The 144179-nt window shown below is 42.3% G+C and overlaps 1 protein-coding gene and 1 non-coding gene across 2 annotated transcripts; one reads left to right on the forward strand and one right to left on the reverse strand.

The window, feature by feature from the left end:
• The first annotated feature begins 911 nt into the window (after positions 1 to 911).
• On the forward strand, positions 912 to 98392 carry LOC124545629 (protein lin-28 homolog). Its single transcript, XM_047124575.1, has 5 exons — positions 912 to 1050; positions 20508 to 20647; positions 31567 to 31739; positions 32389 to 32391; positions 98125 to 98392. Exons 1-5 carry the CDS (start codon positions 912 to 914, stop codon positions 98390 to 98392), a joined length of 723 nt encoding a protein of 240 aa, XP_046980531.1.
• On the reverse strand, positions 50974 to 51047 carry Trnai-uau. Its single transcript has one exon. It is a non-coding gene; the product is annotated as a tRNA-Ile (tRNA).
• Positions 98393 to 144179: the final 45787 nt, after the last annotated feature.

The raw sequence follows: 144179 nt of genomic DNA on the forward strand, positions 1-144179 counted from the left end.
TGGGACTGAAAGAGCTCAGGCGAAACATCCCGGATAACTGCGACAGGCCTGCTGCTGTTTCATGGTAGCGTCGTAATGCAGAAGTTACACCAACTCAAGGGACACTCGAATACCCCCTCTGAAGTCCTGATCTCTCCCCGTGCGATTATGCGGCTATCGGTAGCTTAAAAAAAAGCGCCTGATTTGTGGACGATTCCTGTCGGGCTAGTTACGGCAGGCAGGCAGTTACAGAGTTCATCATGTAGCAAGACGCGGTGTGTTCTACCAAACGGGTGTCTTCAATTTTTGTGTAGGTGGAATGATTCCTTCAATGGTCAGGGCCTGACTGGGATAACGTTTCTGGACTGTACGGCCTTCGAATGGAGATAAAACCTTCTTCGCTAAACATATGCGGCGAAACATTAACACAAACAATGTCCGCCACCATGTCAAATTTTCCGTCAGTTAAAAATTTCTTTCCGGCGTCAGACACGGTCTGTTTGACAAACGCGTCAATCAGCGACCACTAACCGTCAAATGTTTGACAAACCTAGTAAAGATTGGCATCTTGTTTGATCGGGTGTGCGGGGACTTTTGCAAGTAAATTTTAGTAGCCATGGCAAGACTTCAGGCTCACCCCGTACAGACAAAGTGTACACCTACATAAAGAGGAAAGTAGCTAACGGAGGTGAGGGAGCAAGCAAGGAAGAAGAGGAGGTGAAGAGGCGGGTGTAGCAGCGGCACGAGGGGGAGGCAAGAACAATCCGGCAGCTGGCGCGGCGCGTGCGTGGCACCTGGCCCGCAGCGGCCGGCCGTAATGAGGCCGTCACGCGAGCCCCTCCCACTGATCCGTGGCGCGTGGCGGAGAGTGGGCGGCGCGCCGGAGGGGCGCCTGCCGGGCCGGCCAGCGCGGGGAGGAAGCGGCCGCCGCCATGGCAGGCCGGGGAGGCGGCGGCGCCTCGCGGGCGGGCAACCCGCCGCGCAAACTCAGAGCTACCGCGCCGGGACTACCGCGTCTACGATATCTGGCCAAGTGCACCCCTATGTACATGGGTGTCCCCAGGGGAGGGGGTGAGGGGGGAGAGGGTCAAGAGCGCTTACCCCCTCCTGCGTAAGGAACGATTTGAAGTGGAATGATCAGATAAAATTAATTGTTGGTAAGGCGGGTGACAGGTTGAGATTCATTGGGAGAGGCCTTAGAAAATGTAGTCCATCGCCAAAGGAGGTGGTTTACAAAACACTAGTTCGACCTATACTTGAGTATTGCTCATCAGTGTGGGATCCGTACCAGATCGGGTTGACAGAGGAGATACATACAATCCAAAGAGCGGCGCGTTTCGTCACAGGGTTATTGGTAAGCGTGATAGCGTTACGGAGATGTTTAGCAAACTCAAGTGGCAGACTCTGCAAGAGAGGCGCTCTGCATCGCGGTGAAGCTTGCTGTCCAGGTTTCGAGAGGGTGCGTTTCTGGATGAGGTATCGAATATATTGCTTCCCCCTACTTATACCTCCCGAGGAGATCACGAATGAAAAATCAGAGAGATTGGAGTCTTTCCGGCAGTCGTTCTTCCCGCGAACCATACGCGACTGGAACTGGAAAAGGAGGTAATGGAGTGGCAAGTAAAGTGCCCTCCGCCACACACCGTTGGGTGGCTTGCGGAGTACACATGTAGATGTAGATGTAGAAATCCGGATAAAAGCTTCTTATTGATTACAGAATTTCTAGCAATGATTGCATGCGGATCAACGAAACTATCGAGCGCATCGGGAGACACTGTATCTACGTCGGTACTACATATGTTGTTTGTTTATAGTGTAAAATCCATTGCAACCATATTCCATCAAAGCTTCTTTTCATACATCATTTTAATTTATGGCTATCGGCTTCAAGCGGTACCTAAATGTGATCAGGCTATTATCAGAAAATACACTGGTTATGTCTTCCAAGAGTCGTCAGCGCATTTTCTGTCCATTTTGGGCATCCATTTTCGCATTTTGTCGCTGAAGTCAGCCCAAACAATTACTGTTTGTCACATCTTTCATACGACGCCTATTGTCAACAGAAAGCGTTAATTTCTTTCCTGTTACGAACAAAATTATTTTTAAATTGGAATTTTATGTTCCTATTGATATAGAGGTCCCAGATTAGTCTAGTACGATGTTTGTTTGATCGATATATATTAATAGGGACACTAAGACATGAAGAATAAACAGCAACCCATCAGCGACTCAGTAGCGCTGCATGCTTGGCGGTAGCAATAGCGCAGGCGGGGGAGAATCCTGTCGCTGCTGCAGTATTGGTTATTCTTAGAGTTTTGCTGTCGCTGTTAATAAACATCGATAAAATAAATATCGCGCACTTGAGTAATGTGGCAGCACCTAAGCGAACAGGCCCGTAATATTCCTTCTCAAAAGAATATTGTTTCTGATGGGAAACAAACCGACGCTTTCGACAACATTGGGTGTCGCATGAGAAACGTGACTAACACTGTATGTTTCGGCTGACCCCAGCTACACAATACAGAAACTAAATTTTAAATACCTGCTGAAACACCAGAGAAAATGCGTCTGACAACTCGTTTGTATATAATATTTAGTTGGAACATAATTTTTACAGGGTGTTTCAAAAATGACCGGTATATTTGAAACGGCAATAAAATCTAAACGAGCAACGATAGAAATACGCCGTTTGTTGCAATATGCTTCGGACAACAGTACATTTTCAGGCGGACAAACTTTCGAAATTACAGTTGTTACAATTTTCAACAACAGATGGCGCTGCAAGTGATGTGAAAGATATAGAAGACAACGCAGTCTGTGGGTGCGCCATTCTGTACGTCGTCTTTCTGCTGTAAGCGTGTGCTGTTCACAACGTGCAAGTGTGCTGTAGACAACATGGTTTATTCCTTAGAACAGAGGATTTTTCTGGTGTTGGAATTCCACCACCTAGAACACAGTGTTGTTGCAACAAGACGAAGTTTTCAACGGAGGTTTAATGTAACCAAAGGACCGAAAAGCGATACAATAAAGGATCTGTTTGAAAAATTTCAACGGACTGGGAACGTGACGGATGAACGTGCTGGAAAGGTACGGCGACCGCATACGGCAACCACAGAGGGCAACGCGCAGCTAGTGCAGCAGGTGATCCAACAGCGGCCTCGGGTTTCCGTTCGCCGTGTTGCAGCTGCGGTCCAACTGACGCCAACGTCCACGTATCGTCTCATGCGCCAGAGTTTACACCTCTATCCATACAAAATTCAAACGCGGCATCCCTCAGCGCCGCTACCATTGCTGCACGAGAGACATTCGCTAACGATATAGTGCACAGGATTGATGACGGCGATATGCATGTGGGCAGCATTTGGTTTACTGACGAAGCTTATTTTTACCTGGACGGCTTCGTCAATAAACAGAACTGGCGCATATGGCGAAGCGAAAAGCCCCATGTTGCAGTCCCATCGTCCCTGCATCTTCAAAAAGTACTGATCTGGGCCGCCATTTCTTCCAAAGGAATCATTGGCCCATTTTTCAGATCCGAAACGATTACTGCATCACGCTATCTGGACATTCTTCGTGAATTTGTGGCGGTACAAACTGCCTTAGACGACACTGCGAACACCTCGTGGTTTATGCAAGATGGTGCCCGGCCACATCGCACGGCCGACGTCTTTAATTTCCTGAATGAATATTTCGATGATCGTGTGATTGCTTTGGGCTATCCGAAACATACAGGAGGCGGCGTGGATTGGCCTCCCTATTCGCCAGACATGAACCCCTGTGACTTCTTTCTGTGGGGACACTTGAAAGACCAGGTGTACCGCCAGAATCCAGAATCAATTGAACAGCTGAAGCAGTACATCTCATCTGCATGTGAAGCCATTCCGCCAGAAACATTGTCAAAGGTTTCGGGTAATTTCATTCAGAGACTACGCCATATTATTGCTACGCATGGTGGATATGTGGAAAATATCGTACTATAGAGTTTCCCAGACCGCAGCGCCATCTGTTGTTGAAAATTGTAACTACTGTATTTTCGAAAGTTTGTCTGCCTGAAAATGTGCTGTTGTCCCAAGCATATTGCAACAAACGGTGTATTTCTATCGCTGCTCGTTTAGTTTTTATTGCCGTTTCAAATATACCGGTCATTTTTGAAACACCCTGTACTTACGCAGAAAGATCGTAAACGCTATTATTCAAATAGGATATACTTTTATTTTGTTAAATTTGTGCATGGTCGTCATGTTATGGAATTGTGTCAGAGACATAGCTTGTTTTTTAAATTTTTATATTTGATGAAAATTTGACTTAATTTCCGTGTGAATAATTCTGAGGCTGTGTGAGTGACATCCAAAAGCCACTAACAAATTAAAGGCTGGAACATAGGCTATCGTTGTCTCTTAGCGTGGACTGCAGGTATTATAGATATGGCTGCTGTTTGATATGCCTCAGCCTGTAGAAGTGGCTACTCGTGAAATGTGCATAGAAAAAAACTTGTAACGAGTAAAGTAATCTCAGTAACTAGTACACTGAATATCAAAATACATGTCATGCAGCCGTTGCAGACTTTTGGAGAGAATCTTAAGAGTAACGTCATAACATTAACAAAAAGCCATAACTATCAACTGCACATAAGCCATAACAACGTTGCTTGATCCTAGATTCAAGAATATTAACATGTTGGAATGCAATCAAAATTATCAAAGATTTGTTTTCATCTGTTACAATGATTGTTGGTCAGAATGGATAACATCCAGGTTGCGTTGCAGGAAAACAAAAAGGGAATCTGATTTGTGGAGTGAACACTTTAAAGTAACATAAAAAAGTATTATTTTCAAATTGGAATAGAAACGGAGCTACAATGACAGCTCGGTTGTTATGTGAAAGATGGCCTTCTTGATCTTAAACAAGATCCCGTTTGAAGTACAGTACTATGTCAGCGCTACTACCTATCCAAAACTACAAAAAATTGCATTTAATTATTTTAGCTGTATAGCTACGGCATCAGGTATTGAAAGACTGTTCTGAAAAGCAGGATATGCTGTCCATCAACAACGCAGTAGACTGTGGGGCAAATTTCTGTCGAAAATATTATTTTTACCGTCTATACACAAATAGTAATGGGACGTCTGATATTAATTATTATTGTATTTAGCGATTAATAAATATGGTATTATATGTATCCGTATGCTGATACACTGATTTTTGGGATCGATTAACGTCTACTATCGATGTTTAGAGATCGATAATGAAATCTGAATTAGTCAGTGACATGCCCACGTCATACATTCATATACGGTAATTGGTATCGATACGGTATCTAAAATACAATCGACGTTTCGATAGCACTGACACAACAAAGTATCGATACCGTTAGCAACGTAACGTTTTGATTTGTTTGTTGAACACAAAAGTTCGTACTTGGAATCCTAACCGACATAACCGACATACGTAAACTGCGCTATGTTTTCGTGATGCTTCTTCAGTATAAAAACGGTGTATCACTATAAGCTCATCTTAAGACAGTAGCACTCATTTACAATATTTTTTTTATTGATAATAGCAGTAAATTTGAGTACAATGAAGAAAAAGCAAATTATGAAACGACACACTTCTCCGATTGGTGAATTTATTTATTTACGATCGCGATTACGGATATCGTTGCGTTCTCGAGTAACAGCTTAACACCTAGAGCCCTTAGAGAACGGGAACGCACTTTCGAATTTATGTAATTTTTTCTTTGGACAGATAACTTCGATGACAACTATTTTAGAAATGTTAAAAAATATAATATTCGCAGATAATCTCTCACATCTCGCAAGAACATGTGAAAACAATCTCATATTTCAGAACTGTCTTCTGGTGGCGATGAAAAAAGCTTTAATTAACTAGCAGGTGTCATAAAATTATTTTACATCAGCCTTGTGGCAACGTTCTTACTGCAGCATTTATATAGTAGTGCATCACCAAAGCTGCCGTCAGTAGCAGATTGCAATAATATAGTCAACAATAAAACACGCGAACTTCATTAAACAATATTAAAAATTAACGTGTCAAATGGCAGATATTCTTTCAACCAAATTTTTCAGTAATTTGTTAATTATAAAACTCCATAACATCCGTAATTGCATTAATTTCCCATAAATGTTTTTCCTTTTCAATAAATAAAGAAATAAATTAATATTATTTCTTCATACGCTGAGATATGGTTACAATTATGTAAACATCATTCATAATAATCTGTGCGAGTTCTCTCTGGAGTCGCAAAGAGAGTAATGACAACACTTTCATGTGAAATGCCATAGGTTAAAACACGTCCCCGTAGAAATTTCATTTGTTTCTATTGAATCACGGCGGTTTTTGTACGCACGTTTCATAGGTGTCTTAGTAATTCGCATTTGATATCTAGAATGGATTTGGCTTACAGCTTCGTAGAGAGAAATGCAAAGTTGTTCCGCATATTTATCAATGCGCAGAGGAAACCGGGAGATAGCCAGTGCAATTTTTTTAGCGCTTTATCGTATTGCCTAGTATCTGTTTTAATAAATCGTGATTCGGCAGCGTTGCGAAATGACTTCCTTCTACGCTAAAGTGGAACTGTAGCCAGAATCATCGAATTCGGAACAGTGATGTGCAGCAAATCAGCGATTTATCGCACTTTAAATTATTTCTGATGAGGAAATTTTGAGGTTTCTACTTTCAAGTGTCATGTATGTAAGTAATATTCGTCCTTAGTGAAGCTAAAATATTAATTTCACGTACGCTGTCTCCATGCCGTAAGTACAGGTTCTTATTGTGACTACTTTAAAATGAACGTAGTGGTTTAGAGGTGTGTATAATCTGAAGGTGCCAGCCGTGGTGGTCGAGCGGTTCTAGGCGCTACAGTCTGGAACCGCGCGACCGCTACGGTCGCAGGTTCGAATCCTGGCTCGGACATGGATGTGTGTGATGTCCTTAGGTTAGTTAGGTTCAAGTATTTCTAAGTTCTAGGGCCCTGATGCCCTCAGAAGTTAAGTCCCATAGTGCTCAGAGCCATTTGAACCATTTTTGAATCTGAAGGTAATGAGGCATCCAGATGGGAAGAAGGAAACGAAATGAAACTTCATGGCTTGAGGGAATACGTGATGTTATTTCGGTGGTTACAATATCTAGTCAAATTTACAAGAACTCGCAAGTATGAGACCACTTACCAAAATAACGCTGCAACCCCCATCCCCCTCCTCCACCCCTCCTGGCCTTGATCAATGCACTGCTTCGGTTGGGAAGTGTGGCAAAGCCGTTATATCCTCTCCAAGCCGGTCCATAACTGTTGCAGCTGGTCGTTGATATCCTGAACACCGAAACTGGGTGGGAGTTCATATCCGAGATGGTTGCACACATTGGGCAGATGTGGGACCTTGCTGAACACATGACTACCTCAACATCACGGAGGCAGTTCATAAAAACACGCGACGTTTGTGGACGAGCGTTGTCCTGTTGAAAACTAGTACCAAGACACTGTCGCAACGGAGGAAACAGAAGAATACGCAGGATGATTGTGAATACCGTTGTGCTGTCAGCGTTCCCTCCGTCACTACTAGCCCTAACACGAAGTCATACCCGATGGATCATCCCACCATGCAAGAACTAACACGGCCGTGCCTTCGCAGTGCATTGGGGAAAGGAACTCCCTCCAGGTCGCCGCCATAGCCCGCAGACGATTATCAGCCGAGGTACTACAGAACCGCGATTCATCGCTGAACACAATTCATCTACATCTACATTTATACTCCGCAAGCCACCCAACTGTGTGTGGCGGAGAGCACTTTACGTGCCACTGTCATTACCTCCCTTTCCTGTTCCAGTCGCGTATGGTTCGCGGGAAGAACGACTGTCTGAAAACCTCCGTGCGCGCTCTAATCTCTCTAATTTTACATTCGTGATCTCCTCGGGAGGTATAAGTAGGGGGAAGCAATATATTCGATACCTCATCCAGAAACGCACCCTCTCGAAACCTGGCGAGCAAGCTACACCGCGATGCAGAGCGCCTCTCTTGCAGAGTCTGCCACTTGAGTTTGTTAAACATCTCCGTAACGCTATCACGGTTACCAAATAACCCTGTGACGAAACGCGCCGCTCTTCTTTGGATCTTGTCTATCTCCTCTGTCAACCCGATCTGGTACGGATCCCACACTGATGAGCAATACTCAAGTATAGGTCGACATTCATTAGCAGTCCGTGGCACCCAGCCACGCCACTACTCCAAACGCAGCCGTTTGAGTTATGGTGTCGACGACAGCCTACGTCTTCTTCTTTTGCTTGCTCCTGTATTTCGCAGTTTTCGCAGGGTTGGCACGGTTACAATCGGATTTGGCGTGGTTAATTTGAAGGGGTGACCGGATGTCCTTCCTGCCACCATCCCATACCCTCCATCCCCCTCCCCCCTCTCCCTCCTTTCCGTCCTCCCCCTCCCCTTCCCCGTCTTCACTCCCCCTCCCAACTGCAATGATCACTGTGTCCGCATGGCTCTGTGATCAGAGCATCTGCCTAGTAAGCAAGAGACCTGGCTTCGAATCCTGGTTTGACACAAACTTTCAGCCTTACTTATTGTTACTTATTGATTTCAATTAATAGCCGCTCGCAGCCAGTGTAGTTCCTAATTGATAATGGCTCGCCGCGCTGTTTGAGGCGCCATTTCACGGATTGCGCGGCCCCTCCCGCCGGAGGTTCGGGCCTCTCTAGTGTGTGTGTGTGTGTGTGTGTGTGTGTGTGTGTGTGTGTGTGTGTGTGTGTCGTTCTTAGCATAAGTTAGTTTAAGTAGTTTGTAAGTCTGGGGACTGATGACCTCAGCAGTTTGCTCCCTTAGGAATTCACATACATTTGAACATTTTTTTCATAATGGTTCCTGGATCAAAATGGTGTCTGTCCTTGCAGATAGGTCCGAAAGAATACACACTAATTATGTATACAGGATGATATTTTCCGCCGCGTAAAAACGCTAGGAATTGATCGACGAGAGAATACGGAATAAAAGGTCTAATGATCTTAGGTCCGGAAATGCATGGTTTCCATGCTAGAGACGATCTCTTGTTACAGAGACTGCGGTCTAATACGCGCTGTACCATGCAGCCACAGTTACTGTATGCATGGTTTCCTCCTAGATGGTGGTACTGTTCTTCATACGTCATGCCCTAGCGCCCTCTCCTGCTATAGTAAATGGTAATGTTGCGTCCGATTCACTTCTCTTGCTGACTCACCTTGTAGTGGAAGTGATAGTGTTTTACACTATGGTTCCGTATTCGAATAGAGCGCTCCCCGACATGGCGTTTACTTACGGAAAGGCAAACGGCGACGGACGGCGGGCAGCAAGGTTGTATCAGGACACTTGTCCCCGTCTACAACAACCACAGCATTCAGTATACATATATAGTGTCTGTTCTTTCGGACATGCCCGAAAGAAAAGACACCATTGATGACCTGCAGCCGTTTAGAATTATATTAATACCGTCGGCTGCTCACGGGCGTTGATATATGTCAACGGGGACAGGTGAATATATGTGCCCCGACCGGGATTCGAACCCGGGGTCTCCTGCTTACATGGCAGACGCTCTATCCATCTGAGGCACAGAGGATAGTGTGACTGCAGGGGCTATCTCTCGCACGCTTCCCGCGAGACTCACATTCTCACCTTGTATGTCCACACAGTACATCCGTAGTGTCCCAACACACTCATTATCGTGGAAGACATTCTTACCAAGTCCCGTAAGAGTTCGGCGACTATATGTGCATCCGCACAGGAGGAGGAGGTCATGGCAGGTATTGCCAGAACTATATACTTATATGGATACGGTGTCTGTTCTTTCGCACTATCCTCCGTGTCCTCGGTGGCTCAGATCGATAGAGCGTCTGCCATGTAAGCAGGAGATCCCAGGTTCGAGTCCCGGTCGGGGCACATATTTTCACCTGTCCCCGTTGATATGTGTTAACGCCCGTGAGCAGCTGACGGTATTAATATAATTCTCATTTCGTTCTAACAGCATTCGGTGTTTGCGTCAGTGTTTCGCCGTTTGTCTGGGACAGGGTCGTTTCAGGAAGCAGGAAATGACGAAGGACGTACACCAGACTGAGAGGAAGGCGACCGCCATGTCAGTATCAGGCAGTTGGCCCGCCAGTACAACCTGCTACGGTCGCAGGTTCGAATCTGCCTCGTGCATGAATGTGTGTGATGTCCTTAGGTTAGATAGGTTTAAGTAGTTCTAAGTTTAGGGGACGGATGACGTCAGATGTCAAGACCCATAGTGCTTAGAGCCATTTGAACCATTTTTTTTGTTCCCTTACATCAAACAAAATCTGCATGGGCAATGGTTTTCATCCTCTCAAAAAGCTGTTTCGTCCTTCTAAAACCGTGCTTCTGAGGCACCAACACGAGGGAGAAAAGAGTGTTTCCAGGTTTGGCTCGAACGGATGCAAAAGTGTGTAAGGCGATTGTTGTGTACCATAGCTTTCCATTTTTTTTTTTTTTTTTTTTTGTAAAAACATAAAATACAGTCCCCGTAATTGCTCAATATTCTGAGCTAAAAACTATTGTTTCTTACGTTTGGCAATGAAACATGTTAAGTCGTTAACGAGTTCTCTTTGATATGTAGAAGAGATTTAAAAGAAGAGCAGATATTCTGATATTGCTAATCGTTACTTACGGGGAAAGAAAAGGGAAGAACTCGACGGCGAAACCAGTTTCATTTTTTGTTAGGAAACGAACATTTTTACTGCCTCGCTTCCTACAAGCTTAACGACTGGTGCCTGACACGAGGTTGTGCCTGGACATAAAGGCGATAAAGCAGAGAGGTAAATTTTGAGAACCAGCTCGGAACATGAGAGATAACATGAACATAGAAAACGCTTTCTTGTTGGGAGATGCCACTGCAACACGAATGTATCGCTTACTTTTATTGAAGTTCTCTTTTCTGTATCTATTAAGATCGTCTTTACAGAAGTAATCCATAAGGCTAAACTTCCAGTTACTGCCTTAATAATAGCTCATTCCAAATTTGTTGAAACTCCCATATCAATGTCTTGTAGAGGGGCACCTTTTTAGATACAATTTTGAACCCAAATCTTGTGCTGCACCAATAAGTTTCTGTACGTTGTTTCCTCTCCCGCGTCTATAGGGTGGCTGTGCGATATTAACTCAGTGCTTCTGGTAATTTTAAATTGAAATACCGTTTTGATCTGACGAACCGCATAATTCGTCCTCCATCCCCTTCGTCGTGTAATAGACCTTCGTAAGCGTTGGCGCTACTATGACTCTAACAGCGAGCAGGAGCTGTCGTTTACTATTTATATGTGCGAGTTTAAAACGTTTAAAAAATCAAGAATCCTGTCATGTGGGAAGTTGGTAGGGCAAAATCGTTTCTGAATGGATAATGTCGGCCCTATCGAAATTTACAGACGGATGACCGAAGCTACAGGAAATGCAGTGGAATAAACTTCATTCGATAATGATGCGCCATGTTTAATGACGGATGAACGAATATTTTCACAATCAGTTCTTTATCAAATGATAGTGGCGATTTTGGCTACAGAAAAGTGAGTGCCTGGTGAGCTTCTCAACTCTCGACAGGCAAACACAAAAAAAAACATCGAATAGGAGCTGCATAACCTTTCTCACTGTGTGTAAGGTCCGCCCCCGGTAGCTGAATGGTCAGCGTGACGGATTGTCAGTCCTCTGGGCCGGGGTTCGATTCCCGGTTGGGTCGTGGAATTTTCTCCGCCCAGGGACTGGGTGTTGTGTTGTCCTCATCACCATCCTATCATCCTCATTGACTGCAGGCCGCCGAAGTGGCGTCAAATTGAAAGACCAGCACCCGGCGAACTGCCTGCCCGGCGGGGGCCCTAGCCATGCGATTAAATAAATAAATACTGGGTGTAAGGATGGAGAGAAGTTTTTGCAACTGGAGGGTATAACACACTGATTATAGGACACTCGAATCCCACTCCGGAGGACGACGGTTCAAACCCACGTCCATCCATTCGGATTTAGGTTTTCCGTGATTATCCCAAAATCGCCTAACGCAAATTCCAAGATGGTTCCCTCGCAAGGACACATTCGCTTTCCTTCTCCATACTTCCCCAATCCGAGCTTGTGCTCCGTTTCTAATGACCCCGCTATCGATGGGACGTTAAATTCTAATCTCCTGCTCCTCCTCAAATTTTGCACGACATTGTTACTAAAGTGCGTGTCATTTATGTTGGCGGCCGAGTTTAGGTTCGTTCTGCGCATCTGACGTCACAAAACACAGTCAGCCAATGAACAGAGAACGACGTTGCCACATCTCGACTGCAGTGCAGAGCATGGACGAGTGTCTTCAGTTTTAGAAACGTTCAGTCATAAATAAAGTAATAGAACAAAGGCAATGTCTTGATAGCAGACATTCTTTTATAGAAAGTTTGGAAAAACCATTCTTTATACCAATTGCTTCATATTCTATTAATTAATTAAACCAAACAAGCAATAAGACTCCTAATTCAGGCGATAGCAAGGAAAGGTGTTTTTATCACTCTCACGAACTGCTTTTTCGCAATAATGAACAGCGGTAATTGTTTATTTCCTAATGTACTTCGACGAAGCGTGAGTAATTCATAGTCATACCAACAGTGTTTGTCAGTATTTTGCGTGACGTTTTATACTCCTCATGGCCTTATGTAGTGAGACGAGGTGCGTTAGCGTAACGGTAAAGGTGTTGGGTTGCTGCGCGAAAGGTTATGAGTTCAAACCTTGTGCGGTGGTTAATATTTTCGTTATTTAAAAACAATATCGAAGTGCCTTACTTCTCGAGTTATATTCGTTTGAATGCAATTTTTTGAAATTTCTAGTGCTTTGTCCCTTCTTTAACCCTTTCGCTGCTGCAGACACGTGCTCGCCGCATTCCGCGCTGTGCGCGATTTTGTCATCACTGCACTGCTCGCCTGTGCAGACACATGGTGTTCCCACTGCTTTGACACACTTATCATTCGATTTCACAAAAACTATTTGGCCCAAAAATTTGATTTTCACACGTCTTCTTGACTGATACCTTCCCCCCATAAATGACTTAATTTTGTTTCGATGTTCAACGCAGTTATTATGCAGCATTAAATGTAGTAAACCATTGCACGAAATTTTGATTAGTTTGCAGGTAGAAATCCATAGCGTATACTTTCCGTATGGTCGATTTTAGTTGCCACAATGTTGAGAATGAAATGTGGACAAGATACCAAAATTTCATATAAAATTTACTGTATAACAATATCTCACTTAATTTAAGACGACGTAGGTATCGTATGTAATATTGAGAAATATTCCGTCTTACGCGACTGTAATGAAAGTATTATTTACACCGGACGCGTTTGGCTTTATTTTAAAGCACTTCAATCAAGGAAAGGTATGGCACATACACAACGGTACTCATGTTTCTTTTCTTGTTTTTGTTCGACAGTCGCAGTTTTACCAATGGTACTGAAATATATTCCTCTTCTGCAACTGTAATAAGGGGCTCATTTAGACCAGACGCGTTTCTCTCTTTTGAAGCATCTTCAGTGGACAGTATTTTGTCTCCTTCATTGCCAAGCCACCTTTCGTAGTTTTGTGCTGCGGTAACACAATATTCAACGTTTGTGTTGGCAGATCAGTGTTTTAGCAAATAAATGATGATTGTGTGTGCCACACACAAAAATTATATTTGACATAGCTCAGAGCACTTCACTGATAGACGGTATATTCAAGTCCTAATGTTTTTGTAAGTCCACAGTTTTGTTTAATGCATTTTGTCTACATTCTTTTGATTGATTGAAGTGCTTTAAAATAAAGCCAAACGTGCTCAGTGTAAATAAAACTTTTGTTACAGTCGCGAAAGACGGAATATTTCTCAATATTACATATGACACCTATGTCGTACTTCAATTAAATGAGCTATTGTTATACAGTAAATTTTATATGAAATTTGGGTATCTTGTCGACATTTCATTCTCAACATCGTGGCAACTAAAATCGACCACACGGATAGTATACACTCTGGACTTTTACCTCTGCAAACTCTTCAAAATTTCGCGCAATGGTTTACTATATTTAATGCTGCATAATAACTGCGTTGAACATCGAAACAAAATTAAGTAATTTATGGGGGGAAGGTATCAGTTAAGAAGATGTGTAAAAATCTAATTTTTGGGCCAAATAGTTTTTGTGGAATCGATTGATAAGAGTGTCAAAGCAGTCGGAACACGAGGTGTCTGCACAGGCGAGCAGTGCAGTGACAAAATCGCGCACAGCGCGGAATGCAGGGAGCACGTTTTTGTAGCAGCGAAAGGGTTAATGCGGCCGTGGTGGCTTTACTTCATGAAATGCGCGCTTCCCCCTAAACGTAAGCTTGCGAACTATGCTATACTATGGTGCTGCTTCTATTGGCGCGTGCGTCGTGTGCAACTGGCAACGCAGCAATCTCCCGCGTCTGGGCGGGCATGCGCGAGCCGCCAAGATAAAAGAATTGAACTCTAGTGACAATACTTTGGTTTGCCTAAAAGTCCAGATTGCAAAGCGCCAGTCTATGCAGTGTCATCATTCACAATCCGCAAGAGAACTGGCGTGCTGTCAGAATCTACACTGCCTACGCCACGCCGTTCGGAACAATCTACGTGGACATTTATTGTTGTGCCGGACGAAAATACACTCGTCAGTGCAACGGAGGGTTCTTTGGTTTGCTCCGGACGGAGATAGGCTGCAACTATAACGCATAAAATATCAGTTCATTTTATTTCAGTATAGGTATGAAGATTTACCTAAGACAACCCATTTCCACAGGAATGTTCTGAGTATTTACTACTGTCTATGAATATTAAGTATCGCTTTATACGAAGTTACAGGACTCTTCACGTGAATTATAACTGACATAATGTTCACGGTAATGTCGTGCGTAAGACATTAAATACACTGGTGTTCTGTCTGAGACGATGCTGTCGTCTTGATCGGTGACTGCGAACTCGACCAAGCGTTCCGCTGCTCAGCCATAAGTGGACCATGGATTGCGGTGGCGTAGCGAAGCTTCATAAAGCGTGGCTACTCCGGCGTTTCTCGTTCGTCGGTGCAGCGACTGTTCTCTTCTGTGGTTTCGTTGCGAGGAGCCAACCTTGGTTTGGCACCTCGTTCTTAGGACGACAACACAGTTATCAAGCGACATTATGCTCCTTCACAATAACACTCACCAGAATCCTGGGGCATTTAGTAAACCACTGAGTAGTTTGAGATGAAAAGGTTGGCACAGGAGAGGAGTTCGCGGAGGGTCGCATGAGACCAGTCACAAACCTGACGATCCAAGACAATCCTGCCAGAACAAACTTCTGTACGAGGAGCGGTCAATCAGTAACAAAACACAAATTTTTTTCTGTCTGCAAGTTGGTTAAAAAAAATGGCTCAAATGGCTCTAAGCACTACGGAACTTAACATCCGAGATCATCAGTCCCCTAGACTTAGAACTACGTAAACCTAACTAAGGATATCACACTTATCCATGCCCGAGGTAGGATTCGAACCTGCGACCTTAGCTGCAGCGCGGTTCCTGACTGAAGCGCCTAGAACCGCTCTGCCACAGCGGCCGGAAGGTTGGTTTTACTCAGGGTTCTAATCCACCATACTATTCCCCACTCTTTTGGCTACAAATACTGTTTTTCGACATAATTTCCATTCATTGCAATGGCATTATGGCACCTTTCTGGGAGGGCTTATATACGACCGTATAGTACCACTCTAATGTTCGACGTCGGAGCCGACGTCTTGCTGTATCAGCAACCTCCTCGTCATCCACGCACGTCTTCCCGCAGAGTGCGTCCTTCATTGAGCCAAGGAGATGGAAATCGGAAGGTGCGGGATCCGTGGATGAGGAAGAACGGTCCAATACAAAACTTCCTGGCATATTATAACTGTGTGCCGGACCGAGAGTCGAACTCGGGATGTTTGCCTTTCGCGGGCAAGGCAAGGCAAAGGTTCCGAGTTCGAGTCTCGTTCCGGCACACAGTTTCAATATGCCAGGAAGTTTCATATCAGCGCACACTCCGCTGCAGAGTGAATTCTCATTACGGTCCAATATAGTTTTGTGAGCTGCTCCTCGGGTTCACAGACTTTGGTCACACTGTCACGGGGAAGGAGAAATTTATTTCCAGTTTTGTTACGACGAACACGCTGAAGTAGTTTCTTAAATTTTCTGAGAGTAGCACAGTACACTTCAGAGTTAATCGTTGCCCAAAAAGGGAGGACATCAAACAGAACAACCCTCCCGAGTCCCAGAGGACCGTCGCTATGGCTTTTGGTTAGTGGTGAGGCTTTGCCCTTTTTCTTCGGAGGAGAGGTGGTATGCTGCCGCTGCCGTTTTGTTTCCTGCTTCAAGTGGTAACCCGTGTTCCTGCGTCTGCGACAATATTCAACGAAAGACTGCTACTATCAGCCTCGTAGCGCCCAAGCAGTTCTTCTTGCTCTTCATGGTTTTCTGTTTGGTGGTGAGAAACCCAGCGGACACACCCTTGAGCGCTGCAATTGGCAGACAAGTGTGTCAACACTACCAACAGAGACGTCCAGTTGAGCAGCGAGATGTTTGATCGTTCCGCCTGTCGTCTGGAATGCGTGTGTCGACTCGTTCCGACATTGAAGGAATCACAGCTGTGTGTAACTGGCCGGTACGCGCGAGGACGGACAGGTTCGCCAGACATTGTTGCGATGATGGCAGACGCCTCGCTCAGCGACTCACCGTGCTTTTGTTCGCTGCCAGATTTCCATAGATATTCTACAAGCGTCTCTGAATATTTGCGATGCTCTGGTTTTCCAGTAAAAGGCTCTCAATGGTAGCTCTCTGCTTAGAACGCACCTCCGTTACAAAAACACCATTTTGAAGGCTGGGTATAGCATGGCGACCCATTGAAACTTTTTGAAACTATGGATTCTAATGCGGGAATATCCCTCGATGTCCCAAACAAATTCCACATTTTTTCAACCGAAATGGCGTGAAAAAATGTGTTGCAGTAAGTACTGAACACCATGTCACGGACTGCGCGGCCCTTCCTGCTGGAGGTTCGAGTCCTCCCTCGGGCATGAGTGTGTGACTGTGTTGTTCTTAGCATAAGTTAGTTTAAATAGTGTGTAAGTCTAGGGACCGATGACCTAAGCAGTTTGGTCCCTTAGGAAATCACACACACACTTGAACCTATAGAACACCCACTGTAGGAAACTATTTGCCACAAGCGTTGTCCAGTGCACAGCCTCTTGCTTCACGTTCTTTTCTTGTGTTCCTTCGGAAGTCAGTCAGTCAGTCTTCAATTCTTGTAGACCGACTTCTACATCTACATACATACTCCGCAATCCACCATACGGTACGTGGCGGAGGGAACCTCGTACCACAACTAGCATCTTCTCTCCCTGTTCCACTCCCAAACAGAACGAGGGAAAAATGACTGCCCATATGCCTCTGTACGAGCCCTAATCTCTCTTTTCTTTGTGGTCGTTCCGCGAAATATAAGTTGACGGCAGTAAAATTGTACTGCAGTCAGCCTCAAATGCTGGTTCTCTAAATTTCCTCAGTAGCGATTCACGAAAAGAACTCCTTCTTTTCTCTAGAGACTCCCACCCGAGTTCCTGAAGCATTTCCGTAACACTCGCATGATGATCAAACCTACCAGTAACAAATCTAGCAGCCCGCCTCTGAATTGCTTCTATGTCCTCCCTCAATTCGGCCTGATAGGGATCCCAAACGCTCGAGCAGTACTCAAGAATAGGTCGTATTAGTGTTTTATAAGCGTTCTCCTTTACAGACGAACCACATCTTCCCAAAATTCTACCAATGAACCGAGGAAGACTATCCGCCTTCCCCACAACTGCCATTACGTGCTTGTCCCACTTCATATCGCTCTGAAATGTTACGCCCAAATATTTAATCGACGTGACTGTGTCAAGCGCTACGCTGCTAATTCAAACATTACAGGATTCTTTTTCCTATTCATCTGCATTAATTTACATTTATCTATACTTAGAGTTAGCTTCCTACCTCTCCCAAAGTGGGCCGGCCGCGGTGGTCTAGCGGTTCTAGGCGCTCAGTCCGGAACCGCGCGACTGCTACGGTCGCAGGTTCGAATCCTGCCTCGGGCATGGATGTGTGTGATGTCCTTAGGTTAGTTCTAAGTTTTGGGGGACTGATGACCACAGATGTTAAGTCCCATAGTGCTCAGAGCCATTTGAACCATTTTTTTCTCCCAAAGTGGTGTTCCGTCACCCACCAAACATCCACAACATCCTACTCCACCCTCACGTGATTCCTAAGCCCAACAGGATCATATCCCTGTGGAAGACTCAGGTGCAAGACTTACTCAATCCACCTACATAGCACTTCCTATGCCAGTACTGTCACAGGCTTATCCTACCTCGTCATCTTGTATCCTACAGTCACTCATCGATGACACCTTCCCGTACACCACAGCATCATCAGCAAACAGCCGCACATTGCTATCCACCCTATCCAAAAGATCATTTATGTAGATAGAAAACAACAGCGGACCTACCACACTTCCGCGGGGCACTCCGGATGATAGCCTCATCTCCGATGAGCACTCACCATCGAGTACAACGTACTGGGGGTCTCCACTGCTTCGTTTCTTTCTGATTTACAACAGTATTCTAAGATCTAACAAATTGTCAAGTTGTTAGCAGCAATTCTTCTTTCCCGTATAGTGTTGTAGAACAGAATTGATGTTACGAAATCAAGCACAGCAGCTGACTGTATAGTCTGTCGGTAAACTGAAGAGCGAGCTAGCGAGTCCCCACTCTGCCTACCCTGCTACGTCACAGAGCGCTTCTACAGGCTGTTTCACAACGCAGTACCGGGCCTGCCGCGGCGCGCGCTTTAAACCTGTGGCGACGCCGTGTACGGATAGATAACATCTCGGCTGCGTTTATTTTTATACAAATACATTAAGACGATAAGAAATACAAAAAAAGATAGCTTCTGCCGAAACACAACATTATAGAATAAATAATATTAACATAAGAATGGAAGTCAGGGCTCTACTACAAATATAGAACAAAATGCCTGTTCATGTGAATGTATGTTCCTCAATTGCTATTGGTAAAACGAACCCCATATAATGTAATCGGTCTGTAGAATTTAAGGCTTGTTCTTACTTTGTGTTCCTACTAAAATGTAGTAGTTTTCTTTGAAGGACTGCTTTGAAACTTAACAATTCTTCCAACACGAAGAGTGTTTAAAAAGTAAGCAGAAATTTATAATTTTGTGTGTTGTATTAGTCCCATTTGCACTACTTCTTTGTCACTGTCTTCGTAAACATGCCTCAAAAGTATGTGTACAATGTTGTGCATGTTGGGTATTTACTCTGTTGTCCGCTGTCAGAAAGGTTACATGTGATTTGGTAGCATACAAATAAATTAGAGAATCTGTATTAAATTTTGTTATAAGAGTGGAATAAAGTGTATGAAATTTTTAGAAATGGCAAATATTGCTTTTAGTAAGCCTGTTATGAGTGAACCAAGGGCAGACAAGTGGTATAAGCATTTCAAAGCAGGCCTTAAAAGACAGCAGTTTTACAAGCATGGATGAAATTAAAAGTGCACAGTTAAGAGACCTATAAACTATCCTGAAGAAACAGTTCCTAGAGTGTTCCGAAAATTGGAAAAAGCACTGGCATAATTGTATATTATGTAATGGGGAATATTTTGAAGAGGATAACATTGCTGTAGGTTAACAAATAAACTTCTTACCAAAAAATAAAAATTAATATGTGAATGCAACTCGTATGTCAAGCTTTTTGCTTAGAAGTCCAGAATCTGTGTACATGTTTCGAAGAAAATTTTAGCAGTGTTTAGAATAGCTATTGCGCACATGTTTTAAGCAATATGTCTTCGAATCAGGTAAATAGTGACCGAGATAGAGATTTAGTGTTCCATAAGCGTCCAATGTTTTACGGGATTTTGAAACTGTCTATGACGATGGGTTTCCTCCCAAGATTATTAGTATTCCTTCGTGGCAATTCCACTAAACCATGCGGCTTATTTTCGCGTTCCTTCCTTATGCGTCCTATTGGACGCGGTTGACGTTTGCATAAATTGCAGCTCTTTGACTGGGACTGGTAATATTAGCCAACAGTTCTTTTTGGGTCGCCTCTTTAATACACGCTGCAATAACATTAGAGACGGTCGAACGCTCGTTACTCCGCAAACACCTCCCCTCTTCGTATTCTGAACATTTTCTTGCAATGCTAGACGATTATTCACCACTTCCGGATATCGAAGTATATCGGTAAGTATACAAAGTTAACTCACCGACACTGGCAACTAAGATCCCACGAACAGAAACGACGTATATGACTGCACGCCGATCTACACAGCTAGACAGATAACGGGCAACAGATTTTGGGTGCCCCTGTAGGCCGGTGGCAGCCTTCTTCCGGGAAAGGCCCCTTCCCCCACCAAAAGCGCTGCTCGCTCTTGAGTTCACAGACAGACTATATCTGCTTGTGTTGTGTTGCAGGTTCGGTGGGCGGCGGCACGTCACCAGGCGGTGATGAGACGCGCGGCCGGCGGCGGGGCCGCTGCAAGTGGTTCAACGTCGCCAAGGGCTGGGGCTTCATCACGCCTGACGACGGCGGACAGGACGTCTTCGTGCACCAGGTACGGTCGCCGCTCTCCCAGCCGTAGGTGGATTTATAACGAACACTGACCAGTCCAAATCTTGTGACCACTGTGCACCGCCGGGGTGAATGCCGCCAGGTGGCGTGGCGGACACTTGAAGAGGCATGGGAAGTAAGCTCACCTCACACACACACACACACACACACACACACACATACATACATACATACACAGAGAGAGAGAGAGAGAGAGAGAGAGACAGACAGACAGACAGACAGAGAGAGAGAGAGAGAGAGAGAGAGAGAGAGAGAGACATGAATCTATCGATTTTATGTAATTACGTTTTCCTAGAGACGTATTGAGTCTCAGCTTCATGTCCGATATGGATGACAGCTGAAGTAATGAACGAAAATCTGTGCCAAATCCAGAACTTGAACCCTAGTCTCCTGCTTATTAGGCAGATGTTCTGATATAACAAAATAAAACTGATGTTGTTATTCAATGGGAAGGTTGGAAATTTGAGATTTCTCTTACTGTTTTATCAATCACAATTGGCGTAAGAATCATGGATTGACCATTGTCAATAAATATTGCATTATGAAATGTGAATAGTCTTTACTTGCAGTTGTGCGTGGCTTGAAGCAGTCACAGCTAGTGCGCTATTGATTAAGAAATTGCATTGTCGTCTTTCTGATTACTTCATGATCGTAGATACGATCATACCCGGTCGTGAAGTTATTGTTATGACAAAATAATTTCCTAAGGGACCTGAAAGTTCTCAAGGGCGCAAAAACAACTGTAACATCACACAAAAGGGAAATTCAATATTAAAGCTGATGAAACTTCCTGGCAGATTTAAACTGTGTGCCGGACCGAGACTCGAACTCGGGACCTTTGCGTTTCGCGGGCAAGTGCTCTAGGTTAAAGCAGATGCAAGAAGACGATAAAACAGTTTCCTATTTGTCAATGCAACACACTCATTGGACTGCTGATCTTCGTGTCTGTAATCTTAGCAAAATGCATAATTAAAATGAAAATAATACTGAGGTGATGATAGGAATGAGCACTGCTAAATGATTCAATATTTCCAGAACAAATATTTATTATAACTAAAACATATAACGTAGCTTATGCTTAGTACTACAATGACGGTAGATTTTTATGTCCGTTTTATGTCCATTGAGCGCTCTTTTATATAGCCATTGTCCTTTTGAGTCATCTGTGCGTGGTCACGATAAGTTATAACAGTTCTTCTTTTTACAAATCACTCAAACTTAGACGGAACACGTTTTCATACATTTAGTAAAAAGTAACATCGGACCGCCACAAATCTGCGTCCGTTTTACTTAAGGAAAACAGTTCAAGTCTTTAGCGCTCAAGGCTTCATTTGTTTTTCAGCGAACAAAATAGTGAAGGATCGCATATCTATCCGTATTTTTCTGTTTATATTGCCGCCCAAAGACGACGAATTACATCATTTACGAAATTCCACCATCGCTATGCGACGCCTTATTATACATTAATCATTCTTTGCCTTCTGGCTGAAAGTATTAACTGTTTGCTGTTTTAATGAAGTCAAAAATAGCGAATATCACAATGTGTTACCCATTAACTCAGTTGCACATACTATCATAATCCAGTGCCCTCTCCAACACAAGATGGGCCCAGGTGTGTACTGAGGTTTGCGTTAGGGACAGAATTAAATGAGGGTAGTATGGTAGCTTCAGTGCCAGGCTGGTGTAGTGGATAACGCATCTGCCTAGTAACTAGGAGACCCAGGTGCAAGTCCAAGCCTTGGCACAAATTTTTATTCCTTATCATTGATGAATAGTTAAATGTTTAAGCCGACCTGTCACGGAATGTGAAAACGGCCGCGGGCGAGGAGTTCGTGATGTTACACCGCGGAATTCCACGTTCACAGCACTGTGGAGCGTGAAACGAGGAATCTGGCAAGTTAGATTTTTGCCTCGTGGAGAGGAACGTGGCCAATTAGATGCAACATCGTTTTAAGTCACAAGCAGAACGTACGAACTGCTATACCGTATGGCGTTAAACATCGTGTTTGGTGGGTTTTCTTTCTCATAGGGTACGCGGAGCTTATATAAGCCGTTTACAAGCATCAGCAAATTGAGGATCTCTCGAAAAAGCGTCGTTTTAGCAGCGATTTGTTCTAATAAAAGGACTGGAAACTACATATATGTAGATAACAGCTTCCTATAGCTGATCTTTTTAGTGTTATAACTCGTGTGCTACGAAAGTATACCGTTTCAGTGCTACGGCACAGTGATGATCTATCAAAAGCGCGACGTTTTGGTACAGTTAGCACATCAAGTATAACATAATAACATCTGGAGATAATGTGCAGACATTGTAGCTCACTTGATAGCGTCGTGACGTGGGAGCTGTAAAGATGAAGGTAGCGGATCCGAGTCCACAGCCTTCCAATTTTTTTTTTCATATTTTGTTCCATAAAAGATTCTAGTTCTTTCTTATTCGTGTAATAGAAGTATTATCTCAAAAGTTGATGTTGAGTATTATGAGTACTGTATTCGCTGCAATTGGTTCAAATGGCTCTGAGCACTATGGGACTTAACATCTGAGGTCATCAGTCCCCTAGGACTTAGAACTACTTAAACCTAACTAACCTAAGGACATCACACACATCCATGCCCGAGGCAGGATTCGAACCTGTGACCGCAGCGGTCGCGCGGTTCCAGACTGTAGCGCCTAGAACCGCTCGGCCACTCCGGCCGGCTTCGGTGCAATTTTTGTTGCAATTTCGAACGGCTGCAATGTTTCCCCGGTGGCAAGAAATCTTAACGTGACTGCCCGTCTATTTCTGAAAGTAAACGCAAGTTATACAGATTGGAAGTTTTTGCTATTATGAAACTTTCCGTAAAATATGTACTGATCAGCCAGAACCTTATGACCACTGAACTGCTATCGATATTAAATTCGTCCAGGTAGCAGCGTCATGTGGCGAGGGAAATAACTGCTAGTCGGACACACGTACAGCGCGTGTAGTATCAGTGAGCGTGCTGTTCGTGCGTAGAAAGTGAAGGCTCGAGATCTGTCCGAGTTTGACGGGGGACAGATTGTGATGACTCGGAGACTCGGTGTGAGCATTTCGGCAACTGCAGGACTTGTCCGGTGTTCGAGGAGTTCTGTGGTGAGAGTCTTCAACACGTGGTAATACAATAGTGAAACCACGTCCAGAAATCATGGGGTTGGACAGCCACCACTCTTTACAGTTGTCGGCTGGCAAGACTGAAAAACAGGACAGGCAGCGAACTGTGGCGGAACTAACATCAGACTTTAATGCTGGGTAGAGTAGAAGTATGGGTGAACAGACAGTGCACAGACCACGCCTATCGACCGGCCTGCGCAGCCGACGACTCATGTATTTGTCAATGTTAACACCACCACATCGGCTACTATGACCGAAATGGGCACGTGACCATCGACGCTGGACGTTGGCCCAGTGGCAGAGTGTTGCATGGTCTGATGAACCCCGGTACCTTCTTCATCAAGTCGATGGGAGGACGAGCATCCGTCATCTTCCAGGGGAACAGCTCACCTGTACTGCGGGACGAAGACGAGCTGGCGGCGGCTCCATTATGCTCTGGGGAACATTCAGGTGGGCATCCAAAGCTTCACTGGAGCTCTTGCAAGGCTGCACGATGGCCAAGGGGTATCGTACACTGGTTGCAGAACACGTACACACATGTATCGTACACTGGTTCAAAAATAGCTCTGAGCACTATGAGACTTAACATCTTAGGTCGTCAGTCCCCTAGATTTAGATCTACTTAAACCTAAGGACATCACACACATCCAAGCCCGAGGCAGTATTCAAACCTGTGGCCGTAGCAGTTGCGCGGTTCCGGACTGAAGCGCCTAGAACCGCTAGGCGACATCGGCCGGCTAGTACGCTGGTTGCAGACCACGTACACTACTGTTTCCCGACGACAGTGGGCATTTTTCAAAAAGAGAAGGCCACGAGTGTGATGGAGTGGTTCGAGGAACACAGTGGCGAGTTCCAATCGATGTGCTGGCCGCTCAACTCGCTAGTCCTGAACCCGATTGAACGCATCTAGGATGTGGTTGAACGTGGCGCCAGTTTATTGCCCCCCTCCCTGGAATTTATGAGAATTATCTGCCTTGTATATCTGTAGAAGTGGTGCCAAATCCCTCCAGCGACCTACCGAGACCTCACTGCTTCAAAGCCACGGTGCGTCACCGTGCGAAAGGTGGATACACTGGCTAAGAGGTAGGTGGTCACAATGCCGTAGCTGATCTGGGTTTATTTACTGCCTCATGTTTGTGTCTGGCTGGTAAAATATGTTACAGTGATGGTGAGTCGCTCTGAAAAAAAAAAAAAAAAATCTATTTCCGTTCGAATGAATCTATGGGATGATGTGGGTTATTTCACAGTGTTGATAGTCGATGCAACATTGAGAACATCGATATTATCCATGTGCAGACAGACATTAGACGCTGTACCTTATCTACATTCAATTTAAAACCGGAAGTGGGATGAAAATTAAATAGCGTTAACGAATAACTTCTACTAGTATGTATCTCGGTACATTGTACAGCGTTATACGAGTGTAATGTTCTTATACCAGCAGTTCGCTGTTGAAGCTATCCACGAATCCAGAATTTTCTTCGCGAGTTTCTCCGCTCTTCTTTGACAGTCTCTAGTGGAGTTCAGACAACTGTTTCACCCGCGCCCGTTTTCGTAAAGAAACTGTGTGCTTTGACAGCCGAATAAATCTTAAAACGGCCTCTGGAGAGCGCTGAGAGCGCAAATCACTTAAACCAGCTCGTTTTTTTGCGCCGGTGGCGGCGTCTCTCGTGAGGTCAGATGTCGCGTCCGCGTCCACGTCAGCTTTTACAGATGGAGCAGCGATTAGAGTCACGTGCTCAATCGCGCGCGCACTGCCTGTTATGTGTGATAAGGAAATAGCGATTACTGAGACATTTATACTTCACATTAAATATATTCGGAATTGTTAATATGGTCAACCATCAGATGCAGAATGCAATGACTACAATGAAAATTTGTGCCGTACTGGAACTTGCTGCTTATCATGAGCGGTCACCTTACCGTTAGACAATAATGAACGCACGAGTGCAGGTCGTAGACACAACGTTGACTACACATGGAAGTTTGCGGCTGAGCATGAGTCGTGCTAGGATAGCCCTTACATTGTACGTAAACATTGGTACATGTAAGGACGTGTAAGTGTTTGGCCTGTCCATGGTTCAAGCTGGAGATGTGTCTGTGATATTTCGGAGGGTGTTTTTCTTATCGTGACTTGGGCCCACTCACTTAAGCGATCACTTAAATGAACTAACCCAACGTGCTGAACATTCTGAATAATCATACGTTGCCTTTCAGTCAACATCTGCATGATGTGTACGCTATTGATAGCCCTATTTTTGAAGACAATGACAGCAGAGTTCATTGGGATGGAAAAATACGTGACTCGTTTTCTGAACACTCCGCCATCCTATTGCATCTTGACTGATTTACTAAATCATTTGGCTTGAAATCTATAGAAAATCTGTGGGACATGTTGGAACAGCAGGTGGAACGCCGACATCGGCATCCTCGCAATTTCGTAGAAATGTGCAATCACATCTTCAGTGAGTGGCTTAACTGTTATGCGACGTACCTGCACAACCTTGTGGACTCACTTCCTAAGCGAGCCCAGGGAGCTATCAAGTCCACAGCCGAAATTTCACGGAGTTAAATGATGCTTGTATTTTTTTCTCTATGGAAGATTAGTATTTTGATGAAATTAAGTAGAAAATTTCTGTCAGATGAGCTTATATAAGACGGGAGGAGAGAGAGGCCGCAGACGGGGGAATACACTCACATAAGAGTTTTCACAAAGGGCATATTGTTACGGTCTAGCACTTGGGACCGAGTATCTTGGAAGCGACGAAGTTGGTCGAGTCTTCGTGCGCTGCTGTTGTATCTGTAGTTAATGGCTGAACAATGACACAGTGAATAAGCGACAAAGTGTTGGTCGCCCACGCTTCATCACAAAACGTGGGGGACGGAAGCTTACCATCTCTGTAAAAGCGGAGATCTGTGGCAGGTCTCACGACAGAGATCAGTGCGCAAAAAAAAAAAGAAAAATATATACCAAAAAGGACTTTTCCTGGTAGGATGGAAAGTGGTATGTGTGATGTACCCGTACATGAAAAACACGACCACGCCATAACACGACCGCCTCCGAACTTTACTGTTGGCACTACACACGCTGGCAGATGACGTTCACCGGGTATTCGCCATATCCATACCCTGCTATCGGATTGCCACAATGTGTACCGTGATTCGTTACCCCACACAACGTTTTTCCACTGTTCAGTCTTCCAATGTTCACGCTCATAACACCAAGCGAGACGTCGTTTAGCATTTACTGGCGTGATTGTCTTATGAGCAGCCACAGGAACATGAAATTCAAGTTTTCTCACTTCCCACCTAACTGTCATAGTACCTGCAGTAGATCGTGATGCTGTTTGGAATTCCTGAGTGATGGTCTGGATAGATATCTGCCTGTTACACATTACGACCCTCTTCAACTGTCGACAGCCGGCCGAAGTGGCCGTGCGGTTAAAGGCGCTGCAGTCTGGAACCGCAAGACCGCTACGGTCGCAGCTTCGAATCCTGCCTCGGGCATGGATGTTTGTGATCTCCTTAGGTTAGTTAGGTTTAACTAGTTCTAAGTTCTAGGGGACTAATGACCTCAGCAGTTGAGTCCCATAGTGCTCAGAGCCATTTGAACCATTTGAACTGTCGACAGTTTCTTTCAGTCAACAGACGAGGTTCGCCAGTACGCTTTTGTGCTGTACGTGTCCCTTCACATTTCCACATCACTATCACATCGGAAACAGTGGACCTAGGGATGTTTAGGAGTGTGGAAATCTCGCGTATAGACGTATGATACGAATGACACCCACTCAGCTGACCCAGTTCGAAGTCCGCGAGCTCCGCGTAGCACCCCATTCTGCTCTCTCACGGTGTCTTAATGACTACTGAGGTCCCTGATATGGAGTACGTGGTAGTAGGTGGCAACACAAAGCGGTTAATATGAAAAACGTATGTTTTTGAGGGTATCCGGATACTTTTGATCACATAGTGTAGGTCTTCGCCCTGGTATCTCATAGACTGGAGTACAGTTGTCTTCAGTCGGGAGTTCGGCTTTGAATTGAGCCTCGATGACCAGTGAAGGAGAGGCTACGGCAGGAGGTGACTGCGGCAACCTGAAAGTGCCGGTCGGCCGACTGACAGCAGCTGACCGACTCAAGCTCTGCTTCCGCTTCAATCCACGGTCGACTATTTCCGAACTATTTGTCTGATGTAAGACAGAAACTGGGTGTAGTCACTGTCTTGAGCATCCTCTTTGGCCTCAGCATATGACCGTGACGGGTGGATCGGACTAGCAGTATGACGTACGGCGGAAGCAGAATATGGCTGCTATTAGATGGCCCCCTCTGTGGCGACAATCATGACTGGCCGTGTCCTAAGGCGCTATCTGTGTGTAGAGCTGTGCCCCGTACCTGACGGCGGACACAGTACAACAATTGTCGTATCTTTGTGTCTGTTTCACTTATTGCGTTATGTTTCTTCACGTGGAAAGTCGACTGCTAATCTTTAGACTATTAGGCTGGAATCATCTGAAAGTCTTTCTGCGTTTCTTAATAAGTATCTAACCATAACACCTCCCTATAGGCAACCGCTTTGTCGGCAAACATCATCATAGGCGTTAGCTGGCAGACTATTTCTGTATATAGCGAACGGCAGCGCTCCTAGCGCAGTATCTTGAGGTATGTTGTATGCCACCTTCGTTTTTGAGAATACAAACATGACGCAATGAGTTGTGCTCACAAGGTGATCTTCACTTCAGTCTCATAACTGTTCTGATACGATGAAGTTGCCTTCCGTCCTACATGCAAACATCATACTCAGCAACATAAAATTTTGTATCTGCGCTTCCTGTCGTGGTGGCAGAGGGATGAAATTCTGGTCTCGTATTCGGGTTGACGGTAGTTAAATTCACCGTGAGACCATCCATATGTATGTCCATCTTTTCAGAGATGGTTGCGGGTCTGGGCTGTTCGATGCAGGATATCAAATTAAACAGCTTTCAGCAGTTTAGTTTCCAACTTCTTTTATTGGCTACCAGTTTCGGCGATTTACTATAGCATCCGACCGACGTGGAGGAAGATTCCACCTGGGCAGATGATGGTTGATGGTATCGCTATAGCAAGCAGAAATATACCAATACCAGTATTGCTGGCCCCTGTTTTGATCGGAACCAAGGTGGAATCTTCTTACACGACGGTCAGCGGCAAGGAGATGGCGCAGTAAATCGCCGGAAATGGTAGCCAAATAAAATAAGTTTGGAAACTAGATGGCTGAAAGGTGTTTGACATCCTACATCCATATTTAGGTTTTCCGTGATTTCACAAAATGGCTAAACGGAATTTTTTGCATTTTATTGATGGATCCCACGGAGAATGGTCTCTGGGATGTGGAAAGACAACACATGCATTTAATTCAAGCGTGCTACAGAAAATGTCTGTGAAATGATTGTGCTAATTCTAGTTATAAAATAAACTGAAAAGTAATTTTAATAACGTCTGTCTGGGAAAGTCCGTGGTTGCTGCTACAGTTCGGTGTCCCACCACAATTGATAGCACTGATCAGAAGTCTTCACATTAATCACCTGGAAGCTGTGAAGACAAATTCTTGTATGTCAGATTTCTTAAATGCATCTAAACGTATCAGACAGTGTTATATTGTATCCCCCAAACTGTACAATATCTATGCTGAAGATTTCATTAGGAAATATCTTTGTGGTTGGATTACTGGCATCCCTGTTGGTGGAATAGATATTAAGAACCCCGATTTCCAATGGAAACTGTTTTTAATCAGCAGCGAAAATCGACTTGCTAAGTTGCTGACAAAAAATCGTATGGGTTAGACATCAGTCACAGAACGTCCGAACTAAGGATAATTGATCGAGGAGCGTAGATCCAACTCGTAGGTCGCTTAAAGGAACTTTATTCTTTCACCTAACTTGGGGTAACCATCTGCCACACGGGAAGTTCAGAAGATGTGAGGACGCTGATCACGCCAGGGTGAATGGCTATGAAGAAGCTATACAAGATCTGGCAGGACAGAGCAACGGCGAGTACTACAAAGATCCGGCTTATTGTGTTTTAAGTTTTCTTTTACGGTTTCAAAGCGTGTACCTGCAAGGCCATAGACAATTAGCTCATTCACGCATTTAAGCTTTGATGCTGGCGAAATAGCAAATAAGCTATCAATTTTTAAGCAACTTAAGGGTCTCCAGGCGCCTTCCTCCTCGTGTCAACAACAACAAAAGATATCTATGCATTTCTTTGCCCGCATTGTGAGAAGAAATGGAAAATATGTAGAAAAAAATAATCATGGAAAGAAAGATCGAAGGCACGAGACCGCATGGGAGAGCAGCGAGAACATGGTCAGATCAAACCAAGAAAAAGTTCAGTCTACCTTCTCGGCAGGCGCTAGGAGAAACTGGTAACCGTCCAGGATGGCGACGCCTTGGTAACTGCGGTAACGATTCTCAATGAATACTACTACTGATGATGATGCTGCTGTTGCTGATACTGATAGTGATTACTTAAAAGACACTTCAGACGCTCTTGGAGGATGTTGCATACATGTGTGTTCCTCTGATTCCTTTATGTGCTACCAGTTGTGGCTCAGTCTGCTTAAATAGAAAAGAAATAAAGAGAGGGCATACGTTTCTAGTATGTATGGGTATTGTAAATACGTTCTAATCTCCTTCTATCTCTGTCCATCTCCCGCACCCCTTTCCTTTGTCCATTTCCTCCACCTTCCCCCTGTCCCTATCCATCATTTCCTCCCCCTCTCTCTGTCCGCCACCATCACCACCACCACCTCTCTCCCCCTCTCTGCCCATCTTCTCCTTCCACTCGCTCTGTCAGTTTTCTCTCCCTCCTCCTCCTCGCTCTCGCTATCTGTCTCTGTCTCTCTCTCTCTCTGTCTCTCTCTCTCTCTCTGTCTCTCTCTCTCTCTGTCTCTCTCTCTCTGTCTCCTATCTTTGTCTCCATGTGCAACTTCCCATTTCTTATGTCCATTTCCTCTCACTCCTCTGTCGAACTACTCTTCCCTCCTCTCTCTCACCTTGAGCCTTGTTTATTGTTATCACGAAGTGAGAATCCGTTGTAGTGTTTTAATAATAAACTAGCATGTATGTGTATATATATGTATGTATTTATATAATGTGTGTGAAACTTTAACAAACACGAAAGTTGAAACTACATCTTCTTCGTTTATGATTAAAATACGTACAACAGAATATCACTTTGCGATAACAATAAACAATATCTGAATATATATTAGTATGTATGTGTTGAAAAGTTTATTACAGTAACGTGTAAAAATTCGAAGTAAATCGGAAAGCTACATTTTGAGATTTTTTGTAACAATGTTTTCCCTTTATATATTACGTACATTTGTATATTACATGTATTAAGAATATACGTATATTAAGGAATTGGGCAACTAAAAACACGTCCATATTAGAATTCAACGTTGTTTCAAAATTTTAAAGCATCGGTCAGGAACTTCGAGACATACGATTTTGAACACACTTTTACATTTTTGTATATATACGATTTTGAACACACTTTTATATATATATATATATATATATATATATATATATATATATATATATATATACATTTCGTTAATCCTTTTAAAGTCTTCGTAGAGGATGGATCGATAGGTCAAAAAAAAAAAAAGACAGACAGATCTGATTTCCTTTCTTGTCCTTCCCCAATCCCTGGTGTTATCGGTCACGGACCTTAAAGTCTAATATTTCTCCCGTCCTTCATTTGCAACTGCAGTGTTGTGTCTGTTGCAGAGCGTCATCCAGATGACAGGCTTCCGCAGCCTGGGCGACGACGAGGAGGTGGAGTTCGAGTGCAAAGCGTCGGACAAGGGCCTGGAGGCGACGCTGGTGACCGGGCCGTCGGGCGCCGACTGCTGCGGCAGCCACCGGCGGCCCGTCTCCAAGAAGAGGTTCCGCAAGATCAGGTGAGGCAGCGAGCGCGCGGCTCCTCTGGCTCACACACACACACACACACACACACACACACACACACACACACTTACCGGGTGATCAAAAAGTCAGTATAAATATGAAAACTGAATAAATCACGGAATAATGTAGAAAGAGAGGTACAAATTGATACGCATGCTTGGAATGACACGGGGTTTTATTACAACCAAAAAAATATAAAAGTTAAAAAAAATGTCCGACAGATGGCATTTCATCTGATCAGAATAGCAATAAATAGCATAACAAAGTAAGACAAAGCAAAGATGATGTTCTTTACAGGAAATGCTCAATATGTCCACCACCATTCCTCAACAATAGCTGCAGTCGAGGAATAATGTTGTGAACAGCACTGTAAAGCATGTCCGGAATTATGGTGAGGCATTGGCGTCGGCTGTTGTCTTTCAGCATCCCTAGAGATGCCGGTCGATCACGATACACTTGCGACTTCAGGTAACCCCAAAGCCAATAACACCACGGACTGAGGTCTGGGGACCTGGGAGGCCAAGCATGACGAAAGTGGCGGCTGAGCACACGATCATCACCAAACGACGCACGCAAGAGATCTTTCACGCGTCTAGCAATATGGGATGGAGCGCCATCCTGCATAAACATTGTACGTTCCAGCAGGTGTTTATCAGCCAGGTTGGGGATGACGCGATTCTGTAACATATCGGCGTACCTCTCACGCGTCATGGTAGTAGTTACAAAACCAGAATCACGCATTTCCTCGAAGAAAAAAGGCCCGATAACGGTAGATGTGATAAATCCAACCCATACCGTGACTTTCTCATCGTGCAATGGAGTTTCCACGACAGTTCTAGGATTTTCGGTAGTCCAAATTCAGCAGTTGTGGGCGTTGACAGACCCTCGGAGCGTGAAATGAGCTTCGTCGCTCCACAAGACGTTACTCAACCAATCGTCATCTTCCGCCATCTTTTGAAACGCGCACACCGCAAATGCCCTCCACTTCACTAAATCGCCAGGTAACAGTTCATCATGCCGATGGATTTTGTACGGATAGCATCGGAGGTTACGCCTCAGTGTCAACCAAACAGTAGTGTATGGAATGCCGGTGCGACGCGCGACTGCACGAGCGCTGACTTCCCCATGCATAGACGAACCCGCTACAGTCTCCATTTCTTCCTGAACTGTCACAGCAGCATTACGCCTTGTGCTCGGTCGGCCGCTACGGGGTCTATCGTCTATTACCTGTTTTAATCTCCTTCCTTTGGCGATTGGATCGTAAAGCCTTTGGCACACGGACCGTGCATCCGAGCGGTGAGCGTGCCCAGTTTTTGACGTCATAGCGTGGAATAGCATGTGCGGGAGTCATTCCGAACGTGCAGAGCAATATATGGCATGTCAGAGATTCTGAGCGTTGACCAACGAGATGGCAGAACGCCACCTACGTCACACGCACGCCGTCTCCCTTCAGAGTTGTGAGGCGCCATATTGGCATTCATTTCAAGCCTATATGTATATATGCCGTTTCTGAGCACCAGCAAATTGAGAATCACTCGAAAACCGGTTGTTAACTGTGCGATTCGTTCCAATAAAATAATGAGAAACTTCATATTCGTGGCAAAAGAATTACTGTAACTTGCGTATTATGAGAGTAGGCTATTTAAAGGCAGCGACATACTGAAGATCCACCCAAAACGCATTGTTCTTGCTACAACTTCATATAATTAAATTTCAGTATATCTACGATTAAGGTTTTTAGCAACAGTTAATATACAATAATTGGAGGTTTGTGATACGTTGTTCGTGTAGCGTCATGCGTAGCGTCAGTGTCCTGTGCTGAGGTGATAATTGGGGTGGCGGTTCGCGTCTTGACGCTTCCATATTTTTTTTTCTTAACATTCGCGTTTTTTTGGGTTCTGATACTTTATTATTAGTTTAATATAAGTATATATTATTATATTTGATGTTATGTAAACCAGTTTTTGAGGGGTGACTTCCTTCTATTGGCTTAATCTACAGGGCAGTTTGCGCTACTTGTATAAAGATATTTTGCTTCTTTTTCTTTTACGCTTCGTAATTCACATATTGCAAGGATTGTGCTACTGGGTAGGAACAGTGCTCATGTAAGACTGACCTTGGGGTTTTACTAAACTGTGGGAATGATGAAATAACCAAGAACCAAATTAGTACCGCACTGTTTGTAATGGAACTTTTATAAGCCTGTGTCCTTATTTATTGGACATGGTACTTTCCTTTTCGTGAACGATGCAGGAAATGTGCGTTTTAATAGACCTAACGTGGGAATTTTACGCGCCCGTTAAGTAAACAGTGTGATTTACGAACTGGAAACATCCCACAAGTGCCGCTGGAGTGCGTCGCGATAGCATATACCACGTTGGGGCCCACGTACCGTATGCACAAGTCGCACCGTTCCTGAGCGTTCAGGAGCACGTGGAACTTGGCACGCTCAACGTTAACGTTCGACAGCACGGTCCGTGTGCCGACGGCTTAACGCTGAACTAGCACATGCCCCATTCTGATAATACAGCTTCACTAAAAGCGCCTCTTCAGGTAACGTCAACATGCTGCGACTGCTGGCGCATCTGATTCTCTCTCTCATTACAGCTCCTTTTATACACGAGTGTCATGCTCAGTCACTGACATTTTGCTGTCCAGCTCATCTGTTGGACATCTTGTGAACTTTTTTCTTTTTTGTTCTAATAAAACCCAATGTCATTCCAAGTATGTGTGTTAATTTTTATCCGCCCGGTGTGGCCGTGCGGTTCTAGGCGCTTCAGTCTGGAGCCGCGTGACCGCTACGGTCGCAGGTTCGAATCCTGCCTTGGGCATGGATGTGTTTGATGTCCTTAGGCTAGTTAGGTTCAAGTAGTTCTAAGTTCTAGGGGACTGATGACCACAGATGTTACGTCTCATAGTGCTCAGAGCCACTTGTTAATTTTTACCTCTCTATCTACATTATTCCGTGATTTATTCAGTTTTAAAATTTATACTGACTTTTTGATCACCCGGTATATTACACTCGCTTACGAGCAGTTCAGCACTGTTGCCTGATGAACGAAATACCAGCGTAAGGAGTATCAGACCAACAATGTGAGTGGACTGTCACTGGAGAGAAATTTTCAGGCGTCAAAGTAATTTTCGGTGTACGCCAGACGGGTGTCATTGGCCCATTACTTTTCTCAATATAAGAAAATGACCTAGTGTATAATGTCGGAAGAAGTTACACCGCTAGGAAACTGCAATGAAATGCAGAAAGACCTGCAGAGGATCGACGTGCCGCGGGGATTTGCGGTTCACCTTCATCATAAACAAATGTAAAGTATTGCGCATAAATAGGCAGAACGATACATTATTGTACCAGCGGAAAAATGCTCCACAAAAGAGGCGAATATGCTCCTGACTCTGAAAACTGAGCTACCAGCTGCCTAAATCTGCATTCCTCAGAACCTTCAAAAAACTTTCCGAAAAATTTTAGCGTGTCAACACATTAGCACTCGTTTTCACATACAAGTCACCAATCATACCACAAGTTCCCCTAACTGTAGCTCACTTACATCCGCTAGTCCGTCGTAGGTCCATCGTACTCATCCACTCCCACTTGCCCATTGCCACTCACTCATTCAACCCAACTCATTGTCATCGCCTCTTTCTGTCTCTCTGTCACTGTCTCCTGTCTCACAGCCACAGTCTCCTTCGTTCTGGCCTATTAATACTGTCCCCTGCTATTGTCTCACTATTTCTCTGTCTTACTGCTATTGTCTCTTTCATTTCTTCTCGCTGCTCCTTTCTCTTCTCATTGCCATTGTCTCTCTCTTCCTCTTTGTCATTGTCACAGATTATCACTGGCTCTCACCCACTTCCACTTTCACCTTCTCTTTATTCCTCTCCCACTGGCACTGTCTCCTTCACTCTTTTTCTTACACTACCTGTTCTATCACTGTCAACAGTGTTGCACTGCCAATGTGTTCATCTCTTTCTCTCAGACTGCTATTGTCTCCTTCGCTCTTTCCACAGGGTAGGGCAACTAAAAGTAGCCCGGACATCAGAAGGAAGGAAATACAGTACTACCTGACCATAGCAGATTTTCGAAGTGACCAGCTTTCATCTTTTGACAAGTTGCTGAAGTTGGATCGAAGTTGGACTGTTGGAATCGCATCCGAAATTTCCTCTGAGGTTCTCGAGCACTATGAGGATTGTTGCGACACACCTTAGACTTGAGGGCATCCCACGCAAATCCATCCCACGCAGACGGATCAGGTGTACTGGGTGGCTAGCTAGGGCCGCGACAAGACTGACCTCTGCTAACAACTACGACAGGCGTGAAGACTGTGTAAAATGTTCTCTAATGTGCGGCCTGCTATATGGGCAGTTGCTCCATACTGTTGCAAGTAACATTAGGTCTTTTCTCCTCCGTTAATGCTGCCACAAATTGACGTTCAATAGTACCCACTCGTCCTGGCCACTTTTATTTGCGCCCCCCCCCCCCTCCCCACCACCACCACCCTGTATCACGACGACTGTCTACTGTCTTCCGGTACTTATTAGTCTTCCTTTCTTCCCCATGCCACTGTCTCCTCCCCTCTCAGCAAAAAAGGCAAATACGTTCCCGTTCCAAAATTTTTAAAGGTCCTGAGGAAGACAAAATGAGGCAACTAGTACCCTACTTACAGTCAGTCTTTTCAACAGGAGAATATTCGCCTTTTATGTGCTCCAATAGCAGCAATTTGCTTCCCTTTCTTCCCTGCCACAGCAGAGCATGTCATTCATACGAAAAGATCAGTAAAATTTTGATAGATTACTTACGTGAAAGTTACGCAAAAATGATTTTACACTTCAGATCCAATTTTTATGTGTGAAAAACTTTGCACGTGGTTTAGTACTACAACGTCTGATTCTCAGAATCCTTTTGATTATAACTGAGACTGGGTGTTTGTGTTGTCCTCATTATCATTCAGGAAGTTCCGAGAATGGGAATGGAAAGATTTGGAACTTGTACAGGCGCTGATGAACACGATGTTGAGCGCCCCATAAACCAACAGCATCATCATCATCTTGATGTTGACGGAGCGACGTTACAACAATTTCTCCATGCTAAGTCATTTTAAAATTTACGTTTTCGCCTCACGCTGGATTTTACGTGCGTATTTTACATGTACAGATAGAGTAACTTTGAACTTCGGTATCTCGGAAACGAATAAAGATATCAAGAGAAGTTTGAACGTTGTTAGGGATCGCGATCTTAAGAATATGTCTTAAAAATGTCAGCCGTGTTCTGTACATAGCCGTCTTGGAATAAGCGGGTATGTTTAGGTACGAAAAAATGGTAATAAAATGAAGCGCCGGCCTGGGTGGCCGAGCGGTTCTAGGCGCTACAGTCCGGGCATGGATGTGTGTGATGTCCTAAGGTTAGTTAGGTTTAAGTAGTTCTAAGTTCCAGGGGACTGATGACCTCAGAAGTTAAGTCCCATAGTGCTCAGAGCCATTTTAACCTTTTTTTGAAAATGACGCCTCCATATGTCCCACTATGGACCACATCAAATAAGAAAAGCAGCAAACTACGTGCTCCGCTTGCCTAAACAGAGGGAAGTGTCTATAGGGATACTTTGGGCCTGTAATATAGGATAGTGACAGTAAGACTATCGAGCCTTGTTGGGTACACAAACGTTCCCTAGCCCAAGGCAGTTGACCCTATCTTACTATCACCAATAGAGCACGAGATTTGAGCTCCAGGAAAATTCCGTTTTTATGCGCGGTGTTTTGGAACGTATTATGTAGCGCATACTGTCGCATGCGTACCAATTGCATGATTTTTCACAACTTCAGGGGTTCATTTGGCGAGCGCGAAAGCGCGCGGAGGCGCATGTTGCCAATATTGCTTCGAACACGCCGCGGAGGTTTCGCTGGGAAGCCTTTACACACGCTCCATACAGTCCCAGTCCCTCCTCATGCTATTTTTAAAGTTCAGATGGTAGATATTCGAGGCCGTTGATTTGCTTCGAACGAAGAGGTGCACGCCTGGGTACAATCATGGAGCCGTAGGTAACCGCTAATATATATTTTTTTTTATGAAGATATTTTCCGTCTTGTCTCATAGTGGGATAAATATACCAACCCAGTGGCGCGTAGCGTCCACTATAGTGGACAGCTGTTACTGGTCGCTTCTCTGGTGTTTTCAATTAGTCCTGAAGCAGCAAATGCACACAGTCTACTGAAGTGGCCACTCCCTACTGACGCTATGCCCTCCGTGCATTTGCAGCCTCATGACTGATTGAAACCACCATATGAATGACCATTAAAAACTGTCCACTACTGTGAAAATCATGCACCACAGGGTTAACACGTATGGCGATCACTTTTGAAATAATAGACAGTTTATTTACTTTTTTTCTCATCTGTCTCGTTTTGACTGCCCTTTACACTGTCCTTTACGTGCGACTTCGCCCGCGGACGCGTATGTCACATGTATAGCAGGCATTTCCTCCTCTCCTCTTTTCCTACCATCTGCCCATTAACCTTCTCCATCTTACATCCCTGCCTCTTGCATCTCCCCCCCCCCCCTTCTCTCCCCTCTCCGTTCATCGCCTCCTACACCCTCTTTTTTGTCGACAGCTTGTACGCCCGCATGGTACCACTCCACTAATAGACGTTGGAGCCAACGTCTTGCTCCTTCAATAACCTCCACATCATCCACGTACTGCTTCCCGCGGAGTGCATCCTTCAGTGGGTCAAACAAATGGAAGCTTTCTATGGTCTTGTGTTAGGTGGCGATGAACGCAAAGGGCACACACACCTTTGAGTAGCCCAACTGGTGACCGGGTGCGTCAGCACTACCAACAGAGACGTCCAGTTGTGTAGGGAGGTATTCGACAGCGATTCGTCGATCACCTCGAATCAGCGTCCACGCGCCCCAATATAGCGGGAGTCAGCTATGTGCGGCTGGGCGGCGGGTGGTAGATCGGACAGGTTTTCGCGACCCTGTTGTAATGACGACAGACGCGCCTCGCCCAACGGCTCGTAGTGCTTTTGTTCACTGCAGTGTCTCCGTAGATATTTTGATGCTTTGGTTTCCGCCAAAAGAAACTCAGTGACAGCTCTCTCCTTGGAAAGCGCATCCGTCACAAACGCCATTCTGAATGCTACCTGTAGCTCTGCCACCTATCGGAACTTCATGAAACTATAGCCGGCCGGGGTGGCCGAGCGGTTCTAGGCGCTACAGTCTGGAACCGCGCGATCTCAGATGTTAAGTCCCATAGCGCTCAGAGCCATTTCATGAAACTATACACGCCGAAGTGAGAATATTCCGCGATGTCTCACAACAAATTTCACATTTTTTTTTTTTCAATCAAAAGTGACTGAACTCTCTTCGTATCTTCCTTACGGCGTCTCGTTCCCGTAACGCTAGTAAACGCGGCACTGAATAGCGCAGAGGACAATGGTCGCAATAATTTCACTCATGAGTCTATATATTCGTATTCTTAAGAGGTGGTTTACTATCTTTGGCCCGAAAAACATGTTGTTTGAGAATGTCAAATTTGGTCGAAACGTTTACTGATATTTCCTCTACAAACTGTAATTTTTTCGACCAGAAATGTCGAAGAGCAAAGGCAGAAATGTCGTCGGAACGAAACAAAATTTCGATGTGGACCTCCACGCGCGGTATGCCACAGGTCAGCCGGCTCATCTGAAATCAAAACTAAGTTGACGTTAACGAAGTATATTTAAAATTCCTTAGGAGTTGTACCTCGCTTAAGTTATTTGCACCATGGGAAACAAAAGTCGGCCATTTGAAAAAAATAGGGTTTTTTTTCTTCGACTTCTTTGGCCAAGTAAATATATTTATAGTTGATGGATCGGAATAAAAGTGGTACAACGCCTAGACAATTTAGTTAGCTTCTACGGAAACAAAGAATCGTGTCGATCAGTGTACGTTCAATCTGCTAATCCGGGTCCATAAACTAGTCCTTCCTCTTCCTCTGCTCGATCTGGACCATCCTGCACTGCTCCAGAGTCGCTCGTACGGCCGGTGACAGCGATTTTCGGCCGCTTGAATCCGGTGGTCGTCCGAATGCTCGGCGAACTGCGTCGAATAGAGTTCCAGGGTGACGTCCATCGTTGTCATGGTCTTCACAATTGCTGAATACCCCTCGTTGCAGCTGCTCACTGCCAGGAAAGGCGCAATCTCCACAGTCTTCGCACCAGAATGCAAATGCTTGGGGGCGAACTTCCAAACACACGCGTTTAAACTTTCATTTTAATTTTGTGTGTTTCCTTCCAAGCGCCGGTACAATAACTCGTCCTCCGAAAGAAAAAAAACTGGTACGTGAAAAAGACCGATATCAAGCAGATGCATTTTTTGTTCAACCGCGAACAACAAACATTACCGTTCCGTATTCGGAAAAACCGTTTCAGGGATGGATTCTAAACACTTTTGTGGATCCAAAATTGCACTTAAAAAAATTGTTGTTTTTTTTTTAAGCAAAAGATAGTAAACCTCCCCTCAAAGAAACGTATCGACATTCTCGAGCTACTATTCGCGGTTGGACTAGGAAGACGATGGGGAATTGTTTGGACACACTACGTACCCTCCGCCACACAGCTTACGGTAGTTCGTTGTACAGACGTAGATATAGATGTAATCGCAGTCAGCTATACGTACTGTGGCTTCTGAACGAACAGCGATGGACGCCCAGGTGCTTCGGACCACATAGAGTATGCACTTCACAGGTGTTGTTCGTTCACTGGGCGGACAGGGCAGCTCCAGCGTTCGAATCTGGCGATTGATATTCCGAGCTCGTTGCGTAGGTGTCAGAGACATATTGGCTGTCCCGGCGGAGTGACGAGTGTGGGATGGTATCAGTCGACGCCGACATGTGCTGCTCAGGTTCTACCAGTTGCTTCACCGAGGCGTGACGGACAGACTTGGAAGACAGCTGTGAGTTGCGGTGCCGCGGGTCCTTCTCCTGACAGCCTGTCTTCGCGACCTGTGTAACTTACTCCAGCGCCACTCCTTTCGGTAGCCTTTGTTCCCAGACATGACTTGGCGTAATCCGAATGTCGTGCCATTCAGTCGCTGGTCGGTGCCTTGTGGGCAAAATGTCTCCTACAGTGCTGTACTCCAATAATCCCAACAGCCGTAGACGAATTATCTCGGCAACAAGCCCTAATAAACACAGAGTGGTGTCCCTTGTACATGACAAGAATTAAATAATACAGTAGCGTGAGACAGTATTTTCTGTGACACATCCAAGGCGTATCACTGTGTAAAATAGATTTTGTTCCAAACCTGAGGTTGCATGATATTAATGGCATTGTTAACATGTGTGTTTACGTCGTTCTTAAAAAATAATGCAGGAAGCTGTTCTGGATAACTGATAAACGGTATTGGGAGAAAATAATGGAGTTCGGCGAGGTTCAGTATTGGCTCCTCTGTTTCTAATATGTCAATGACGTGCCATTTAACACATATTAAGTATAATTAAAACTTTTTACAGGTGTGTCAATCTCAGCTGTCATACAACAGAACAAATCGTAAATAATGTGCTAGAAATTTTTTGACAGTTTTTTTTTTGCAAATGGTCTCCCAATTTTACACAGACTCAGTATATTCGCTTCTGCATATCAACGGTACAGCACCAGTGCTACATTTAAAGTATGTGTAGAAAATCGTAAGCAAGCCTCAAACTTCTTGGGTGTAAGTTCAAATGGCTCTGAGCACTATGGGACTTAACATCTGAGGTCATCAGTCCCCTAGACCTTAGAACTACTTAAACCTGCGTAACCTAAAGACATCACACACATCCATGCCCGAGGCAGGATTCGAACTTGAGACAGTATCGGTCGCGCGGTTCCAGACTGAAGCACCTAGAACCGATCGACCACAGTGGCCGACTGTGTGTAAGTATTGATGAGGATTTGAAATGGAGGGAAAATACGTTTTAGTGATGCTAAACAAATCATTTCAACCGATTTTGCAGTTCTATTATTACAAGCCTTGAAGAGAGACAGGTCAGAGAGATAATATACTTCCTTTTTCATTCAGTAATGTCATTTGGAATTGTATACTGAGGTAGCTTATATTTAAGAAAGAAAGATGGCATTTCACACAAGCGTGCCATGAGATATACATGGTGATCAGCCCTTGTCATGTGTGCAAGTGCCTAAGTTGTTAGGAATTATGATTACAGCCTCATAGTACGCAGTTCCTCTCCTGAAATTTATTGTATGTAAACCGCCGGAGTTCACAAGGAATAATTATATCCAAAATAACGGAAAAAATGCTCATTATAATTGACGTTGGACTGTAGTGCTATAGACAACGGCGCTCGGGTTGATGGCGCGTTCCTTGGATTCAAGGAAGATATTTGGCACTATCCAGGACCGCCCTTTAGCGAAAAACAAAAAACGAGCTTGCCAAGTATGCTGTCATAAATACCTTTGATCACTTTATCAAACAATGGAAAATCCAGGATTGAATGTAACAATACCAGAGAAGGAAAGTTGCTACTCACCATATAGCGGAGATGCTGAGTCGCGATCGGCACAACAAAAAGATTCACGCAATTGTAGCTTTCGGCCATAAAGGCCTTTGTCAGCAGTACACACACACACACACACACACACACACACACACACACACACCCACACACACTAACTGAAACCACACTGCCGTGTTTTCAGTTCTCTGGGACTGCAGACGTGTGTGTGTGTGTGTGTGTGTGTGTCAACTGCTGACAAAGGCTTTAATGGCCGAAAGCTATAATTGTGTGAATATTTTTGTTGTGCCTGTCGCTACTCAGCATCTCCGCTATTTGATCACTTTATCAATTACGAAAAATGCCTGACACATACGAAAGCTAAATTTGAAAGTAAACTGAAAGTTTCTTCTGCGGAGCTGCTATTCCATAGACGAACAATTTAAAAACTTGCAACTGATTTAGTGCAAATGTCACGTACTTATTAATGTCGTTTTCTATTGATCATAGAATGAAGGCTTTCACGGCAGGTGTTGTCATCACTTAACACTTCCGGGCTGAGATGCCATGGTCCATACATAATTGCCCTCGGAGGATACCTTCGGCAGTCGAAAGCGAAACGTCAGGGGAGAGTCTTATGTATGGACCACGGCATCTCAGCCCGGAAGTGTTAAGTGATGGTCGTTTTCTATTATCTGAATTCACCTATGAACGGTCAGCACGCAGCCAGAATTAAATACCAAGTAACCTAACAGTCTGTATACTGACTCTTTCCACGTCAATACGTTTTGTCGCACAAAGGGATTTGTGAAACATGTGACTAGATATGTAAGTAGATTGGACACCCTGAGTATATCGTAATAGGTTGTGATATCGATACAGTTTCTGGCTCTTGATAGTATGGAAAAGGGCCTGTAACTTACTGAACTGGTAGCACTTTTATGTAATCTATGGAGATACATTATCTTCATCAGAAGTATTCGGGCACAAAGTGTTGTGAGTGTGGGATTGATGTGAGATGTACCCTTTACCCTGTGGCTCTCGCAAGATGCAATTTACACCTCCATACTACTACAGTAGTCTGACCGACGTTCCTAACGTTCTAAAAAGAAATGCCTGAAAAACTTTCAGCAATAAATATCTTCTGGAGTCGTCCGCTGTAAGGAAATGACACAAAAATTCACAAAATTTCTTACGTAACCAGAGGGATACTTGGGTACTGGAGTAGTTAGTGTAAGGCCGGCCGTTGTGGTCGTGCGGTTCTAGGCGCTTCAGTCTGGAACCGCGTGACCGCTACAGTCGCAGGTTCGAATCCTGCCTCGGGCATGGATGTGTGTGATGTCCTTAGGTTAGTTAGGTTTAAGTAGTTCTAAGTTCTAGGGGACTGATGACCACAGATGTTGACTCCCATAGTGCTCAGAGCCATCTGAATTAGCCAGTTAGTGTAAGAAAAACATGAAACTAACGAAAATTATTATGTATTTTGCTAAAAGTTTCAGAAATCACAACGGCACTTTTAGTTATGAACTTAACATGTTACTGCCTGGTTCTTTTCGGAATGTGAAGTTACCTCTCAAGGATAGGATTCGCTAATGAAACCGAGCGAGGTGGCGCAGTGGTTAGCACACTGGACTCGCATTCGGGAGGACGACGGTTCAATCCCGTCTCCAGCCATCCTGATTTAGGTTTTCCGTGATTTCCCTAAATCGTTTCAGGCAAATGCCGGGATGGTTCCTTTGAAAGGGCATGGCCGATTTCCTGCCCGATCCTTCCCTACCCCGAGCTTGCGCTCCGTCTCTAATGACCTCGTTGTCGACGGGACGTTAAACACTAACCACCACACCGCTAATGAAATTTCTATACAAAGTTTAAGATTGTTATTGACTTGGCAGAATGGCTGAGAGCAGTGCCTACTCAACTTCAATAATTATCCGTTAGAATGTTGCTAGGTACGGTCGAGGCTGTCGCATGTGAAATGCAGTGAAGTGTACTGTTGTGGAGGAAATATGGAGCTCGCAAGAGCTGTAGCGCACAATACCGTAAGCTGCGATGACTGCTGTCCGCGCCGCTCGCTGCTGACAAATAAGACAACTCTCGTTGTATCTGGATTGACCTTCGCCAATCAAACTCTCCCTACGCCTTGATGAAGTCAAGGACTCCTATTCGCCCCTAGTCCAACTCTTGGCGGTCAGATAACCAGTCCACCGCGATGCCACTCAAAAATTCGCTTGCAGGCGTTTAACTATAACTCTGTCCGTTCACACCGCACAATAAGTGTGGTGGCCAACACAGTGAACAACGCTTAATCGCAAGGTCTCAATATAGAGTCGCATTTCGATTCGCTCTAGGCAGAGGTGCTCTCCCAGTGAAGTACTGAGAAGAGACTTGTTCCTCGCTCTTTGAGTACGCGTACGAGCACACACGCTCTCGTTATGTGTTCTCGCTCCAAGAGCGACAACGGAACGGCCCCTCTCCACGCCAGACGTGAAGGGGTATATCTTTCAGCCTCTTCCATTACTCCTTCAGCTCAAGGCATCACAAATATCGTCTGCCAATCAGCATTGCTCTTCTAAAATGGGAGTATGACGTTTCGTTTAAGGCGACCAATCTGGAAATCTGTACTATCGGCGTTTGGCGTTTGCTGTCTCCCTGTGAAAATCTCTGAAGCTGCGTGCTATATTGTAAAGAATGCATAGGCTGGCCGCTCCCACACAATGTAGTGGAATTTGCTTTTAAGCCGAACACGGGGTCGTTCCTCCTTTCCCTTGGGCAAATGCTGTCCACTCCACAGACAGCCGCCGGCCGACGTGGATAGCTTGGGACTGGCCTCCTGACGTGCGGTTGCTCTCCGGAAGTAAAAGCCTCTGCGACGGTCGTGTCTGGAATGTATGTGTGTACACCAGCCTCGGGTATTTCAACCACGGTGCGCACTTGCGATTTATTAGTTATTTGCATATCGTTTACATGAATTCATACAATGTTGACGTTATCTTATCGAGTTTGGGTTCGAATGAAGCATCTTGATGTGCGCAATATGATTGTGAGGGCGTAATATATAAGCAATGAAGGTCAGGAGACCACGACGTCTTACAGTGTCCCTGGGACCACTGTGCGTTCCTGCCTATTGCGATATGAGCTTTGTCGAACGTGTTCGTTTTGGTAAACCAGATGTTACGACGTAGGGATGCACAATGTGGCATGGGCTTACTGGACTTCCAAATCTTTCAACACGGTAAACCGACGTTACTGTAACACTGTACTCCTGTCCCATGTACGTCTTTTTACGGGAGCATTGGGCCCTAACTTAATTTTTTGTGGATCACAGTGCGCGACAGCATATAACAGCGCTGGTGGAGGGCTGTTGGAACAAGATGACGTTCGGCGACTGGACTTACTGGTCCGTTACCCTGATCGGCCACCCCACATGTGTAATGTGTTGGGGAGGCATATGCAGTATCGCGCTAATGAAGGAATGTAATGCCCTACCACAAGAACTCCTTACAAACCTTGCGGCCAGCATGAGAGAAAGTTGCAGAGCATACACTGCCGACCGTAGTGAACCCACACCCGAGAAAGAACATAGTCCCGCCCTTTGTGATGTCCAGAGGACCATCCTGACTGGTGGTGACTTCGGTGTGATTATTGTGTTTGAATAAAGTGTCATTTCTCTTCATCTCATTGTGTATTTCTTTGAGTTACCGTCTCTACATCTACATCATACTCCGAAACCTTCTAACAGTGTGTGGCGGAGAGTACTTCTTGTACCACTAACCGATACCCCCCTTCTGTGTTCCACTCGCGAACTTGGGGGAAGAACGATTGTCGGTAAGCCTCTGTAGCAGCTCTAATTTCTCGTATCTTCTCATCGTGGGCATTCCGCGAGATAGTTGTAGGAGGAAGGTGCTCTCTCTCTCAATTTCAATAGTAAACCGTTCCGTTACGTACAACGCCTCTCTTGTAACGTCTACCACTGGAAATTGTCGAGCGCATCTGTAACGCTCCCGCGCGGACTAAACGGTCCCGGGAGGAAACGAGTCGCTCTTCCTTGTATCTTCCGTCTCTTCTATCAGTCCTGCCTGGTAAGGATCCCAGAAAAATGAACAATACTTGAGAATCAATCGAACAAGTGCCTTTTGTATCGCTTCCTTCGTGGGAGTGTTAATTTCCATAAGATTCTCCCTAAGAATCTCCCTCTGGCATCTGCTTTACATGCTGTTTGCTTTATGTGGTCATTCCACTTGAGGTTGCTATGCATAGTTACTCCTAGATATTTTAAGGTAGGTACTGTTTCTAGCAATTTGTCGTTCCTTATATTTGCACTTACAAATCATAAAACTGATTTTTGTGTAAATTTTGTCTCAGAAAATTGTGAATTTTAACAGCATAAAGGCCGGTCACTGTGGCCGAGCGGTTCTAGGCGCAGGTTCGAATCCTGCCCCGGGCATGGATGTGTGTGCTGTCCTTAGGTTAGTTAGGCTTAAATAGTTCTAAGTCTAGTGGGCTGATGACCTCAGATGTTAAGTCCCATAGTGCTTAGAGCCATTTTGTCATCAGCAGTGCAGTTGTACGTCTTTGTATGTGCAATATATCATATTTAATTACGTCCAGGATCAACTGCCAGAAAATGCACCATTTCTCAGTCCTCCGCAGATAATTCTGCGAATCGATACTGTCTTCTGGCGTTGCCACTTTCTTATAGACAACCACATCATCTGCGAACAGCCTTAAAGTATATTGTAAATAAGTAATGGTCCTACCATACTTCCTAGGTGTTCTCTGGAAATTACGATTGCATCTATCAATTTTGTTCCGTTAAGAGCAAGGTGTTGAGTTTTATCTACAGGGAAGTCTAGAACACAATCGCAAATCTGGTCCGATAGTTGGCAAGCTCGTAATTTTTTTCACTAAACGGCAGTGCTGGATGGTGTCAAATGCCTTCCTCAGGTCATGGAATACGGTATCAACCTGAGCGCCGTTGTCTACGATGCTGTGGATCTCGTGGAGCAACTGAGCGAGCTGAGTTTCACAAGACCTCTATCTGAGGAACCCATGTTGATTTTATAGACAACATTTTCAATCTCCAAAAAGAGGTAACTCTCAGATATAAAATACGTTCCATTATTCTACAACAGTTTGACGTTAGCGATATTGGGCCATAACTATGTGCATGTGTCCTACGAGCCTCCTTGAAAGCGGGGACGATCTGAGCTTTTCTCCAGTCGGTAGGTACGTTTCGTTGCCCCAGCGATCTACGGTAAACTGCAACTAGAAGTATAGCAAGTTGTTTTGTATAATGCTATACTGTAGCAGTTCTTTCTATTTATGGTCCAATTTTCAGTGAGGTATCTTACTTGACACTGGCATAACATGCGAAATGTACTTTATTGTGGTTTGGCACACTCGTCTCTTCGATTTATTTTCAATTCACTGTCAGTTACGGGTCCATAGAGTCTCCCCGTCCCCTTAATAGAGTAAATTATTAATCCAGGCAATAGAAACGCTAGAAGACTTGCCTCCGCAGCCTAGGGGACAATATAAGTCGGTGAAGGTGCTTTTATCTGCTGACACGGAGACAGCAATAGGTAGTACGTCTCATTTCCACGCAATCAATCATTAATAACACCACCAACAGCTACAGGATCACCGTCCGCAGCTCGTGGTCGCGCGGTAGCGTTCTTGCTTCCCGCGCCCGGGTTCCCGGGTTCGATTCCCGGCGGGGTCAGGGATTTTCTCTGCCTCGTGATGACTGGGTGTTGTGTGATGTCCTTAGGTTAGCTAGGTTTAAGTAGTTCTAAGTTCTAGGGGACTGATGACCACAGAAGTTAAGTCCCATGGTGCTCAGAGCCATTTGAACCATACAGAATCACCGTCAACAGTTTCACATGCCTTACTACAGGAGGCAATGCGGAAAAGCTTGGAATTTAAATAAGGACTTTGGCGCAAAGACTGGTGAGGAGGAAGTGTTCCTTGCCAGCCAACGAATTTATACTACTGGCCATTAAAATTGCTACACCACGAAGATGACATGCTACAGACGCGAAATTTAACCGACAGGAAGAAGATGCTGTGATATGCAAATGATTAGCCTTTCAGAGCATTCACACAAGGTTGGCGCCGGTGGCGACACCTACAACGTGTTGACATGAGGAAACTTTCCAACAGATTTCTCATAAACAAACAGCAGTTGGCCGGCGTTGCCTTGTGAAACGTTGTTGTGATGCCTCGTGTAAGGAGGAGAAATGCGTACCATCACGTTTCTGACTTTGATAAAGGTCGAATTGCAGCCTATCGCTATTGAGGTTTATCGTATCGCGACATTGCTGCTCGCGTTGGTCGAGATCCAATGACTGTTAGCATAAGGAATCGGTGGGTTCAGGAGGGTAATACGGAACGCCGTGCTGCATCCCAACGGCCTCGTATCACTAGCAGTCGAGACGAGAGGCGTCTTATCCGCATTGCTGTATCGGATCGTGCAGCCACGTCTCGATCCGAGTCAACGGATGGGGCCGTTTGCAAGACAACAACCATCTGCACGAACAGTCCGACGAAGTTTCCACCAGCATGGACTATCAGCTCAGAGACCATGGCTGCGGTTACCCCTGACGCTGCATCACAGACAGGAGCGCCTGCGATGGTGTACTCAACGACGAACCTAGGTGCACGAATGGCAAAAAGTCATTTTTCGGATGAATGCATGTTCTGTTTACAGCATCATGATGGTCGCATCCGTGTTTGGCGACATCGCGGCGAACGCAGATTGGAAGCGTGTATTCGTCATCGCCATACTGGCGTACCACCCGGCGTGATGGTATGAGATGTCATAGGTTACACGTCTCGGTCACTTCCTGTTCGCATTGACGGCACTTTGAACAGTGGACGTTACATTTCAGATGTATTAGGACTCGTGGCTCTACTCTTCATTCGATCCCTGCGAAACCCTACATTTCAGAAGGATAATGCACGACCGCATGTTGCAGGTCCTGTAAGGGACTTTCTGGACACAGAAAATGTTCCACTGCTGCCCTGGCCAGCACATTCTCCAGATATCTCACCAATTGAAAACGTCTACTCAATGGTGACCGAGCAACTGGCTCGTCAAAATACGCCAGTCACTTCTCTTAATGAACTGTGGTATCGTGTTGAAGCTACATGGGCAGCTGTACCTGTACACGCCATCCGAGCTCTGTTTGACTCAATGTCCAGGCGTTCAAGGCTGTTATTACGGCCAGAGGTGGTTGTTCTGGGTACTGATTTATCAGGATCTAAGCACCCAAACTGCGTGAAAATATAATCACACGTCAGTTCTAGTATAATATATTTGTCCAATGAATACCCGTTTATCATCTGCATTTCTTCTTCGTGTAGGAATTTTAATGGCCAGTAGTGTACAACCACCAGGAATCGAAGCGGCTTCGGATACGAAGGAAGGTCCTAACGGGCTAAAGGTCAGTAAATGGAAGAGGCAAAGAGAACAATGAAAAATTTCAACAAGTTATCGTCTTACGCCAGCGTGCTTTGGGTGTCTCGTGCTGGGGATCCTGGGCTGCCTGCCTACCTTGGCGTCTCGGGGTGCGCAGTGTCGTGTTGAGGGAGCTGGCGGCGGCTGCATCCTCCGGCGCCAGGTGCGGCACGTGCGCGCCTCGTGTCGGATGTTTCGTTTTCGGACACCGAGGGCTCGCACCTGTTGTTGCCGCCGAGGGGTGTACAAGTCTCCCACCCCCCTCCCCCTCCGACCACCAATCGCCGCCTGTTTCCTCTACCCTGCGCCAATAGGCGCTACTGTCACTGCGCACTGGCTCTTGGTTTCGTACCTGTTGCTCAGTCCGTCAGCGAACTTTGTCTTTCAGGATCAGGACAGATTCAGAAAAACCATGATAATTAAAGTATATCAACAATGGTAAGGAATCCTAAAAATTACGTGGGGGCGTTAAATAAGTAATGCAACACATTTTTTTCTCCGTCAGTTTCGGCTGAAAAATTTCGGAGTTTTCTGTGGGACATCGTGAAATATTCTCACTACAGTTTCTATAGTTCAATGACATTCCGACAGCTGGCGGCGCTATACGTATCCTTCAAATTGGCGTCTGTAACGGACGTGCGTTACAAGCAGAGAGCTGTCACTGAGTTTCTTTTGGCGGGAAAGCAGAGCATCGCAGAGATTCATAGGCGCTTGCAAAATGTCAACGGAGACATGGCAGTGAACCAAAGCATGGTGGGTCGTTGGGTGAAGCGTCTGTCATTATAACAAGGCCGCCACGCAAAGTTGTCCGATCTCCAGCGTGCCAGCCGGTCGCACACAGCTGTGACTACTGCAGTGGTGGAACGTACGGACACTCTCATTCGAAATTAGAATTATATTAATACCTCCAGGCAACGCCTTGCCGCAGTGGATACACCGGTTCCCGTGAAATCACCGAAGTTAAGCGCTGTCGGGCGTGGTCGGCACTTGGATGGGTGACCATCCAGGCTGCCATGCGCTGTTGCCATTTTATGGGGTGCACTCAGCCTCGTGGTGCCAATTGAGGAGCTACTCGACCGAATAGTAGCGGCTTCGGTCAAGAATACCGTCCTACCACTGGGAGAGCGGTGTGCTGACCCCACGACCCTCCTCTCTGCATCCTCCACAGAGGATGACACGGCGGTCGGTTGGTCCCGGTAGGCCACTCGTGGCCTGAAGACGGAGTGCTTTATTAATACCTCCAGCCGATTACGGGCGTTGATTATATATCAACGAGGACAAGTGAAAATGTGTCCCCTCGACCGGGACTCGAACCCGGGATCTGCTGCTTATATGGCAGACGCTCTATCCATCTGAGCCACCGAGGGCACAGAGGATAGGGACTATGTCGCGCACGCTTCTCCCGAGACCCACAGTCTCACCTTGTATGTCCACACACTACATTCGTAGTGTCCCACCCCAACACACTCATTAGTCGTGGAAGACATTCTTCCCAAGCCCCGTAAGAGTTCGGGGAATATGTGTGCATCCCCACAGAACAAGGAGGTCATGGCCGGTATTGCCAGAACTACATACAATGATTTGTTGTAACCAGTCCAAATGAAATTGTTACAACATACCACAGAAAATGGCCCATTCTTTCATGGGCATCGCGTACTTAACACTTTCAGTAGCTTGAGTGACGGCCTGAGGGTAGCATTTCAGTCAGAATCGCTAACATTCACTGGCTGAGCGTATCTGTTGCCGACAAGAAATCCCAAACAATTCTCAAGTTTGCAGGTACAACTGGCAAATCATAGGAAGTTTAATAATGGAAGAAGAGGGAAAAAGTCTCCACAACGAAAAGACACAGTTTCGAAACGTAGGCAGAATTGACCGAAAGGAACGGCTTTCCCTCATTCACAGACTTGCAAAGCCATAGTCTGCAGATCTGTAATCATAATCGTTGCGCATTGTTTAACACTGACAAGATAGAATGCACACTTTACTTTTGTGACGTATAAATTATGACACTATCAGACTTGAGAGGGTGGCTGAAATGGCTCTGAGCACTATGGGACTCAACTGCTGAGGTCATTAGTCCCCTAGAACTTAGAACTAGTTAAACCTAACTAACCTAAGGACATCACAAACATCCATGCCCGAGGCAGGATTCGAACCTGCGACCGTAGCGGTCTTGCGGTTCCAGACTGCAGCGCCTTTAACCGCACGGCCACTTCGGCCGGCTTTGAGAGAGTGTGTTCCTATCAAGGTTCTTAAGTCCATTGGATTTGAAAGATGTGGTCATTATGCTATCTAGCTCGGTGCTCGCTGATGTTAACACGTAACTCCTTACAGAACGAACAAGTTGTAGTTTCATAGTTAAAAGTGCCTCGGGAACAGTTTGGTGCGATATTAAATAAATAAAAAAATATAAAATAAAAAATGCAATGATACCAAGTATAATAGTTGCAATGCCTACTATCGTGATTAGGCATCGCAATAGCAAGGCTGACTAGTGGGTTTTTACTGGCTGTCATGGGGCACTGATTGTACCATATCGCCAGGATAAGTAGTTCCTTATTTAATAAAACTGACGAATAAATAAAGTGGCATTCACTTTTCGTAAATCAAAGACTTTGAACGTTGCTGTGGTGCCTACGGCGGCGATCACAATGGCCACACTTATTTTCGTTGCTGAAAATAGCTATGATAGAAACCGTGACATACGGACAAGTCCAATGGAAACAACGAGACATCTTCAGAAGACGTGAGGTGCGTGCGTGTGCGTGTACCTATGTCACTTCGAAGCGCACGGTATCAGTACGTTCCAAAAGGCCGCGATTTTTCAGATCATCTCGGGCCTTACTGATCGCAAATATAAGAGGTGAAGTGTTCTGGATAACCCTTGACCTAGTGACCATTTGTATACCGATAGGAAGAACGGGCATACTGAAGTTATCCTACAGCACAGAGTCATAATATAAACGTTACACACTTCTTCCAGATGAGGCCACTCGAGGAAATCCGCTGATTCTTTTGCACTGTCTAGGGTGGACCTTAGGCAGCTTGTAAAAGCACCATTTGTTCACGGGCGCTTCCTGAGAAAAATCCGAAAACCATGATTTTTGGGTACGAAATGTACCAGTTGTAGGGATGGCCACTTCTATGATTTCTATTCACGGCAGAGCGTCAAAACTTTTACCATATGGTCTCAAGATGATATTCCAGGAAAGCTCCGAAACTTTCGTCGACATAATTAGTCGTTACCGAGACCCACATGTTCCGAATATCGCATTTATGCGCTTAAAATGTGCACATAATATACGGAGCGAGACGTAAATGTAGTTTTAACAGCCGTAGTGAACACATGGCAGTGGTTCGAGGACCGTTGCAGGGGTTCTTATTTCACCGAACTATATTTTAGTGAGCATTGTTTTTTCCAATAAAACTTTATGTCGTGCTGTCTGTGTATAATGGGCACTTCAAGCCTGTGCAAATATCCCCAAAGTAGTACTGCAGCGACAAAAATGAGCTACAAATGTTTTTCACGTGCCTGAAAATAACTTAAAATGACTGACAAAAATAATGTAAAATAGAAAGACTCAAAAATCGGTAGAATACTTCTAATAACATTCCTAATCTTTTAAGACAAATCGTAAGCGGAATTTGACAATGAATTGCGATCCATGAGCAAATTCTCGAGAAAGAAATGCAAACAAACGATTTTGTGTTATGCGTACTTATTTGTCCTTCGTATGTGTCGAAGTCAGAAATAAACTGTCAAAAGTTTACTGACGTATGTAATTCGTTTTACGTAAGCATCATACCTTTCTCCAGCACGGAAAAGTAGGGAACCAGGGGAAAAATGCTGCTGTCGGAGCACAGAAAAGGGGAATAAGTTCCTCTATAAAAGACTCTGACAGACAAGTAGGTAACTAGCTGCCTCTTTCCGCCTTTCTCACAAAAAATTTTGGCAAGTGGACGTATTCGCGCTTTTTTGTGCCAGAGAGAGGGTAAGAGAGATACCGTGATGGTGGAAGGGAGGAGACCATAGCAGTGGGGGGAGGAAAAGAGAGAGGTGACAGTGATGATAGGGGAGAGAATGTGGTAGTGACAGAGAAAGAGAAGTGGAGGAAGATAGAATCAGTGGGAGCAAAATAAATAGAAGGCAGTTGAAATGAGAAAAAGATGAGTTGAGGTCATACATTAGCTTGTGGGGTCTGGACCCTTCCAGTCCGGTGAATTTGGAAACTTAGGTACAGGGGACCGCGCAATTTGGTCCGAAATTTTTGACACGCGAGTATAGGGGAGAAAATAAATTGGGTCCGCCAGAATTCTTGAGCTGCCGAGGTACGGAGAAAGAGGCAATAGCAAAGAAAGAGAAAACGAGACACTATAAATGAGAGTTGCAGTGAAAATGGAATATACTGTAAATCAGTGGGGAAGACATGTATAGGCGGTGGTACTGACAGGGAGATGATGAGTACGTAGGGCTAACTACATAGAGAGACTGGGTGCAAGGATTTAGAATGTTCTTTGTTAAAAGAGCGGCAGTATGTCCGTAAACCAAAACTTTTAAGATGCACAGCATATGTCAGCGCAGTATTCAAGTTGTTCCCACACTGCAGCGACCATGTCTTGAGTTCCAACTTCCACAACTGTTCTTTTGCGATGTCTCAGTTCATTCATTGTTGTTGGTAACAGTACCACACACGCAGATCGTTTTAGAAACCCCTAAAAGAAATAATCACATACATTCAGGTCCGGCGACCTTGAAAACCTGTAATGTAAGGTTGAATCATTTGGTCCAGTGCGACCCATCCATCGTTCAGTAATCCTTCGATATAAAAATTCCCGCACTCCCAGGTGCTAGTGTGGCGGTGCTCCATCCTGTTGGTAAATGAAGTCGTTCGAATCGATCTGCAACTGCGGGAAAAAGAAAGTTCTCAAGCATTTCGAGATGTGTGATTCCTGTAACAGTGGTCTCGGCAAGGAAAACCGGACCACACACCTTTCCCTGTGAAACTGCACAAAACATACAAAATTTTGCAGAGTCTCTCTCATGTTGTACAACTTCATGTGGTTGGCCCGTACCCTATATTCTCACATTATGACGTTTCACCTTTCCATTTAAATGGAATGTTGCCTCGTCACTAAAGACTGTGTGTGGAACTGTCATCCTTCATCTTGCCAAGAACGAAATTACAGAACGCCACACGTTGTTGTTTGTCACCTTCACGAAGGGCTTGCAGTACCTAATTTTGTATGGTTTCATGTGTAAAGGTCGACGCAACACAGCAGACGGGCATCGGGGCCATGTTGAACTGTCAAGCTGCACAGCAGACGGATTTCTGCGGACCACTTGTGAAACTATGGCTGATGAGTTCGACGCCTGTGTCAGACACTCGAGAACGGCCCGGGCGTTTGCCTTAACACAGGCAACCTGTTTGTCTGGATTGTTCATGCCATCGTCTAATGCCCTGTACTGTAGGAGGATCCACACTATACCTAGTATGAAAGTCACGCTGAAAAGTTATTACTGGCCCGCTCTGCCGAAAACGTGAGACACACAACGCCTTCTGTTGTCCCGACATCAATTTTACTAAAACTGAAGTGGGTGTACACTGCTGCTATCTAGCGGGAACCGTGTAAAACTCGAGAGTATGCTCATTCCAACAGTACGTTGTTCACGCACATATCTCAAATAAGATAGTAGTTATGACTTTTTAAAATCTTTTGTGTGCTCCGAGAGGAATATTTTCCCGCTGGTTAAATGATGACCCGCAACGTGGAATAAAAGTCACAATTACTTACATACATGCTGTACAGCTCTTCAGTAGCTCTGTGTAAATTTACATCTACTCATAAAATAAGCGACAAAGCTTAGCACTACTAAATAATGCCCCACATCAGCGCCCTCACAATCGGCATCCAGCCATAATTACTGACACATACATAATCAAAGCAGGGACAAACTTTCAGCTTTCTATTGAAATATTTCTTTGTTTACGTCTGTTGCTGCCCTTGCTGCTAGACAGTGCACCACCGCTCGATCGCCCTAGAAACAATACATCCACGCCCTATTAATTGGCAAATCCACGCGGTGATGGAGATATAATCCTTGGAAACGCTTAATGGAAAATCTGATACACTTAAGGGGGATAGGATGTGAAACGGGCCGACTTGGGAGCAGGAGAGGCACCACAGGACATTTTAATTTACAATGTCTATACTTTTACAAATAAATTCATAAAACTTTGTTAGCATGACCAGGAAGGATTCAGGGTTCACACTCATAGCACAGGAAGTTCAAAAACATAACAAAACAAATATTTTTACACGTGACATTTTAACATTTTTTCACTTGGTATTGGCTGCATTTGTTGCTGTAGGTACACTTTTCTTCATAAGTAAGAGAGATTCTTCGATGAATTTTGCACAGCATACAAACCATACTTACAGGTGTATGAAACCCTTGAATTTCCCAAATCTGTTAAAAACTGTGGTAAAAACTGAGATAATTACACCTGTAAGTATGGTTTGTCAGCTGTGCAAAATTCATCGAAGAATCTCTCTTACTTATGAAGAAAAGTGTACCTATAGCAACAAATGCAGTCAACAGTAAGTGGAAAAAGATCATGAAATTTCACATTTAAGAAATATTATTTTTTCGTGAATTTGATCTTCCACTGCTATGAGTGTGAATCCTGAATCCTTCCTGGTCATGCTGACAAAGTTTTATGAATTTATTTGTAAAAGTATAGACAGTGCAAATTAAAATGTCCTGTGGCGCCTCTCCTTCTCGAAGTCGGCCCGTTTGACGTCCTATCCCCCCTTAATGTAGCCTGTTACGGCAATCTGTATTTTGAACTGATCGCAACACACGGTTGCAAGTAGTCGCTTAAAATGGAGCGCAGCAGGATTTCTACGAATACGGCTTAGTGCGCTGCACGCTGTCGCCTTCCCGTCGGTTCTGCCCCTGGCCCGCTTCCGCCGCTGCGGCCCTCCGCGTTTTATTGATTACAATGGCGACCCACTGAGCCCAGATGGCGGGCCGCAATGGCAGCTACGCGAGTTCGCGCATTGCAAATGGCGCCCGGGCGTCCGCAAAGCCTCGTGCCTTATGTTCCCGGCGCACTGCTCTCCGCACTGTAACATTTCTCGCCTTATACCTGAGCCCCCCCGAGACAGGCCATGCAAAATATATCCGGAGCGAGTAAATACGCGGTTTTCGGCAAGTTATAGCGCACAATGTGGAACTCCAAGAGGAATTCGAAACATTCACCTCTGCTCAGGAGCACGTAGAAGTCTTTGTTACTGCCGATTTTTAGCTACCTACCACTGCATACAAGTTACTAGCGAGCCCGGGAATACCTCGCATTTGCTGAATATGTATAGGAATTGGATATACGTCCTGATCTTCTTCTTCCCCCTTTCTATATTCATTTCTTCCCCTCTGCCCATCTCTTCCCCTCTTTCTCACCTTGGACTTCGTTTATTGTTGTTCCCAACGAATCCTTGACTGGGAACTGTAATCACTTAAAATGGTCGGGTAAATTGTGTACGGAGTGTGAGAGAGACTTCACTTCGTGCTGCCTGTGTGAGGGTAGGACGTTCAGTGACATTATTTCGCATTGTTTTCATCTACGGACGAGTAGGAATACACGGTCTCGATCGGTTGAGATTCCGTAGTAGTATTCTAATCATAAGCCGATAAGCCACAAATAGAACTTCCAGGTTTTCTATGAAAACCGCTTGCGAGGGGCAAAACAAAACGGCACATTGTTGTGTATGCAAGTATACAATTTTTGTTTAAAATTATATACAAGGAGAAAGAATGTGTATTGGAGAAAGAATCTGCTAATGCTTAAATTCTCCGCTATTATTATTAGAACCGACTGCGGGAAAGAAAATGAAAGAGCATGTTCTCACAGCACAGCGTATCGCTTTTTTTCTCGCAGTCGGTTTCAACAGAAAGCCCTTCCACTGTCGTTTTAAAAATTATATAGTTCCTGCCCGAAACTTTACTAGAGCACTGTGTTAAAATTGGAGGTAGCCTAAATCATTGAAAAACTCTCAGATTTTTGGTAAGAACATTAAACAACGACTTCTCTTCATATAGTAGTATAGATGACTCCATTATTATTTTCCGAGAAATAGCGCTCCCCTCCCCAGCTATAAAATTTGTCCCATAAATGGACTACTGTTAATTAAATATGTGCTCGTGAGCGAACTCTACGGCACAACGGAATATAAAAGTGGGCTGTTAACAAGTGCTGAAGTAAGACAAAATTTTATCAGAGTTCTTAAAACGTCCCAATACGATCTATAAGTACGAACCCGTCCTTTTTTATACAAAAGATGCTTGCGTTGCAGATGGGACTGCTTTTCGTATGACACAATCTACATCTAAATCTACATGATTAATCCGCAATTCACAAATAAGTGAATGACAAAGTGTTCGGCGAATCACTTTCAAACTATATCTCTACCATTCCACTCGCGAACAGCACCCTGGAAGAATTAACACTTAAATACTGCGATTTCTGATTTCCATTATTTTATTATAATGGTCTTTCCTCCCTTATTAGGTGGGCGCCAACAAAATCTATCCACACTTTGAGACGTAAGCTGGCGTTCGAAATTTCGTGAGGAGATCTTCCGCAACGAAAAACGCCTTTGTTTGAAAGATAGCCACCCCATTCCCGTATAATATCCTTGGCACACTCTTACCTATCTCATGATAACATAAACGGGGTTGCCTAAAAGAGGACAGGCAATCGTAGTGTAAGCAGTCTCTTTAGTAGACATTTTGCAGTTTCTGAGTGTCTGCCAATAAATTGCAGGCTTAGGTTTTCTTCTCCACAACATTACCCATTTGATAGTTCCAATTTAAGTTATTATTAACTAAGCACTTAGTTGAATTCACAGCCTGTAGATTTGTGCCACTTATCGTGTAATCGAAATTCAGTGGATCCTTTTAGCATTTGTGTAAATGACTTCACACTTTTCATTGTCCAGAGTCAATTGCCATTTTAAGCACCATACAGATATCGTATGCAAAGCATTTTTCAATGGGTTTTGATCATCTGTTGCCTTTACGGTAAATCACAGCATCATGTCATACAATCTAATAGTTCTGCTCTGGTTGTCTCCTAAATCGTTTATGTAGATCAGAAACAGCAGAGGGATTATAACAGTTCCTTGGGGAAAGCCAGGAATTATTTCTGTTCTACTGCATGACATTCTGCCAGTTACTACCAACTACGACCTTTCTGACCGGAAATCACGAATCCAGTCCCACAACTGATACTCCATAGGCACGCAATTTGATTAGACGTGCGTTTTGAGGAACGGTGACAAACTTCTCCTGGGAATCTAAAAATATGGAATCAATTTGACATCCCCAGTCGATAGCACTCATTTCTGTATGTGTATAAAGACCTAGTTGAGTTTAACAAGAACCATATCTTCCGAATCTGTGGTGGTTGTTTGTCAATAAGTCACTCTTCGAGATTCGAACACAGTATATGTCCCAAAATCCTACAGCAGGTCGACGTTGGTGATATGGGTCTGTAATTCAGCGGATTACTCCTATTTCTTTGTTATTGGTGTGACTTGTGCAACTTTGCAATGTTTATGTACGGACCTTTCGACGAGCGAGCGGCTGTATATGACTGCTAGGTATGAGCTACTGTATCAGCGTGCTTTGAAAGGAGCCTGACTGGCACACAATCTGGACCGGAGGCCGTTGCTTTATTAAGTAACGCAAGCAGGTACCAGCTTCTAAGTTACTCGTGTTGGCAGTTCTTAATTCGAATTCTGGAATGTTTACTTCGTCGTCTTTGGTAAACGAATTTCGGAAAATGAAGTTAAGTAATTCTGCTGTAGTGGCGCTGTCATCCGTTACATCACCACTGTTATCGCACAGTGAACGAACTGATAGCGCCTTGCTGCTGGTGTACTTTACATACGACCAGTCTCTCTTTTAGTTTTATGCCAGATTCCTTGACAGCGTTTCGTTGTGCTAACTATTAAAAGTATCTCGCATTGAAGTTCGCGCTAGGCACGATAGATAATGACAAAAGAATTGATTGCTGAAACGCAATGTTTCATGGCTGAAACACGTGCCTGGACGTTCTCTGCATCTTGCGACTTAACTAGACTGAAGATCGTCTAGATGACTAGTAAATGTTTCATCTGCCGAAAGCGGTTTATAGTAGGGTGGCTTCTGCTGAAGACAGTTCGTTTATAGTAAGTTCTGCTTGCACCTTCTACTACTCAAAACAAAGGCTGAACGAGCACATGCGCCACTGACTCTCATAATTCATAAACATAAAGATTGGTTTCAAGAGAAATTAATTACAGATTTCGAGTTGATTTCAATTATTATTCAGGATAAAGATGAAAATTCCTGAACCGTAGGTACAATCTGATCATGTAGTTGCACTGGCACAAATACCACACGTTCACAAAAGCAGAAAAGAAAACAGCACCCTTTTAGATCATCTTAATGCTATTTAATGAGTGGAATAGTAACGTGGAATTCGACCTTTCCCCACACAAGGCCCATGTTCATCCTTACCTGTTACCTTAAAGCCTCGATCGGAACAAACGTAACCTTACCCACATGAATTCCCAGCTACACATGAAAAGCAATGTAAAATGTAATCATGCCAATGTAGTCCAAGCATGTAGCGTTATCACAAAAATTCTCGGAAGCTGCATTTGAATAATAACCGTCTCGTATCGGTTACAAGACAATAAGTCTGAACTTCTAGTTACGTCCTCATTGTACAACGGCTCTTCAGGTCTAAGCGTAGAGGGGAAGGAAGGAAGGAAGGAAAGAAAAGTAAAGTGCGTGCTTTCTGCGTCTATTCGAGGGCCAAGTGAACTCGAATCGAACCGCCTAACGATTTTATTGGTTAACAAGACTCTGCCCTCAAATTACAGCTTGCAGATAAGCTGCGAAGCCAAACATGAAACTGTTCTAGCAGACGAAAGCATAGTCAATGTAGTCTTTGCATAACGCAAGTGGCTCGCAGTTCGTGGAGTCACGCCGAGTGGTTGCGATTAAAGTGCATCCACCCACGGAGGTTCAGCGTGGGCTGTACCTATCGTATGGCAGCGAAACTTGAAAAATACCCTAATGCGTTAATGCGGAACCGATTTACCATGGAATTTTTTTTCCAGTTTTGGCCACCAGGTGCAAATCTGACACTGTACCACATCTCCTCGACGTTTCAGGTGCTCATATTGAACAAATTGTGTGAGTGGCGATTAATAATAAAATCAACATTATGCCTTTCTCACTTGTTTGAACCGAGGGAGGTGGCGCAGTGGTTAGCACACTGGACTCGCATTCACGAGGACGGTGGTTGAAGTCCACTTTCGGAAAACTTAGGTTTCAGGTGATTTCCCTAAGTCGCTTCAAGCAAGTGCCGGGATGGTTCCTTTGAAAGGGCACAGCCGATTTCATTCCCCATCCTTCGTTAATCCGAGTTTGTGCTCCGTCTCTAATGACGTCGTTGTCGACGGGATTTTAAAAAATAATCTCGTCCCCTTCTCAATTGTCTGATCTTTCTGCCAACGTCCCGTTCCCTAATTCATTACATATGAGAAAAAATTCTGTACGTCTTTTTTTGCGATTGAAGCGCCAGATTTGCACCTGGTGGCCAAAATCGGAACTATTTTTTTTTTCAATGTAAACCAGTTGCGCTTTAACGCATTAGAATATTTTTCTAAAAATTTTCGCTGCCATACAATGATTAAAGCCCACATTGGACCTCTGTAAGTAGCTGCCTGTAATTACAACCACCCTATACATATCATGAAAGACGTTTCTAACAGGTGGCATTCAGAGTGTAGTTAAGCTTTAAAAGAGTAGATATATATGGGTAGAGTGGATACATGTGTGCTTAATAGAACAGGTAACGATAGGAGGGACTCTCCATGGGATAGAGTCACAGTTTTAATTTTACAAATATTAGTCTAATGAAATACAATAACAGATTATTTTATTATTATACAACAAATCATAATCGAACGTTATTTATTTTAATCCCTGGAGAATTATCCCCCAGGGAGGAAATCGCTGGCGTTGAGGAACATCTGCATCTGCATCTACATCTATACTCCGCAAGGCACCGTACGGTTTGTGGAGGGGCGTACTTTGCGTACCAGTTTTACTTCTCCCTTTTTCTGTTCCAATCGCGATTGACTCCCTGGAAGAAAGATTGCTTGTAAGCCTTAGTGTGGGCTCGGATCTCGCTGATTTTATCTTAATCAACTTTTGCGAGATGCACATAGGAAGAAGTAAAACACTGAGCGACTCTTCTAAGAACACACGCTCTTGGAACTTCAATAACTTCTCTCTTACAGCATCTGCCGCTGGAGTTGACTGAGTATCGCCGTTACACTTACCCGCTTACTAAATAAACCTGTAACGAAACGTGCTGCTATTCTTTGGATTTTTATGTTTTTCTCAATCAGACCTATCTAATACGTATCGTAGACAGACTAGCAATAGTCACGTATTTCTTCTTGTTCACTTCCATTAGACAACGCTCCATCTTTCTAAGGCCACTTCGCGATAAATACCTTTCTTCCCGCTCTCATCAAATAAGCAAAAATCGCGCAGAAAGAACACGATCAGTAGTCTACTATTGTACAGAGGAGTTAATAGTGCTCTGTGGTGGTGAGAGCGGCTGCTGCATGGCGAAGCGTGTTGGACTGCTGGCGACAGCAGGTAAGAAAAGAAAAGAAAAAAAGCGGGTCTGACGACGTCCGACACTGGAACCAAGGCGGTAAATTGGTATGTCGGACGACATCCGACATTCGGGCGGAAAGCTTTAGAAACAGAAGCTATCAGTATTCTAAAGTAGAAGGACTGTGTATGTCGTGAAGACAGAAGGATCTGTGCTGTGCACGTAGAAGAAGAAGAAGAAGAAGAAGAAGAAGAAGAAGAGTATGAGGAGGAGGAACAGCGCAAGGTGAGCAAGAAGATGATGGCTGTAAAGTTAGTGACGAGAGAAGAGATAGTACCGTAAACACAGAAATGACGAAGAAGCGTGCCGGCCGCGGTGGTCTAGCGGTTCTAGGCGCTCAGTCCGGAACCGCGCGACTGCTACGGTCGCAGGTTCGAATCCTGCCTCGGGCATGGATGTGTGTGATGTCCTTGGGTTAGTTAGGTTTAAGTAGTTCTAAGTTCCAGGGGACTGATGACCACAGATGTTAAGTCCCATAGTGCTCGGAGCCATTTGAACGAAGAAGCGTGTTAGTTTTGGCGGTGTGGCTCTGTTGAAATTGCGTACGATGCCCTTTATACGTTTTCCTAGGTCACATGTGACGTAATAAAATTTATCCGACACGTCATCAGATGCAATGCTTTTAACATTGACATTCTTGAAGGGAAAGTGCTGTGAAAGAAAGGAAGAAGACTGCTTAGGATGACGTACTTGGAAGACCTCGGGAAGAGGACAGGATGTGACAGTTACATTGAACTGAAACGACAAGTGGCATTAGCCTTTAAAATATGTATATATGTATGCATACGTAATGTCATGTAACAAGTGGCTCTAAAATACTAAGTGAACTTTTATCAGCCATCAGCAATGAAAGGTGTAAAATGATACAACTGCAATTCACGTAGCTAGTGGCACATTGCAAAAACAAATTTGCGCACGGGAACTGGGCGTGTACAGAACTTTGGGAGCACCCTGTGCGGCCGCCCACCCTATTGTCACGAGCGGGGAGGGAACGGCGACGGCGCGGCGGCCTCGGCTGCTTCCTACTTCTGCCACAGCGTGACCTACAGACTAATATTAAAGCTCGTAAAGGAACCTTACGGAAAGCAGGAAGATAATTTTGCTTACGAAACGCGACAGGAAATTCATGATATAGTCTCAGCCGTCAACACCAAACATTTTTCTAATGTCGATGTGGAATATCCTCTGCGTATAAAATTAAAGGCTATCCAGTATGTTTTGGACATCTCTGTAAAGAGTTAGGTTGCAACTGATCTACGTATAAATAATATACGAGGGGCGTTTGAAAAGTCCATGCAAAGTCCGAGAGATGGCACCACCGGCGCGTATCGAGGTCATCTTTAGTTCATCTTTGGAAAGAACGCACACCAAGTTTCAGCCGTATTGGTCTATTTATTTGTGTTTGGCATTCGTGTGGATCAATGATCTCGAGTGATTGTCTACAAATTGACGTAAAAGAATTTCGCGTGGTGATTAGACATTACTTTATGAAAGGCAAAACGCCTCAGGAGACTAAAGAGAAGCTTGGTGAACATTTCGGTGACTCTGCACCTTCGATTAGAACATTTTATAAGTGGTTTCAAAATTTTCGGACTGGCCATATGGGCACAAGTGATGCTGAACGTTCTGGACGCCCTGTCGAGGTTAAGACTCCAAAAATCATTGATAAAATCCGTGATATGGTGATGGATGACAGAAGAGTTAAGGTGCGTGAGATTGCTAGTGCTGTGGGCACCTCGAATGAACGGGTACATAATATTTTGCATAAACATTTGGACATGAGAAAGCTATCTGCAAGATGGGATCCGAGATTGCTCACGCTTGACCAAAAACGGCATCGTGTGAAGTGTTGCAAGGATGGTTTGCAGCTGTTCAGGAAGAATCCGCAGGACTTCAAGCGTCATTTCGTCACTGTAGATGGAACATGGATACATCACTATACTTCTGAGACCAAACAACAGTCTAAATAATGGGTTACGAAGGGAGAATCTGCACCAAGAAAGGCCAAGACCATTCCTTCGGCCGGAAAGTATTAAGACGACTGTCTTTAGGGCTTCGCAAGGGATAATCCTCATCAACTATCTGGAAAAGGGTAAAACTGTTACAGGTGCAAATTATTCATCGTTATTGGGCCGTTTGAAAACCGAGCTGCAAGAAAAACGCCGGCGATTGGACCGCAAAAAAGTCCTTTTCCATCACGACAATGCACCAGCACACACCTCAGCAGTTGTGGTCGCAAAGTTATTGCAAATAGAATTCCAACTCATTTCACATCCCCCCTATTCTCCAGACTTGGCTCCCTCGGACTACTATTTGTTCGCCAATTTGAAGAAACGGCTAGTGGAACAAAGATTTTATTCAAACGACGTTATAGCAGCAACTAATAACTATTTTGCAGACTTAGACACTTCCTATTATGCGGAAGGGATCAAAAAATTAGAACAGCGTTTGACGAAGTGTAAAAGTCGAAAAAAAAGAGGTTTATCCCAAACACGTAAGCAGTTTTTGCACGGACTTTTCAAACGCTCCTCGTAGCTCCGCAAGTCAGTGGACTCTGCTTCGTATAAATGTTCTATTTTGTTCCATTTGGGTGTTAAGCGAGGGACAAATGACTACATATATACCTCCGTACACACTCTAATCTTTCTCGGCTTGTTATCAAGAGCTCTATGCGAGATGTGCGACAGTGGCAGCAAAACTGACACACCATTATTTTTCGAAAAACCGATCTCTAATTTTGGTCATAAGCAGTTCGCAACGACTATGACGACTTTCGTCTTGAGATTCAAACTGAAGTTCCCCGAGCGTAGCCCGCATCTCGTGGTCGTGCGGTAGCGTTCTAGCTTCCCACGCCCGGGTTCCCGGATTCGATTCCCGGCGGGGTCAGGGATTTTCTCTGCCTCGTGATGGCTGGGTGTTGTGTACTGTCCTTAGGTTAGTTAAGTTTAAGTAGTTCTAAGTTCTAGGGGACTGATGACCATAGATGTGAAGTCCCATAGTGCTCAGAGCCATTTTTTCCCCGAGCGTATCTCTTACAATTTGTTGTGGGTTATACCGCCCTTTTACGATCCTAGCGGCACATTATGTTGTCACGCTCACATGATACAGGTTGTCACGCTTACTTGATAAGTACTCTGTAGATACTGGAACAAGCATCTTGTATGCGATTTCCTTCACTTTCCCAGAAACCTTCCAACAAATCCAAGTCTTCCAGTCACCTTCTCTAATGCTGGGTCTACTTCTCGCAGTAGTTTCTCGTATTTCGCTGGAGCAACAAAGAGTACCTAGCGACTAGAAAAAGTCGCGAGTCATTCGTTTTCAAGAAGGGTCGAAAGACAGATGCACATAATTACAGGCCTGTACCTTTGACGTCGATTTGTTATAGAATTATGGAACACGTTTTATGCTCAAGAATTACGAAGTATTTGGACAACGAAAATCTGCTTCATAAATATCAACATGGGTTCTGCAAACAGAGATCTTGTGAAACTCGGCTCGTGCTGTTCCTCCATGAGATCCATCTACATGGTTACTCTGCAGAGGATTCATCGAACCACTTTCATACTACTTCTCTGCCATTCCACTCTCGAATGGCGCGTGTGAAATAGAAACACCTAAATCTTTCCGTTCCAGCTCTGATTTCTTATTTTATTATGATGATCGTTTCTCCCTACGTAGGTGGGTGTCAACAAAATATTTTCGCATTCGGAAGAGAAAGTTGACGATTGAAATTTCGTAAATAGAGCTCGCCGCAAAGAAAACCGCCTTTGTTTCAGTGACTGCCACCCCAACTCGCGAATCATATCAGTGATACTCTCACCCCTATTGCGCGATAACACGAAACGAGCTGCCCTTGTTTGCACTTTTTCGATGTCCTCCGTCAATCCTACCTGGTAAGCTCCCACACCGCGCAGCAATATTTCAGCAGAGGACGGATAAGTATAGTGTAGGCTGTCTCTTTAGTCGGTTTGTCGCATCTTCTAAGTGTTCTGCCAGCAAAGTGCAGTCTGTTTCGCCTTCCTCACAATGTGGTCTTTCCACTTTGTTACTCGTAACTGTAATTCCTAGGTATTTAGTCGAATTAACAGCCCTTAGATTTGTGCGATTTATCGTATACCCAAAATTTATCGGATTTCTTTTAGTACCCATGTGGTTGACCTCACACCTTTCCTTGTTTAGTGGCAATTGCCACTTCTCGCACCATACACAAGTTCTCTCTAGATCATTTTGTAATTGAAATTGATCGTCTGATGATTTTAGTAGATGGTAAATTACAGCGTCGTCTGCAAACAGTCTAAGAGGCTGCTCAGATTATCACCTAGATCATTTATGTAAATCAGGAACAGCAGAGGGCCTATGACATTACCTAGCGGGATGCCAGATATCACTTCTGTTCTACTAGATGATTTTCCGTCTGTCACTACGAACTGTGACCTCTCTGAGAGGAAATCACGAATCCAGTCACACGACTGAGACGATACTCCATATGCACGCAACTTGATTAGTAGTCGCTTCTGAGAAATGGTATCAAAAGCCTTCTGGAAATCTAGGAATATGGAATCGATATGAGATCACTTGCCGACAGCACTCATTACTTCATGGGAATAAAGAGCTAGCTGTGTTGCACAAGAACGATATTTTCTGAATCAGTGTTGGTTATGTACAAATAAGTCATTTTCTTCAAGGTGATTCATAATGTTAGAGAACAGTATACGCTCTAAAATCCTACTGCAAATTGAGGTCAGTGGTATGGGTCTGTAATTCAATGGGTTACTCCTATTTCCTTTCTTGAATATTGGTGCGACCTGAGGTACTTTGCAGTCTTTAGGAACAAACCTTTCGTCAGGTGAGCGGTCGTATATGATTGCTAAGAAAGGCGCTATTGTGTCTGCATACTCTGAAAGGAACCTGATCGGTATACCATCTGGACCGGAAGACTTGCATTTCTTAAGTGATTTGTTTCGCAACACCTAAGATATCTACTGTTCTGGTTTCGAATTCTGGAATGTTTACTTCGTCTGCTTTCGTGAAGGAATTACGTAAAACTGTATTTAATAACTCCTCTTTAGTGGCACCATCACCCGGAACATTTCCATCGCTATCGCGCAGTGACGGTATTGACTGCTTTTTGCCACTGGTGTACTTTACATACGACCAGAATCTCTTTGGGTTTTCTACCATATTTTGAGGCAATGTTTCATTGTGGAAATTATTAAAAGCATCTCGCACTGACGTCCGCACAAAATTTCGAGCTTCTATGAAACTTAGCCAGTCTTGGGAATTTTGCGTTCTTCTGAATTTGCCTTTTTTTTCGTTGCTTCTGCAACAGTGTTCTGACGTGTTTTGTGTACCATAGTGGATCAGTCCCGTCTCTTATTAACTTACGCGGTATGAATGTACCTATTGCTGCCGATACTGTATCTTTGAATTTGAGCCATATCTGGTCTACACTTACATAATTAGCTTGGAAGGAATGGAAACTCTCTCTTAGGAAGGCATCAAGCAGAATTTTTATCTGCTGCTTTAAACAGATATATTTTGCGTTTATTTTTAGTGGTTTTGGTTGATATAGTTTTGAGCCTCGCTACAATGACCTTGTGTTCACTAATCCCTGTATCCGTCATGACGCTCTCTATTAGATCAGGATTATTTGTGGCTAAGAGGTCAAGTGTATGTTCGCAACCATTTACAATTCGTGTGGGCTCATGAACTAATTACTCAAAGTAATTCTCAGGGAAAGCATTTAGTACAATTTCGGAAGATTTCTTTCTGTCTTCCACCGGCTTTGAACACGTATTTTCGCCAACAAATCGAGGGTATATTGCAGTCTCCACCAATTATAACTGTATGAGTGGGGTACTTATTTATTATGAGATTCAAGTTTTCTTTGAATCGTTCAGCCATTACATCATATGAGTCGGGTGGGTCGGTAGATGGAGCTAATTATTATTTTGGCACGGCTGTTGAGTATTACCTCTACCCATAGTAATTCACTGGAACTATCTGTTTCAACTTCACTACAAGATAAACTACTACCAATAGACACAAACACACCACCACCTGCTTTTTTTAATCTATCCTCTCTGTAGACGGTTTGCGCCTCTGTAAAAACTTCGGCAGAATTTATCTCATAGCGCTGTAGAAAAGGGTGTTCGAGTTGATGCAGTGTTCCTTGTCTTCAGAAAGGCATTTAACAGCGTCCCGCACTGCCGTTTAGTGGGGGAAAAAATAAATAAAAGAAAGAGTGAGTTTACCAAGTGTCTGGCCAGGTCGCACCAGATTTGCGACTTCATTCAAGACTTCCTTGCACTTCATGGAACAAAATCGACAGAAGTAAAGATAGTTTCCCGAGTGTCCGACGGAAGTGTGATAGGACCGTTATTGTTTACAATGTGTATAAATGATCTAGTGGAAAGCGCCGGAAGCTCTTTGAGTGTTCGCAGATGATGCGGTTGCCTACAAGAAAGTAGCAATGCCAGACGACAGTATCGATTTGCAGAACTACCTACTGAGGAATAATAAATGCCGCAGACTCTGGCAGTTGACCCAGAACGTAAACAAATGTGACATACTGCACATACATAAGAAAACGAATCCGCTACTGTACAATTACACTACTGACATAACTACGTGGGCTTTCGCGGCCGGTGCTATGATGATTAAAATTCTTCGGGGTGTTGTACCGCATCATTCTCTAAAATATTGTGGTTATGAAAGAATACAAAGAAGAAAGAATACAAAGAAAAACGGAGGATTGAAAAGAGGACTCAACAAAGAAAAAGAGAGAATGGATGAAAGCAAATGTCAAAGAAATGGCGCTCATGAGAAGCAAAAGCGAAATAAATAAAATAGGACCTATTTTGCCCTAACAAGACTTCTATCCTCAAGGCTCCTGACTCGTACCACGAAGTTAGCTATGTATAAATCACTTATACGACCAGTGCTTACTTATGCCTCTGAAGCCTGGACATTAACAACCGACACCCGACTCATATGATGTAATAGCTGAACGGTTCAAAGAAAACTTGAATCTCATAATAAATAAGTACCCCACTCATACAGTTATAATTGGTGGAGACTGTAATATACACTGGATGCATTTGAAAGAAAGGTACTTAGACGAATTATCGGCGCAGTCTGTGAAAGAGGAAGATGGAGGAGGAGATACAACCACGAGCTGTACATCATTTACAAAGAACAACCCATCAGAAGGATAGTGAAATCATCCAGACTGACGTGGGCAGGACACGTCCCTCGCATGAATGATACAGAAGTATCAAAAAGAATATTACAAGGAAAGCCAGGAGGGCAGAGAGGACGTGGTCGACCAAAAGCCAGATGGGAAGATGGAGTAATGGAAGATCTTAGGAATATGGGCTATAGAAACTGGAGAGTATTGACAAAGGACCGAGAGAAAGGGAGGGAAATTGTAGAAGTGGCCAAGGCTCACAATGAGCTGTAGAGCCAAGAAAGAAGAAGAAGAAGATTATGAAACATAATATCAACCTTTCGACCCTATTAGTACAGTACTGATGACAAATTGCCGGAGGCATTAACTACCGAAAAATATCTAGAATTAAAGAAAATAGTAGGAAAACTAGACGCCAGATTCACAGGAAGCATCATAGGGAAATATAACTCATCCATGAAAGAAATGTTTTACTAGGTGCTTGTTAGACTGATTTCGTGTATTGTTCATCATCACTATGGCAATATGGGACCCTTACTAGGTAGGACTCGCAGAAAGAGAGAGAGAAAGAAGGGGGGTGGGGGGCAAGATCCAACGAAGAGCAGCGCGTTTCGTCATCGGAGCGCTTAGCGTCTAGTCGGCACGAGAACGTTACAGAGATGCCCAAAAAACCCTACTGTCAGACGCTACAAGAGAGGTGTTGTGCATCCACAGAGGTTTACTATTGAAATTTCGAAAGTACTTTCCGGAAAGAGTCGAACAACATATTACTTCTTCCCACAAACATCTCGCAAAATGACCACGATGAGAAAATTTGAGAAATTAGGGCCAATACATATACTTACCTACAATCATTCCTCCCACGCACCACTCGCGAGTGGAACGGGGAAGGGGAATGGGGAGTCAGTTGGTGGTACCAGAAGTACTCACCGCCACACACCATCAAGTGGCTTGCAGAGTACTGATGTTGATGTAGCTGCAGATGTAGATGTACGTGAACTCCGGCCACGGACCTTGACGAACCCTACGGTATCGACCGACCGTCGTCTCTCCCTCTGCCAATGGCGTTGTTGAATGTGGTATGGAAAGGCATGGGATCGGCACGCCACTCTCCAGGTCACGTCAGTTTTCGTCTTCTGGAGCCGCTACTGCTCGGTCAACTAACTTCTCAAGAAGCATCCAGAAGCTGAGTACACAGGTTTCAATCCTCCCAACAAAAAGGGGAAACAAAAATCCCTGGCAGTACCTGGAATGGAACGCGTATCCTCCGCGAGGGAGGTATCTGCGCACGCCACTCAGCTACGGAGGTTAAGTGTTGGCCCTAAATTCACTACTCTTGGTGCAATTTGCAAGGAGGAGACACGTGAGTAGAATGAAATTCAATTCATTCCATAGATGAGGAACATGACAACATATAAACGATTATAATTATACAACTGCGCATGCACTGACTGCGACCATTCAGCATCGTGTGAAGACGTCATATGCTGCAAACAGAGCTGCTTAGACGTCGTGATGTGACATCAAAGAGGGTCCGAACATGATGCTGGGGAACACACTGCCACGTGGTTTGTAGGCGTATCCACAAAGCATCGACAGGATGTTCTTGGGAACCATAATGCCGGGCGATCATATCCCAGGCTTGTTTGAAGGACAAGTTGTCAGGAAAGCGTGCGCGTCAGGGTTCAAAAAATGGCTCTGAGCACCATGGGACTTAGCATCTGAGGTCATTAGTCCCCTAGACGTAGAACTACTTAAACCTAATTAACCTAAGGACATCACACACATCCATGCCCGAGGCAGAATGCGAACCTGCGACCGTAGCATCAGCTCGGTTCCGGACTGAAGCGCCTAGAGCCGCTCTGCCACAGCGGCCAGCTCGCGTCAGGGAAGCTTGCGGTATACGTAATTATTCGAAAGGCTTGCACTTCACCATTATTTGGTCATGTATTGTCCAATTAAAATATGGCATGTGGAGCTGCCTGCAGGGGTGTCAGTGCCTCAGGCTCTAAGACCCTCCTGAATCAGCAGTTAATGTTCATACTACCCTGAATACGTAGCAGGCAAGATCGTTTGTTATAGCTAATGACGCCCCCAATCATCATCCTTGGCCTTCGTCCGCTAGGCCGCTCAACAATACAGTCTGCCCCATTGCGTTCACCACGGTAGCACATGAAACGTACGCGCCATTTACCGTAAGTTAAGTTGAAATAGGGGCCTCCAAAACCCTTGCATTTTGCTACTCATCATGCCAGTGACGGCATTCACGTGCCCCGTGCAGTCTCAGATGATAATGGTTTCTGGTCAACGGAAGCCGACGTAATGGTTTGCGTGCCATTAGTCCAGCCGTTAACAGACGGTGTCGAAGCGTCGACGCGGACATGTCCACACCCATTACGGTACTCCCACATCGACCCAACACAGTTGACAACTGTTCTGTCGGTGGAGACATGCGGACAAGATGGCGGACATTCCACGCTGTGGTCACACTGCGTAATCAATTACCCACCCGTCACTGTATAAGGCCTCTTCTATTTACTGGTTCCACGCATGCATCACTGTCGTATCAGGGTGCTGCAGTTCGAGATACGATAGGTTCACAATGGTTCCGACGACTGTCGTCAGTGGTTGCCTAATAACATCAGACGACAATTTGATCACTGTGCGTCCGGTCTCGTTCGTCAGTTCTTGGCGGGCCCGAGCAAGTTCAGTTGGCTTAAAACCTCTTCTGTGTATGAAGTAAGTTAGATTTTCACTTCCAAGGGTGGTATGATACCACGACGCCTCTGTGCTTGGAGACGAGTGCTGCAATGCGGCGTTTACTATTAAAAATCTGCTTAATGAGCTATATCTGTCTCGAAAAGAACTTATTGAGTACTGTACAATAATGTTTACATTATTGGAAGTACCAGATCAGTTCTACAAAATACTCATGTATTACGAAAATATGTAATTTCAATGATACACTGCACCAAGAATCTCTCCAAAACACGTTATTTAGAGTATTGTTTATTATGCTACATTGGCGACTTCGGTAGAAGAAAGTTTTGCCAGTGAGGTTACCAGCACATAATGGTTAATTTACGTGGTAAACGTAGATGTTCCCATTATACGATTAATGGATAAAATTTGTGTGTGAGTAAGCCAGTATTATTTAACTAATGAGAGGTAGATCTGCGTTTTCACAACAGCTCAATTCATTGTAGAAAAGGTGAGTATTAATGCAATTCTGGTTGTAGGTGTAATGAGTTTCAGGTTCTTCACTGCCCTTTGAACACTTGCCCAGTGAATTTGAGAACGGGTGTGACAAGATTTCTGGTGGCAGTATTATTGCAGATTCAGGGTAGCTTTGGTAAAGAAAGTCAACTATATTACAGTGTCTTTTAGGGTACTTGCATGAAGCATAGCTTCAAAATTCGGTATATAATAAATTAAAAATTTCGCAGTGTTTGGGGTGCAAGAGTGAAAACATTAGCCTTAAAATTAGTATTTAGCGCATCGAAAGTGCCATCCAACATACCACAAAAACTTCGTACTTTTCAGAATGCGGTGTAGACCTAATCATTCGAAAGATCGCCAGATGTCAAGTATCAAAGTGACACTTCTAGTTTTACTTGAGCCAGAACTGCATCTTTAATGCGAGTATCGGATTTTTTAGAGCTCAAATCACATTTCTACAAGCACACGATATCTGCTTTGCTGAATTTATTTGAAGTTGCGCAGACATACGTCAGTTAACCTCCAATGAATGTCACTCAGCATACGTGAGAAGGACAAGCACAAAGTCTGGAATATGCACTCTGAAAACCTAAATCAATATATAGTGGAAACGCATACGTGCACCACATTTGCAAACCACCTCATGTAACAGAATAACGCGCCTACCAGCATAAAAACGTCAGTAAGCGGTAAAAATAATTTGTAGACAGCTAATTTCCACCTATCATAACCCAAAAAGATGTACTTCAGTAATCAAAAGATACAGCACTTGTCACTTAAACAAATTATTTTTCGAGGTATAACCCGCACCTAAAATACCCGATGAAGATTTTGCCTACTTGTGGTTTCCAATAAACCTGCGATTTTAGTCCATGTATTCCAAACTATATTCCGATTGTGATATTTTCATCATCAGGATTCCACAAACTACTGCTTTGTCTAAACTTATCAGTTTCTTACAGACCATGTTTCTTGTCGTGTCGGCCATTAGGACCAAAAAAACTGATTTAAATTTCACAGATTGTCGCCCAAAATCTGTACATTCGGGCGATGAGATCGGCTACGTTGTGACTACGCACGTAGTGGCGTACTGAGTTGAAAACATCGGCCTGCCTTCGGACGATGTCGGTCGTCGGCGGAATCCACCAGTATCGGTGCCACTGTGACCGTAGCCTTACGAAAAAAATACGAGCCTACAGAATACCAGATCAGCTGTGTGACTGGTTTGAAGAGCTTCTAGCAAACGGAACACTGCGTGTCATTCATAATGGAGAGAAATCTTCAGATATAAAAGTAAGCTCGGCGTTCCCCAAGAGTGTGTTATAGGACCGTTATTTTTCATAACCGGGAGATTTGTTCAAAAGATTGAGGAAAGTTCATAATTTTGCGACAGTGGTGTGTTGGAGGGAAATGCGGTTGGCATCCCTGCATACGCCTGTGTTTAATATGTAACGGCCGGAAGTTTCATTGTTGTATGTCTGTTAGTTACTGTTCAGTGCTGAATTGGGTAGAACGTGGTGTTGCACTTTCGCGAATTTCAAGATGGCAGAGTTAGAGGAGCAACGCGTTTGTATTACATTTTGCTTGAAACGGAATAAAATCGTTACAGAGACCCCCCTCCCCCCCAATTGATGCAAGAAACCTACGGTGATGAGTGCTTAACCGTACTCAGTGTTACGAATGTTTCACAGAGTTTAAAAATGTCCGGTAGAAGTTAAAGATAACCGTCCTTCAGGACGGCCTTCGTTATCTACCAACAACGCTCGTGCCAAGAACTTCAATGAAATGGTGCATGCCAATCGAAGATCGATTGTCCGAGAGAATGTAGAAGAGTGTAACATTTCAGACGGATCACGTCATGAGATCCTAACACAGCATCTTGGAATACATCATATGGCCGCCACGTTCGTCCCAAGGTTCATGAGTCAAGACCAGAAAGACCCTCGCCTCGAAATCTGTGAAGAGTTTTTGGATCCCGCAAATGAGAACGAGATGCACCTTCAGAAGATCGTAACTGGTAAGGAGACGTGGGCTTACAGTTGTGATGTTGAGACCAAGGTTCAATCTTCACAATGGATCGGGAAAGGTTCTCCAAGACCGAACCAATCTCGTCAGGTCAAGTCAAATTCAAAGCCATACCGGTAGTTTTAAATGATTTTGAAGGATTAAGTCATTATGAATTCGTTCCACAGGGACAAACAGTTAATCCATGGTACTATCGGGACTGTTGCTACGCTTGCGACAATGAGAGGGAAACGGCCTGAAATGTAACGAGGCAATTAATGGCTCCAGAATCACTGTAATGCACGCACACATTCATCCCTGTTGGTGTGTGACTGCTGCACAAAAAACGAAATCACTGCGCTACCTCATCCTCCGTCATGTCCAGACCTGAACCATGAGGATTTTTTTTTCCCAAAGTTGAAACCCCCGTTGAAAGGGTGAAGATTTGCAGCGATGGACAAGATAAAAGAAAATTCACAGACGGCACTTCGTGCGATCCAGAGAGAGGCGTACCGAGAATGCTTTCGGAAGTGGAAACGGCGTTGGGAGCGGTATATCAATTACACTCCTGGAAATGGAAAAAAGAACACATTGACACCGGTGTGTCAGACCCACCATACTTGCTCCGGACACTGCGAAAGGGCTGTACAAGCAATGATCACACGCACGGCACAGCGGACACACCAGGAACCGCGGTGTTGGCCGTCGAATGGCGCTAGCTGCGCAGCATTTGTGCACCGCCGCCGTCAGTGTCAGCCAGTTTGCCGTGGCATACGGAGCTCCATCGCAGTCTTCAACACTGGTAGCATGCCGCGACAGCGTGGACGTGAACCGTATGTGCAGTTGACGGACTTTGAGCGAGGGCGTATAGTGGGCATGCGGGAGGCCGGGTGGACGTACCGCCGAATTGCTCAACACGTGGGGCGTGAGGTCTCCACAGTACATCGATGTTGTCGCCAGTGGTCGGCGGAAGGTGCACGTGCCCGTCGACCTGGGACCGGACCGCAGCGACGCACGGATGCACACCAAGACCGTAGGATCCTACGCAGTGCCGTAGGGGACCGCACCGCCACTTCCCAGCAAATTAGGGACACTGTTGCTCCTGGGGTATCGGCGAGGACCATTCGCAACCGTCTCCATGAAGCTGGGCTACGGTCCCGCACACCGTTAGGCCGTCTTCCGCTCACGCCTCAACATCGTGCAGCCCGCCTCCAGTGGTGTCGCAACAGGCGTGAATGGAGGGACGAATGGAGACGTGTCGTCTTCAGCGATGAGAGTCGCTTCTGCCTTGGTGCCAATGATGGTCGTATGCGTGTTTGGCGCCGTGCAGGTGAGCGCCACAATCAGGACTGCATACGACCGAGGCACACAGGGCCAACACCCGGCATCATGGTGTGGGGAGCGATCTCCTACACTGGCCGTACACCACTGGTGATCGTCGAGGGGACACTGAATAGTGCACAGTACATCCAAACCGTCATCGAACCCATCGTTCTACCATTCCTAGGCCGGCAAGGGAACTTGCTGTTCCAACAGGACAATGCACGTCCGCATGTATCCTGTGCCACCCAACGTGCTCTAGAAGGTGTAAGTCAACTACCCTGGCCAGCAAGATCTCCGGATCTGTCCCCCATTGAGCATGTTTGGGACTGGATGAAGCGTCGTCTCACGCGGTCTGCACGTCCAGCACGAACGCTGGTCCAACTGAGGCGCCAGGTGGAAACGGCACGGCAAGCCGTTCGACAGGACTACATCCAGCATCTCTACGATCGTCTCCATGGGAGAATAGCAGCCTGCATTGCTGCGAAAGGTGGATATACACTGTACTAGTGCCGACATTGTGCATGCTCTGTTGCCTGTGTCTATGTGCCTGTGGTTCTGTCAGTGTGATCATGTGATGTATCTGACCCCAGGAATGTGTCAATAAAGTTTCCCCTTCCTGGGACAATGAATTCACGGTGTTCTTATTTCAATTTCCAGGAGTGTATGTAGGAGAGTATTTCGAAGGAGACCATGCACAGTAAGTAAAAGGTGAGCGAAGAAAAATGTTGTGGACAAAGTTCCGGAACTTTTTGAACAGACCTCGTACATTCACGTTTAGAAAAAACAGAACATCTTGAACGATTAGAGGTAGGACGTTCATAGCCACAAGACATGTGCGTTAGTATGTTCTACAAAAATTATTAGCATTTGAACCCTGACGGTGGCAGTTTCAGGGTCAAAATCGATATCGCGGACCAATACCGTCTACCTGTGAAATATGCCTGCGGTTCTCTTTGTCGTTGTAAACCGAACGTAATGGATCACTGTGACTTGAGCAGATGCGGAGGATGCCTCGCAGACGTATGCGCTAACCGTGCCATCAAATCAGTGAGGTTGAAAGAGGGCACATTATTGGCGTGAGACAATGTGGTGTACCCATCCGGGAAATGGCTGCTCGTGTGGGACGAACTGTTTCGGCAGTTCAACGTGTGTGTTGAACGGTTCAAGGAAGGCGGTAGAACACGACGTCAGTTCGCACTACGCAGGCCACCGCCTCCCCCCCCCCCCCCCTCCCGAGAAGATCGACACCTCATTCGAACGACATTGTAGGACAATCTGCAACCTCCTTGGCTCTGGCGCAACAATGGGACAGTGTAAAATAGCGTACACTATCAGTGGTGACAGTCCGTTGCCTTTTATTACGGCATGGATTACGTGCGCGTCATTCACTTCTCCTCCTTCATTTGACGAAAGTGCAGAAACATAATAGATGACAGTGGTGTATGGGGCAGAAATAGCATCAGATAGTGTTTTCGGACGAATCCAGATTCTGTTCGTTTGAAAATTATGTTCGCATTCTGGTTCGCTGCAGCCCGGGGGAGCGGCATCACAGTGACCTCATTCGCACAACACATTCAGCACCCATTCAAGGCCTTATGGTGATTGGTGCTATTAGATACAACCACAAATCGCATTTGGTGCGTGTCCAGAGGACTGTGACCTGCGTGAATGACATCTTGAGACCAGTAGCCACACCCTTTCCGCACAACACCCTAGAAGTCATTTTTCAGCAAGACATTGCACTACCACATGTTGCTGCAGGAACACATGCCGTTTTGGTGTCTCAGGATGTCAGCGCTTTGCCCTGATCCGCCAGATCACCAGTCTTGTCGCCGATCGAAAATGTATGGGACATGGTGAAACGACTGGTGCAGCGCTCTGACCCAGTGCCGCCAACCATAGATGAACTGAAAGCAGCATGGACGGCTATACCACAGGACGACATTCGCACCTTAAACGCGTCGATGACATTACGCATGGGTGAAGTTACCAGGGCATGTGGTGGATATTGTGCCCACTAGACAACAGGACACATGCTGAAACTGTCCGGAGCTCGTCGTCTAGTGGCTAGCGTTGCTGCCTCTAGATCACGGGGTCCCGTGTTCGATTCCTGACCGGGTTGTGGATTCTCTCTTCCCGGGGACTGGGTTTTTGTGTTGTCCTCATCATTTCATCCTGATCATCATCATCCGTGACAGTGGCTCGATTGTTGTTGTTGTGGTCTTCAGTCCTGAGACTGGTTTGATGCAGCTCTCCATGCTACTCTATCCTGTGCAAGCTTCTTCATCTCCCAGTACCTACTGCAACCTACATCCTTCTGAATCTGCTTAGTGTATTCATCTCTTGGTCTCCCTCTACGATTTTTACCCTCCACGCTGCCCTCCAATGCTAAATTTGTGATCCCTTGATGCCTCAAAACATGTCCTACCAACCGATCCCTTCTTCTAGTCAAGTTGTGCCACAAACTTCTCTTCTCCCCAATCCTATTCAATATCTCCTCATTAGTTACGTGATCTACCCACCTTATCTTCAGCATTCTTCTGTAGCACCACATTTCGAAAGCTTCTATTCTCTTCTTGTCCAAACTGGTTATCGTCCATGTTTCACTTCCATACATGGCTACACTCCATACAAATACTTTCAGAAACGACTTCCTGACACTTAAATCTATACTCGATGTTAACAAATTTCTCTTCTTGAGAATCGCTTTCCTTGCCATTGCCAGTCTACATTTTATATCCTCTCTACTTCGACCATCATCAGTTATTTTACTCCCTAAATAGCAAAACTCCTTTACTACTTTAAGTGTCTCACTTCCTAATCTAATTCCCTCAGCATCACCCGACTTAATTCGACTACATTCCATTATCCTCGTTTTGCTTTTGTTGATGTTCATCTTATATCCTCCTTTCAAGAAACTCTCCATTCCGTTCATCTGCTCTTCCAAGTCTTTTGCTGTCTCTGACAGAATTACAATGTCATCGGCGAACCTCAAAGTTTTTACTTCTTCTCCATGAATTTTTATACCTACTCCGAATTTTTCTTTTGTTTCCTTTACTGCTTGCTCAATATACAGATTGAATAACATCGGGGAGAGGCTACAACCCTGTCTTACTCCTTTCCCAACCACTGTTTCCCTTTCATGCCCCTCGACTCTTATAACTGCCATCTGGTTTCTGTACAAATTGTAAATAGCCTTTCGCTCCCTGTATTTTACCCCTGCCACCTTCAGAATTTGAAAGAGAGTATTCCAGTTAACGTTGTCAAAAGCTTTCTCTAAGTCTACAAATGCTAGAAACGTAGGTTTGCCTTTTCTTAATCTTTCTTCTGAGATAAGCCGTAAGGTTAGTATTGCCTCGCGTGTTCCAACATTTCTACGGAATCCAAACTGATCTTCCCCGAGGTCCGCTTCTACCAGTTTTTCCATTCGTCTGTAAAGAATTCGTGTTAGTATTTTGCAGCTGTGACTTATTAAACTGTCTCGATTGGACTGTACAAAACATGGGACTTTGTAAGGGCGCTGATGGCCGCGCAGGTGAGCGCTCCAAAAACCAAACATCAACATCAGCATGCTGAACCGAGGTGCCTGCAATGCTAATCATTTCTGCAGAACTTACTAATGTGCATATCCTGTGAAGATGAACGTCCTATCTCTAGTAGTTCAAGATGTTCTATTTTTTCTGATCATGAGTATGTATAAATGATCTAGTAGGTAATGTCGGAAGTTCCGTGAGGGTTTTCGCGGATGATATCGTTGTAGACAAAGAAGTCGCACCGTTAGAAAATAGTAGCGAAATGTAGGAAGACCCGGCTAGGATAAGCACTTGAAGTGAGAAGTGGTAACTGACCCTCCACATAAACAAATGTAACTTATTGCGAATACATAGACACAATGACCCTTTATTATATGATTATAAGATAGCATTACAGTCACTGGACGCAGTTACTTTCATAAAATACCTAGGTGTATGTGTACGGATGGATTTGAAGTTGAACTACCACATAAAACTAATCGCAGATAAGGCAGATGCCAGACTAGATTCACTGGAAGTGTAGCCCACGTAATAAGGAGGTACCTTACGAAATGCTCGATCGAGCAATACTTGAATACTGCTCGTCACTCTGGGACTGCACCTGAAAGGTTTGATTGCGGAAACAGACAAGACCCAAAGAAGAGCAGCGCGTTTCGCTACAGTTCACTTAGTAGACGCGAAAGTGTCTCAGAGGTGCTCAATCAACTCCAGTTGCAGACGTTGCAAGAAAGGCGTTCTACATACGATGTGGTTTACTGTTAAGGTTCTGAGAGACTATATTTCTAGAAGAATCAACCAGTATACTGCTTCCTCCTACATACAGGGGGAGGACAAAAGTATGGGAACACAACAAACACAACACATTACCAGACAACGATATCATTGCATTTGGCCTTCCTTGGTTGTTGTCGGAGAAACGCGATTCGGAACATAAGTGGAATGAGCGGCCACAACACATTTAAATACTATGCGCCTTGAAGGCAAATAATGACACATTCCTCTTTCGGAAATCTGGTGAGGCTGCAATCTATGAGGGTAATGGACGGGGGACACTAGTTACGTAGTGTGCGGCATATGGGAATATGGGCTGGACGGGAAGCGTGCTCGAATAGCCGGAGTGGTTGCCGACACGGTAGCTGAGCGTGTTCGATCAGAGGCGCTGGCCCTCTGTTATAAAAAAACTGAGTAAAGGCATCAGCGATCAACTTGAACGGACGTCCTACGACGTCCGATCAGGCCAAATGCAACGAACATTACCGAACAAAATTAAAATAAAAAAAAGTGGTTAAGGCGACCACTCGCCATAAACGGGAAATCCGGATACGAGACACGGTCTGGCACAAATTTTCACTTGTCACCGTTGGATTTATTTCAGTGTCCGATTGCATCTGATGACGAAATTTCTCTTTCGTTGTTATTAATTATATTTACCCACAATGAAAACCATCTTATCATTCATTATACCAAGAGGATTTTTTTTTTCCAATTCTCCCTGCAATTCCATACGATTGTCCGTCGACGATATTTTCCTACAGACAAAGGCACCGTCAGCGAACAGTCTTATAGTGTGGGTAGTACTGTCTGAAATATCGATTACGTATATTGAAAACGTTAGCCGCACAACTGTGCCATCTTGAAACACATCCAGTGTTTCGTTTCTGCGGGGCATTCGCCGTCCGGCATAACGTACGTGTTGTATCAGTCAAATATTCCTCGATTCCTGTGAAAGCATTCCATATGATCGTATCTTAGTTGGTAGTTGGCAATGTGGTACTGAGTGGAACGCTTTTCGAAAATCTAGGGAGCCGGTGCCTACCTGTTCACCCTCATACGTTGTTTGCAACTTACATCTACGAATAAATTAAGCTCATTTAACACAAGCGGTTTTGTCATGAATTTGTGCTGATTCTTCGAGAGAAACAAGTTGTACTTCAGAAGCATCATAATGTTTGAGGCTAGAGAAGTGGTTCTCAAACTTTCTTCCTCTGCCCCCCCCCCCCCCCCTCCCCCCCACCCATCACGGAGAAAAATAGGTCAGCCCTCCCCACTCTCCTCCCAGACTATTGTATTAATAAAAGTTGTCCATTTATGTATTTTCTTTGCCTTTCCTCTGTTTTACCAAATTCCGTTTAGAAGGATTTTACAATGCTAAAACCAAAACTACATTAATTATTACAACGAAAATATGGGACAGGTTTTTTATCTCTATCACATTTTCATTTATCAGAAACTATGAGATAAACAATACTTACAATTCAGCACACTAGGATTTCAAGAGTGTCAAAAATTAAAATTACTAAGTTCAGTGTGATTGAAGAGCTTGCTTTTGAGAAGAACCTTTCTCAAGACGTGCAATAATAGAAATTGTCACTCGATAGTCTTTGCTTACATCTACCGTTGAAAGATGGTTCGACTTTATAGTTACCAAGATGAAGAGCCAGTCTCGCACAAGTATGTTGTTGCAAAATGAATCAGGGTCTTCTCTGCATTTTGGCTCAGCTTTGGGAATTCCTTGCTAGTATGTATTCAAAACTCCAACAAAGACAATTAAATTTAGTCGTTAGTGAAGTATCACACGTGAAATCAATAAGTTGTTCTTTTATCGTTAGCTGTGATGTCCAGCAGCATTTTTGAATAGATTTATATTGCAAATAAATTTATCAGAATCGTCAATGAAATACTTATCGGAGTGAACTTTTAGTGTTGCAAGATGAAGGAGGCAGGCTCTATGATCTGTGTAGCTGGTATGCGTGGCTGTTAATTATGGAAATACTTTTTTTTTATTTCCCTTATGTTTCGCCAGGCCTGTTAAGAAATTTGTTTCAGTTAATTGAACTTAGTTGGTTACACCACTTTTTTTTAACTGACTTGAAGATGGCAGCCGCTGAAACCGGTAATAGTGATTTGTAAAGTTTGTGTGATCAAGACGGATTTTTACATACTACGGTAGAACACCTGTGTCCCCATTTGAGACCTCTGGAATGCACTGGCTCCGTCACGCCTCAGCGCTGGCACCGCATTATGGTGCCTCGCCCAATCATTGAATTTCCTCAGTAACGCCATACCCCAGCGACCTACATGTCATAAGTCATAAGGGCTTTAAGGACCATGAGCCAACAGTCCAAATAAGATGTTAATAAGGATATTGTTCTCTCACACTCTTTCCACACCGCTACACACACACACACACACACACACACACACACACACACACACACACACACACACACACACCACACCTGTCCACTATACTGGGGAGAATGTGTGCGACGGGAAGGCGTCAGCGTGCTGTCCAACGCCTCCTACAGGGAATATTGTGCCACTCGCAGCCGTGTAATACGGCGTAAGAACAGTGACCGTAAAAACCTCTAACAGACAGGGACGGCAGTGAATACCACGCCTTGTCACAGAACCTCTCTTTCAAACCCGACAGGAATTGCTTCTGTCGGTGAATTCAGCTCCACCTCAACCATTTTACGATCAAACTTTTGGAGTCGGATTCCTCGCAAAAGGCTATTCTCACAGCGGCACGTCTTCAACGGCAGGGCAGTAGCTGACTGGACGCGAGTAGCGTGATCCGACCAGTCAGGATTTTGCATTTTGTCAAATTATCTGAGATGGCGAGTGTACCGAAAACCCAATGACGCGTGTAGCTCCTCTACCTTCCTTCTTTCTTTGCGTGTGACTCAGGCGTTTGGAGGTTGTAGCTCAGGGCGAAGGTCGGTCTGTGATACTTTGGGGATGTCTTTCGACTTGGAGCCACGGACTCAGGTTGCTGTGATCATGAACCAGGTTCCCTATTTCAGCAGTCTCGCTAACCAAGTGCTGCTCTTTCTTCTACGAGGGCGTGCTCAAAAGTTAAACCTCCGAAAATTTTATGTGAAAACTCTTACAGCTTTTTAAATAAAACAAGCATTATTAACATTCTACGTCCAGAATGAGATTTCACTCTGCAGCGGACTGTGCGCTGATACGAAACTTCCTGGCAGATTAAAACTGTATGCCGGACCGAGACTCGAACTCGGAAGGTAGGAGACGAGTTACGATAGAAGTAAAGCTGTGAGGACGGGTCGTGAGCCGTGCTTGGGCAGCTCAGATGGTAGATCACTTGCCCGCGAAAGGCAAAGTTCGCGAGTTCGAGTCTCGGTCCAGCACACAGTTTCAATCTGCCAGGAAGTTTCAACATTCTACGTCTTTGTTCTTCATATCTACATATTTATTTTTCAACATAGTCACCTGGCGACGAACACATTTCTCCCAACGAGTAACCAGTTTGCTGATACCGCCAGTGTAGGATGTCTGACTTTCTTAGGATGATCGACGTTAATGAACGCAGGGCTTCGGATTGATACAGACGTCGCAGCGCTCGTGTGTGGTCCAGCATTGTCATGCTACGCTCCATGTGTGTACGAACTCTTCGTATTCGAACCCGATTAAGCAAGCTGTTTCTCAGGCACCGACATGGTTTCATTACCGCCTTGTTACACGCCCTCTAGCGGCAAAACGCTGCAAATACGTAGACATGAAGAATGAAGATGTAGAATATTAACAACGTTCGTTTTATTTAATAAGCTTTAAGAGCTTTCATATAAAAAATTCTCAGGCATTACTTGTCAGCAGGCCCTCGTACATCTTCATCCACACTCATGCTCCGCAATCCACCGCATCGGGAGTATGGTGAAGGATACCAGAACCCCTACACATCATGTATTTCCCTGTTTCACTCGCAAATGGAGCAAGGGAAGGAGGACTGTCTATATGCCTCCGTATGAGCCTTAATTTCTCTTATATCGTCTTCGCGATCCTTCCTCGAAAAGTACGTTGCCGGCAGTAGAACCTTTCTGCAGTCAACTGCGAACGTCTGTTCTCTACAGTTTCTCTACAGTGTTTGGCGAAAATAAAGTAGTATTCTCTCCACGGGCTTTTATTTGAGTTCCAGAAGCATCTCCGTAACACGTGTTGATGAAGCCTACCTCCAACGTTATGCTGCAACACAAGAAGGGGTGAAGAAAGCTCCATTGAAGACAGAGGTACAAGGGTTGAACAAAAATGTGGAAACCGTGCGGTAAATGAGTGCTTGAAAATAAATGGAGATGCTGGCACCTCTGCAATGCCGTCAGTATGCTCCAAGTGCCAGTCATGGTCAGAATAATGTTCTAACTAATTGTGGGTATAGTGTGTCGCAGATAAGTGAATTGAAATGTGGGCAAATTGTTGGTGCTCACATGGTGAGTGTTTCTGTATCCAAGGTAGCTGAAGTGCTTGATGTATCAAGAGCCGCTGTCTCGAAGATTTGTACCGCATTTAGGAAAAGCGGATAAACATCATCTGCTTAGTCACAACGCAAAGGAATTTGTGTGTTCGGTGACTGTGACAGTCGCTCATTGAGGAAGACTGTTAGGGAAAATAACAGGACGACAGCTCCAGAAGTCAGTGCAGAAGTGAATGTTGATCTTGCGATCCCCGTCAGCACCGAAACAACGCGAAATAGGCTCCGTAAGAGGGGACTGGAGGGCGAGCTGGGATTCTAAAACCGCTCTTCGCTTAAGCAAATGCTCGTAGCGGAAAAACGTGGTGCCAAAGCCACAAAACTTAGACTGTTGAGCAATGCAAGAATGCCATTTGTGCAGATGAGTCTTGTTTCGAACTGTTTCCAACTTCTGGGCAAGTTTTACGTCCCAAGAGTGAGTCATGGTGGGAGTTAGGGAATGATTTGGGCAGCCATGTCGTGGTTTAGGCAAGAAGAGAATAGAAGCTTTCGAAATGTGGTGCTACAGAAGAACACTGAAGATTAGATGGGTAGATCGTGTAACTAATGAAGAGGTATTGAATAGAATTGGAGAGGAGAGAAATTTGTGGTACAACTTGACTAGAAGAAGGGATCGGTTGGTAGGGCACATTCTGAGGCATCAAGGGATCACCAATTTGGTATTGGAGGGCAGCGTGGAGGGTAAAAATCGTAGAGGGAGACCACGAGATGAATACACTAAGCAGATTCAGAAGGATGTAGGTTGCAGTAGGTACTGGGAGATGAAGAAGCTTGCACAGGATAGAGTAGCATGGAGAGCTGCATCAAACCAGTCTCTGGACTGAACCCACAACATCAACAACAACATGTCGTGGTATTCCATTGGCTCCGTGGTTAGTGTGCAAGGTCGCATTACTGCCAAGCTTTATGCGTGCATTTTGGCTGATAAGACCCATCCTATGATACAATCCTTGTACCCAGGTGATGCTGAGTTCCAAGAATCAGGACCCCTGTTCACATATCTCGCTTCGCCCAAGAGTGTTTTTGTGTGCACGAGGATGCATTGCCGCATCCCCGTGGACGCCAGTCACCAGATCTCAATATTTTTGCGGCTTTTTCGTACACTTCGGAGAGAAGTTTGCTTGATCGCTTTCCAGTGGGGCACTCCCATCTTCCAAGACGAAAACACCCGTGTTCGCAAAGACTGTTAGACATTCACACTGGCATATTGTTGCACATCAACTGTCTGGCTAAATCGCCCGGTATTAATTCCGTGTAAAATGTTTGGGACTGTTAGGAACTGCAGGTGATACATAACGATCAAGATCGCGGCGGTTTGGTAGCTGTACTGAGAGACTTCATCTAGACATGAGATAACTGAAGACACTTGTGAAGTACCTTCCTCGTTGAATTGGGACAATCTATACTCAGCTATCCATTTTCTGTTGTGCGGTGGAAGGTACTCATGCACTTTAGTCGCTCTCCCCCCCCCCCCCCCCCCCCCCTCCTCTTCCTGCTCCAGTCGCGGGAAGAACGACTGTTGGTGAGCCCATGTGAGCTCGAATCTCTCTAATTTTATCATCACGATCTCTTCGCGAAATACACGTAACGGGAAGTAAAACATGATGTACCAGGAGAAATGGTCATTATGCAGGGATATGACCAGAACGATCACTGGAAGCAAAAAAATTCCAGTAAACGTGGGTTCTAAAACGCATACCTTAAGAGATACGAGCACTTGTTCACATTCGCTACTGTGAAACATATCTCTGCTACTGAACAAGTGTTCGTAGCTCTTACGGTATGCATTTTAGAGCCCATGTGTACTAGCATTTTTTTGGTCGAACGATCATTCCTGTCATATGCTTGAATATTGGCCATTCTTCCTGGGACGTCCTGGATGACGCTTCCAGGAAGGTACGCTCCCGAAATTTTAACTGTAAACCACACATACGTAGAACGCGTTTCTTTTAGGGGTTGCCACTGCAGTTGGAGCATCTTGGAGACGCATTCGACTTTATTAAATGAACTTGTAATAAAACGCACAACTCTTCCTCTATCAGTCCTATCTGCGTGTGATCGAGAACGACGAGCAGTATTTAACAATTGCTCGAACGAGGGTTTTGTAAGTTACGTCCTTTTGTGAGTGGACTACATTTCCGGATAATTGTTTCAGTCAATCTGTCTGGTTCCCGCCTTACCTGCGATTAGTTTTACGTGGTCGTTTCACTTTCTCTTGCAGGCCCTCTGGCTATAATTGTGTACATTAACTTTTTACTGTGCCTTGGCTGTAACAGAAGTATTTTTTTCCAAATGGAAACCTGAGGTACACATCTGTGAATGGTCAACCTTGCCGGCCGCGGTGGTCTAGCGGTTCTAGGCGCGCAGTCCGGAACCGCGCGACTGCTACGGTCGCAGGTTCGAATCCTGCCTCGGGCATGGATGTGTGTGATGTCCTTAGGTTAGTTAGGTTTAAGTAGTTCTGAGTTCTAGGGGACTGATGACCACAGATGTTAAGTCCCATAGTGCTCAGAGCCATTTGAACCATTTTTTTGGTCAACCTTTTCGTCACGCGCAAGTGCTGCCAACTGTCGGGCATCACTATGAAAATGTCAGAAAATCAGGGCAGCAGCGCACAGCAGCTCGTGACCACCAGAATACACAGATATGGTTGCTTCGCTACATTCCACTGTATAATTCAATGTTGCTATTGTTATTTTACGTGGTAATTGAGTGATCATTTTACTATTTATTACAACAGAGAATATTTCAGAATAAGTTATTTTAGCCCATAAAATGAAACCAAGTGAACAAGGTACACTACTGGCCATAAAAACTGCTACACCAAGAAGAAATGCAGATGATAAACGGGTATTCATTGGAGGACAAATATATTATACTACAACTGACATGTGATCAAATTTTCACGCAATTTGGGTGCATAGATCCTGAGAAATCAGTACCCAGAATAACCACCTCTGGCCGTAATAACGGGGTTGATACGCCTGGCCATTGAGTCAAACAGAGCTTGGATGGCGTGTACAGGTACAGCTGCCCACGCACCTTCAACACGATACCACAGTTCATCAAGGGTAGTGACTGGCGTATTGTGACGAGCCAGTTGCTCGGTCACCATTGACCAGACGTTTTCAGTTGGTGAGAGATCTGGAGAATTTGCTGGCCAGGACAGCAGTCGAACAGTTTCTGGATCCAGAAAGGCCCGTACAAGAGCTGCAACATGCGGTCGTGCATTATCCTGCTGAAATGTAGGGTTTCGCAGGGATCGAATGAAGGGTAGACCCACGGGTCGTAACACATCTGAAATGTAACGTCCACTGTTCAAATTGCCGTCAATGCGAACAAGAGGTGAACGAGACGTGTAACCAATGGCACCCCATACTATCACACCGGGTGATACGCCAGTATGGCGATGACGAATACACGCTTCCAACGTGCGTTCACCACGATATCGCCAAACACGGATGCTACCATCATGATGCTGTAAACACAATCTGGATTCATCCGAAAAAATGACGTTTTGCCATTCGTGCACCCACGTTCGTCGTTGAGTACACCATCGCAGGCGCTCCTGTCTGTGATGCAGCGCCAAGGGTAACCGCAGCCATGGTCTCCGAGCTGATAGTCTCTGTTGCTGCAAACGTCGTCGAACTGTTCGTGCAGATGGTTGTTGTCTTGCAAACGTCCCCATCTGTTGCCTCAGGGATCGAGACGTGCATGCACGATCCGTTCCATCCATGCAGATAAGATGCCTGTCATCTCGACTGCTAGTGATACGAGGCCGTTGGGATCCAGCACGGCGTTCCGTATTACGCTCCTGAAGCTACCGATTACATTTTCTGCTAACAGCTATTGGATCTCGACCAACGCGAGCAGCAATGTCGCGATACGATAAACCGCAATCGCGATAGGCTGCAACCCGACCTTTATCAAAATCGGAAACGTGATGGTACGCATTTCTTCTCCTTACACGAGGCATCGCAACAACTTTTCACCAGGCAACGCCGATCAACTGCTGTTTGTGTATGAGAAATCGGTTGGAAACTTTCCTCATGTCAGCACGTTGTAGGTGTCGCCACCGGCGCCAACCTTGTGTGAATGCTCTGAAAAGCTAATGATTTGCGTATCACAGCATCTTCTTCCTGTCGGTTAAATTTCGCGTCTGTAGCACGTCATCTTCGTGGTAGCAATTTTAATGGCCGGTAGTGTATGTTTTGAAAACGGGTACACATTTTTATGAAAATTTTACATCTGAAATCATTACAAAATCACCTAAGAGCATTACCACATAAATAAAAAATTTTCTTTGCTCCAGAAAAAATGCTGGTTTAAAAGGGTTACGTCGCTCAGTTTTCATACTCCTAGATATGTCATGGATGTGATTGCTTCTACTGGATGTTCGGCAATCGTGTAGTCATACAGTAATGGGCTTTTCTGCTTATTTATGAGTAATACGTTAAAATTGTTTACGCTGGTGTCAACTGCCGCTCCCTACACCAGATCGATCCTCTTCAGGTCACATTGAATTTTTAGTGTTTCTACTTCTCTGTACCAAACAGCATCATACGCGAAAAGCCTCGTAGAACTTCTGATTTATCCAGTAAGTGATGTGTGTATATGAAATCGGGAATGACATGAGCTTTTTTCTGGATCGCGTAGGAATGCTTTTTCTCCTCCATCGACCTACGGCACACTGCTGTTACTGGAGGTGCAAGTTCTTTCGCGTGGTCTAGGTAGTATCGTCTGTACCCCATCAGATCCAGTCGTCTTTACGGTTTACAACGATTTCCGTTGATTTCATACCGCGTAGTCTCTTATTGCGACATCTCATTTTGACGTTTGAGGGACAGTCTAGAGAAAGAACCACAGTATGATCTTCCTTAGATTAAATTAGAATCAGTTTTCGTTCGATAGACCCAAAAAATGAGATGATTCTCGTGGGTGTGGAACATGTCAGAAAGTATAACATAAAATATTTGACTATAATACTTGCTACCCTGACCATCTGTCAGGAGATAATCGAAATAGGTTAATACAATGCAGTAAACTGGAACAGCTAATATTTACAGAATTAACACGCTGTCAGAATGAAACATTGTTAGTGAAAGAGCTTTGGAAAAGTAAGTTTAGTATTTCGCTGTTCTCTCTGCCACCTTCCGTTTCGATTCCACCATGATCAATGCGTGAGTGGACGGTGGTTCCGATCAGTTTAATCATTTAATATGAGACCAAAACTCCTCTGGATTCTCTGTCCGATCGGCAGGCAGAAATTTACTTTCGAATTCGTTGAACGCTTGACATACGGCTCTCCTTACGCTAATTTTGGCTTCGTTCAGTATTTGGTTGTCTGTGAGACTGCATTTAAATGCAGTGAAGCTCTCTCTGCCTTCGGTGCAGCTTCCTTAAAGGACTGTCAAACTACAGCAGTTCTTCACTGTTGTTGTTGTTGTTGTTGTTGTTGTTGTTGTAGTCTTCAGTCTTTGATGCATTTCTCCATGCTTCACTATCCCTCACAATTTCCTCGGCACGTACCAGTTTAAGACGCATTGTCAAACATTCTTCAGTTTTGTCCGTTTCTGCCCAACATTTACAGTTCTGGAGATGATTGTTTCATGTTACTCTTGCATGATTTCTATTGCCTTCTACCCAAGGCTCTGGGAGTGACTGAAGTTTTTAATCTGGAATGACTAATTTTTTGACAGTTGTGCTTATGTGCGGGGCCCAAGAGATATGAAAATACGAACATCATTTGATAATGAAAGATGGGTAGATGATTCTATAAAACATGCAGGAGCAAATGTATTTCTTGTCACTGTCGAGCTAAATGCATGGAAAAATCTGGAGGGAGGGCTCCATACAGCCGTGATTGCTAGGTTGATGATAATGACGACGACGACGACGATACATCTAAAGGCCCCTGTACACAATCAAACAGTTTTTCGAACGTTTATTATGTTTACCATATACCTGACCGTGTGTGGTGCTGTTTGACAAGCATAGATCGTGTCTGACCTGTTTGCGAGAAATTTTGATCCATGGAAAGTTTGATTAGATGGCGAATGTTGTTAGTGACGTTGTTTCGCCGTATATGTTTAAAGTAAAATACTTCCATTACAGTTTATCTCACTATATCATGAGTTTCAACAACTACGGAAATCACAATCAAGGATAAAAACAAAATAGCTCTGGCAGTTACCAAAATTGTACCGGTGTCGCACCTTCGCCAGCTATATATGACGCAGGAAGACTTAGGAAGAAAACTGATATTCTACGCATAGCATACTAGCGGCAGTGCAATGAAATAAAAAAAAATCGAAGTTCTCCCACTCTTCCACGGACGATGTTGTGGTATTTTAATGAATTGTTATTCGAAGACCAAGTAGCAGAAAAAAAATTTTCGCGTACTTGTCTGTTCTGTTTCAGTGCTAGGGCGAAGTGACTCTACACTTTAAAATGGAAGCGAAGAAGTCAGCGTGATGTGGAATGTGTATAATATGGATTGCTAATAAATAAAACATTTGCAGACTTATATAAGTTGAAAGTTATAGCAAGATTCGCGGCAATAACAACCACAAGAATTTAAAAAATGGGCCTTCACCAGCGGAGATGCAAATATATCAACAAATTGATTGAACTGAAAATACAGAACTGTTTATTAATTTAGAGATGAAATGTTGTTACCAAAAATGTTACCAAATTTACATAACTTGTAGATCTTCATTCTTGAGGTGTTGCTTCGTCGCAAATGTCCCTGGGCTCTACTTCTGTGAAGCTGTACATGCAAAACCAATCGTGTAACGTATGAAATAAATTCTAGGTTCACATTTTCCACAAAGTTGCTTTATTCTCACACAGGATGTTCAGCTGCAAAAAATATGCAAAAAAAGTTCTAAAAATTGTGCTGTTGATGATTGCCCCGCTGCTGTGCGTAAATCTCTGGTACTTATAATTTACAGCAATCATTGACTGTTAGGATTTACAAATTTTAAGAAATGACAATTAAAAATATTTGACAATATTAATTAAGGTAGGCCTACATAGAAAAATAGCTAAAATAATTCATGACAATTTTGTGTGGACGCGGAGATAATTTCGTTAAGAATTCCGAAGTAACTTAAAAGCTTCCATAAAGTAACAATATATATCCATAAAGTAACAATATATATCACATTTAGAGCGAAAAGTGTTCCTATCGTGTGTATAAATTCCAAATAATAAGTTTATCAAAAATAGCTAGCCGCTCTTACGAAAATAAATTTGTAAGCTGCAAAACACGGTTTTTGATAAATGTACTCGTAAATTAACAGGCTCATCGGCGTAGCTAGTTTAGATCAATTAGCTTAGTAATTCTTGGAAACAAAATATTCCTAGCATCATCTCTCAATTTTTATTGAGAGCAGAATACAATAGCAAACGCAGATTTTACATAAATTGCCTCAGACACACTAATTACTACTATAGGTGCACTATAGAATTATGCTTTAAACAATTAATCAAGTATAAAATAAATTTAGTCTCTTCAGGCGGTGGTGGAGGATGCCCAAGTGATTGTTTTATTGCAGCTGATACGCCAAAACATTATGACCGCTGTGTAAGCTGAGCAGACACGGACGATATATCACCCTAGCGAAGGTACAGGGTTGTTCAAAAATGACCGGTATATTTGAAACGGCAATAAAAACTAAACGAGCAGCGATAGAAATACACCGTTTGTTGCAATATGCTTGGGACAACAGTACATTTTCAGGCGGACAAACTTTCGAAATTACAGTAGTTAACAATTTTCAACAACGGATGGCGCTGCAAGTGATGTGGAAGATATAGAAGACAATGCAGTCTATGCCGCGTGGGATTAGCCGTGCGGTCTGAGGCGCTGCAGTCATGGACTGTGCGGCTGGTCCCGGCGGAGGTTCGAGTCCTCCCTCGGGCATGGGTGTGTGTGTTTGTCCTTAGGATAATTTAGGTTAAGTAGTGTGTAAGCTTAGGGACTGATGACCTTAGCAGTTAAGTCCCATAAGATTTCACACACATTTTTTTGCAGTCTGTGGGTGCGCCATTCTGTACGTCGTTTTTCTGCTGTAAGCGTGTGCTGTTCACAACGTGCAAGTGTGCTGTAGACAACATGGTTTATTCCTTAGAACAGAGGATTTTTCTGGTGTTGGAATTCCACCGCCTAGAATACAGTGTTGTTGCAACAAGACGAAGTTTTCAACGGAGGTTTAATGTAACCAAAGGACCGAAAAGCGAGACAATAAAGGATCTGTTTGAAAAATTTCAACGGACTGGGAACGTGATGGATGAACGTGCTGGAAAGGTAGGGCGACCGCGTACGGCAACCACAGAGGGCAACGCGCAGCTAGTGCAGCAGGTGATCCAACAGCGGCCTCGGGTTTCCATTCGCCGTGTTGCAGCTGCGGTCCAAATGACGCCAACGTCCATGTATCGTCTCATGCGCCAGAGTTTACACCTCTATCCATACGAAATTCAGACGTGGCAACCCCTCAGCGCCGCTACCATTGCTGCACGAGAGACATTCGCTAACGATATAGTGCACAGGATTGATGACGGCGATATGGATGTGGGCAGCATTTGGTTTACTGACGAAGCTTATTTTTACCTGGACGGCTTCGTCAATAAACAGAACTGGCGCATATGGGGAACCGAAAAGCCCCATGTTGCAGTCCCATCGTCCCTGCATCCTCAAAAAGTACTGGTCTGGGCCGCCATTTCTTCCAAAGGAATCATTGGCCCATTTTTCAGATCCGAAACGATTACTGCATCACGCTATCTGGACATTCTTCGTGAATTTGTGGCGGTACAAACTGCCTTCGACGACACTGCGAACACCTCGTGGTTTATGCAAGATGGTGCCCGGCCACATCGCACGGCCGACGTCTTTAATTTCCTGAATGAATATTTCGATGATCGTGTGATTGCTTTGGGCTATCCGAAACATACAGGAGGCGGCGTCGATTGGCCTCCCTATTCGCCAGAAATGAACCCCTGTGACTTCTTTCTGTGGGGACACTTGAAAGACCAGGTGTACCGCCAGAATCCAGAAACAATTGAACAGCTGAAGCAGTACATCTCATCTGCATGTGAAGCCATTCCGCCAGACACGTTGTCAAAGGTTTCGAGTAATTTCATTCAGAGACTACGGCATATTGTTGCTACGCATGGTGGATATGTGGAAAATATCGTACTATAGAGTTTCCCAGTCCGCAGCGCCATCTGTTGTTGAAAATTGTAACTACTGTAATTTCGAAAGTTTGTCTGCCTGAAAATGTACTGTTGTCCCAAGCATATTGCAACAAACGGTGTATTTCTATCGCTGCTCGTTTAGTTTTTATTGCCGTTTCAAATATACCGGTCATTTTTGAAACACCCTGTATGAGCTGCAGATGGGAAAATGCACTGAGATACGCGACTTTGGCAAAGGGCGTATTATTATTACGCAGAGCCTGTGAACGAGTATCTCGAAAACGGTGAAGCTGGTCGAATGTTAACGTGCTACTGTTGTGAGCCTCTGTGGAAAGAGGTAAAAGGACAATGAAACTACAACTAGGTGCTAAATGGTTAGACATCCACAGCTCTTCATAGCAAGGGGGTTGCGAAGGCTTCTCTGGCCTGTGAAGTAGGATAGATGGTGATTGAGGCATCTCTGCCCAAAGAACACAGGGCTGGTTAATGCACAAGTCCTTCGGAGCACTATGTTCATCGTATTTGTTGAACATGGAGCTCCGCAGCATACCACCCCTACGTATTCAAATGTTGACCAAAGAAACCGTCAGTTATGATTGCAGTGGGCATGGGACCATCAGGATTCGACCGTCTTCGGGTTAATCACATCACTAGATCGATGGTCGTCCCCATAGACGCCGTCATCGCTCTAAATGGCGGCTCGAAACATGCAGTGCGCCACGGACGCAGGCTGGCAGAAGAAGTGTTGGGGTGTGCGAGACGTTCTCCTGCTTTTGCATGGACCTGTGGCAATAATCGAAGACACGCTGTCAGCTGCGAACCATCTGCATTTCTTCATACTTGATGTCTTCCCCGACGGCGATGTCATCTTTCAGCAATATAATTGTATGTGCCTCGGAGCCAGAACCGTGCTACAGTGGTTTGAGAAACGTTATAGTGAACTCACGTATATGTCTCGGCTACCAAATTCGCCTGATCTACATCCTATGGAACCCATCTGGGTCTCTCGTACGCTGATCAGCAGCTCGTTAGTTACACGAATTAGTGTAGATATCTAATGCCACGTACTGCAAGAAACTACCAACAAAATGTCGGATTCCTGATACGCAGAATCAGTTATGTATTTCGTTCCAAAGACGGACAAACAAGCTATTAAGCATGTGGTCATAATGTTTTGGCTCATCAGTGCATAAACAATTTACTAAAAGTTTCACTGTCCACCCGCAGAAAGTTTATGTAATCACCGGTGCAGGGTGTAACATTTCCTTTAACATGTTTCCGCTTATATTTCTCTCTCATTTTAAATCGTTTGCTGGATCAATGCCTTGTTTACTTATTATTCTTTAAACATGGTTCAAATGGCTCTGAGCACTATGGGACTCAACTGTTGTGGCTGTTAGTCCCCTAGAACTTAGAACTACTTAAACCTAACTAACCTAAGGACATCACACACACCCATGCCCGAGGCAGGATTCGAACCTGCGACCGTAGCAGCAGCGCGGCTCCGGACTGGAGCGCCTAGAACCGCACGGCCACCGCGGCCGGCTTTAAACATGGTGCCGGAGTCAATGTTAGAAGTGCTTTATTTGCATTTGCAGCCATTCCTGCTAGTGCCCAAATACGGCATACATGAAAAGAGTTTGCTTCAAAAGCAAAGTTAAATTGAAGATTCGTTATACGTGTATGGGCTTGTTTGACACGTCCGTGGCTAGATAAGAGCGAATCTGACAAATGAGGGCCTTAACAAGTTATTAATGGTTTCATTGGCCATTCGAAGGAAGTTGCAATCATCGGCTTCTGAGAGTAATAGTTCCTTATCAGAGTTTCAGGCTAACTCTGTCTCATTTTTTGCTATTCCCTGCACCATCGTCTTATTTTCTTCTTCTGTAAACAGTGCCAAAATCAGTGCCAGAATTGCTTTCCCTGCATTTGTGGTCATTCTCACAACTGTCGAAATACTCTCGATCACAAACAGCGGTGCTTCAATGTGGGGTTGAATTGGCAAACATTGTTTGTACGTGTACGAGCTTGTACCACAAGTCTGCGGCTAGACAAGTGCGAATTTGTCAAACAAGTCTGCTCGTTTACGGGAGCCTTCACTACCAATTTTGATTGTAGATTAATTTTAGCTGTGGTATATGTAATATACTACAAACTGAAGTACATAGATCTACATTTAGAACTTAATAAAGCAAAAACACGATCTGTTACTGGCCACGAGATATCAGTAGTATCAAATAAATAACAGGATGTACTCTTATAGTTCCCAGTATTGTTGTGTGAATTGATTTTCATGTTTATGTCGTTGACCAAAATCTTGGGCAATAAAAATGTGTTTCGTAAATTTGTGACATGCATTTTCAGTGGTTTATATACGTGTATCCAGGCCGCTACGTGACACACTTGAGAACTTTCCGTGGCCAATATTTATATATGTGCCTGATCTGTTACTTGCTCTCTTTATGAAGAGTTTTAGTGCGGTTACTGACGGAAGTAGCTGTTTCAATCAACGCTCTGGTTTCAATATGAGTTGTGACTTCGGGCCGATATTCACTTGAAGCGTTCGCTACCAACAGTAGCTATCATTGTGTGTGAGGAATAGCTTCACTGAGCATATCAACAAATTAAAAACTTTTCAAATTTAATTGGATGTAACATTTCTGCCATCTCTAATTCCGTGTGTTACACTAGCTGTTGTTTACGAATATATAAAATACGCTCAATCCATTGTCTGCTGACTGTGGTTGACTAGGCTGGCTGTAGTGAAGAAGCTATTAGCTCCGAGACGATTTCAATCAGCTACTCCCAAAAATCACCGCACCGTAACTGTTCACGAAGTGATCCCACGCGGTTCCCAACAACAATACCATGAGACTTCTTATTTCAGTGTTGAACATACTGACGATACCTTTACATTAAATCCATATTACTTCTAAAACTGAGATAATGACTTTCTCTTACAGATGACCAAAGTACTATACAGGGCGAACATTAATAAAAGCGACAATTTAAAAGGAGGGATTCTTAACTGGAACAGGAGGAAAAAAAGGTCCTATGAACATGTGTCCGGAAACGCATCGTTGCCATGGTAGATGGCGCTGACGAATGGAAGTTTCTGCCTCGTGTTCCTTGAGTATTACAGGGTGTGTGACTGACGCAGCGTACTGTAAACAGCAGAATGGTCCGGTATTCATGTCGGGAACAAGCCAAGATGCTGTTTATGTACCGTCAAGCAGATGGAAACGGTCGACAGGCAGCACTTCACACAACTTTTGAAGTCACTTTTAGGCGTTTGTGTGACCATAGGTCCTTTCAGACAGACTAACTTGCAGGGAGGCGGCATAGGACTGTGCTTACTCCAGATTCGTAGGACCGGGTTCTACAGAATATTGAGAAGAACCCTAGTTCGAGCTCCAGGCAAGTGGCCGGCCAACATGATGTAAGCCAAAGTACGATTATGTGTATGCTGCATGGCAGTCGCTACTATTCCTGTCACTTGCAACGAGCGCAAGAATTATCAGTAGCGGATTTCCCTCGACGGGAAGGATTTTGCATCAGACCATCACAATTATGTGATTTCTGCCATTTGTTCTCTTTACCTACGAAGCAACCTTTACCAGAAGTGGCATCATCAATCTGCATAGTCATCATCTGTGTGCAACATACACGGCACGTGGTCAGAGAAACTTTAATTCGTCAGCGCAATATACCGTGGGAACGATGCATTTCCGGACATTTGTACGTATGACCCGATTTAGTCCGTAGCCTGTCAGGAATCAGTTTCTACAGTTCCGCGGTTTTATCAACGTTCACCCTGTATTTCCTTTACTTGTAAGAATATTAAATTTGATTTATTACCGGTATATTAATTAAATTAAGGGTCGTGAGATCCAATTATATGAAGTAGTATTTTTAGTGGCTGTTCAAGTCGTATAGTGAAACTGTAATCTTGTTTGACAGATGTTACAACTGCGGCGAGTTCGCGAACCATATAGCGGCGAAATGCACCATGGGTCCGCAGCCCAAGCGCTGCCACCACTGCAAATCGCAGGACCACCTCATCGCGGACTGCCCCTCCCGGCCGGATCGGAACAAAAAGTCTCCGTCGATGGCAGTGCCATCTGCTGGCGCTGGAGGCGAAGCTGAACATCCAGAGACGTCCGCGGCGGTGCCGCCAGATGGCGAAGCTAGCGTCCTGCCCTCTACCACCACAGCGGGCGGAGAGTAATACACATTGTCGCACAGTTTGTTTCCGACATCATCCCTTGCTGTCTCCCGTATCATCTCTTGCTATCGTTAATACCCCATATTCATCAACATGTCAATAATACCAGTATGCATCCCAGATCAGAAAGAATAATGCGAAGCAAATTACTAATTTTAACTTTTATAACGCGTTCGTTTGTCTTTTAATCATTTGCCCACTGTTTTCTGCAAGAATTGCTGTCTTTAGCAAACAAAAATTTCAAGAAGAACGTTGAAATATTTGCATATTTCATTTCTCATTATTCTATACAGTATCACGCGTAATTGTCCTTCCTCAACACCACTAACGATCGGCCGAAATATTTCAACTTAAGCCTACTGCAGTGACGGTGTTACACAGCTATATCATTCGGCAGCAATATTAACTGGATAAACAACTTGCATTTCTTTTCACATATACCAGAAAAAAACGTAGGCCCCTTGCCTGAAAATAACTTGAATATGTTGAATAATAAGTAACTCTCCATGCTAACACACAAGTGGCAATATCACTTCTGTTTCAAAGAAGAGTCTCAGAGTATCACTGAGGCAATTTGCCTAGAAACACACTATGAGAGAGAAAAAGTCAGTGGAGTTGATGACGATCAAATTAAAATGACCCTTGTTCTGTAGTGATAAACATACCTGATTGTTCACAGCTGCTCACAGGGACAAAGCTATCTATTACTTTGTCAAGGTCTTTTTATATGCTTCCTTGCAGATCTACTTTCATTGTCAGTACTTCACAATATATTATACATCTCAGGAAATATTATTTTACAGGCACAGTTATGGCTTTTCTCCATAATCATATCAGAATATTAATTACAGCTAGGTCTGTGCTATTTTGAACTTCAGTGTGGTTGTTCTGAAGAAAGTAATTGTTACGATATCAACCTGTATGTTTCAAAATTGAACTACAGTCTGCAGTAGAAAAATGAAGTGGATGTACTCACTCTCGAGTGAAGAGCTCAAAGACTGAACGTTACAGACATCTGGTCTAACTGACACCAGTATGTGAAAATTAGACACGGAATCTTAAATTTATGAACCAAAGATTATCTGCATGTGAAAGGATGAAACACAGTATGAAGAACTGTCAGGTTCTTGCTAGAAAAATAAACTGAGAAAAGCAAACAGTACCCAGAGAGAAATGAAGGTCACGTTTTATATAGCTACCTTACTGCTGCCAGCCAGACCACAAATTCTTACAGTGTGTACAACCATAGTAATGTCTGCTGCAGTCTGTAGTACATAAAAACAAATAAGAAGTATCTTGCCTATGTTATCAGATGTGATTTCAATGGAAGAGATGAATACTTACTTAACCATTTGCATTTTGCATGTATTCAAAAACGTTATCAAAGGTTTAAATCTGTTGTTAACATTTTGTTAAGAAGAATGTAAGATAAGTATATCTGTTTTATTACATTTTCTACACTTCATGCATATCTCAGAGAAATGCATACCTGTGCTTGAATATTTTTACTACAGCTGTTTCTCTCTTGTTTTAACCCTGAGATATTTTATAATTTTGTCCAGTAATTGTTACGATTTTATTCTGTCAATTCCTGGATAAGAAAAAGATTCTCAGAATGCTTAAATGAAAGAAATCAGGCTTCAAAAATCTATGAATGTGAAGAGATTTAAAAGGCAGAGAATGTCCATAGTTTTTTTAGTGGGGATGCATGAGGTTATCATGAGATCAGCATGTCATTGTTCTGTTTGTCCTTTTGCATTGATTATCTTTAGTAGCTACCTAAAGGTAATCAGTTATGTACCCCACAGCAATGTATTGCTTATCCAGGACATGATATATTTAAATTTGCAAACTTTAGGCAGCACAAATCTGTCCTGACAGATAGTATTTACTTTGATGAATACAAATAATTATGTCAGTAGTTTATCAAGTTGATGTCATCGTTCCCACATCTAACACAACCATATAAGTAATTATTCTGGGAACCTATCATAGTATTCTAGATTTTCACACAGAACATAAAAAAAAGTTTCCTTTTCAAGATTAACTGGTTTGTGAGAGACAAAGTAAAATTTGATGCTGCTGTAAATTTGTTGTACCACTCGTCACTGAAAAAGATCTAAAGTACCAAAATATTTCCACTGATGTGCACAAATATGAGCCAGAGAAGTAGAAGAGTGCATTATGTGATACAAAATCTGTATACGGAACCAGAGTTGTATAAATACTATTGATGTAATTAATTGAGATAAGAAAGAAGGAAAATTTCATCATAAAATTAGTCAAAATAATCTATTGAATTGTCATGAGTTGTTAAATTCTGTAGTAAATAAGAAAATTAATTTTAAGAGTGCTGTCAAAAAATGTTGGAAGTGATGTATGATTACTTGAAATTATTCAGGAGAAAACTAGGTGTGCGATTTTCTTCTCTTGGTGTTGTAACTACACACATAACACATCTCAGATGGAGGTGTATTGGCAGTGGAGTGCCTCACAGAATAACAAAATTGAACATATCGAGCTGTGAATTGAGGTTGGGATTGAGGAAGTGAGATTTGATTGATTAGTGTGTCATACGGATGCAGTTATTACTGTCTCATGAATCTACTGCAATATAGTTGCACTGTTGCCAAAGAGGCAGATACTTTCTTCTGTATTGTACATATTTGTGGAACTATTTTGCAGTTTTGTTAGTCAGAATTTCTACCAGTCTGGTTGGACATTCAGTTCTGTTATCATTTTCATTTTTTGTTGCAGTAATCCAGTAGCATAGATTATGAGATTCCAATGACTGTATGCACTACTGATTTGATCAAATGTAATGGCATGTGCATTTAACCAGCTACAATTTTAATAGGGTATATTTGTTTATATAGATATATTATAGCCAACCTAAAACAGCGATAGTTAATGCACTGAAATTGCAATACATATGATAGACAGACAATTCCACTATGTTGGAATTTCAGGAAACATTCTAATGGTGCATTGTCCCCCATTACGGTGAGTGTTCCTAAATCATCTTGCCTTGCCACAAAACAAAACCATTTTTTTCAAACATTTTTTTGTTTTTAATTTGATAACCACAGATTGTGATTCATATGCTGCAGTAAACACAGGATGAACACTTCTCAAGTAGGTTGTATGTGTAGAATTGTTCTTTGCTACAGAATTCTACATTTATTTGTATTCTGTTTTATATTTAGAGAAAAGTGTTTTGCCACTACCAGTCAGTGTAGATCAAAGCTTCTATGTAGTGTTCCAGTGATATTCACAAAGCATTTTATGTCATATTCAATTATTTTTGTACTTGCATAGATCAACTCCCTCTACAACTGTCTTCACTGCAGTTTATTATGTATAACCAGCAAATGTGAAATGCATAGTGTTTTGAACTGTGAGTCAGTGCTGAAGGAACAGCTATGATTTTCAGGCTGTTGTTGTAAGCCCCAAATAATATCAATTGAGATCTTAGTTTCATGTGTTTTCAGATCAAAAGAAATCAGTCTGTGTAATTTGTGAGATGTTTAGCTGATAAACAACTTAATGTCTGTATTGAATGTCAGCAGCTTTCTTTTTTCTTTTTTAAAAACTACCTGTAGTCCAATTTCATCATCAAATTTTACAATGAAAACAAATTACAGTTAAATATTAATTAACTTTTGGGACCAAGCTAATGCCTTGTCGTTACAATGTTCATATAATCACAGTAGGCTTACATTCATTACAGAATGCTTGTGCTGCATTAACAGTAATCACAAGTGTGTTATGGGGTATCACAATGAAGAAGTGGAGTGACTAGAGTAACAGCTTGTGTTGCCATTTTTCTATGACGTATACATTTTAACACTAGCATTTGAAGAGAATTATGTCATTGCATTTTACAGAAATATTTTTATACCAACCATATTTTCTATAGAGAAGAATTTGTAAGTTGATTCACCAAGCATTGAAAATGTAAACTAGGAAACATAAAACACATCCTTAACTTCCAAGCCTCTGATCTCATTCAGATGCAATTTCATTACATGTGAAAGTGTTGTCTTCACACATTTAAATTATCAGAAATTGTTAATATTGATTTTTTGTATTCGGTGCTTTTCATTTTAATAAATTTGAAAGTTTATTTAAAAAGAAAATTATGCAATGTATGTATGTAAATTTATTAACGTATTTATTTTAAATATTATTTTGATTACCTGGTATTAAAGCATGTCATTATTTTCATTTGCTGTGTGCATAATTTTTAGTATGGTACTCCCCACAACACTGGACTTACTGGAATAACAGACAATAATGTTCATAGAATGCAGACATAAAAATGGCAACACTGTGAAATACCTTTTGTGGTGTGTGGTGTGATTTGAATTAGTATACATCATTTTAAGTTATTTAATCAAAATAGTTTTAAAAGGCATCAATTTCTGGCATTAAAACAGATATCCAACATGACAAGTTCTGTGCAGAATTTGAAGACTGTTTAATCTAATTATAGAACATTTCTATCATTGTATGCTTTTAATTACATGCAGTATTCATTTCACAATAGCCATAATTGAATATTTTTATCACTATATGTTAGCTGTTGTGTGATGACCTGATGTGTTTGCATTTAAATACTGTGCTGAGTTGATTCTGAATGGGTCAGGAAAATTTACATGTTATTGTACTTCGTGCTCAAGAAATTGGTGCCTCTGAGATGACTGGGTCACGAAGTTGTTTTATTTAAGCAGTTTTGTAACTTTCTTTTAGAAATAAGGTTCCTATGCAAAAGACTACTGTCCATTAACTACCTCAGAAAGATTTTTAACAAATTACAGTAAGTCTTGAGTACAAGGTAGATGTCATTAGCATTACAGTTGTCTAGGTTGTAAGTAACTTTCTTCCTGTTGACAGGAGTGAAGCATAGGAGTTTTAGGGCATTATTTTTACATTGTTTTGTGTTTTAATGTATTCTTGCAGTTGTTGGTAGTATTATGTAGGGTTCTTGCAGATCAAAAATTATTCTCTTCAGATGATTTGTATAGTGTTGTTCTATTTTTGTAGTACGTTTTCATGAAGCTAGAGGCTATGCACACTTTCTGAATCTATGTGTTTCAACTACACAGGAAACAATAGTATTTCATCACAAATCATTATTATCAGAAGCAAATAATAAATTAAATTTTCCTTTAAGAGAGTGCACATGTTTTTGAAATGACAGAAACATTTTGTCAATGTATAATTAAAAATACAGATATAACTAGCATCATGCAAACATTTATACAATTTATTAATTTTGAATCAGTGTTGCTTTTGTGTGACTATGTCTCAGTGCAGTTTTGGTGCAACTGATACAGATGTTGCGCCAAAATTCATGTACTCTCTCTGTTGTTTACACTGAAGAGAGAAAAGAACATAAATTGAGTGACTCAAGCAGCATAGTGAGAATTACTGTTGCAAGAATAAGATTTAACTGATTAAACAAGTTCCATTCACACATCAAAATCTCAGGGACTTTTCCATATTCTCCATAGTACCTACTGAGCACACGTTGGAAGAAAGTGAGTGTAAGGATGTTAAACTTAAATGCATTGTAGAAAGGATTTTGTACAGAACCACTTGTTGTTTTTAGAATAAACAGAAACAACAAATGCTATGAATTGTAAGTTATTAATTTTTCCTAGACCTCTCACATCCAGGTTCCCTGACTTAATGTGAAAATGATAATTTTTCAGTTCTGTGTAAGCTATAATGGTACATTACATGCACTTCATCCTGATTATTTCTTTTGTGATTTGGTCACAATTGCAATGTAAGGTAACAGTAACAAAGAATATTTTATTACAACATGCATAAATAAAATTGATTAATAACTGAGGCTATTTGTCTGCATGTTTTGGACAACTACAGCTTATCTCCGTCAGCTGAAGGGATACAACCTAGTAGTCACACCGTAACTTTTTATTTTATAAAGTTTAAACACAGGTCAACAGAAAAACCTAAGTCAATACAAAGAATATTAATAAAAATCAAAGAGTAAAGCAGATTGTCCGTGTGCTCGTTGCCACAGAAGAATGCTGCATTTCAGTGTGCATTCACAGGTGTTCTTCTGGTGACTCCCACACAGACCCCCATGATAGAGGGAAGCTCCAGGAATGTAGGAATGTTTATACTTCACCCGGCATCCAGCTCTCATGTGTACTGAAGGCACTGCTTTAACTTCTTCAGCCTCCGGTGCTGGCAGTGATGGTGCTACTTCCTCTTGTGGCTCTGAGACAGTGTCATCCATGTCCATTACTGTGGAAGGTGACACATCATGTTCAGCGCATGCATCCTGTTCAGTCGGTAACATATGTGCAGTTTGACGCATTCCAATGATACCATTTGGGTCTTCCCATTTTGATCTATATGCATGGTATGTTCATCCCAGGAGAGAACTCTGTAGTGCCCAGAATATGGGGGCTGCAGCAATGAATTGAAAGTGTCTGTCCATAGCACCACATATGTATATAACTGTAGACCTCTGTGCACAAACATAGTTACTGCCCCACGTCTTGAGATAGCAGATGGGTGTAGTCTGGCCATATGCTTGCACACCGTTTGCAGTACATAAGACAATTTGGTCTGTCATGCCCTGGTTTGATCAATGAAGCATTCTGTGGGCAGTCTTAAGGGCCTACCATAAACCAATTTTGCAGTGGATGCTCCTAAATCTGCTTTTAATGCTGTAGGGAGGCCCAACTAAACCAGTCGCAATGCTGACGACCAAGGCTGCACATGGCACATTAAAGCAGATTTTAATGTTCTATGCCAGTGTTCCACCATTCCATTGCTCGTTGGGTGGTAAGCCGTGGTATGATGGTGGTGGAAACCACAGAGGTTGGGCAATTCTGAGAACAGTGTCAATTTGAATTGACGCCCCTGATCTGCTGTGACATATAAAGGGCAGCCAAAACATACGATCCATGTTGAAAGAAATACTCTTGCCACCGTTGTCACAGAAATGTCTGATAATGAAACTGCCTCTGCCCATCTGGTGAAGCGTTCCACTGCAGTGAGGAGGTAATGGATTCTTCCAACAGAAATAGAGGTCCCACAACATCTAGGTGCACATGTGTGAAATGTTGCATCATAAGTGGGAAGTCTCCTTTTGCTTTGTGCATGTGTCATCCAACCTTGTCTCTGACAATCTAAGCACATTTTTGCCCAACTACAGCAGTCCTTCTGTATATTGGACCACATGAATCTATCCGTCATCAGTTTGACGCTGGCATTTATTCCCAGATGAGCCAGCCTACATACACGGTCAAATAATTACCATCACAGTTTATTAGATACAAAAGGTCTCAGTTTTCCCTGTGATACACCAAACTCGCGAAGGTTCACCAGCAGGTTGTATTTGTTGCAGACGTAACACAGATGTCGCAACGGAATTTGGCGAGTTGTCGGTCTGTCTCTTGTGCAGCAGCTAGCTCGTTGTAGTCAATAGCTTGAGAGACTGATTACAACCAAAACAGGAAATCTGCCATGACATTCTCAGCTCCTTTTATATGCTGCAGGTCTGCTGAGAATTGGGCAATTAATTCAAATTGTCTAAATGATGAGCAGCCATTCTTGTTCCTACTGAAGGCAAAATTAATAAGCTTGCAGTCTGTGAAAACTGAATGGGATGGCTTCCACTTGTGGCCAGAAATGTCTGACAGCTCCATAAATTGCCAGCAATTCCCTATCGTAAGTGCTCTATTTCACTTGTGATGACGTAAGCTTATGGGAGCAGCAGCCCAGGGGCAGCCAATGACCTTCGGCATGCTGGTGTAGAGCTGCGCCAACGGCTTGCTGGCTAGCATCCACAATAATTGCCGGTCGTGTCTAAGGAACTGGGTGTGTCAACATGATTGCCTGACATAGACATGCCTTGGTCTTATCGAATGCCACCAACTACTCAGGTGTCCATTGCAAAGGTCGTTTGCCCACTGCGTCCTTGCCGGCTAATGCTGACGTCAAAGGTGCCTGGATGGTCACCGTATTAGACAGATGTCTATAGAAATTTACTGCTACAAGGAACTGGCATAGTTGTTGATAATCAATGGGGTGAGTCAGCTCTTCGATAATGGCAAGTTTATCTTGCAGTGGGCTGATGCCGGCTGCTGTCACTGAGTATCCCAAGAATGGCACCTGACGTTGCAAAAATAAACACTTTGATTCATTGACCAAAATGCCATATGCATCAATGCATTGGTAAAAGTCTTTAGATGCAGTTCGTGCAAATTTCTTGGTTGCCAAAAAGACCAGGATATCATTGAGGTATGTGAGGCAGTGTGGTAAACCTCTCAGTACTGCATCGACAAACTGTTGCCAAGTTTGTGATTTTTCAAACCAAATGGCATACAGAGGTATTCAAATAAGTTTAAAGGTGTCATGACAGCCATCTTCAGTATATCAGCAGGTGCTAAGGTGCTACCAGTATCTGGTGGTTTGCTTTCTAGCAATCAGTGACACTAAAAATGGTTACACCTGCCAGCACGTGCGTAAAAACCTTAATATGTGGTATCGGATAGTGATTGGGAATAGTACAGGTATTGACTGCTCGGTAGCTTCCGCATGGTCTACAGGTCCAATCTTTCTTCTTTACTAGATGAAGTGGCAATGACCATGAGCTGTCAGATCTATGGACAACTCCCGAGCACAATAGTTCTTCAAATTCTGCCTTTGATGCAGCAAAACGATCAGGAGCTAACTGGCGCAGGTGCTATGATACTGGTTGACTGAACATAGTCATGATGTGATGGACCAGGTTGTGCTGAAATGTCTGCCCACACAGCATGGATTCGCAGTTTGCCACGTGTGGTGTCACTTCCTGTCTGTCATCAAATGTAGGCAGAGAACCTCATCCTAGGCTGTCTCTAATGCTCAGCTTATCCTGGTGGATGCTCAATGAGCCAATATCTTCTTCTACTGCATAGTGAAACAAGAAATTGGCACCCAATATTGCGTCTGATACATCCACAATCCCAAATATCCATGGTAAACAATATTAGAAACTGAGGTCTACATCTATCTGGCATTTTCCATGAGTCATTATTAAAGTCTGAATTGCTGCTGTGAGCTTCGATTGAGATGGAGGAAGCTTCACGTGGCAACTTTTAACAGGCAATGCACTGACGTCCGAGCCTGAGTTGATTAGATAAGTGCTGTCAGATTTAGTGTCTATAACAAAAAGTCAATGGGACAGTGAAGGTAGAGAAGGAAGGTTAGTCACTAGTAGTTTCCTGGCAATGCTCTCACCTCACTGTAGTAGGCACTGGTGCTCAAACACGCAACCTGCTGCTGTTTGGGTGATTGCAGAGTGATGTGCATCGTGTCATCTTGTTTCCAAAGTGATGGTGGTACCAGCAGATATGTTCCTTATACACATTGCATTCTTTGTTGCTCTTCTTGTATGTGGGTGCTTTGCCTCCCAGCAGTGTCAATATCTGTCACTGCAAGTTGTCAATGTAATTTCGCAGCTCATCCAATAGCTGAGTGATGTCCATTTGTTGGTGTCGTCGTATCCCTGCAGCTCCTGAATGTCTGTACTGCTGCATTCAAATGTCACGGACAACTTATGCCCTGCATCTAATGAGGCATAGACCTCATCAGCTAGCGAGAGTCACGATGACACATCGCGTGCCTCAGAAAGCACCACAGCCGTTCTAACTGCCTCTGGCAAATGTATGCACCATACATGTTGCAGTTATATATCTGGCAGATCAGTATTGTCAACTAAGCTTTGCAAGTGCCACCAAATCTCCAAAGGTGAATTATCTCCTCTCTTTCCACCATGTAGTGCTTGTTGGATATGTTGTTGCAAAGGCCGACGTAGTCGCTCAAGGAGTAATTGTTTAAAATGCATATACTTCTGCGTGGCAGGCAGGCGGAGTATTATATCTGCACTGATCTTTGCTGTTTTACTGTCAAGTGCACTAACAGCAATCATAAATTTAGTATCTTTGTTTACAGTGTCATGATGCTGGAAAGTCAGATTGAGCGTTGCAAGCCATAATTGTGGTTTATCAGGAATGAACTGCAGTGGGTGTGTCTTGATCTTGCTAGTGTTATCTGCTGAATGGCTGTTCCTTGATGCAATAGAAAAGTTCAAAGCAGCATTTTCCTGGTTTTTGATGTCACATTGTTAATCTTCAATGTATTTCAACGAAGCAGCACACCAATCTGTAATACTCTGTGTGTCGTGCAGGCACTCTGACTCTGCAGTAGACGATACCAAATGGTGCTGCATTTGCTTGTCTAAAACGGAATTCAATATATGGGGTCACCACTTTGGTCAACTACAGCTTGACTCCATCTGCTGAAGAGATACAATGTAATAGTCAGGCAATGACTTTTTATTTTCTAAAGCTTGAACACCAATCAATTGAAAAACATAAGTCAATAAAAAGAATACTAATAAAAATCAAAGAGTAAAGCAAATTGTCCATGCGTTCATCACCAAAGAATAATGCTGTGTTTCATTGTGCATTCACAGATGTTCCTCTGACAAAAGAAAAAAATACAATACTGTATATTTTCTAAAGTATTAATTTAGTTTGTCACTCAGTTTTCAGCTTAGAAAATCGTCATCAGAGTTTAGCTGACCATGATCATCAAAGAGGGTACAATATTTATGAACAATATTGTAGATGTTGCACATTTATAATAATGTACAAACACAGACTAAAAGTTACCTCCGACAGTTCTGAGGTTGTGCAATTAAAAATAGTAAATAAAAAAAGGGGAACAAACCAGAAAACATTAATACTAAATTTGAAAAATGAGTGCCTCTTTAACAATTTAAATTAAATTAACAATTCCAATAAAATAAAATCAGTATATGACAATTATATAGTACTGAAGAATAGCACTATGAGAAGTTATTCATGGGAGGTGATAAACACTGCCCTGTCAAAAAGAACTTCTGTTGTGTGTTCATACCTTGCCCTCAATGTGTAACAACTTTTTCATGGTTGTTCACAAATATTGTATCCTGTTTGATGATGGTAGTCAGTTAAAATCTGGTGATGGACATGTAAACCAAAAAACACTTAACAAAATAAATAAAAAATGTAGAGCACACAAAGTACTAGAGTTTTTCATTTATGTCTATGAAGTTGTTCTACAAAGAATCAATAGAAGAACCAGTTTACCTAATAAATCTTTATCATAAAGCTGAACAGTTTCTGGTGTGTACTTACTCTGAATGGCAGTAGCTTCCTTTTCAATTCTTCATTGCTACCAAGCTTTGTCTAAGACAAGGGAAGATAAATAATTTAGCGTAAAGTCTAGATTGTATGGCACAGAAATTTCCAGCCAACATTCTGAAGTAGCCAAAAGCAGTGAGTATTATTATGATCCAGAACAGTTCTGCTAGACAAAAAGTTGCAGTTCATATTCTGTATAGCACTTCTGAACTGGTGAAAGACTCCATCAGTAATTACCAGATACAATGCATTAAAAATTTATTGATTCCAACATCCCCCCCCCCCCCCCTCTCTCTCTCTCTCTCTCTCTCTCTCTCTCTCTCTCTCTCTCTCTCTCTCTCTCTCTCTCTCTCTCTCTCTCTCTCCCCCCACGTATCTATCTATCTATCTATCTATCTATCTATTTGTCAATCAATCAATATTTTTGGCACACATTTAGCTTAACTGATGCTTCAGTTATTTCATTATCACTGCAATTTTTGTACAAATTACCTATGAATTACAGTAGAATGTACTTTTTGACATTAAGTAGTATATGAGTATTCTTAACACTTAATAAATGTCATTTGATTGACTCATACTGAGGTAATCAGATGATGAATGTAATTTCATGACAGTAATTGTGGAGAAGAGAGATCACATTGTCTGCCAGGCTTTAAATATTCTGTATTGACCTTAGTTACACAATGAATATATCAAGCAACAAACTAGGGACCCATGAAGTTGTGTATACAGAGTGTTACAAAAAGGTACAGCCAAACTTTCAGGAAACATTCCTCACACACAAATAAAGAAAAGATGTTATGTGGACATGTGTCCGGAAACACTTAATTTCCATGTTAGAGCTCATTTTAGTTTCGTCAGTATGTACTGTACTTCCTCGATTCACCGCCAGTTGGCCCAATTGAAGGAAGGTAATGTTGACTTTGGTGCTTGTGTTGACATGCGACTCATTGCTCTACAGTATTAGCATCAAGCACATCAGTACGTAGCATCAACAGGTTAGTGTTCATCACGAACGTGGTTTTGCAGTCAGTGCAATGTTTACAAATGCGGAGTTGGCAGATGCCCATTTGATGTACAGATTAGCACCGGGCAATAGCCGTGGCGCGGTACGTTTGTATCGAGACAGATTTCCAGAATGAAGGTGTCTCAACAGGAAAACGTTCGAAGCAATTGATCGGCGTATTAGGGAGCACGGAAAATTCCAGCCTATGATTAGTGACTGGGGAAGACCTAGAACGACGAGGACACCTGCAATGGACGAGGCAATTCTTCGTGCAGTTGACAATAACCCTAATGTCAGCATCAGAGAAGTTGCTGCTGTACAAGGTAATGTTGACCACGTCACTGTATGGAGAATGCTACGGGAGAACCAGTTGTTTCCGTACCATGTACAGCGTGTGCAGGCACTATCAGCAGCTGATTGGCCTCCACGGGTACACTTCTGCAAATGGTTCATCCAACAATTTGTCAATCCTCATTTCAGTGCAAATGTTCTCTTTATGGATAAGGCTTCATTCCAATGTGATCAAATTGTAAATTTTCACAATCAACATGTGTGGGCTGACGAGAATCCGCATGCAATTGTGCAATCACGTCGTCAACACAGATTTTCTGTGAACGTTTGGGCAGGCATTGTTGGTGATGTCTTGATTGGGCCCCATGTTCTTCCACCTACGCTCAATGGAGCATCATGATTTCATACGGGATACTCTACCCGCGCTGCTAGAACATGTGCCTTTACAAGTACGACTCAACATGTGGTTCATGCACAATGGAGCTCCTGCACATTTCAGTCGAAGTGTTTGTACACTTCTCAACAACAGATTCGGTGACCGATGGATTGGTAGAGGTGCACCAGTTTCATGGCCTCCATGCTCTCCTGACCTCAACCCTCTTGACTCTCATTTATGGGGACATTTGAAAGCTCTTGTCTACGCAACCCCGGTACCAAATGTAGAGACTCTTCGTGCTCGTATTGTGGATGGCTGTGATACAATACGCCATTCTCCAGGGCTGCATCAGTGCATTAGGGATTCCATGCGACAGAGGGTGGATGCATGTATCCTCGCTAATGGAGGACATTTTGTACATTTCCTGTAACAAATTGTTTGAAGTCACGCTGGTACGTTCTGTTGCTGTGTGTTTTCACTCCATGATTAATGTGATTTGAAGAGAAGTAATAAAATGAGCTCTAAGATGGAAAGTAAGCGTTTCCGGACACATGTCCACATAACATATTTTCTTTCTTTGTGTGTGAGAAATGTTTCCTGAAAGTTTTGCCGTACCTTTTTGTAACATCCTGTATAATGTGCATGAATATTCTTACAATTTTACTACATGTTTGGGTAGGTGCAGTCATGAGTATGAGTTTGCTAGGAACTGGTTGTGCATATTTTAAGAATTTCGTACAGGTGCAGGCCATATGCCCTGTCCCCCTTAACATTCAATGGTGTCATGCAGGAAAAAATATAACAAGAATATGGTGAGAGACCCAGTTGGCAATGATTATGAATGAACTCATCTCCTCCTTTTGCCACGAGAGAGAGAGAGAGAGAGAGAGAGAGAGAGAGAGAGAGAGAGAGAGAGACCTCATCTCCAGGTGATACTCTATTTAATCTCAAAGTATTGTGAAAGTGTCAGTCTGTTCTTGCAGTTGGATGTACAAATTAACAGAAGAATGTGCATTTGCCCTTAAGCTGTGTTCCTGTAGATGCAAGACATCTCATTCGGGTCTAAGTCCGGCACATGGAACTCCACAAGTAGGCCTACAGAAAAAATTGAAGGATTTCAAAAAAAGCTGTATCAGATGTGCTACTCTCTTCAGGTTCAAGGTAATCAAATATCTTAATTTCTTTCAGATAAGATCCTAATAAACTACTGAGACAGTAAGTTTAATCGTGAATAATGAGAGAGTTTACACACATTTATGCAATAAGATGGTTAACATGTGGGATTGAAATATCTCATACCAGTAAGAAAGAGATTCATCAAAACGAGAGGATTACCTCTAATCAAGATTTGAAGGTGCAATCCAAGCAATATTGCAAAATTTTTCACTATGGCATCAAATATGAAAATTTCAAACACTAAGCACAAAAAATTCAATATTATGGAGTCAAAGACAAGGCAGTTTAGAGTATTAATAGGTTTAAAATGAAGAAACTCAATAAAGCAAATGATTTTCTGATCACTGATGACAGTAGCAACAAAACAAATGATCATAAATTCATACCATTGGTCACTAAATTTAATTACTACTTCCTAACTGCAGTTGGAGATACAGGAACAAAAACTAACCAAAGAAGATCTGTAAGATTTTCTTACATAGGTATTGTGTACTCCACCAGCAGACTTCAGTTTTCCAAAATAGACTTCAGTGAGATTACAAAAATCATTATGTAACTGGAAAGCAATTTGTCCTCTGGCTATTATGGTATTTGAAGTACTGAAATCTGCTGACTCAGTTGATGAATCTGTACATACTCCAATGAGTCAACATGTGTTACATCCACTTATAAAAGAGGCAATATGACCTCTAATATTGTAGACCCGTCTCCCTCCTATCTGCAGTCTCAACATTCTTTGAGGAGGTAGCTCATAGTAAGTTGTTGAAAATAGTCTTTTTAACAGCTGCTTTGTCTGATTTCTGTAAAGTATTCCATGCAAAGAATTTGGCACTGATTTTCTCTGTAATACCTGAAGCAATTAAGTAGTAATTTTTGTAATTGCCAATGGGATTAGAATAGCACTTGTCTCCCAGAATGAATTTGCACTCTGCAGTGGAGCGTGCACCGATTTGAAACTTTCTGGAAACTTAAAACTATGTAGTGGACAAGAACGCAGTTTTAATCTGGCAGGAAATTTGAACACTAGTCTTAATTTGCTGTTTGTGTATTTTATAAAAGCTACTGCATTCGTTTCTTCTAAATGATAATCAATAACTGCTGAATACAATTTGTGCTTATGCCAGCCAAATATAATCTAGTAAAATGAACTATATTAACCTGACAAAGTATGTCCATCACAAGAGTACATCCAAAATTAAACTGAGAAAATTACATGGAAAAATTGGCACTGATAGAAGAGCCAAAAAATGAGATCCAGTCTCATTATTATCATCATTTACAAAGAGATGGAAAGGTACAAAATTATTTACAGCAACTTTAGAACATGCCTTTTAGAAACTAAACTAAATGGTCAAAGGCTTTACAATTTGAGGAAGGTGATATTCACAAGTAGCCAAAATGAACAACACAGAGTGCTAGAAAAGTCAACACACTGAGTAACTAAGTTAGCTTAAACATCATGACTAAAGACTTGGAAGAAAAATGAATGCAAGCAGATACCACCAAACTTGAAAAGCACAGCAATATTACAAACCTTTGACTACACTGATTGTTCAGCTACTAGAAACTGAAATCAATAATAAAAATCCATGGAAGATTCTTGGGGCCTGAAATTGCGTACAAAATGAGATCTGCTGGCATCTCTGAAAATAAGGAATCTTAAATTTCTGAGTAAACTCTATGCTCACATTTGGTTTTCAAACTTGTCTCTCACCCACAAATAAAAATAAGAGTGACACAGGAGACATTAGAATGCAGTATCTGAAATGTAACATGGAGTGACAGACTCATAAATTAAAGGTTTAGATACAAAGCGGGTAAATAACATGCAGACCTAAATAACAAAAACCAACATGGCAATGGACAAGGTATGTAATGAGAAAATCTAACTATTGATGTAGAAAATTAAGAGCAGAATGTTTTCCTCTAGAAGGAAAAGGGAAGGTAAGAAACAATGATGATGGCCAGATGAGCTGCAATCATATAGAGGATAGCTCAATACAGAGACTTTTGGAAGAAGTTGGAAGAGGTCTTTGCCAAGCAATGAAATATTAGTAGCTGAAAACAATAACAAGTAGTATCAGATATGGATTATAGAAGTTTAATGAATTAATTATAGCACAATTTGTAACAGTTATTTCAATTTGTTAATGAATATGTTGACTCTTACCTAATAACCAAAGGTGTTCCTTCTATGAAATAGACTATGATAAATGACTGGCTGAGTAAATATCAGCAATGCCTTAGAATCAATTACATCCATAAATCTATATATTTAATCTTCTTCTAAATATTTCAAAGCCTAGCTGTCACAATTTTTGTTGTGCCTGTCAGGTACTCAAAGTCGTCAGTTCTCTGTCATTACTATTTCAGTTAGGGCACCCCATAATAACAAATAACATTGCAGTCTGTCTCCAGGATGCAGTAATCAATATAGAAAGGTGTGTATAACATTACTAATGAAACTACATATGAGATAAATGAGAAATGAAATCTTGAGCATGTTTATTATTGCTTAATTTATGCATTAAGTCATATAAATCATAAAATACTTTTAGCAAAAGCACAGACCTGGTGTAAGAATAAATTGAAGTTCAGAATGGGAAGCCATTAACTATCCCAACCACAAGGCTTGACAGACAGTCTCCAAAGATAATGAATTGACTAAATGTATAGACTTCAGTGGCGTAATAATTCATGATGACAAGATTGTTTCATGTGATAATCTGCCATGAAACTTTCAGAAATATGGAGATAGTTAAGATATACACTAACAACACAGCATCAACGAAATTTTTACGCTACATTAACAGAAAATCATCACTACACTGCTATATACAATTTTCAGAGGTGGGTTATCCATATAGCATGAGCTACAAGCTACACTACCCACATTCTCAGCTCACTTAGTGCTGTTTTTGCAATCCTATTTTAAGTTCCTTTCATTAATTTCAAGTTTACTCACAGTGTCCTTTTTTCCCTCCTTGTGCATTCCTGTGCAGTTTTCATGCATGCTATAATCCTTAACCCACTCTGATTTCTGGTATGCCACAACTGGTGTGTCTTATTGTTTAACTGTATAGCATAATCCTAGTCCAATAACAAAGAATATCTGCAAAAACTGTTTTTCTGTTTAGCATTTATAAGAACATTCTGAGACAGAGTGCATATCATTTGCTGTGTAATTGCAGTGTAAACAGAAAGCCATTAAAATTAAATTGCAGACACACAACTGGGAAATACACTTCCTGCTTTTTGTAGGCAGTTTCTTTGCCATTTTTAAAATTCATTTTATGATTTTGCATGACATCTTTTTATAAAGATCATGCTGATTCCAAAGTAATGTGTATCTTACCAGAGCATAATGCTGAATCAACGTAAGTTCTCAGTTTCACTCATGTTTGCTTGAAATGTCCTTCAAACATAAATTCATTGTTAATTAATTGTTGTCTTCAGTTTGAATAGTATAGATCACTGTGGCAGCATTAGTCCCTGTTATACCAAGAAGCACTCCATCTGCTTTGCTACTTTTAAGTTACTGGCAGACTGAGCATTCTTGCAACGAAACTGGAACCAAACAAATGTGACTTTGAGAGGGCCATTTTTGTTATGGTTTTATTTTATGGGGATTTAAGCAGAAACACATGTGTTTTGCGCATGAAGCTGTTTTACCAAACCAGTCAACGATGGTGAATAAACATGGCACGTTTAGAAACTAACACTACAGAATGCAGTAATCACTAGAATACATAATGCATAACCAAGGGTATATTTTTATGCCTTTTTGAGACACAAAATAAATTATTTTACGTTTTATTAAAATATAAAGTGACAGAAAAGAAATCACAACACCAGCAACAAGCTGTGTGACATAATCAAGAAGTCGGCAGGCATGTTTCTACAGCTGAAAGGTGATGCGTATTCGGATTTGGTGCCAGTTGCTTGAGAGTGATGTTAGTAGTGGCACTGTGCTTCAAATGCATGCTGTAACAGTCATAAATGTTGGTTATCTTAGAGACTGGATGTGGTGAGTTGATATTGTTCAAGAACACCTTTAAGATAACAAAGATGCTATTACCAATACCTCACTGTGTTTGAACAAAGTCAGTAATAGTGCTACAAGAAACTAGATGTTCCTTTTGTGATACTTCAGAAAGACGTGGCAGGAATGTAGCCACTGCACCTCATTGCGGGCAGTGGTGGTAATGAGAACTTACAGTGACGAAAAGACTGGACTCCTGATGGCCACGTGGCACTACCGAGATGGAAGACCATCATATTCAAGCATGTGGTTCTGGTGCCTTGTATTGCATCTACAGCAGCACTATGAGCAGCAGTTGGCACCCAGAGACATAAAAACTGTTACAAATCAGTTACTTCAAGTTCATTCCACTAACCACAAACCACCACCATTTCTTACTTCAGTGGTGTCACGTAAGAGCTCATTGGTGAGTTGGATGGAGGTCTGTTGTGTTTTCTGATTAAAGCTGATTCTGCTGTGATACCAGTGGTGGCCATGTGTTGGTTAGGAGGTGGTCAGTTGAGGACTTGTACCCTGCCTGTTTGCATGCTTAGACGCACTGGACCTACACCTGAAGTTATGGTCTGGGATGCAATTTTGTATGACAACAGGAGCACTCTCGTGTTTATCCCAAGTACCCTAACTACAAGATAGTACATCATTCTGGCGATTCAACTTATCATTCTGCCACTCATGAACAACATTCCACGGGGTGTTTTGCAATAGAATATCACTCCCACACATACCACTGTTGTAATTCAATATTCTCTACAGATTGGCCTACTTGATCCCCAGATCTGTCTTCAATCAAGGACATATGGAACATCATCAGATGACAACCCCAGCATCATCCACAAGCAGCATTAATCATCCATGTATTGACTGACCAAATGCAAGAGGCATGAAACTCCATCCCAAAAATTGACATTTTGCACCTGTAAAACACAACACATGCAATTTTGTATGCTTGCATTCAACATTCTGGTGTTTACACCAGTTATTAATGCACCAGCATTTCACATTTGCAATGGCTCATCTTACTCTCACATTAACATGTGATCTTGCAATGTTAATAACTTAAGTATGTTACCTAGACAAACATAGTCCCAAAATTTCATTATAGTACATTAGTTATTTTTTAGTGATGTAATTTTTTTCTGCCCATGAATTTCTATTTCAGGCAAAATGTTGTATTATTAATGTGTGACACAACATCACATACTGAAAAAACATAATGTGGAACACATTCAATACAGGTATCACATTAAGTGAGTAGGTGTTTTTTCCAAAACCACACTGATAATTTTACATTTGATACTTGGTATAGTTAGCTTTACTATGAACGGTTTCTATTTTCCATCTGAAATCCCATTCAACATCACTTGCATTGACAGGAATGAATCAACTTGACCATTGCTATCATTTTGTTTACAGTCGGGGTCTCAATACCTGGTTATGTGTAGAAATTTTGTTACTGTTACCAATAAAATGTTGCAAAGTGTGTTGTAAATGAAAAATCAAATCAAACACTGGCATAGATGTGCATAACCAGAGAATGTCACTTCAGTTCAAAACAGTTGACTGTTTTACATGACATACTTTTCTAGCTTTCACAATTCATAGTCCTTACCAGTACATTTTCTTGCCAAATTGCAAACATGTCCATATCTGAGGGCAGGGTCATTAATGAAGTACAACACTTAGAACTGAAAGCACATTTATTATTAATGCCAATGTACAGCCGGAATGGTACTGACCTCCAGAACATAAGATATTTCAAGGACCTTCCAGAAATGATAAATACTAAATAACAAATAACTGGTGGTGTTCAGGTTTCAAATGCCAACCCACAGCACACCACTAGAGGCACTAACCATTATGGTACACTGAATGTACCATGGCTCAAAGTGCCATTCCCATTCTAAGAGAAACAGTGATCTGCTGTTTCAGGAGTTCTCTCTGGGCTTGACAAAAGCATCCTGTAGATCTCACGAGATGTCATCCACATGGCAGTGCTTGCAAGTCCTTGTGTTCTGGTCATGTTGGTACTCCTTTTCACTATGATGAACATCAATGGTTGCCCCTCTAGTATGGAGGGTATGGATGATAAATCATCATTTTTTCTTCTTGGTTATGCGTCATAATCTTTGATTTCATATGTAATGTTTGACAAGCGGCAAAGAATAAGATACAGCCCAAAGTTGTCGCTTGATAATTTTTCTGATAGGCCCACTTTCCGCACAGGTGTAAAAATCCATTCCAAGTTTCAAGGGCTGTATCTCCCTGAGTGGTGTCTGGTATTATAGCCTACCTGATTTATCTGCAGGTGTCCTCAGTAGCTGGTACCACCATCAAAAACTGACTGAAAAGTTGGTGGTGAAAATAGGCTATTGCCAATGATATAGTACCATAAATTGAAGTTCAAGGACTTTAATACTATATTGATGCTGTCTGAACTATTGTTTATGGCCAGTTCAGGTCTCTCATATTTCATTACAGGACAGATACATGATTAGCTATGTACTATACCTGGCAGTTGTTCCATAATTGCAGTCCAAGTGCAGTAACAGTGCACCAACGTCACAGTTCATTGTTGTTGTAGTGTTGCAAAGTAGTAATCGACATAAGCTGCAAAACAAATTACCCTTCACTACAGCAACACAGATTACACAAGATATCACAGTGTTCTGCAACTCGCATAGAATCATTCATGTTAGTTAGAAGTGCACAGTAACACTCCATTTTATTAAACAACACCATCATTATAGGTTGTTGTGAGTGATCTGCACAATCACTGATATCACATATAAGTTTATTAAAAGTAATTATCGAAAATTGTCTCTGAATTTAGGAGTAATGTGTGGCAGGACATGAAACACACAGTGAACATAGTCAATTTTTGGTTTATGAATACTTCTGTTTTTGTCACAACTTTTACAAAGACAACTTCATATATGTCTTCTGTAACTCCTTTCATCAAATGTGAGATTTTATTGGCTTCTGCCCTATGTGGGTTCCAGTGTTGCAAAGGGCCAAAATATGTACACAAGTCATGTAGGTTAACTGCTGTCTTCAGCAAATTTTTAGTGATTTTCGTTTTAGCGACTGTAATAAGTCTATTAAGACAAGAAGTGTTTTATTTTAAAGCATCTTCAAGTGGTCACTATAATAATTTTTTCTCTTACAGTTTGTTTGTTATGATCATTAACAGTTCACTTGCTTTACTTATTACTATAAATAGTTTTTATTCTTTTTGTTACTCAAATTTCTGTTGTTTATTGTATTCTTCTATGTCTTCCATGCATATGTGCTGAGAATTTGCACACATCACTTTCACTGAAGATGTGTTGAAGTAACTGGTGTCTCCACCAAACAGTGTCACATCTAAATGACAATAAAGTCTAAATCCAGAAGCAGGGTCATCAACAAAGTACAACTCTTAGAACTGAAAGTACATTTATTACTGACAGCTGTGTACGGCTAGAACAGAATGGAAATCATGGATGGGGAGTGCAGCCATTTATAAAAATTTGAATATTCCAGAATACACAAACATGGCAAACATAAGATATTATAGAACCATAAAGTAATGTCAAATACTAAATAACAAGTGGCTAGATTTGAACTGGCAACCCACAGCACATCAGCCAATGATGCTAACCAGTATGCTACACTGTGTGCACCACAGTTTGCAGCAGTTTTACACTATGTGAGTCAATGTTTCAATTTTGTATGATAACTTTGCAAAACAAATGCAAATTCCAAGAGGAATATTACTTTTTTCATCAACAACATCCCATTTTTGCATATATAGCTCATGACCATTCCTTTATTACTTGTCTAGTGTTTCTGTGCTCATCACCTTCTTAGTCTCCAAACAGGCAGAAGTTGGCAAGACTTGGCATGTGACCTTTTCTGCTATCCATGTCACTCAGTGTCGTGACAAATAAACAATCATCATTCTATTACTTAACAGTATGTTAGGATGGTTCTGATTGCCATTGTTGATGGTAAAGCCTGAATAAGATGGAACTTGCACACTGTGCTTTCTGCACCCCTCCCACAGGTATGAGGAGTTCCTTTCTCTTTTCTGAAAAGAAAATATTTATTGTGAGTTCATAAGGCTTATTTCCATTCAATATGGCTTTCTCTGTGATCTACATCTACAAACATGTAAACTTCTCAGAAGTGCATGGCAGAGGATATTCAGTATGATACCACATGTTAGTGTTCTTTACATTCAAATTTCAAATGGAGTGTGAGAAGAATGACTGCTGAAATGCAGATGTGCATACTGTAATATGATAATTTTCAGGATACCTATAAGACTGATACGTAGGCATCCAAACAATATCTGTAGATTCTTCACTTCATACTGTCCCTTGGAATTTTGTAAACAGGCTTTTGTGGGATAATTTGTGTCTCTCTTCAAGAATCTGCCAACATATCTGTTGTATTCTTGCGTGACTCAAGCTAACTTGTGACCATTTGTGTGACACTTCTTCCTCATCTTGATTCTCTACAGTTTCCAACCTTCCTTATACACGTTCAGTTTCCCCTGTGTCTTTTTGGCACCAATACTTGAGCAATCTAGGTGTTTAAGAAGAATGGCCAGATTTCAAAATTCCTTACTTATTGATAAAAACATACTACAAACATGGGATTGATTGCAAAATATTCACAAAATGGCTGTTATAAATGCTCTATGTGTCCACCAGCAGCAGCTTGAACAACATTTAGAAAATAGCTACATTTATCATAAACTTTACACAATGTATCTGCCTTTACAGAAGTTATGGAGGCTGTTATTCTGTTCTTCACTCCTTCTATGTCATGAGGAAAAGGGGACAGGAACACACATCCTTCACATATCCCCATGAGAAAAAAAGAGTCATATGCGGTCATGGCTTGTAGTCTTGGAGCCCAAGTATGTAGGGCAGTGTCTCGGGGTCCCATGCACCAAACGCAGCATACAGCTATCTTCAGATACTGCAGAAGTTGCTTTTTCCACAACTTCAGGAGGACTCTGATGACTTCATTTTCCGAGTGGATGGAGCTCCACCACACATGCACAACAACATAGTCAGTTTCTCAATGGCACTCTGTCTCAACGCTGGATAGGGATCACAGGACTCTGAGACCCTGCCTTGCATTCTTGTCCTCCAAGATCACTAGACATGATTCCTGGATTTTTTCTTGTGGAGAGACATGAAGGAAAGTGTGTTCATCCCTTTACCTCATGACATGGAAGAAGTGAAGAAAAGAGTAACAATCCCCATAACTTCTGTAAAAGCAGATACATTGTGTAAAGTTTACTGCGGATTTAGTTATTGTCTAAATGTCATCTGTGCTCCTGCCAGTGAACAAATAGAGCATTTGCAATAGCATAGCTAAAACTTTAAGATTATGTGAGTATTTTGCAATCTATCTTGTGTCTGTAGTATATTTTTATCAATAAGTATGGAGTTGTGTAATCAGATCATTCTTTCTGAAACTACCTGTATTCTAAGATAGGGCACACAACTGGTATGTAAGCAGTTTACTTTGTGGACTGACTATAATTTCCCGGAATCCTGCCAATGATATGAAAACTGCCAACTGCCTAACCTACAACTGAGGCTATGTGGTCATTAGATTTCACACCCTTACAAATTGATACAGCTAGCATGTGTATAGTTTCACTGATTCCAGTTGATATTGTAGTGAATCTTTGCACAACTTTGAAATCTTATCAAGCTCTGACTGCACCTATTTGCAGACAGTACTTCATTACAGATAAGTGCACCATCTGCAAAAAGTCTGAAGTTGCTGTTAATATTGTCTGTCAGGTCACTAATACACAAAATGAACAATGAGAGCCTCCTGGGGCATGCTTAAAATTAGTTAGACTTCTGTCAATGACTCTCTATGCAAGATAACAACCTGCATCATGCCTACTAAGAAATTCTGAACCCAATTACAAATTTTGTTTTATGTCCCATATAATCAAACTTTTGTTAATAAATGTTGATGTGGTACTGAGTCAAAGGCTTTTCAGAAGTCAAGAAGTGCTGTATCTACCTGAATTCATTGATCCATGCTTTCAGTGTGCCATGTGAAAGAAGTGCAAGTGGGATTTTGTGTGATCGATGTTTTCGGATTCCATGTCAGTTGGCATGAGAAAGGTCATTCTGTTTGAAATACCTCATTATATCTGAGTTTAGAATATTTTCTAGGATTCTGTATCAAATGAGTATCAGTGAGACTAAACATTAGTTTTGTGGGTTATTCAAATTACCCTTCTTGTAGACAGTTGTGAGTCACGCTATTTTTCAATGATTGGGCACATGTTTTTGTTCTATGGATTAATCATATATGATGGTTAAAAGGAAGGCTAACTCAGCTGCAAATTCTACCAGGGATTACTGTTTCTCAAGGCCACTGACACAAACATCTATATTGCTCATATTTGCAGTGGTGTGAGAAGTAATATGGAGCAAGCAGTACAGCCCGACCTTCCTTAGTGAAGAAACATGTGATAGTGGAGTTCAGTGGTTCTACTTTTGCTTTGCCACATTTGACTTCAGTTTCTGTGTCATTCATGATTATGTGGACAATAACTATGGTGCCACTGGCAACCTCTAGATATGAGAATTTCTTTGGGTCTTGGGAGAAATATTTCAATAACATTCTGCTGCCACAGTCATGCACACTACCCTCTTAATAGCCAAACATGTTTCATTCAGAATCCCTGTCTCTATGATTATATGGCTTTATTTTACACCTATTATGTAGAAGTTGATGCTCACATCAGCTGCATACCATGAAGGTTCGCTCCCACAATGAACTGTCCTAATAGGTACATATCTGTCCAGTGTATGGCCAACTATTCTTTTAAACTTGACACACAGTTCTTCTATATACTCCTGCCTAGAGGTAAATATTCTCTCTTTGAGATATGGTATGACTGCCTCTTTATCTAACTTTTTAAGTATGCCAGTCTTCCTTTTCATTTTAGCTGCCCTTTGTACATTAGTAATCATCATTTCTGCAACTGTCTTATGGCCACTGATACCAGTTTCAATTTGGGCATCATTAAAGATGTCAGGTCTATTTGTTGTTATTAAGTCTAGTACACCTAGTAGATAGTGTCGGAAGTTCCATGCGGCTTTTCGCGGATGATGCTGTAGTATACAGAGAATGCAGCATTAGAAAATTGTAGCAAAATGCAGGAAAATCTGCAGCAGATAGGCACTTGGAGCAGGGAGTGGCATCTGACCCTTAGCATAGACAAACGTAATGTATTGTGAATACATCCTTTGTTGTATGATTATATGATAGCGGAACAAACACTGGTAGCAGTTACTTCTGTAAAATATCTGCGTGCAGAACGTTTTGAAGTGGAATGATCATATAAAATTAATTGTTGGTAAGGTGGGTACCAAGTTGAGATTCATTGGGAGAATCCTTAGAAAATGTAGCCCATCAACAAAGGAGGTGGCTTACAAAACACTTGTTCAACCTATACTTGAGTATTGCTCATCAGTATGGGATCTGTACCAGATCAGGTTGATGGAGGAGATAGAGAAGATCCAAAGAAGAGTGGCGCATTTCATCACAGGGTTATTTGGTAACCGTGATAGCGTTACGGAGATGTTTAGCAAACTCAAGTGGCAGACTCTGCAACAGAGGCGCTCTGCATAGCGGTGTAGCTTGCTCGCCAGGTTTCAAGAGGGTGCGTTACTGGATGAGGTATCGAATATATTGCTTCCCCCTACTTATACCTCCCGAGGAGATCACGAATGTAAAATTAGACAGATTCGAGCGCGCATGGAGGCTTTCAGACAGTCGTTCTTCCCGCGAACCATACGCGACTGGAACAGAAAAGGGAGATAATGGCAGTGGCACGTAAAGTGCCCTCCGCCACACACTGTTGGGTGGCTTGTGGCTTATAAATGTAAATGTAAATGTAGATGTAGATTTAGATATTTGCATCATCAGTGGGTTCCAAGCTAGCTGTTCTAGACAGTTTTCAGAGAAAGCATTTAGTTCAAATGGTTCAAATGGCTCTGAGCACTATGGGACTTAACATCTGTGGTCATCAGTCCCCTAGAACTTAGAACTACTTAAACCTAACTAACCTAAGGACATCACACACATCCATGTCCGAGGCAGGATTCGAACCTGCGACCGTAGCGGTCACACAGTTCCAGACTGTAGCGCCTAGAACCGCAAGGTCACACCGGCCAGCAAAGCATTTAGTAATGTTTTGTAGGATGTCTTGTCATATCCATCCCTTACAAAACTATATTTTTCTTAATTGAATGATTGCTGGATTATTAAAGTCTCCTACAATAATGACAGTGAGACTGGGGAACATTCATACTAACAAACTGATGCTCTCTCTATAATTTTCCATTATATCTGGTTGTCAACAGAAAGATCAATTATAAGTTTATGCCCACCTTTGATACTGAAGAGTTGCCCAAACTATTTCACATGTTGTTCATTTTCTATTTTGTTATATTTCAGTTTCTTGTTTACCCCAACAAAAACACCACCTATATTTTCCATTAGCCCAACCTTTCAATATAGAACTATATTTTCTTCATCTTAGTGCCATCTATTTCAGGTTTTAACCAGCTTTCTGTATCTAGTATTACATGACTCCACTCCTCTACTTCCAGCATTATTGTGATTACTTTTACAGATTGAAATTTTCATTATGCAGCAGCATGTAGCTGATATGAAACTTCCTGGAAGATTAAAACTGTTTTTGGACTGAGATCCAAACTCAGGACCTTTGCATTTTAGGGACAGATGCACTACTGACTGAGCAACTGAAGTATGACTCACAAGCTGACCTCACAGCTTTACTTCCAATAGTACCCCATCTCCTACCTTCCAAACTTCACAGGAGCTCTATCTACACTGCACTGCAGACCAAAAGTTTCGTTCTGGAAACATCTTCTAGGCTGTGGCTAAACCATGATTTTGCGATATTCTTTCTTCCAGGTTTACATTAGTTTGCACGCTGTTTCGAACATTAAAATTTTTTTTATCTAAACTACTAAAGTCCTGTTCAATTTTTTCTGCTACAGCCTTCTGTTCAACTTTGACATCATTAACATTCTTTGTCTGTTCTGCAGATTGGGCAACTAATTCATTTTCCAAAAGAATGAATTTATTTTCTAGGACATCATCTTTTTCATTCACACTTTTTAATCTCTTTGACAACCAATTTTAGCTCCAAAAACCTGATTACTAAGTTGGTCTATTTGGTACTGTACCCCGTCCATTTCACTATTGTTTTCAATTCGTATTTCAGTTAAGTGATCACTGGCTGCACTAAATTTACTATTGTTATCTGTCTTCGTTCCAAACTATTCATTTGGTTCAAACATGCCCTGGCTGGGTCCTACAGCTTTCACTTCATCACTACTACCCTTGTCTCTGTTCATTTTCCTAGCAATCACACGAGTCCAAAAAATAATAATTATTATTATTTCACAAATATTTTGTACTTATTTTTTCTTGTTGATGCCCCTCATTGTAGTTGTAAAGTCTTCTTTCAGTTGATCAGGTCCGTCATTGTTGTTAGTTTCTTGTCACTGTTGATACGACTTTGTTGGGCAGCTCTTAGTCTTTTTTCTATGACTAACACAAATCACTGTCCTTTCTTCTTCTGCAACAGACAAAACTTTGGTACCAGTCAACTGATACCAGATGGCACCCACAATTGTAATCTTACCCTCCCACACATTACCAGTAGATTTTCAATCTCTTCAAAAAAATTGATTTGTTTCAAAAGCATCTAGAGGCATAAGCTGCACAAATAACTTTTTTACTTATCTTCATTTTCTCATTGTTGGATGCAGTTTGCCACATCCAGGGATAGATTCTTCAAGCTGAAATTTTTAACTTTGTTGTTTCCAGACGACTAGATAAATTTTAAGTAAGCCTGTTACATGATTTCTGTTTGTACTTGTTTTCTATTATGTCACATTCTTGTATATCAGACTGACTTTACAATCTCCACTTCCATAAAACAGAAATTTACATTGTTACTGCCGAACATAAAAACACATCTGATTCCACCAGAGGCATGCCCACCACTAACTACATTCTGCGGTACTAGCAATATTCCAAAGCGTTAAAGAAAAGAAGAGTTTACAAACTTCCTTGACAAAAGAAGAATCTTCACCAAGTTATATCATTAATGTGTAAACGAATCCAGAAATAAATTTAATAGTAAGCATCAGATTGCGTAAATAATAGTAGGAATTTTAAGTATACCAGATATTTTGTAATTTCAAATATCTATAAAAGAAGGAGAATTAGCTGTATTTAGAGAGTTAGTACATATCGACTGTAAGAAATTAATTTCTTGTTATACATTTTAGCTCAAAATATAATGCATCATATACAAAATCACACAAAATTCTTTTAGTTAAACAGCTGAGATAATGTTCCCCAATACTAGATTCGAAATTATTCCTGGTATTGATTATTTCTATTATAGAAAGATAATGTTGGAAGATGGCACCCCATTACAAGTTTGCCCTGAAGATGGTGTGGTGATAGGGAGAAGCTATAACATTCCAGTCCTCGTTTAGTAAAGCTAACAGTAGCAGTACTAGTAGTAGGTTTACTCATCCATATATCATGTTTACAACAATATTAAATGGGGCTTGGTATAACAATCTAAGAACAACAATAACATAATTCATATATAAAGTCATTTATATATTTGCACGTCTAAATTGACAAGGATGAGACAAGCCATGGCCAAATGGTAGAAATTGTCCTGGCATTTGACTAAAGTATTTTCAGAAAACCACAGAAAACCTGAATCAGGATGGCTGGATAAAGATTGGAGCCTCCACCCTCCTGAATACAAGGCCACACTGTTTAAAATAGTGCTACCTCATTCCGTTTACCCCTACGGTGAAATACTGTTTTGCAAAGAAGTTATTGAATAATGTAAACAGCCAGAATTGCACTGTTCATTTATTTCTCACTTCCAGTCACTGCACACACATTTAAACTTCCTGGCAGATTAAACCTGTGTGTCGGACTGAGACTCGAACTTGGGACCGAGTTCGAATCTCGGTCTGTCACAGTTTTAATCTGCCAGGAAGTTTCATATCAGTTCACATCCCACTGCAGAGTGAAAATTTCATTCTATACACACATTGTTTCATAATGTAGCATTACACACACTATCAGCTGATGCCAGGACCATAGCAACAATGTTGCATTTCCATTTAGTGTGTCTTGTCATTTGCCAGTCTGAAGAACTGAGTCAGCATCTCTCTATAATGAGAGAGATATTGAGAGCAGCAAGAGAATAAGACATTAGTGTTACACATTGCATTACTTTGGGAGTAAGTTTTTCCAGAAATGGGAAAAAGAAGGAAAAAACAATACATGAAAGCAATGTGTGAAAAGATATCTAAAATAATCAAAAGTCAAACTCAACTTTAGTAGATCAATGTGTGTAGCACATAAAAATATTACAGACAGCAGCGTTCACAATAGCCTTTGACTGCTAGCTCTTTTTCTAGCTAAAGAACACATGTCCACACATACTGCTTAAACACCCAAATGTACTCTCCCATGGGCATGAAAGACTGATTAATTATTGACATTCGATTACCAAAAGCTGGTGTTTAAGCTGATGGAGGTGGGGAGGGGGTTGAGAAGGATGTAATGAGGGGGTAGTGGGAAAGAGGCAGGTCTATAAACAGATGACTGCTGCCACATAGCAAGACAAAAATAGTACAGCAGTTGAGTGAATAGAGATGTAGGAAGAAGTAGAGAGGGAAGAAGGAAGGGGCCAAGAGAGAAACTTGAAGATGGTGGGGAGTAATGGAGGGGGAAAGAAAGATAAAGATGAAGAGGGAGAGAGAGAAAGGATGGGGAAAGAGGAGGAAGAGTGGTAGAAAGGAGGGGAGGGAGAGAGGGAGAGAGAGACTGCATGGTAGGGGCAGGAAAAGCTGTGGAAGAATGCAGTGCATGACCCGGATGGAGAATGAGTGGTAGGACAGAAGAGAGAATGGAAAAGGCAAGGTGAGGCAATGGGAACAGTTCAATGGAGGTCTGACCAGGGGAATTATGAGGGTGCAAGATATATTGGAGAGAAAGTTCCCATCTACATAGTTCAGAGAAACTTGAGTTGAAGTCATTTATGTTGTGGTGTGCAGCATCTTTGCCAATTGGATGGTCAAACTTGCAGTTTGCCACAGTTTGGTTGTGACCATTTGTGCAAGTAGATAATTGGTTGCTCGCCAAGCCCACATAGAATACTGTAGAGTAGCTCAAGAATACTGACATACACCGATGAGCCAAAATATTGTGCTCACCTGCTTATTAGCTTGTTTGTCCATCTTTGGAACAAAATACATCATTGATTCTGCATATCAGGGATCCTACAGTTTGTTGGTAGGTTTGTGGAGGTATGTGATATTACATGTCTACACACAGCCCACCTAATTTGCAAAAATAACAAGCCACTGATTTGTGCATGCAGTGATGGCGCCCGATAGTGACCCAGATGGATTCCATAGGATTTACATCAGACAGATTTGGTCACTAAGACATCAACGTAAATTCACTATAATATTCCTCAACCATTGTAGCATGATTCCAGCTCCAAGATATGGACAGTTATACTGCTGAAAGATGACATCTCTGTCGGGGGGGAAGACGTCCATCACGAAGAGATGCAGGCAGCATGTCTTTATTACCACAGATCTCATGCAAATGCAGAGAAAGTCTCCCACAGCATAATTCTTTTTCCACCAACCTGCCTCCACAGTGTGCTGCACATGTCAACACCCCATTCATCTCAATGGTGGTATACGTGGAGACAACCATTGACTTGTATAGTAAAAATGTGATTCACCCAATGAGACAACACATATCTGTTGATCAGTGGTCGAATCCTGATGGTCCTGTTCTCAGTGCAGTCATAACTGATAATGTTGTTGAGTCAAACATGTGAACACGTAGGGGTGGTCTGCTGTGGAGCTCTGTGTTCAACAATGTATGATGAGCGGTGTGCTCCAAAACATTTGTGTTTGCACCAGCATTGTGCTCTTTCACCAAACATGTCACAGATCACCATCTAACTTACTTTACAGACCAGAGAAGCATCTGAATTGTATGTTCAGTGAGGATTCATGGATGTCCAACCATTTAGTGCCTAGTGGCAGTTTTGCTGTTCTTCTGTCTCTTTCCACAGATGCTCATGACAGTAATCTGTGTACATTCATGTTCCAGTTTCACCATTTTTAAGATACTCATTCACAGGGCCCAAGTAATAATAATCTGTCCTTACCAGTTGCTTTCACATGTGGACCTGTGAAAGCAGACATATTAGTTATATATCAGCTGTGCTGCATTTACTGCGCAGCATTATATGTGGGCATGCCGAGTAACTAGCTGTCTACGTGCTTGAATGGCCACCTCCAAACTGTGGCAAACTGCAAGCTTGACCATTATCATTCCACCTCTCTCCTTTCAGTGTTGATTATTGTAATTCAAGTAAGAAGGTAAAATGTTGCAGGAAGGTTGCATTACATTGCCAACAAGAAGAGAAAGAAAACAATTAAAAATTGAAAATAAGTTGCTTATTCTTTTTCTCTCTTCTTGTTACATAAGTAGTTCTACAAAATACCTTTCATTTTATCAAAGCAAATGGTAGCCACAGGTGCAGATGCTATCACTGAAAAGCAGTGAGCCATGTTAATGTCAAGTTTCAGTGCAAGGAAATGATTTGCATAGTTATAATAATAATGATCAGACTTCATGAAGAACTTCCATTGCAGGCTCAATTTTCAAATACTCAGATGTAAAAACGATAGCATATTTATAGCATGCAATCATTGGGTAATCTTACTGACTACTTCAATGAATTTAAAAGCCTGAAAATATACAAAACCTTCATCAACAGTGGAAAAAACAGAAGTAAACACAGTACCACTACATAATACATAAATAAATTAAATATGACTTACTACTTCACAATGTCATTTACAGGACAGAAAATTTACCTTTCAGCAGCAATGCTTGAGGAATAAAAAGAAAAAAGACAACTATATGCTTTTCATAGTTTTTGATAGAGCAAACATCAAAATGAATACAGATAATAATTATGATGTTAAAGTAAAGTTCATACTCTTAGATGCAACCTTTTCACTGATGCCATTGAAACACAAAGATTTGCTTCAGTGACCCATTGAATGGTGGAGACAATGTCTGTTACAGCACATGTATGTGCTATTCAATTTCACTTCACTCAGATGCTGTATACTTGATATACAAAATTATTAAACACATAGCCATAGTTAATGGAACATGACATAGTTTTCTTAAAACAGTTATCTTGTAGATTAATAATAGTTTCTTGTTTGAGTTTAGTTAATTAATATGATAAGGATTGATTTTCTTATCATGATATTTATGCAAGTGATTTTATTACAGCAGATCTGTTGAGGTTTTGCATTAAATTACTATGTGTCATGGCTTAGTGTTAAAGTCTGGAATCACCTCTACACACAGGACTACTGAAGTAAGTTTTGTCTCCCCACTCTCCTTCCCACTGGGGCATAGTCAGCAGAAAACCTGAAAAAACTCTGATGTGGTTTTCAGACTTTATCACTTTGCAGACTTAAATAACATTACAGGTCTCTGAAAAATGAATCTGGTACAAAATATGACAGTAATGTATTAGTCTGTTAAGTGTGGTTCTTGAAAAGTTAACTTATCAAAATATACCAGTCAGTAAAAATATTATTCAGGCATAGTTCTAAAATCCTCAGTGATGTACAATTATAATCATTCGGATATTTTGTTTTATGAAGTCAGTAAAGACGGACATTCATTCATATAGCATCTTTATTTTTATGTTCTTTTTGTTGTTACAGGTGGTATGGTATAGGTACAATAGAAATTATTTTAGTTCATGTTTTAAGACAGTAGGTACAAGAAGTTAGAAGATGCTGGATTATGGTGATGGTTGAAGGTTCAGCTAGTGATTACAAGGAGCGATGACCCAAGGACAGAATGTAGGTGATGTTTTCAGCTGTTTTGGAACCCATCTTAATGGCCAAGATCTGGAAAGAGAGGTTAATGGCCAGAATGGCAGTAGGTGCCACAGTGTAAATTTGGTTGTATCTCAAAGAGTCATCCAGTAGTCCACCATTATCAGGTTACATACAACTATTGTACAAACTAATCAAACTATGTAATGCACAACATATATAAGTGATACTGAAAGAAAAATTTCATTAACATACAACTAACTATCCTCATAAGTAAAAATAACAGATTTACTTGACTTAAATACATGAAATGGATCAATGTTTAAATATGAAGGACCTAATATATTTCATTTCTAAGCACTGCTCAGTGTCCATGTCACCACGACTTAATCCATCGTCCTTTGCTTTTGATTTAGCACATGAGGTCAATAACGGTCTTGTAGTTAATGCCCACAACATGCACTAAGCAAGTGTCTCTGTTGGACAATTTTTCTTACTGTATAGTTTAAATCAATAATGACAGTGTGCACAATGCTCCACAACAACAGTCAATAGCTGCTGGAGGCAGACAGGACTCTCAGCCTTGCCATGCCAGAACCCAGTGTTTTTACACATCTATCACAAACACTCAGTCAGTGCAAATGCATATAAAACTGTCTCATCTCACTTGAAGAAGTCTTTAAGCATTGACACAGTACCACAAGAGGATAGCATTCCACTGATCTCAACTCAAGCAAGTGCAAAATACTTTACAGAGCTTCTGATGGTGTACTAGTTTTGGTTCTCCATTTCGACTTGCACTAGCACCATACTGGTTTATCAGTGTCATATAGTTTCACAATGTACTCCCTCCCACAAAAACATATTCAAAACTATGTCTATCAGATCACAGTCCCTCCATATCCATTGCTTACAAACATGTGTATTAACGTAATGCCCACAAGTCTAAACATTATAGGGAAACAGAATACAGGCAAGATATTTATAGGAGAAATGTGTATGTATGTCAGTGTGAATCATACAAATAATTCAAAACAAAAATGGATTTTGATACAAAGACATATTTTTTGATAACTCTTATCTGAGCTAGTGAAACTTTGAAATTATTTAATGGGGGGTGGGGGGGTTGTTTGGGGGAGGAGACCAAACAGCAAGGTCATTGGTCTCATCGGATTAGGGAAGGATGGGGAAGGAAGTTGGCTGTGCCCTTTCAAAGGAACCATCCTGGCATTTGCCTGGAGCGATTCAGGGAAATCACAGAAAACCTACAACAGGATGGCCGCACGTGGGATTGAACTGTCATCCTCCCGAATGTGAGTTCAGTGTGCTAACCACTGTGCCACTTTGCTCGGTAATTATTGTTTCATCATGTATAGAGGCCAGGACATCATAATCTGTCAATTCATTCATTCATTCATTGAGTCAAAGCCATATGCAAAACTTGACAGAACACAAGAACAACAGCAAGCAATCTCGAAATCAGAGCAGAATATTTACAGAGAATTCACAAAGACCCAAATCAATGTTATCATTCAAAGCCTGCCTGTATTCAATAATGCCATCAATTAATAGCTTTAAACTCTATTAATACAGACATAAATCTTTATTTTTAGATTAGAGCTACAAATTAAACCACATACTTACAAATAATCATATGGCAAATGTTACCTAATCTAACTACAACATAATTTGTAATAAGTGCTTATGTACAAAAGCACTGATGATATAGGATTCTCTCAGACCATGCGAGTTCCATGTATAAATATGGTTTGAAGATTTTCTATTAATATCATCACTTAAGTTAGTTAGTAACACACAACCAATTATTCATGTATTTACAAATTTATTAAAAGACAAACGAGATTAATCATCAATGTCTATACTTCTTAAGATCATGGTGTGAATATAATTTGATTAATAGCCCATGTATCTAGTATAAGGCGGACATTACCATCTGGTTTGGCAACTGCTAATAAAGGGCTCCAATGAGAGATAATGAGGTATAGTTTTCTGCTCTAACATCTGTTGCATTTACTTTGTAGCCATCTCCTGTTTTGTCCATGGGATGGAGTCTAGGTTCTGGCTGTAAATTTTATGTGGATGTACCTCCCATAATATTGATAAGCATGAACAGTATCTATTCTTTCAAAAAAAATCAAAAACATGTTTGTACTTCAATAGTAAATCTTTGTTGCTGTTGGGAGTTAATAACTGATGATTCCATAACATTTTCATGCATATGATCTTCGTCGTTCTTCACTGAAGTACAGTGTGCTGGTTTACTATACCGATGTTTGCAGCTTTTGTCTTAATAAACATGATTTTCATGCCATGGCAATATTTACCAATGACAAACAAGTAGGTGTCTGGAATTAACATCCAGTTCATACCTTGTCTGTCACATTCACTGTTTCACAGTGGCATGACTAGTCTTCTTCAAAATTCTGTCCACTGCAGGGTTATTAGCAAAGTGGGACACTACAAACATCACATTGTTAATTTGCAGTCATTTGTTAAGACCCTTAGGAAAATGAAGATAGGCCAAAATGACAAAATGGTTAATGGGAACTTTGTGTCACTTTTATGAGAGTGCTGGTACAAGACACACTGGATCATTTGGCGCAACATGTTTCCACCTGAAATTGTCATGCTATTTCACCATACCTTAATGACAATGAACTTTCTGTACTGCAACAAATATTATGAGATGGTGGATGGCACAGCCATGGGATCCCCACTGTCTTTGACCATCATGAAATTTTCATGGAGCACTTTGAGGAGCGAGCTCTGAACTCTGCTGGGTTTCATTCATCTTGCTTCCTACGGTACGTTGATGACAGCATCTTCATATGGCCTCTAGTTGAAAATGCACTGTAGTATTTCATTGACCATATGAATAGTGTCCGTTCCAACACCAAATTGTCTGGCAAGCTTTTTTTCTTGGATGTTTTAGTCGAATGGAAGGCAGGAGGTGACTTGGTCATTCAGTGTACAGGAAATCTATGCACACTGACTGGTATTTAAACACCAACAGTTTTCACCAGTTTGTACACAAGAAAGTGGTACTGAACACATTAGTAAGCAGGGCAAAGACTTCTTCTCACAATGACCACCTAAAGCCTAAATTTCAGCATTTGAAGCACATGTTCAAGTGTCAGCAATGAAAGACACTTTGTGAGCTGCAGAAGAGGTCATGCCAGCTGCATGCCTTCATACTGTGGAGCAACTACTAGCAAGATAGGACACATGTTGAAGGGACGTGGACTGAAACCAGTGACACCACCTGCCTCCAAGTTAAAAGATACGTTATGAGCCATTTAAGACAACATGGCTATTTGCAGTGTTGCCGAGTGTAGTGCAGAGCATTCATGACATATCAAACAAGAGGAATTTGAGAAGTCTGCCATGGCTGAACACTGCCTAGAAAATGGGCACAAAATACAAGGTGAAAAAATGAGAGTTTTGGCTCAAACAACATCATACATGGTTTGTGTTATAAAAGAAGTGGCCAAAATTAAAATAAACAGCAACAGTTTTAACAGAGAGCAGAGATACATGCTTAGCAGAGCATGGGGGTGGACTTTGGACACTGAGCAAAAGGGAAAACGTAAGCTTGACACTTGAGGGCTGTGGGAGCAATAGTTTCAAATGTGGCACCTGCAGTTCACACAATGTGGCATAATTAGGTCTTGTGGCAGGATGGAGCTGCTAGGAGCTGTCCAACTTGCCCACTGTATGTTTAACCCTTCAGCTCACTATCGAAGGCTTCCAATGCTGCCATTAGATCTATATAAGCAGAATGCCATGTCAGCTCCAGCAGTCAGTGATTTCAGCTCCTGATAGTGATGACGTGGAAACAGGTATTGAAAGCTTGAGTGTTTTATTCAAAATTATGTGTCTTGTAAACCGAGAAGATGTGATTAAAACAGTGGGTAATTTTGAATCTAATCTTTCATTTATCACTGTTTCCTTATCCAAAATCCATTTCAAAAGGTTTTGCAAAAAAACTTTCCCTCTGTGCATCAAACTATTCCCTGATCTTAGCCTCTTGTTCAGCCTTTTGATTTAGCTCCCATACCAAATCTTTTATAAAAGTTTGTTTAGTGGTTAATATTCATACAGTGTCAAGAATGTGCTGGTATGTAATTTTCAGTTCGGTAATTTTGGTTGTTAAAGCATCCTGTTGCATTGACAAATTTGTCATGTATACTGACAATTTAGTCAATTTAGCCTAGTCACCATTTCATTTTGCTTATTTGATGTATTATTATACTAGGTTGACATTTCATTTATCTGTAATGATAAATGTTCAAAATTTGTTTTCATCATTGAAATGAATGCTTCTAAGCTTCAATACAATGCTGCAAATGGGTCTGGAGTGGGCTTTGTTGATAGAATAATTTCTTCGCTCCCGGCTTGTGACTCCATTTCATGTGCTTATGTGTCAATATATTCAATAGCCATTTTCACCAGTTTCTCTCTCCTCTCTTTTCCCCCTTTGTCTTCACCTTTCTCTGTTTTTCCTCTCCTCATTTTCCTACTCTCTTGCTTCCCTTTCCCTCTTTCTACACTTCTATTTTTTGTACCCTCTGTACTTTTTTTGTCTTGTTGTGTGGCTGCTGAGTCATCTGCCCAAAGACATGCCTCTTTCCCACTACCCCCTCCCCACTTCCATCAGATCAGGCAACTGCTTTCAATAATCGAGTATCAATAATCAGTCTTATAGATATATTTTCAACTCACTCCATTGCATTGCCACATTATCCTGTGTGGCTGTAAATCATTATTTTCCTCCTGTCTCTTCCCCCTCCCATTTCACCCTATTATTCATGTAAATAATCAGTCTTGCTGTGTCCAACAACCAACTCCAGCATCTTGTGATGGCCTGATATGCTGGAGTTGGTGATTGTGCATGCCTCTGTGTGTGTGTGTGTGTGTGTGTGTGTGTGTGTGTGTGTGTGTGTGTGTGTGTGTGTGTGTGTGTGTGTGTATATTCCTCCAAAATGACTTCAACAACAACATCACTGACAATACAATCTCCATCAAAGTCACTCACCTCACCTACATTCATTTGCAATAAGCCACCTATCTCAGGTTTACCAACCTCAGTTACTTCACAGCTCTCAGTTACTTCAGAGCTCTCATTCACATCTACATAAAAAATTCAATACAGTCATCACCTAACTTACATACATCAATAACACTGTTTTCCGTCCAAGAGAAGAAATCAGTAGTACATACTACTCTCACAGTCTGGTTTGTGATTAGCACTTACACCATCGTAATTAAACATAGTATCACAAAACTTTTGATCAAAACATAAATGAGAAATCTGATATTCCTTCTGTTCAATTTTTGACACATGTGCCTTATCATTAACACTGTTATTATTGTCTAATTGCAAGTGTAACTTAAGGATCCTGTGCTTGTTACGTTTCCTCCCCCCAAAACTGTGGACGCTCATTGAGATGAACTGCAGTTTTCTGAGTAGTCACTTCTGTGATTGTTTCTTCTATTAAAATGCCCATGGTTATTCCCATTATTCCTATACTGCTGCTGTTCAGAATTTCTCTCTCTACTGACATTTTGATCCTGATGGAAGTTACCATTTCTCTGTTTTTGTGATTACTCCCATTGTGATTTCTATCATTCCTATTATTATGGACATACTTCTTTCTACTGCCCTAACCAGCCTGTCAACATATCGTAAAAATTGTTCAAGACAATTATCAGGTCCATGTACCAAATCCCACTGCAGTCTTTCTGGTAATCTCCTTTTAAGTCCATCAATCAAGGTCATTTCATCAAATGGTTTGTCAAGTTGTGCTAATTTTTTAAGTTGGTTCTTACAAAACTCTTTCGAAGTGCCATCCCTATTCCTGTAATTAGAACCATTCAGAGATTCACTTTTTATTTCTCCTATTCTGCTTCCACCCAAAATTTATTTCAATTTTTTTTTCTCGAAACTCTGATATGTTTTCCACTGACTTAAATTTAAATTTATCCATGACAGAGCTTCGCCTTCAAGAAATCTTTTAACAAATTTAATTTTTTTAACTGTCATTCATGCCGACACAAAGCTATCTCAGCAGTGGTACAGATAATCCACTGAATGTAAATTATCGCATGGAAAACTTTTGATAGGAGTATTGGAACATGCAATACCTTTGTTTGCACACAGATTTTTGGTAATACAACATTCCTGAACTGCTGAAATTTTTTAATCTAAAACAGTTACATTAGTTTTCATATTGTTTTCTACAGTTAATTTCTTTTTTGTTTAAACTGGTGATATTTTGTTGGGTACTAATTCAACTCTGATGTCATAAACATTCTTTGATTGTTTCGCTGACTCATGTACAAACTCATTTTCTAAAACAATAAATTTATTTTCTAAAACATCAACTTTTTCATTCACACTTTTTAACCCCTCCGACAATCCACTTTTAACTCTGAAACTTACTTACTAAGTCAACCTATCTGATTTTGTTCTCTGTCCATTTTGCTATTGTTTTCAGTTTTTATTTCAGCTAATTGATAATTAACTGCACTAAATTTCCTGTTGCTATCCATATTCATTTCCTCTAGTTTTGCCACAATTTACTGCAAAACATCAGTCTTTACTGTTCCTTTACTGACTACCATTTTTCTCGGCTCAGACGTGCCCTGACTGGATCCTGAAGCTTTCATATTTACCTCACTTTTGCGTTCACCCCTATGCATTTTGTTAACAAGCACAAGAGTTCACAAACAAGTTAACTTCACAAATAATTTGTACTTATCTTTCCTTTTTGATGTTTCTGGTTGTAGGTGTCAAGTCCTCTTCACTTTCATTTGATCCAGTCCATCATTTTGCTCCTTGTGGTTGAAAATTTATTTGTACACTAATTTAAAAAATCAGTGGAATAAAATGATCTCTGCAACAGACAAAACTTTATTATTCGTCAATTAATCATGGATGATACCTGCACTTGTAATCATCCCCCTTCTTGATAATTCTTCCTATTGTTCACATTAGTCTTTTATGAAGAGTTGAGACGAGCAAAGATTACAATAAAGTTTGTAGTATACTTAGCCTTTCATGTAGAATTGGCTCCAGTTCTCTTTGTCTAGGGGTCTGATTCCTGAAGACATTTTAGGTCCTCATGGTTGAATTGATCTAAATAAAATTGAAGATCATTGTTGCAGAAATTTTGTTTTTACATAAATGTTTTTTTTTTCACATTCTAGTACATCATACAGTCTTTTGATTTTTCACATTAACAAAGCTGAAATTACATTGTTTGAACAAAATACAAAAACACATCCAATCACATCAGAGGCATGCTTATGACTCCCACACTCTGCGGAAATAACCATATCCCAAAGGGTTTACAATTTTTCTTAACAAATGAATTTCCTCTAGTTTTTATTACATTATTAATTTTGATTGTTATTTCATAAATGAATCCAGAAATGAATATAATAAATAGTGCAGGATTACGTAATTAATAATAGAAATTTTAAGTGTGCAAATATTTTGTAGTTTCATATGTTTCTTAAAAAAAGAATTTTAACTGTACCTTCATTATTGATTATAACATCAAGACTAAAACATTTTATAAAGTAATTTATTTTCATAAATTTTATAATGTGTGTAAAATTATATGAAAGTTTTCAGAAAAGCAACTGAGATAATACTGGCCTGTCCAAAATTTGAAAAATAATACTGGTATTGACAACTACTGTTGAGCAAAAGTAATGCTGGAGGATGATGTCCCATTAAAAGTTCTCTAAATGGAAATTTGATGGACCTTATGCTAAAGCAATTTTATTAGAACTGTTGGAAACAAATTATTATTATTATATTAAATCATTTATACACTGAAGCGCCAAAGAAACTGGTGTAGGCATACATGTTCAAGTACAAAGCTATGTAAACAGACAGAACACGGTGTTGTAGTCAGCAATGCCTATATAAGACAACAAGTGTCTGGTGTAGTTGTTAGATTGGTTACTGCTCCTACAATGGCAGGTTATGAGTTTGAACCTGTCTTATAGTCAGTACCTGAGCGATGGGACACAGCATCTCTGAGGTAACAATGAAGTGGAGATTTTTCCCATATGACCATTTCATGAGTGCACCACAAATATCAGGAATCCAGTAAAACGTCAAATCTCCTACATTGCTGTGGCTGGAAAAAGATCATGCAAGAACAGGACCAACAACGGGTGAAGAGAATCATTCAACGTGACAGAAGTGCATCTCTTCTGCAAATTGCTGCAAATTTCAATGCTGCGTGATCAACAAGTGTCAGCATGCAAGCCATTCAACGAAACATCATCGATATGGGCTATTGGAGCCCCTGATGACTGCACGACACAAAGCTTTATGCCTCATATGGGCCTGTCAATATTGACATTGGACTGTTGATGACTGGAAACATGTTGTCTAGTTGAGCAAGTCTAGTTTCATATTGTATTGAGCTGATGGACTTGTACGGTACGGAGACAGCCTCATGAATCCATGGACCCTGCATGTCAGCAGAGGACTGTTCAAGCTGGTGAAGGCTCTGTAATAGTGTGGGGCATGTGCAGTTGGAGTGGTGTGAAGTGGTACGATACATCTAGATATGACTCTTGATAGGTGGCATGTACGTAAGCATCTTGTCTGATCACCTGCATCCATTCATGTCCATTGTGCATCCCGGCGGACTTGGGCAATTCCAGCAGGACAAAGCAGCACCCCACACATCCAGAATTGTTGCAGAGTGGTTCCAGGAACACTCTTATGAGTCTGAACACCTCTGCTGTCCACCAGACTCCCCAGACATGAACATAATTGAGCATGTCTGCAATGCCCTGCAAAGTGCTGTTCAGAAGAGATTTCCACCCCTCATACTCTTACGGATTTATGGACAGCCCTGCAGGATTCATCGTGTCAATTGCCTCCAGCACTACTTCAGACATTAGTCAAGTCCATGCCACATTGTGTTGCGGCACTTCTGCATGCTCGTGGGGGCCCTGCACGATATTAGGCAGGTGTATCAGTTTCTTTGGCTCTTCAGTGTATAATTTATTTCAGTCAAACAAACATTTTTTTTACATTTTATTGTTATTATTATTAAAACCACAGAAATCAGGGACACATTAAAAGTGCGTATGTATCTGTGCAGAGGGGGGTGTGGTGGTGACAGTGAGTTATATTTGGGGAAGGGCTGGGGTGGTGAGGAGGGGGGGGGGATTAGATGGGCGAGAGAGAGTAAGGAAATATGACTGCTGTCTGCAAAAGAGTATATATGTAACTCCCCACTTATCCTCACTCATTACTAATGTTATGTGAATTTGACATTGAACTCCAAGACTAGAGAAGCTGCTAAAATATACATTTTCCCGTCAGAAGAAGAATACTAATTATGTCCTAACAACTGCTGTTGATGTATCTGCAGCATTAGAGCACACTAAACTTTCACCTCTACCACAGTTCTGAAACATGTTGTTTGTTCTGAAAGACATCACATTTCCTTTTAGATTTAGATTTAAATGTGAGTGGAGTGGAGACTGCAAACAGAAGCATAGGAGAGGTAAAAATGAAAAGTTGCAGAAACAAGTTTAAGAAGCAGCAGACAATGGAAATGAAACACAGTGAAACAAGCTGCAAACCTTAAAACATGAGCAAAGAAAGGAAATAAAAGTATATCACATATTGGAAGCATAATGGAAGACATAATAAGGGACGAGTAAAAAGAAGTAATTGGTGTATTGCAAAAATAAATAATACACTTTCTGTGGATTTCCAAAACTAGGCTGGGTAGTAAGAATACTAACTGTCTTCATTCTAAAATAGATATCGAAGTCAAGTTATTATTTTGCAGCACATGCAAGATACCACTGTGAGTACCAATATAAACTTGCTACCTGACTGGGAACTGGTTATCCTAGGGTGATGGATCATGTTATGAATGGTGATGGATCATGTTGTAGATTGCAGATATAACTGACCTAGTCACAGATCATGTCAGGCTTAGAATCAGGATAAGTTTTATCAGGTATCACTTAACAAAAAAATATGCTGACCAGTTAGATACATAAAAAAAGAAAAAAATTGCATTCCAGAATCACTGCATCATGGTTTTTGGAGAAAAATTACGAGAAAATGCTCAGAAGAGATTTGTAAGGGAGAAGTTATAGACATAAAATTTAACTTGCAGCAGTAGAGGAGAGGACCATTTTTTATTTTTTATTTTTTGGAATGTATTCACTTACTTTAGTGAGATTCTGAGAACCATGGCCTGCCTTGAAGTGATGTATAATGTGGTTCAACCACTAATTGCTGTTTGGAAGACAGGATGCATTATACAGGGTGTACATAAAGTCCAGAAACAATTTCAGTTATTTATTGCACAAGAACTAAACATTATACAGATGTCATACACATTGCATTTTGAAGAGAAACTCAGAATTTTTTTTTTTAGAAACAGTCGATATGCGAACCATGAGTGACCCGGCAGACGTCAATATGGCAATTTAATTCTTGCCATACCCATCCCAGCATGGCATCGTTGACTGTGGCAGTTGCTTCCCATATTCTCTCCCGGAGCTCTGCTAACATCACGTGGTAGAGGGGGTACATACACCAGATCTTTAATGTATCCCCACAGAAAAGTCATATGGAGTGAGCTCTGGTGATAGGGGAGGCCATTTCATGAAACAACTGTCCCCTTCAGTAGCAAGGCCGATCCATCGGATCCATCGATAGGGCAGCACCATGTTCAGGTACCCACAAACTTACCAAACTACACTGTGATGGTGTACATGAAAAAAAAAATCAGGGTTTCCCTTCAAAATGATATATGTATGATATCTCTACAATGTTTGGTTATCGTGCAATAAATAACTGAAAGTGTTCCCGGACTTATGTACACCCTGTATATGTCAGTAGGATGCATCAAAATTTCTGCTGGATGGCTTATAAGAGGGTTCATTCTATTAGGTCTGACTCAAGCTACTAAATAAAACAAGTTCTTGAATAAAACTTCTGTATCGTATTCTGATTGTTGCCCTAACACACAGTTCTTAATGCAAATCCAAATACTGGATCATAGTTTGTTATAACCTGTTCATTCACACAGCACATTCTTTCACTAGGAGCCAGCATAAGTATAGACCTTGGGACATGCAGTCCAAATAACCATAGCTTTCACCAGTACGTAAAGTTGGAAAGTTCACACAATGTTTAGCAGTTTTTTATGCTCACTCAGTACTGTACAGATCACCATGATTCAATAATCTGAAGTTTATGAACCAGGACTGCATAGGATGCCACACAGCATTTTTTTGGCCCATTGGAATAAAATACAAAAATTCTCAAAACCTGCAGAAATGTTGTTTACATCTAATCTCATCATTTTTTGAACCACTCAGCTTCTCAGTAAAAGCAAATTACAACTTTTTCACAAAATTACTAGAACAACAAAACATAGGCCTTCACATGGTAAACCTGAGTGACCATTCCTTGAGACAAGTGCATGCAAATCTCTCTCCCTTATAGAGCACACAACTGTTCTCTATTTTGATTGCTTGGAACATTTTCCTACTTGACTGATGCAAACTCTAATTTACTTTAATAATTTTCCAAACTTTATATTTTATGAAAGCCAAATAGAGTGAAAGTAATTCCATCTTTGTGTTTCTTATAAACAAAGGAAAAGAATTTGTACCTAGAATCCTTAAACTGGCTACCATATTTTACGTTACGTATATCATACCATGTATGTGACTAACTGTTGAATTACACAGCATGATTAATCCACTCATTCATCACTTAATTATTGACAGACTTAAAGATTCATGTATCACATGCACGCTTCATTCACTCCATCACTCACTCTCATAGAATATCAAATGAAGTCATAATATCAAACACCTGAAAATAATAATTGTTGGAAAACTGAAAAATTACATAATTTATATTGTCAACAACAAAATACTGTTTAATTAACAATTTAGCAACAAGGTGTTTAGTTTAAGCCATATGCTGATGTATTCATGAAAACATGGTAATGTGTCAGTATTTTCCAGGTGGGAAGGAGCGCCTGGTCCCTGGCAAGAATCTGCCCGGCGGATTTGTGTTGAGGTCTGGTGAACCGGCCAGTCTGTGGATAGTTTTTAGGTGGTTTTTGATCTGCCTCGACGAATGCTGGCTGGTTCCCCTTATTCTGCCTCAGTTACACTATGTCGGCGATTGCTGTGCAAACAAGTTCTCCACTAGGCCTGCAACCAGCAAGCAAACACAGAGATGACAGGTAGCGACTTCACAGTTTGGCAATGCATTCTATAGGTAAGTAACAAGTAGAATATTACAAATCCCTAATCAAAATCCATATCATTATGCCACAAATTCCTTTTTAAACAGGAAAGGGAGGTAATGACAGTGGCACGTGAAGTGCCCTCCACCACACACCGTTGGGTGGCTTGCGGAGTATAAATGTAGATGTAGATGTAGATGTACACCACCATTACTCTACCACGCAAACATAGGGGTTACACTCGTCTGGTGTGAGACGTTCCCTGAACTGCGCAATGACCCTGGGTTCGGTGTGGGGTGGCGGAGGAGTGAAGTGGACTGCGGTAGTCGTCGTGGGGTTGTGGACCACTGCGGCTGCGGTGGGGATGGAGCCTCTCCGTCGTTTCTAG

Source organism: Schistocerca americana, chromosome 8 (genome assembly GCF_021461395.2).
Source record: "Schistocerca americana isolate TAMUIC-IGC-003095 chromosome 8, iqSchAmer2.1, whole genome shotgun sequence".
Classification (NCBI taxonomy): Eukaryota; Metazoa; Arthropoda; class Insecta; order Orthoptera; family Acrididae; genus Schistocerca; species Schistocerca americana.

Excerpts from the sequence above, each read along its gene's own strand:
- LOC124545629 (XM_047124575.1), top strand. The coding sequence starts at position 912 with ATGGCAGGCCGGGGAGGCGGCGGCGCCTCGCGGGCGGGCAACCCGCCG. Across the intron at positions 1,051-20,507 it reads GGGTGTCCCCAGGGGAGGGG|GTTCGGTGGGCGGCGGCACG; the intron begins GTGAGGGGGGAG and ends GTTGTGTTGCAG. Across the intron at positions 20,648-31,566 it reads AGGACGTCTTCGTGCACCAG|AGCGTCATCCAGATGACAGG; the intron begins GTACGGTCGCCG and ends TGTCTGTTGCAG.